This window comes from Grus americana, chromosome Z (genome assembly GCF_028858705.1).
Source record: "Grus americana isolate bGruAme1 chromosome Z, bGruAme1.mat, whole genome shotgun sequence".
NCBI lineage: Eukaryota > Metazoa > Chordata > Aves > Gruiformes > Gruidae > Grus > Grus americana.
The window spans coordinates 49,195,317-49,339,495 of record NC_072891.1 but is presented as its reverse complement, the minus strand read 5'-3'; the positions used below and the strand labels follow the sequence as shown (position 1 = coordinate 49,339,495).

General features: G+C 40.6%; 2 protein-coding genes across 7 annotated transcripts; both read right to left on the bottom strand.

Moving 5' to 3' along the window:
• Nucleotides 1-28,411: 28,411 nt before the first annotated feature.
• Nucleotides 28,412-37,874, bottom strand: NXNL2 (nucleoredoxin like 2). The gene is made up of 2 exons (XM_054809268.1): nt 37,396-37,874; nt 28,412-28,946 (listed from the first exon to the last, which is right to left on the bottom strand). The coding sequence occupies exons 1-2, from the start codon at nt 37,695-37,697 to the stop codon at nt 28,778-28,780; spliced, it is 471 nt and encodes a 156-aa protein (XP_054665243.1). The 5' UTR covers nt 37,698-37,874; the 3' UTR covers nt 28,412-28,777.
• A 13,426-nt stretch (nt 37,875-51,300) lies between these two features.
• Nucleotides 51,301-110,137, bottom strand: SPIN1 (spindlin 1). Of its 6 annotated transcripts, none has more exons than XM_054809267.1 (7): nt 109,534-109,825; nt 93,744-93,801; nt 74,062-74,287; nt 64,728-64,776; nt 59,098-59,351; nt 57,851-58,084; nt 51,301-55,054 (listed from the first exon to the last, which is right to left on the bottom strand). In XM_054809267.1, exons 3-7 carry the CDS (start codon nt 74,111-74,113, stop codon nt 54,855-54,857), a joined length of 789 nt encoding a protein of 262 aa, XP_054665242.1. In that variant the 5' UTR covers nt 74,114-74,287; nt 93,744-93,801; nt 109,534-109,825; the 3' UTR covers nt 51,301-54,854. The 6 variants fall into 6 exon arrangements, with proteins under 6 accessions (XP_054665242.1, XP_054665239.1, XP_054665237.1 ...); XM_054809264.1 differs by lacking the exon at nt 109,534-109,825 and adding an exon at nt 108,387-109,270; XM_054809262.1 differs by lacking the exons at nt 93,744-93,801; nt 109,534-109,825 and adding an exon at nt 110,034-110,137.
• Between the last annotated feature and the right edge of the window lie 34,042 nt (nt 110,138-144,179).

Sequence of the window (144,179 nt, the reverse complement as noted above, 5' to 3'; positions counted from 1 at the left end):
ACTGGCTGTGGAAAACTGGAGTAGAGATAGGAGAAGGGGAGATGATAACCACGGAAAGAAACAGCTGCTCAGACTTCCCAGCAAGGGAAGAGAGCTCTGCACCCTCTGGTCAAGTAGAGAGAGAGAGAAGAAAAAAAACCAAACAAAAAACTACAGACTCTGCACTTGATTTGAGCCACAGATTTCTCTTTTAGACAGTAATTGGTTGTACTCTCTTACCTGTGTTGGGATTCCAAAAACAACCACCCAGTAAAATGGTTTTGAGGAAGAGTCAGGTAAATAGCAGTGACAAGGTTGGTGCTGTAAGCACACAGGGAGTGCTGCTGACCCAGGGATCAGAAACAAGACTCTGGGGTCACGAGCGTGACTGGGCTATCTGTATGATCTTTCATTACCTGAAGAAACCTCTGTTAGTATCCATTTAGTCCTGCAGCGTGAACAGGACTGATTACTTCACACTGTCCTTTTTACATTACCTTAGCAGCCTCTAAAGAGCTGACTGTGGGTTCATGTATTTAACGCCCACTGAAATTGCATGTCGTAGGTCTTCTGGAGAATTTTGGGGTTGGTTTTTTGGTTGGGTTTTTTCCTGGAAAGGCACCGATGCTAGAATTGTTTGTGAAAAAGTTAACTGAATGACCCTGGGCAGCATTGTGGGAGTGGGGAGAGGGGATGGAAAGGGAGTGGGTAGCAGAGGAGGAAAAGAAAAATACCATGTTCAGATTTAGACAAGGCAGGAAATAGAAAGACAATAGGAATATTGAAAGATATAAGAGGCATGAGTTCTCTGTTGTGAAACTGTTCTGTCCTGGCAGGCTTATTTTTATTATGGATTTTACCCTTCTTTGCAGATCATCCATTCCTCTCAAAGGTCACATTAACAGCAACTAGCTACTCACTGTAGCCTGGGAAATGATAAATATATTATTTTAGCAGAGTTGAAAAAAAGATGTTGCACTAACAATCTCACTGGGAAATAACTTCTTTGTTATGCATCTTTTAAATCTAAACGTGTGTTCACGTGTGTGCTGTAATGCACTAGTGCAGATATAAAAAATGCCCAGTGGTATCCTCATTAATTAAAGGAATGCTAAATCCCAGGCCCATCTTCCTCTGAGCAAGGTAGCATTTCCTGTGTAAGACAGGTGGTCCCCCAGCTACCTCTTGTGGGGTTCTTGTGGTTCCTGGGCTCAGCACAGCAGCAGCCACCTACACTAGGTAGGCATCCGGTCTGGTGTGGTTTAACATGCCCTGTCTCCCTGTTGAAAGCACTATGACAGCTGGTTGACTGAGCTTTCCACTCACAGTATAGGTAGTTTAGGTAAGAACAAGGCAACCTTCCTTACAGCTACCCAATGGATACTTCAGCCTTCTTGCAAAGTATGGGGAAGTTCAATTTCCTTACCTTTACTGATCCTGTACACGTAAGATCAGCTGCGGGAGAAGGCCAGATCCCTTGCCACGTCTCTAACCCTAACCCACGTCCTGTTCCTGCTGCAGGCTGGGCTCACTGCTGTGGATGGCAGTCAAGGGGACAGACATCTGCACCTGGCCACCTGCATTAATGGGAGCACGAGGGGAGGAGAAGTGTTAGTGTCGCTCCGGACATAAGCAGCTGCCAGCACCACCTACTCTGCTGCAGTTTGCACCTCCTGCAGAAACCAAGGAGCAAGAGGAGAGCGTAGAGCCATCCCTCTACTTTGCAGCCAGGAAATCCCATTCTACAAGTGTTGAGACCATACGGAGCGGCTATGGCTGACTAGGAAATCCTTTCCTGAGAAAAAAATTTACTGCACGCCCAGGCCCCCGTGAGGGGTGGATAATACGGCCACATGGTAGCTTCTGCTTGCAGGCCAGACAGAGTGCTTCCCCTTGTTATCACACAGGCTGATGCTACAGCCCCTGGCTAACAGACTGGCTGCATGCCTCAGAGCTGGGTTTGGGGTTCAGCTCTGCCCCCCTCCCCTGCCCAGTGCCACTACAATTCTTGCCCACCCGTGGAGCATCATGAGGGTCCCAAAAACCAGAAGAAGAGATCTGCTTTGCCAAAGAGCAGGGTATTATTTAGCCATTATTCAGCTCACAGATACAGATTGGGAATGCTGCAGTAACATTTCCTGGCTCATAAAGCAGCAAAAAGCTGATGCTACCCCTAAAAAGTGTTTGCCTGAGCAACTTGCAGAAAGGATGTGATGGTTACTGTCCAGACTTGTCCTCATTTATTTCTTGTTGGAGAGAAGGCAATGGGATACAAGTATTTTTGCATGCCTTTGGAAAATGGTGACACTGGAGGTTTTTTTAGCTTTCTTGTTTTATTTTAAACTGTGATGCTACACCACTTCTATGCCAGAAGCTTCAAAAATAAGTCTGGGGGAGTGAGAGGAAAAGAAGGGGTCAAAATCTGGGAAACAAAAAGAAGGGAAGTCCTCAGAATTCTATTATAAAGTGTTAGTAATGTTAAACTAAGGGAAAAGTGATGACCTATGTCTACTATACCCTTCCTGGACACAACAGGTCACCTTTGATTTCTAAGATAAATTCCACATTTTTTAGTGTCCTCTGATTTCAAAGCATTTTTTCAAGGTGAAAAAAACATCATCCGCATTTATTTCATGGGAAAGAGCAGCTGGAAGATCTGTTCAAGGTCACCCAGCAAGTGAATTTCAGAAACTGGAAAGAAAATAAACCAGTATGATTTTGAGTATCTTCCCTCGATGGCTGGCTCAGGCAGCTTTCCTCTGGGAGACAGTGACTCTCATTGTTCAGTCATGGGACATGCTCTCCACCTAACGGGAGGTGGAAATGGTCTCCTGTCTGCATCTCACTTCAGCCATAGCTTTTTAAACCTGCACCTATTCTTTCCAAGGAGGCTTCCCTAAGGGTGCCGCACAGTCTGCAGAACATACAATAGGATGAGCTCATTGCTTTCTATAAAAATTCTCTGAGAAAGAAGGACAACACTTTATTGCTATAATAGAGGTCATGACACTGCTTTCTTATATTCACACTATATTTTTAGAAAGCTCACATAGCCCAGATCACAAAAATAACAAATCTCCATGAGAATGTTGAGGCTTCGTCTTGCAGGCAGTTTACATTGTTAAGCTACTCGAAGTCACACTAAGATTTCACAGCCTTAATCAACTGTTGATTTTAACTGTTAAGTGTAACTCATCTGTTGCAAAATCCACAGGCTAGCAATGAAATTAGGTCAGCTTGTTGTATTGCATTAGCCACTACAAGCTCTGAGCAGAGAACAGATCCTTGGCGCACGAAGCACACAACAAAAAAAAAATCGTCCTTTCCCAAACATCGGTATCTCTCAAGAATTGTTCTACACCTTGCAGGAGGGGGGCCTTGATCACACTCTTGCTTGCTAACCCTACTGCGTTGACTTCTTCAATGAAGAACTGATGCTGCTGGGCCTTCTTTTCCCAGGACTCGGTCCCAGGAGGCTGATGCCTGCTATCACCCTTCACTCGTCCAGTCCTGATCTCTCTGTAGGTGAATTGCTCTGCTACACTTCACCAGAGGGAGCTTTCACCAGGTGGAGAGCAGAAGAGGAATAGCCTATGTTCATGATTCAAGCGAGCCTCCAGAAAAAGGGGAAAGTCATAGGGGCCAAACCACCATAAAGAAACATCCGGCAGCAAGTAGCAAAAGAAGGCTATATCTGTGATGACCAAACATCTTCTTGTTACTGTCAATGGAACAAGTCATTGGAAATACTGCTTTTTAATTGCTTTTTTAATGTGTAGGCATTTTCTATTGTGCTCAGCCCACTTTTTTCCAGCATTGTGCTGTGGCTGATCATTTCAAGGACTACAGCTTCCACCTCTTCCACCTCTGACAGCCAGCAGAAAGAGAATATTCTGACTTGTGCAGTCCCAGCTCCCAGCAAAGTAGGAGGACACTATGTCTTCTGCATCACTCCAGAGGTAACCACTTATGAGGTTATCACTGGCAAAGAGCATCATGAATATATCCTGTAGTGCAGCAACGCCCACCTGTAGTAAGGAGAGGAAGTAGGTAGTGGGTAAGAAATATGGGAAGGAACTGTCAATGGTGCTCTAGGAGCTGGTATGATAATCAGGAGACAGGCAGGACTGGGATTTGGCAAGGAACAGACTTGTCTCTCTTACTTGACATGATAGGAAAACAGTGAGTTATGACACTATCACAAGGCTTTATTATGTTGGTTTTGAAGGATGACACTTGGCAGCATTTGTAGGGACCATCGCAACAGGAAAACCAGCAGCTTATCATTGCAGGCTGAATAATCTGTAGTACAGATCTTTTGTCTTTTTACTGCAAATGTGTTAAAGAAACAAAACTTCTATCATGTTCTGTCTTTCTATGCACAGGTTTTCTGTTTCATACTCTCAGACAAATACTGATGTAATTAAAAGAAATAGAAATAAAATCAAAGACTTCAGGAACATGTAACTATAACAATAGTACTACATTTTCAGACCTTTTGGCAAATCCATTTGCCTTTTTGATGGGACATAATTTGTTCTTTTGTTTTTGTTTTTGGTTTGGGGTTTTTTTTGGGGGGGGGGGGGATGGGGTGTTGAGTTTTTTTAGGTTTTTTTAAAATAAACTGTAGCCACATCCAGATGGTGAGGCATGGGACAAAGCCCTATAGGGAAGAGGGGCCCAAGAAAGCTGGTTAGTATTCAAGGGTCACCTCCTCCAAGGTCAGGAGCGATGCATCCCAACAAAGAGGAAGTCAGGCAAAACCACCAAGAGGCCCCTGTGAATGAACAAGGAGCTCCTGGGCAAAGTCAAACAAAAAAAGGAAGCCTACAGAGGGTGGAAGCAAGGGCAGGTAGCCTGAAAGGAATACAGAGAAACTGTCCGAGCAGCCAGGGAGCAGCTTAGGAAAGCCAAAGCCCTGATAGAAACAAATCTGGCCAGGGATGTCAAGGACAACAAGAAAAGCTTCTGTATGTTCCTTTTCCATCACACATCTCCAGGTGTAATTGAACGCTTCAGAGAACATCACCACTCCAGCACATGAATAATCACACCATCCAAGATGGCACTGTATGAACATTATCTAAAATGGCAAGAGGTATCAAGGAATGCAAAAAAGGCATCTGCTGGGAACATTTCAAATGTTGGAAAAGCAAACATCAGTAATTTGAACTTTTCTGATCCCTGAATTACCAAATTCCAAAAATATTTCAGAGAAAAATAAATTATTCCAATTGTAATATTTTCTTTGTTTTGGAGAGCTTTTTTTGGCTATTAAAAAAAAGTGTAACTCAATTAGAATAACTAGAATGCTGTAACTCAAACTGGAATTTTTTTTTCCCCCTTGATGTTAAGGTTTTAAAACTTGCAGCATGCACGTTCTGAATAAAGTATTGTGTGAACTTCACCAGTTACAATTCTGAAGGCTCACCATCTGGATGTGTCTACAGTTTCCTTTCCAAAGAGCTGTGTCACAACAGAGAAGGCCTGGAGCCAGGAAGCCCTGATACCTGGCCCTGGACATGACACAGAGTCACTTGGGTAATTCGTGTAGGCTCAATCCTGAAAGATATTAAGTGCTTCCTGTGAGATGCAGAGACATGGCCCTGGCATGGATTTCTGCTGAGGTGTTTCTTCTGGAATACCATTTATCTTTGCTGCCACTGTGGTGAGGAGAGAATTATGTGGAGGAGTTGGATGTTGCAATATTGTACTCGCACTGCTGACATGCCAGATGGCAAAACAACTGGTAGTGCTGGGATGGATGATACTGCTAGCTTGTCCTCTCTGCATATAAAGGCAAAAAGAACGAGAACCAGCTGTAAAGAATGCATTTTTTAAAGAGGCAGGTACACATCCTGGAGGGTCTAGGCACAACTGACATACCTTGGGCTCAAATAAGCAAACACAATTTGTTACTGTTATGTATGCAGAGCTCTTGTAGCGGAGTAACGAAACCCAAGGTTGGTTTACAGGGCAATTCACATAAGTGTGTACCGACGTGCTGAAGACTTGCTGGGACAATGAACCGTAATTCACATCTTCCTCTCCTCAACCTTTTCCCCCTACAGCTCCCAAGCCAGTAACAAATACACATTGGGCTCACGTTCCTTTCATCTACTTGATAATTGTTTTACCTAAGGACAGCAGCCCAGCACTAACGGCTGAAGCTACTTTCCTCTTATAAACGTATTTGGAAAGTAAATTTCAAGATTTCAGCAGAGCACAGAAGTCTGGGGCTCCGGTAATGACAGAAAACTTTTGGGCTTACCTTACTTTTGGCAGCGAATGGCCTCCCAGTTACTGATGTTTGAGTACCTTTGCCAATAAATGGCGGTCCAGTTATTGATGATTAATAACCAGACGGTTAAATAGATCTATTTATGTAAGAACAACTCAGCAAACGGAGCACGGAGATGTCAGTGGAGGTGGCAACATGCAGGATGTCAAAGGCTCTGGATGTTTTCTGCTACTGAGCGGTTGAACATAGGGATGACATTGCCCTCTCGTGGGTAATTGCTGAAACGGAAAATGGCGAGCTCTAGTCCTGTCGCCGGCCTGGTTTATTAATCCTGCAAGTCTCATTACAGCGGGTGCTTAAACCTCTTGACGTTTTCATTCCATATGCTCAGGTCATTCAGAGTTGAGAACTCATGGCATGCTGCAGTACCGGGACTTAGTCTTGGTTAAAAAACTCAAGTGTTTTGGCTAGAACTACACCTCTGAGGCTGTGACCCAGAAGCATCCCTGTAAATACCAGATATTTGAGCTCAAGATTCTCTTTACTGGAAGAACACAGGGAAAAGCACCGCATTTTAGTGTTTTAGCCTAAGTGCTAAGACAGAGAACTAGGTCCCTGTGAGTCGAATCTGGCTAGGACTGCTTTGCTTTAAAAATGCCTTTTCTTTTCTGTTCATCACCAAGTGTTTAACCTAAGTAGTTCAGATCATGTCTCCTATGAGAGGAGTTCATACAGTACAGGGTGGAGGGATGAAGGAGAGCTGTGATTCATTTCAGAAGACATGTAAACTATTTATGGACTGTACTGAAAATCTGTGGTATAGAGTGGGTGATCCGCCTGCCATGATGGTTGTGGACCTTAAAAATGGGCTGTTCTGGGGGCTACATATTATAAAGAGAGCTAATTTTGACTTTTGCCTAGATCTTTTCAGAGAACCTGGTTGTAGGGGATGAACTATTCAACTGGTAAACTGGAGATGGAGGAGAAGGAGCAAAAGCAAGCAGGAGAGGACAGGTTGAGGACAGGAAGGCTGAGGATAACCTAGTTTGGTTTTGCCTTAAGCAAAGCAGCTTGTTGCCTGTGCCCAGAAATGTTTCTGAAGTCCACATTGCTGCAATGACAAAAATACCATAATCGCTAATCTCAAAATATCTTTATGAAGGAGGTACCTTGTTTATACAGGTAGGTCACTGTCAACGGCATACACGGGATTGTTACAGTAAACATGGCTGCTGGGATGTTACTCATTAATAAACATTCTCTTCTCAACACCAGAAGAATATCCCTAGCTGCTGCCATCCACTGTGAAGAGCAGCTGTTAATAACCACAGCAAATCTACATAAGAATACATTAAACTAGCAATGTTCTGGCTTTAAAATGACTTGTTTATCTCCTGTTCTCCCCCTATATATATATAAAAAATATGTTGGTAGGAACTGCAGCAACAAAGTAAAACCTTAATCTGTCAAAGTCCATGTTCAAACTGTCTCAATTTCAATGTATGTGGGATGGAGAACAAATACTGAGAGAACAAGTAATAACTTGCTCGGAGAACAAACAGTGCTTTGAAGATTCAGCTGACTGCTGGAAAGGTGAGATGAGAGATAAGAGAACTATCTAAGAGACCAATACGCACAAAAAAGAACCACATTCAGATAGCTTGTTTTTCAGGCTAACAGAATAGAGAAGAATGCAAGTACTTTTTAGAAATAGCTACCTTTATTGTGTTGAATATTGCATGTATATACAAGGTGTTTAAAGAGAGAAAAACGACAGCAATAGTGCATCTCTAGATGAAGCCAGTTGTGTTAAAGTTGTGAGCGAAAGCAACTGTTTCAGGTCCACTTTTATACGATTGCCAGAGCTTAGCTAAGGGAATGACGTCACGCTGAGGTAAGCACAGCAGTGCCCGAGTTTGATCTCGTGCTAACTCTGGGACTGAATGACAAGCAGTACAGCACCCATGTCTCCTGCACCTCCTCCGCACTGTCGCAGCACGGCACTGCAGCGCAGAAGAACCGAGCGGTACCCCAGGCGCAAACCCAGCGCTGGCCTGCGAGCCCTCTAGCTGCCCTCAGCGTCTCTTCTGGGCAGCAGCAGTCGCCAGGGTCCCTGCACAGCACCACAGAAAGCCAGGAAAATCCCCTCTGTGAACTCAACGACTGTTGCCTGGCACTGCAATTGCCTCGTGGCTCCTTCCTGCCACGTCTGCTCGTAACAGAACATGTTTCCGGTAACGAAAAAGCAGAGAAGGTAACAGCACCTGGGCTCGTGGGTGTTTCACCAAGTTTTGGGTATCTGCTCTGGTCCACAAACCTGAGAACATCTTGTTGCCTGCGTGGGAGGAGGGTGGAGGTGTCCCAGTGCAACCCCATCCCTCCTGGGCCCTCATGTAACACACAGCCCCTCTTCGGCTCCCGTCCCTGCTTATCCTGACAATGCCAGTGTGTCCCAACTCAGAAGTGTATGGCTGCGAGATGAAAATTCAATTTCTCCTACTCTGGATCATCCCATTCCCTTCAAATTTCTCCCTAAATTCCTCACCCTGAGCTGCTAATCTTCCCTTGTCTTCTCATCCCAGCCTAAGGTCTCTCTCCAGAAGCCAGATGCCTGCTGCTCACCTCCTCCTGCTGTGCTCGCCCATGTACTGCTGCTCCCCCTCCCACACAACAGCTCTGGCTCCTAAAAACCACAGGCACAAGCTGCTTTTACCAAAAATCTGCCTGGGCAAGACTCTGAGAGCAGGAAAGTGTCCTGGAAAAATGGGTGCAACAGCCATAGCACAAGCACATTTAAGTATATCATTAAGACAACCAGCCAGTATTCCTGTCTCTTTAAAATGGGTTTAGAAGGTACCTGCAGTGACTCTGCATCCTTCCCATGTCCTACATCATGTCTGGTGTCATGAGTGTGCTGAAACTTTGTCATTTTTCTTGGAGTAAATAGTCTTTTCATATACTGGAACTATATAATTTTTCTTGGAGTAAATATTCTCTCTCTGTTCTTTTAGGATACACATACATTTGGTGCTGTGGGTGAGTATGTAATTAACATATCTTGCTACCATGGTGTTTTTCATTTGTACATCTCTGAAGAGAAAAACACAGATGCATGAAGGCACAGATGCATTTAGCAATTACAGCTACTGGTCTTTTAGCTTTATTATGTTTCATACTCACAGCAAAATGTGGTGCTTACCAAATATTTCAGCCCAAGAGAGCATAAATTTTCACACTCCCTTACAATCAAATTTTCTGATTGAAAACATTATAAAGGTGGTATGGTTTTGTGAGTCATCTGTAGATTATTTATCATAATTGTGCAGTGACTCCACAGCCATAGTTTGGTAACCACTGGCTTAGGAATCAAATCACACCACAATTTGTGTTCAGGTCCTGGCACTGCCATGAATTTCACAGGCAACCTTTCCACTTTCATTATGTCTTATTTTCCCCATCAGTAAAACAAATACAGATCATATCAGCTGCTTCCCAGGACTGTGGGGATGACTGGTGTTTTGATGATGATAAAATCTGGGTGGATGTGACCAGACAGGCACAAAGTATCATTATTGTGTTTTATCATCAAATAAACCCTTCGTTTTTGAGTTAGACTTCAGCAGACTTTCAGGAAAGCAGATTAGGAAATTAAAAACATAGCCAAGGACTAAACAGCAAAGAATGCACATCATCTTTCCTTAAATTAGGTGTTTGAGAAAAAAATACTTGGTTTAACAGTCACAGAAAAGAGACAGATTCATCTACAAGAGAAGAAAGTCAAAACAAACAAACAGCCATACAGAAGAAAATAATTCTGCCTTTAGCTACTGCCTTGCCTTCCCTGGACCTGAGTAACGGCATAATTTGTCACAATGCTTTAAAAACCAGATTGCTTTAGCCACTAAATAATGTTCATTTTTCTATTGTTTCGGACAACTTTTTAAGTCTTCATTTCCCCGGCTTTGCAGCTTCTAGTATTTGTAAGGAAGGGCTTTTCTACAAAACCAAATTAAAAAAAGCATTGCCACATTGTTTCTCATAACAGATCTTTTTCCTAGTGGACGAATCATATTGTTTAACTGAAGGCTAGGAAATGAACCTTAAAAATCTGCCCTGGAATCTGCTATTTTTATTGTGCGTACTAGTTTCCATTTGTGAATCTATTTGCTAGTTTCATAGTAAGGACAATGCTCTTCCGTTCATTTTTGCAGTTATGAGTCCTAGGAGAAAACCATTCTGGTTTTCGTCATTGCTACTTCCATCAATTGCTTTTTGCTGTTATGATAGTCTAGCAGCCCAGCTGAAGATTCCCACCTTGTGCAAAAAAAATGCAAGAGTACCGCTAGTCCACATTCACAATATTCAATGACCAGAATCGTTATTTCTGAGCATACTGATAAAAAGCTTAGATTTGCACACTGTACATGGAGAATAATACTTACTTTGATATATAATGAGAGCTACTTTACATTGTAATTTCCTCTAAAATTATGGCTGACGTTCATGCAAATTCTGGAGATGTTCTCAGCCGGTAACTGGAGGTAAATAAAAAACATAGTGTCCCTAGAGATGTCATGGTTGTGGTGAGATCAGTACCAGGAGAGAAAGATAAATTTCATTGCTGTGCTGAAAATCGTCCCTGAATTATTTAAATTCCACTTAAGTCCTCTTTTCAGAATTAAATTTAATTTAAATCAGCAATGGACCGTGTTCTAGCAAAGGAGAGAACTTCTCTTGAAGAATCTATATGGTCTCCTATGGACATTTATGCATTCCAGGGATAGTTTATGAATGTGGTTTAGTTTTCCTCTGGAGACTTTCACCTGCCTGAGAGAGAGTGGTGATGGGCTAACTTCCCGAGCCCTGTCGGCAGTTCCAGACATGCCTGTAGCTAATAATGTGTTATCTCATCCTCCGAACTAGAAAGAAAAGAGGGGAGGGAATAAAAAAGATGAAGTGTTAAATTCATTTTAAATAGAAGCACTGTCTTATAGTTGCTTTTGTTTTACACACAGCAACAGATTTCCTGCTATGATAAACTAGAAGGCTGAGAAACAGCTCGAAGTATTTGCACTGGGATAAAACAGTTACCTTGTAGGGCATCAGGTCAGAGAACTTCCTTAATTCTCTTATCATCCAGAGACAGAAGTGAAAGACCGATGAGCAATTTTCTTGCAACAGTTCGGCATCAGATTTAGAAGAATCAAAGAAATTTGGGTCTTCATGCAAACTTTCATGGAATAAGGGAAAATACTTCTTTAAAGAAGTGGTACTTCATCCTGGCCAATCACTCAAGGGATAAAAAGGTCTTCTGTTTCAAGGTTGTTAAAAATCTAGTGTCATAGTTTTCATGCCTTTTTAAAATCATAGAAGGCCATAATAAGTTGCAAGCTTTGCGAGTCCATATTCTCTTTTCATTAAAACAGATTATTAAGTAACAGTTCAATTTTTCAAGATAAGCTAGAAGATAGAGGGATTCTTAGTGTGGTGTGTATCAGGAATAAAACCAGTAAGAGTGGTGCCTTGCTGATAAAACCCAATAAACATGAAGTCATGAATGCACCACTAAATCAGCATGAGTGAGATAATAAATTTTTTAAATTTCTTTTTTGTTAAATTGTATATTTGTTAACTGCTGTTCCATCCTGGGTAACTGAGACAAACTAGAAATGCTTTTCTGTCTTTGCTTTCTTAGAGTCCTTAGTTATCTGTGGTCAATCATCAGTTATTTCATGTTTATTTTCAAGGTCCTATAATGGCATTTTTACTCTTAAAGACATTTTTCTGAAGTATTAAAAAAAATAAAATGAAGCATTATCTTCATGCAGTAATATACTGTTGGATAGCTTATTTTTTGAGTGCTTTAAGATGAGCTGTTTCTGGGGAGATCACCTGATATTGAGTAATATAAATCACAGTCCTGCACATTTAAATCAGACATACATACACAGACCTTAAACTTTAAACTTCATTTTCCTTCTTAACTTCCAGACTGTAACTCACCGGTGTAATTTTATACATTCATTTTTTAAAAAGCATCCATTTTACTTATTACATGCTTTGTAAATTACACCTAATACCAACAAAATAAGTCTGCTAGAAGATTTTCTCCTGTTAACGCATGAAAATTTAGGAGCTAGTGTACTTCAGTACAAATGGAAGAGTGATAAATATGGATGACAAAACCTGGAGAAATACATGGAAAAGTGAAGGTTATATGCTGAAAAACATCAGGTCACTACTACTCCAGAGCTAACCTCTGCATTAACTGATCCTGTGTTTAGTGAAGCGTGAGACCTGGTGAGGTTAAAGCAGCCTATCTCATGGGTCCTCAGGAGCTGTGAATCCCTTCCTTAGATGAAACATTTACGGATCTGGAGAGGAATCTGAACATCTTGAGGAACCTGAACATCTCAAGGCAGCTGAACGGATAGGATTTCTCAACAAGGGTGTAGCGTGGGGCAGGGAGAGGGGGGGTGTAACAAATACAGTTTGCAGTCTTTTTTGTCCTTCGCCTTGCCTAGCAAAGGACCAAGCCTGTCTCTTTGCTACCCACAGACGGGCATTCAGGTTTGGCTTCTGCTGCTAGGTCTCAGCTTTGCTGTTCCATACAGAAAGCAGAGGAAATACAGAGGGGTAGGACTGGGCCCCTGGTCCCTTCTCTCTTTCCCCCCACTCCCTGAGTTTGAGCTCCCTTTGGCCTTGGTCTACAGCAGCAGACACCAGCCTGCAGGCAACTGGCCAGGCTAATAGCAACCCCAGGCCAACACAGTCCCCTCTTTCCCCTCTCCCTCCCAGCCAGGAGCAGCTGCAGCTGGCTGTCTCTCTTGCTAGCTTGCTTTGCTCTCGAACACCCACTCCCTTACTATTTTAAGTAGAAGAGACCCTCCCACGTCCCACTTCAATAATCACCCTGGCTCTATCTGCCGTGATAATTACACCACCCTTCTGAAAGCCACAGGAATGCTTCCGCAAGCCCTGTGCTAATGGATTATCTACACGCTAAGTGCAGTTGGGGTGTAGCAACAAATTATTTGTCAACAAGTACAGTTTGTCAGCAAATGCAATTTGTCAACAAATACAGCTGGCAATTTACTGTGGCATATCCAAACTGCACTTGACAGTCCCATCGAATTCTTTCCTTTAAGCTCTAACAGATCAAATACTTCTAACACAGCTTCAAGTGCCCTCAGATTTTATATTGCATGTTGTGTTTTGGCATCTGACTGTTAGATAACAATGTTCTAGAATGATAAATACCTCAAACTAATACTCTTCCTTCAAAGGACAAGCGCATCAACTCTTTTTAAAACAGATCTGGTAAACAGATTACAAATTGTGGCTTGATTTGTGAGCAAGGAGCATTCTGCCTGGATTCACGGAGTCAAGTTGAGCTGGTCAGAAATTTGCAGGCTTGAAGTACAACAGAACGTAAATTCTAAGAAGCGTTCTCAGCTATTATGCTTTTGTGCATCGCTACACAAAATACCTGTCGTGGTGTAAATGTGCAGTCTTTGCAGATTCAGGAGAGGCAGAAGGTGGTTATTTCTACAGCTATAGGAGAGAAGGCAGAGAGACACAGGTTCAGCCCTCAGTTGATATGAACTCTGACTTAACACAAGAGTACTAGGGTTTATATACATTTACAGCAGATATAAACTGCTCTGTGAAGGGGCTTGATACGGCACAGCAGCATCTGCCTGGAAGGGAACTGTGTTCCAGCAGATGTACGCATTTCTTCCTGATAACTCAGAAACTGCATCCATGCGACCTCCACATACCTCTGCCCAGCTCCTCCACCTCTCGCTCATAATGCTGCTGTGTCCTTGACCCAATTTTAAGCATGGCAAGGCCTGCTTCCACATACCTGCCAGAAAGTCGCTTGGTTTTGGACATTTTCTAAAAGATTCAGTCAAAGGTGGTGCTTACTGCCTTAACCTGAGCAGAAAGCCAAAGGTTTAAAGTTTCTTAATTTACCACCATCTAACTGGAAGGTTTGGGGGTGTTTTTGGCCAATCTTGTTCATTTTCAAAGAAAGTCCCACTGTCTTGCATGTAAGATGACTCAAACAAATGCAGTAGAATTTTATCATCACAGCCCCACATCTATTTCAGCCCAGAGTCCCGACAACTTTCTCTGTAAGCTGCTCTCATGGCAATTACATCTACTCCTGCACCAAGCAGCTCCGTTGTGTCTTTCTTCCTTCCACATGTGGGATACTTCTGTCTTGGTCTCTGCATGTGATCTGTCCTTCTGCACCATATACTCAAGTTCTTATGTGACCTTAAATGTGCAATTTTTTTTATTTCAAAACAGATACCATTTAGAAAGGAACCATCTGTTCTCTTGGAGGAGGGTGACAATTTGTCAACTTCAAATCCAAACTGAGATACTGCTAATGTGACTACTATGCTGGTGATAGGTATTAATTAAGGGTATTAGTAAAAGGAGCACTCTTCATAACCACAGACAAGCTGCAGTGGTGAATATGGAAGCAGGGAACAGAGCATGTGCGTTTTAGTGTTGATAAGCAAGTCAGGACTGAGACACCAGGATACGGTCAAGACCTCAACTCATTCTTGTTGCCTGCCCTTCAGTCTTTGCTCTCTTCACTACATAGGACTACATGTGAAGAGACTTTAGGAAGTTGTAGAAAGAAGCTATCTAGACTTAGATGATGGAATTTTGTTTTGGTGATGCCGACAAGGTACAGCTGCATGCCTCCAATGTATATAGACTGTATTGGGTCACAAAATGTGTTTGCATTGGCATTGTGCCAGCTTACCTGGAGCTCCAGAGCACCCTTCAAACATCTTAATCTTCAGAGATGGCATTCATTGTGTTATTATATGTTGTACGGGGAGAAACCGGGAGGAGAGAGACTGAGTCACTTGCACAATGAAATAGATTGGGTGCCATAAGGTGCCACTTGAGGCTCAAAATATCATTTTTAATCTCAGAGTAATAGGTAAACACAACGAGTAGATGGCTGTATAAATGAAACATGACTGAAAATATCCTTTTCTATGTTTAAGCAGGCAGGCTATCTGTTAAGGAAAGCTTGGGCCTCAGACAGTCCTGCTAGAAACCTGGATGCATTTCAAAACCAAACTGGGACTACTACGAAAGCAGTTGTACTACAGCCTCACTTCGGGACAAAGCTCCACTTACTTCTGTAAAATAATTTCCTTTGAAAACAGTTTTGCTCCAAGCATAGTAATACTGCTAAATTTTGTGTTTGCACAGGAACTGTGCCCTCATGCTATACTCAGAAAAACACTCATCTCTGAAAAACATTTTCTTTAATACACTGTGCATGCACTTAAGGTTATTAGTAAGAGATGGGTTGGGAAGATTTAGTTACTGACTATGCAGAACAGTTGTTTATTTTTCCAAGAATCTATTAATTTATCAACATCTTACAATCCAAGTAGGCACAATTACTGGATCAGCATTGTACAAACATTTCCAGGACAGTACTTGTACCTATTCACAACCTGCCTGCACGGTTTTGTTTATCCATTTGAATCATTAGGCCTCACATCTCAGTTCCTACTCAGGCAGTCTGAAAACATTCCGCTGCTGAATTATTTCAACTTGTATTTGAAATATTTCTTTAGGTCTGGATCGCTGTGCTTAAACTCAGGTTTTTTGACAGAAACAGCGCTTTCCATAGCAACTTCTTCAGTTGACACTGGCAGCATTTCTTAACATCAGATAGTCATGAATTGTATTGAACTTGATCTAGGAAAATTTAAATTAAATTGAAGAGGTAGAAGGCTTAAATCCACCTCTGTTTGGATTTGCTCATCTGTATGTCCATCTTCATAGAAAATGACAGAAAATATATTAGGGTTGCCCATTTATTAATATTGTCTGCACAGAGAACACATAACAGCTAGAGCTCACTCTTATCACTGTCTGGTCTTAACAAATAACTCAGCTTTACAAAAAGCAAAGTCAGGTTGCACACAAGGAGGAAAAGGGATGAAAAGCAAGAAGCTGTCATGTATGTATCAACTGTTACTTGTTTCCTGAAGAACACCTGTTTGCAGTCTACTCTTTCCTTTTACTGCAAAAAGAGCTACTGATATTTTATTTTGTATGTACTCTCGGTGGAGATGAAAAATGAAAGATTACTTTTATATTAAAAGTGCATATTTGAGAAATCATTACAGCATTTGACAAAATTTCCAAGTATGCACTTTAGATCTTTATTCTTCAGCTCAAATCTCAAAATTATACAGTTTACGTGTGACAAAACTTTGTTAATTTCTATTTTTCTATTCCCAGAGAAAATATAGGAATTTTGACAACCATAACTATTTTCTGTGTAGGCATTTATCATGGTCCCATTGGATTCTGGCATAAGACTTGCAGTTTTCTTCTCAGAGCTCCCAAAGGAGTCTTCCAGGTAAACAACAGCTAGAACATGTGAGCCTGAAAACTCCTTACATTGCAAGTCATCAAAAAATTGCAATAATATGAAAAAGTAAACACAGATTTTTAAAAATGACATTTACACACATATATTTTAATATGTTCTTTGGAAAACATCTCTTTAAGGGATGCTATATTAACTGTGTGAGGCAGTCTCATGCAAGCTAGAGGGAAGAGAGAAAACTGTACTTCAGCTTTGGTGCTATTAATGTATTTTGAGTCTTATTGAACTATGCAAAATGTATATGTAACTAAGCTGTTCTGTACCGTTTAATGTGTATTACATAACCATGCTCAGTAATAAGAGCAGCCACAATTTACGTTCTATGCAAGTGACGAACTGGAAATACAACATTGCCTTAAGCACCCAATGTATCTGACTTGACATATGTTAAAGACCTTCACTTCTGATTCCAAAACCTAATTCTAGGGGAATGAGAAGAGGTTCTCAATGAACAGAGGTAAGCAGCATTTCAGAAATCCATTTCAATGTAAAAGTGACCGTCAGACACAGGAATCATAAGAATTCCCTCTATTAGGCAAACACTGGCATGCAGATCACGCAGGTAAAAGTGGCAGCCTGAGGTAAAGCATCATTGCATGGAATGAAACAAACTCAACCCTTTCCTACTTCGTCAAAATATGTGAACCTTGTCTTGGATAAAATCTGAAAGGAAAATGCAACTTCAATGTAAGATAAATGCACCCTTTGTAACGTAATAGTTTCTTTGCCCTTTTTTTTTTTTAAGTGCATTCCAGCTGCTCAAGCTTTTAGTGGGTAGATTCAATGACAGACTATTACTATTGCATTACCAGCTAAATTATATCTGATTTTAGCACCATTGAGAATGGCCTGAAATTCTGTAAATAGACTAATGAGCTGGTTTTTTCTCTCTAATGCACAGGTAAGATGACCTTGGCATTTTCTACTTGGTTCACTATTACTATTTCATCCACAGACTGACAATAAGCTTTAGACCTTAAGTGAACTACAGTTCACTTAAATAAACTTTTATTTGGTGATCATGAGGAAAGGACTGAAATATAATCTTCAGGTATGCACGTGTGATACCAGTTTTAACTCAACATTTATGGTAGACCAACTGAGCAGTTCTGCCTGTTTTGTGCTCTTCCACAAGCCAATTAGCAGCAGTAGTAGCACAACAGAGGTGCTGCCAAACAGCATTCAAGTGACAGTACACAGCCAATGACTTATTTTCTAAAGTTAGTTTTGGTTTAGAGCCCTTTTCTACAAACCACATAAGCACATTCTTAAATTCCAGTGGCCATTGCAGTGAGATGAAGGCAAACTTCAGCTGGCCCCAAATCCCTTTATTTTAACTATTTCATTTTCTGTGTTTTGAGGCTCTCTATAACTGCATAGGCAACTGTCCACAGACAACATAATTTTCTATCTATTTTTTAATAGTGCCAGATGTTGATTTTGATATTTTAACCAATACTATTTACAATAATGACACTGCAAGAGAAAAATGAGACAGAAATATGAATTATTTTGGTACAGCACAGGTGAATTTGCTAATTAGAAGAAACATATACATAAATTATATCTCAGAGAAGGCCAAGAGTTTGGCATCTGCAACAGAAAAATATTCCTGCAGTAAAGATTATTCAGCACAAAGATAGCTTTTGTGATTAAGGCTGAAAGACTTGTGGTGACCCTAACTCAGAAAGAATCAAAACCGCAGAAGAATTAAAAATTAATCCATGTCTATAATGCCAACAGAGAAAAGGTGCTTGAGGGTTTGTATTTTAGAGACCAATACTGAAAATAATTATCCTTGAAATTTTTGCATCTCAGGCATATAGCAATGATCTACCTTTCAAAACACATAGCTCTGCTAAGTAATCTTGCCTTTAAAAATTCTACTAATATAAGTATTTTATTCATTTGACAATATTGGATGGGAATAGAACTATTCAAGATTGACACTAGCAGCTTTCCAGGAGGAAGAAGGAATGCCTAGTGGGTAGCAGTGCTGAATATGATGGAGAATTACAGAAATAAAAGTTAACAAAGAAAAAGGTTTCGCTTGCATTTGCGATGATAATGTTTATTTCTTGTCTGAATCTGCCACCATGCTTTGCCTCTTCCCAAATGATATGCTCAGTGGTCACAAGAGAGCCTGCAGCATTGATCTGTGGCTAGTCATCCTCCTCAAAAGTCACAGTATGGATCAATTGACAAAGTATCAACTTCTAATCATTGCCATTTTTCCTAGCAAAATATTTCTTCGTAAATTCTACAAAAAAAAATCAACACTGTAGGTTCGTAAGCAATCTTAACATACATTGCTTCATAAGTAATTTACTAATTATGGGCAATATCTTGTCTGATGGAATAAGGAAGGATACTCCTCCTCTTAACCTTAATTGGGTTTTAGTTGATTCCTTTATGAGTGTGCAGCATCTATCAATATCACTACGCTACTCTCTACTGTTATACTAAAAAAATTGCATCTTTCCTCCTCATTCAGAAAACATATACTAGTATTCACTAATATTCAAGGTCACTGCGACTAAAGATGGAAGGTAGAAAGTTGCTAGTGAATTGAAGATATTTAAGAAAGTTAAAGGGATAAATCTGTCAATTCAAATACTAGTAAGCTGGTAAGTTTCCTTCCCAATAGGCACACAGTCAAAGCAATAACAAGCCTTATGCTTGTCCCACTGAGATCTGCTCCTCTATTTTCACAAGGTGCTGGCAATAAGCAAATATTTTCCACTACCCTGTACTTCGTCTATGCCAAACATTATTTTAGCACTGACAAGGAAAACAAATTTTCTGAGCTTCCAAACACTGATGTGCAAAGACAACAGCCCTTGATTGAAGTCAAACCAGGTATTTTGGATAGTATATATCTTTCCTTCTTCATTATGAGTTTCCTGGCTGAATTTTAATTTGAATCTGTGTTACTGAATTAATGTGTCAATTAATCAAAGGACCTAACCACCTCGCTCTTAAAATACTGAGTTCTTCCACATACATACATATAGACAAACAATGAACCAAGCTATCTTGGCCTAAGTAATGCCTGATATCTGGTAACAGTGCATGCTTTTGCTATATAATTTATTCCACATTCAGGCAACATTATTTGTAAAAACTTTTGGAAGCACTTTTATTATTCTTTTCTCATCTTATGTTTGAAATACATGTGCCATTAGCTGGGCCCAGAACAGCAGGAAGTGCCTACACATCACTTGCACAGAAAATCCACTAGGGAGCTTAGTATTCATTAGAAAAGAATCTGAGCATTATTTATATGGTTAGATGGTGAAAATTAGAAATTGTCTGCAGTATCCCCAGATGTCATTTTAAGAACAGCTATAAGATGCTCTGACTCGCAGGTCTGCTGAACACTTCTTAGATGTAATATTTTTAATTTTGAATTCAGTTTGTCTGGAGTACTTGCTTTTTGACTTATTGTGGGGAGTACGTGACTTCTTTTATATATATTCTGCTCCAGCCACCCCAAACACACACTCTTCAAAGAAAAATTTTTTTTTCCTCCATTACAAGAAAATGACACAGTTGTGTTTTTGAATGATAAAATTATCTACACACCCTAATTTCAGGCCCTCCTTGCTGAGTTTTCTCATGGTCAGGCAAAGGTTCCTCAACAAACAAGTGAGAAAGTTGTGGATGGGGTCAGCAAGCCAATGGCTTCAGAAGGGACATAGCAATCAACAAAACAAGTCTGAAGTGGAATCCCTTTGAGCACAGGCATGTGAAGAAGTGCCTGCAGCACGGCCACGTTCTGCTCTTCTGGGGAATCATCATGCTCGGGCACCTCGCTGAAATGCCTCTACAGTGATGCACATGGCATCGGGGACAGACAGGGTGAGTCAGAAGTCTGTGTGCAATTACAGGGCTGTGACCTCCTTGGGATCACAAAGATATGGTGGGATCGCTTGCATGACTGGAGAGCCACAATGGATGGATACAAGGTCTTTAGCAAGCACAGGCTGTGATGGCAAAGAGGGGGTGTTGCACTTCACATGAGAGCAGAGCAGCTGGGGAGCATGGAGCTCTGCCTTGGGACTGTTCAGGAGCCAGCCAAAAGCATGTAGGCCATGACTAGCAGGCAGAACAACGCACGTGCTCTTGTAGCACTGCCCTGGTTTCAGCTGACATAGAGTTAGTTTTTCTTTTTGGTAGCAGGTATAGTGCTGTGTTTTGGATTTAGTATGAGAATAATGTTGATAATACACTGATGTTTTAGTTGTTGCTGGGTAGTTGTAGTGTCTACACTAAGTCCAGGACTCTTCAGCTTCTCACGCCCTGCCAGGTGCAGCAGAAGCTGGTAGAGCACAGCCAGGACAGCTGACCCAGGCTGGCCAAAGGGTTGTTCCCTACCATAGAACATCATGCTGCTGATATAACTGGGGAAGCTAGCCAGGAGGTGGGATCGCTGCTCGGAAACAGACTGGGTATTGGGTTGGGGTTTTTTTTGACTTCTGCATGTGGTGAGCAATTGGATTTGTGCATCACTTGTTTTGTTATTGCTGCTGTTGATCTTCTCTTCCTTTGCTTTGCTATCCTATTAAACTATCTTTATCTCAATCCACAAGGATTTTTTCCATTCTCCTCCTTCTTCCCTTGCAGGGGGAAGGGTGAGGGAGCTGTTGCATGGTGCCAGCTGGAGTTAAACCATGACAAGCACGTATTGTAAGATCAACCTTCTGGTATCCATGACCCCTGAGATTAGAGGAAAAGGCTGGTGCAAGGAAGACTTACACTCAGAAGAGGGCCACCAGAGTACAAAGTACTCAAACAGCTTGGACATATGTAAGTCCTTGGGGTGTGATGGGTTGCACCTATGAGTGCTGAGGGAGCTGGCTGTTGTCATTATGTGGTCTTGGCTATTATGAGAGGTTCCTGAAGCTTGAAGAGAGCAAATGCCACTTCCATCTGTCTGAAGAGCCAGGCCCAGAGGGTTGTGATCAGCAGCATACAATCCAGCTGGAGGCAAGTCATCATCTTCAGGAAACCACCATTAACATTAGAACCAAGAGAAAGGGTGAAAATAGCAAGAGAACTGAAAAGTTAACATGTACCAATTTTAACTGCATCTTTATTAGGAACAACTCACAATGATTGAGTAATCTGGACTGGAAGTGTTAGTAACATACATGCTAATAACTTGACTAATAATAATCCTCTTAAAGTCCTTACATTCTAATCAACAGATTCTTGGCTTGCTTAGGAGCCTGTTTCTTTAGTTCATCAATTGCATGGATGTTTGGCCTGGGACCCCAATCATGAAGACTGGCTATCACATCCAAATGCAACAACTGGTGGAGAATACAGACAAACCAGGCTGTACTTTAGCTGTGACATGAGCACTCCTCATAGAAAGCTATCATTTTTTATGTCCTTTGGCAAAAGGAGGAGATGGAAAATGCTTTTTTCTTAGACTTCACCTGATGTTAACTTGAGAGACAACAATTAGCTTACAGTGCTGTACGGTTACGTGCGGAAGAGTGGCGAGGAGATAGGCGATGGAGGTCAGTACAGCTCTTTCCCAGACTCCTTTCAAAAAATCCCTTTATGCTTTGTTAAGGCAGCAGAGATTTCTATTCCCCATTGTAGCACACTGTTACTTATGTTATCCCTGGCTAGAATCCGCTGGCACGCACCTTCTCTGGAGCTGACCGTGCGCTATTTGCGTGTCCGCTTGCAAGGCTTTCCGTTAGCCATCGCATCACATAGATTCATTGCGCACGCGCATTCTCACCTAAAAACCTCATCAACTCAGGCCCATCGTTCCTCGCCGTGGGCCGTCGCTCCGCGGTGCCAGGGATCTCCCCGCTTGCTGCTTACCTTGCGCAGGGAAACTACTGGGGGAGCCCCGCTGGGACCTCGAGGTAATAAAAGCCTTTTGATCATCTGTGCGCGCATTGCGTTTGTGTATCCGACCCTGTTTGGGTCTGGTTCGGTGTCACCACTGGCGGAGGCCAGTCGGGGGCCACCACCTGGATCTGACACTGTCCCGGCTGTGTCCCCTCCCCACTTCTTGCGCACCCCCAGCCTACTGGCTGGCGGGGCGGTGTGAGAAGCAGAAAAGGCCTTGCCTCTGTGTAAGCACTGCTCGGCCATAACAAAGGCATCTCTGTATTATCAACACTGTTTTCAAGAGCAAGGGTTGACCTCCTGGCGAGGGAGGACACTGTTGCTTCATCCTTTACTTCTACAACCCATCCTTCCCTTTCCGTACCAACTCAAGACACGGCGTGAACCGGCAACAAGCCGTCCCTTCGCGGCTTCTCCTGTTTCCTGCCTTTGCTTATGAACAGCTCTTGCAACAGCATTGCTGCCGCACTTCCCTCCAGCTTGTCAATCCCTTTGCCTTGGCTGCAGCTCTGGTGGTTCGAACTGCTGTCCTCAGCACATGCTCTCCATTGGGCTTACCAGCACTGCTGTGACGTTGGGGTTTATTTGCACTAATCCAGGAGACAGGTAGAGATACAGAGATACAGACATGGAGATGGAGATGATTTTTCAAACTCTTCTAGACAACTGAGTCAGAGACTTGTTTTTCCTGAGTGTTTCGGGGAAAACCTGCTCAGTCCACGCGGCCGAAGCCAAATTGGGATCAACGCGCTTTATTGCTCCGTCAACAACCTGAAATTCAGCAGCAATCTGTGAAATGTTGCAAGGAACGGTGAAGGCTGCTGGGCAGAGGGGCGGCGGGCGGGGGCTGCCGGGGGCCCTGTCGCCCCCACGTCACAGTGCCGCCACCCGGCAACGCAGCAGTCACAATGCTCTGGGCAGGATAAAGGGGGCATCCTGCCCTGTCCCGCTGCCAGCCTGCCCGGCTTCACCACTGGGACAGAGCTGGCCTGAAGACATCTGAGAGGACCTCCTTGTGGAGCTGGTGGAATTCCGTGGAGGGGGCTGAGGAAGGAAGACGGGACGCTGGACGAGGCTGCTGGAGGTTCTCGGCTGCAATGCCAGCTCCCGGTGGGGCCACCTTCAAAGCTCATCTGATGGATGGAAATCCTGCTTCAGGCTTTGGGGAACAGAGGCAAGCTTCTCAGGAGATGAGAAGAACCATTCCAGACCTGGAGGTGCCCGCGGCTCTCAGGCTTTTTCAGCTGGACAGCAGTGGCAAGACCAAGGGAATGCCTTCTTGGCACCTGAGGAGCACCGAAGAGCTCGCCGTCCTCATCCCCCGCAGAGCACGGGGCAGCAGCTGTAAGAAACGGGACGCACAGACGTCCCAGCGCCCTCCCGCAGTGCTTTGGACCACCCGCTGGTATCCTGTCAGGCACGGGCAGGATTCTTGCCCCCAAGGTCGATCAGGCCGGGGGCATTTTGCTACTCTCGGAAGCCCCTGAGGTGGCTCCGGGTTGAGGGATGAAAGGGTGTGGGCAGCGCTAGTGTCTCGTGGGAGGCGTGACCAGCCTGTGGGAGGAGGAGGAGGAGGAGGAGGAGGAGGAGGAGGAGGCCGGTCTGGCTCACATGCTCAGGGAATAGCCGATCGCCAGCACCGCTGGGGTCAGGAAGGAATTTTCCCCCGGGGCAGATGGGCACTGGTCCCCGGGGGTTTTTTGCCTTCCTCTGCAGCACTGAGCACGACCACTTGTCAGTCAGGGCTCCTCTGCTCCGTTTCACCTAGGCTACTGCCTGCTGCTCACGCACCACGAAGATGGCCTCTCGTGCCCTGCAGCTGGGGGGAGGAAGGCTTTTTTTCCCCCACAGTGGGGGTTTTTTGCCTTCCTCTGCGGCACTGAGCACGGCCCCTTGCCAGGGCCGCTTTGGGCCGTTTGGGCCAGGTGCCTGCTGCTCCTGCTCCGCCAAGGTGGCCCTGGGGCCCTGCACTCGGGAGGAGGAAGCTTTCCAGGCTCCCAGGGTGGCCCCCGGGGCTTGCTGCTTGTCCTGCGTAGCCCTGAGCACAGCCCCTGCTCAGGGCTCCCCGGGCCCTTGGGGCGAGGGTCTTGCCGCCTGCTCTGGCCCCTCGGAGGCACCACTCGTGCCCTGGGTCTCTCGGGCTCTTGCCCAGCGCAAGTTGGGAGCGGGAGCGAGCTCTGCTCTTCCTGGGCTCCATTTGCCCAGGGCTCCTGGCTTGCTGCACCCTCAGGAGCTGCCACTTGTCAGCTCTCCCTGCAAGCAAGGCAAGCGCAGGGCAGGCACCAGAGCACTTGGCGTGCGCTGCTGGCCGAGAAGCACAGTGGGAGAAGTTTTGGAAGGCAAAAAGTATGATTGCCATCAATAGCTGCTAAAAAACCAAAATACAACAGAACAAAACACAATAAACAAAATAAATTAAAAAATAAACTAAAATTAAAAGATGAAATGAAATGAAATGAAACAAAATGAAATGACGTGACATGTAATGCAATGACATGACGTGACGTGTAATGCAATGACGTGATGTGACATGTAATGAAATGAAATTAAATGAAATAAATGAATTAAAATAAAATACTGTTTCCACTCGTAATCTTTCTAATTTGTGTCCCTGAAAGTGTTTTTGGAGTTGAAGAAACCCTAGCATTTCAGGAAAATAACACTCTTGACATTATTTGACTCAGTGCGAGTGCAGGAAATTAGAACGCAGTAGAGTGGAGCAGAGCAGAGTAGCGTAGACTAGCCTAGCCTAGCCCAGCCCAGCCCAGCCCAGTTATGCTCTGTTATGGCCAGCATTCTCCATGACAAGCGATGCCCTAGGTCTGAGGGCTCCATCCAGAAGAGCAGGTGTCTGCAGGGCAGGTCCCGGACCCATCCAGGAGACAGGCTGAGAGAGGGACACACCTGTGACATGGCTCAGGCAGGGACTGACGGCCCCCGGCTGAGCTGAGACACGTCCGCGGGGCCCTTGGCAGGAGACGGCGTGGGTGGGGGTTCCAGGGGAGGCCGGTCCCAGCCATTGAGGCCTCTGAGCACCCCCAGGACCCTGACAGAAGGAGACCTGCGCTGCTCATGCACTCTCCTTTAGGCGTTTATGGTTGGCCGCTTTGGAGACCTTTTGGAGTGTTGGGCTAGATGGACCTTCAGGCTGAGCGGGTATTGTTGTTCTCAGGCTCTTGTGTTCTGGCACGTTTGCCCAAGGGAAACAGCTCAGGCATTTCTAAGAATGAGTCCACGGACAAAAACGAAAGAAAAAAATCCATGGGGAAACGAACCGGTATTGCTCACACCAGGAAGATTTGCAACCATTGAGTTCAGGAGCACATCCTGCTTCAGACTCAGGGCTTGATCTTTGAGCCTCACTAGTGTCCGAGATGGGGGTTTTGTCACCCTGTGGAAATCCAGCTCAACTGGAGGAACGCAGAGGACTTTCAAAAACCGCACTTCACACCTGCTTTTTACAAAGTTGTTCAGACGGTCAAATTATCTAGAGATAATGAAGTTCAACAAGGCCAAGGGAAGGGTCCTGCACATGGGTCGGGGCAATCCCAAGCACAGCTACAGGCTGGGCGGAGAATGGATTGAGAGCAGCCCTGAGGAGAAGGACTTGGGGCTGTCGGTGGGTGACAAGCCCAACATGAGCCGGCACTGCACGCTTGCAGCCCAGAAAGCCAACTGTATCCCGGGCTGCATCCAAAGCAGCGTGACCAGCAGGTCGAGGGAGGTGAACCTGCCCCTCTACTCCGCTCCTGTGAGACCCCACCTGGAGTACTACGTTGAGCTCTGGGGCCCCCAACATCAGGAGGACGTGGAGCTGTTGGAGCGAGTCCAGAGGAGGCCACGAAGCTGATCAGAGGGCTGGAGCGCCTCTCCTGTGCAGACAGGCTGAGAGAGTTGGGGTTGTTGAGCCTGGAGAAGAGAAGGCTCCGAGCAGACCTTGTAGCAGCCTTCCAGCACCTGAACGGGGCCTACGGAGAGCTGGAGAGGGACTGCTGACAAGGGCCTGTAGTGATAGGACGAGGGGGAATGGCTTGAAACTAACGGAGGGTAGATTTAGAGTAGATAGAAGGACAAAATGAATCCACCACTTCTCTGGGCACCCTGTTCTTCTGCCTCACCTCCCTCACAGTGAAGAATTTCTGCCTAATACCTAATCTAAATCTACTCTCCTTCAGCGTAAAGCCACGAGCCCTTGTCCTGTCACTACGTGCCCTTGTCAACAGTCCCTCTCCAACAGTCCAAACGATTGACCTGCAACCAACAAACTCTGCAGATAAGCATTAAGTCTTACTCTTGCAGAGAAGTGCATGTGGGTGAAATCATAGCGGCCAAAAGGAAGCCTCTTTGCATAACTAAGAAGTAGTACTTTGGTGAAGTCATTTGCTTTGGATTACACCAGCAGAGTTGCAGTCTGGGTTTTCAGTTCATGGCCGTTTCTTTCAGCCACGGTTGTCCCTAGAGAGAAAGGAGAATTTGTGGGCTTCCCTTTGAAATTCTGTTCTTTCTTTTAATTGCCACAGACCCACAGGTGCCACGCCCGTCAGTATTCTGCACGTCCCTGCCTAGAAAATGTATGCTGTCCCCTCAGTTGAGGAAAAAACTAGTGAAACTTCTCTTTTCGGAATCAGTTGTTGACTTAGAGCTGGTGTTACTCCTTCAGGGGTACTTCCAGATAGAGCTGCTCGGTGTCGTGGGTTAAGCCCAGCCAGCAGCTAAGCCCCACGCAGCCGCTCGCTCACTCCCCCTCCCCCGGCGGGACGGGGGAGAGAGTTACAAGAGTGAAAGTGAGACAGCTCGTGGCTTGAGACAGTGTCATAGGTAGAGCAAAAGCCGCGCACGCAAGCAAAGCGAAGCAAAGCGAAGCAAAGCGAAGCAAAACAAACCAAGGAATTCCTTCCCCACTTCCCGCCGGCAGGCGGGTGTTCAGCCATCTCCAGGGAAGCAGGGCTCCATCACGCGTAGCGCTGGCTTGGGAAGGCAAACGCCACCACTCCCAGTGTTCCCCTACCCTCCTTCCTCTTCCCCAGCCCCTTCTGCGCTCGGCATGGCATCATACGGTATGGGATATCCCTTTGGGCAGTTGGGGTCAGCCGTCTGTACGGTTACGTGCAGAAGAGTGGCGAGGAGATAGGCGATGGAGGTCAGTACAGCTCTTTCCCAGACTCCTTTCAAAAAATCCCTTTATGCTTTGTTAAGGCAGCAGAGATTTCTATTCCCCATTGTAGCACACTGTTACTTATGTTATCCCTGGCTAGATTCCGCTGGCACGCACCTTCTCTGGAGCTGACCGTGCGCTATTTGCGTGTCCGCTTGCAAGGCTTTCCGTTAGCCATCGCATCACATAGATTCATTGCGCACGCGCCTTCTCACCTAAAAACCTCATCAACTCAGGCCCATCGTTCCTCGCCGTGGGCCGTCGCTCCGCGGTGCCAGGGATCTCCCCGCTTGCTGCTTACCTTGCATGGGGAAACTACTGGGGAAGCCCCGCTGGGACCTCGAGGTAATAAAAGCCTTTTGATCATCTGTGCGCGCATTGCGTTTGTGTATCCGACCCTGTTTGGGTCTGGTTCGGTGTCACCACTGGCGGAGGCCAGTCGGGGGCCACCACCTGGATCTGACAAGTGCCAAGTTTAAAAATACAGGGATAAGGAAAATTCAGCAGAATGTAAGTAAATCCCACAGAAAGTAAAATAAACCCAAAGTATCTCATCAGTACTGACAAATGCATGTGTCCTATTTAGAAATCATGACATTTTCTCATTAGCTCAGGAAAAGTAAGGAAGACAATTTAGACACATACTTCATAAATAGTTATTTATTAAAGCAAACAATTTATTTTGTTAATAAAATATGTGCTGATCACCAGAAAAAAGCTGTCATCAAGAAAAATAGGTTTGTGCACATGTATAACTTTTACTCTACAGATTTTGCTAAGGAAGCGTTTGCATAGATTTCACAGTGCTTAACTATTACTGTCTAAAATAGCCTATCCTCCTGAAGTTCTTCGGTATTATCAGGAATGCTTTGGCTCGTACTGATTATAGCAGATAGAACAATAGAAATAAAACAATAATTGCATTTTATGACTTATGGAATAGCTAATCTTCAAGCTGAAAACAAAATTTGTTTCCAAACAGATAAATAAGCCTTACCCTTCCTGTTCTGAACAAGGCAACATTCTTTTCAGAGCTCTGCAAAGTTTTCCATGATGCCTTGTCTTGCTTTCATCTGCCAACTTTTTAGCTAGAAAAATTCTGAAAGATATCCGCACTCTCAAGCCAGTTCCGAAAACAGGATAACCCTTTGTCTCTGATCTGTTTTCTTCCCTTGTCAGTAATGACTTCTCCACTTTGTTTCACAATCACCAGTTTAGGAATCGCTGTTATGTTGTATTTTTTCTTCAGATCACTGAGGGGAAAAAAATTGAAGACAGAACACACCATTAGTAAGCATTTTAAGAAAACTCCTAGTCTCATGAAAGGTACTGTGGTCAGGACACATGGGAGAGTAGAAGTGACAAATGCCTGAGCTTCCTCAGAGCTTGAGGCAGGGCACTAGGCAGCACAGAGAGATGAACAAGGTTGCAGCTGGGAGTTTACAAGGTGAAGCTCAGGGAGATGATAGAGTTGCAGCACCCTTCCTGTAACTGCTCTTCACTGCTGCCTGTAGTCTCCACAGGAGGAGATGGACTCTCAGAGACTATAAAGAGGTCCATGGAAGCAAAGTGTGACACACTTCCACCTTGTTTTTACTAGCCAGAAACAGGTGTCTTCTGCTCCCTTTTTAGTGGATAGGAGGAGGATCTCACTTAAATTACCATTAGACATTTATTGCCATACAAAGATGCTCAAGTGCGCCAATCCCATAGAGCTACTTCCTACAATCTTCATTAAAGCGTGATGCATAATCCTTTAGTGTAAACAGAAGGGATTGCAGAAATACCTTAAACTCCCTCAGTGAAACAAGCCTTCTACATACAGAATGTGAGCAATAGAAAGGTTTGGAATAAGGGCCACCCATTTAAGTTGTCCAAGAATAAAATGTCCATCACACAGACAATAACGGCCATTTCTCTGCATCAGGAGATGGAAAAATCCACATAGATTACAAATAACTTGTTCTTAAATAGCCTACTGTTTCACAGCAAAACACAGTTAAAAAAATTAAAGAGCCATACAAACACTGATGTTCCATGAACAAAATCCAGATCTATTCAAACAAATGATTAGTAGGTAACACAGAAGTTAGTAAGACAAAACTTCTGAAATTTAATGGGATTGAACTCAAGATACATGGAAAATTAATAAATGGATTATTAATACTGGAAATAAAAATAAGATCTGGGAGGGAAAAACCTAGAGGACAAAAATATCCTAAGAGAAACAAAAATACTTGCTGACACTGGCACATGATAAATAACAAGGCATGACTACTAATTACACACCACAGAGATGAAAGTGCACAAATAACAGGCTATCAGCCACATGAAGTAGTAAAATAGAATTCACCCTTCATATAGATGATTTGAAAGAGATGAGCAAGATGCAACCAAAAGGAATATGCAAAACCGGCAAAGAGAATCAAGGAATACCACATAGTAAACCACTTCAGTTGAGCATGACACAGGCAACAGAAATGGCAAGATCAAAAACATTTCCAAGGAAAAAAGTTTAACAGCTATGACACACTTTTTTTTGTTAAAGGACAAAATAAAGAGGAGGAAAAGAGCAAGGCACATACATGGGATCTACCTTTATAGAAGGGTAGTATCTTCTGTACAGGAAATTCACCCTACTCGGAAGGGTGATGTTTCAGTGCAAATAAAATATTAAATTCAGGACACAAATAAGTCAGAAAAAAATTTTGAGACTAATACTTAATAACTAGCACTGACAAAGACTTTTTGTCATGAATTTTATTAATTCACAACAGAGGTAATTAAAAGACAGGCAATGAGCTCTGAGCTCATTAAACATCTCAATGGACATCAGATAAAAATCAGAGTTAGTTGTTGAGAGTGCCGCTCAACAGGAGGAGCCTCAAGTGTTTCCAGGAACTCTAGAACCAGTTCACTGCCCCAGCTCCAAATCAGCAAGAAAAGCAGATACATAATGTCTGAAGTTTCTTGCTATGTTTATCAGGACACCGCAAAACCAAATTCTTTCCAAATGCATAGCAATAGCAAAAACACTACTTTCATTAAGTGTCCAAAGGAGAAAGGAAACCATTTGTTGAATACAAATAAGCAGGCAGAGAAATGGGTTTAGACTAATCGATAGTCATAAAGTCAGAACCACACTGGAACGTTTCCCCACCCTCTTCAAACTAATCTAAAAGGTAGGAAAACTATTACCTACCTCCTACCGTGTCACACTATTCATAAGTCATCCTTGGCACATCTATTCATTGTATTAGACATTCACATCGGAGAGCCATGAATGAAATCACATAGATGCTAACGAATTCATAATGTTCATTTTGGAAGGCAGAAGCTGAAGAAAGTATCTTCTAGCGCATCACCCTCACAAGTGATATTCCACAGTTTTAGCAGTAGGAATGCAAGCTATGGTGACAGACATGCTGGTATCTAACAGGAAACGTGAAGAACATAAAATCTACACCTATGATGCAAGTTGTGCAGTCTAAAAAAAAATCCCAATATTGAGGAAGAGGTCACATGTTTCAGAAGGGTTCTAAGAAACAGGCTAAGTGAACTGCAATAGATCAGCTAAAAGTTGACAACCTCTCCAAAGCCATAGCAATCTGTTGTGTGGAAAATTACCTGCCTGCATTGCCTTATTTCAAAGTGAGCACCTTTAGAAGAACCAGAGGATAGAGACAGAACAAGCAATAATGGAATAGCCAACTTCCAAAATATGAATAACATCACTCTCAAAACAAAACTTAAACGCTCAATGGAAATGTAGTGCCTCAGTGCATCACCACAAGCAAGAACGTCTGCTGTGTGAGGTTCAAACGCCAAAGAATTTTTATTAAGTAGAAAAAAGTTGTGGACATTGTTAAAAAATAGAAGACATTAATAGATAGACATTATTTATGATTTCCTGAAAAAGAGGAAGAGTCTTAAAAATACAGAAAATAAGACTGAAGTGAAATAGTGGCCCAGACAAGGTATTCCTGAAAAACATCTTTCCTTCTGCATTTTTTCTTAAGAGAATAAAAATCAACAGGTGAAAGACACTGCTCAGCCATTACATTGGCTGAGCAATAATGCAGGAAATATTACAGAAGCAGCAATAATATGGTCTAGCAATAGGTTTGCTTTCTCACTGAATTCTGAAATAAAAGCAAGCAACCAAGAATCCCAATAGACCTTGCTGAAGTCTGCTAAAATGGGAGAAAAAACACATTCCAAAACAAGTTTATGTAGAAACCACATAAGAGACTATCACCTCACACTACTTGTATGACAAACAAGATGGGTGGAAGTTGCATGCTACTGGTTCAGTGTAAAATAAAATAGCCTGAGATGCCTAAAACAATTGTAGGAATCAGAGACAGAACAGTAGGAAACTGAAGGTAATTTGCTATGGAGACTGAAAACTAACACTTTGCTTTCCTAAGGGAATGCATATATAGCTTATCCACTCCAGCACAGCATCTTGTTTACACAGCTTCTGGGCTGAAGGTTGCTTGCATCAAACCAGAGTGAAGCATGCACAGATTTTGCTTAGATCTGTGTGCAACTTGTAAAGAGGACATACCTGAAGGTGGCTCAGGAACAGTTCTGCAGACAATGTTTCTCAATCACTGTGTACGTGTGTACAGGTGCTTACAAAAATGGCTTTTTAAAAGCTGTTAAGATCATCCTCTCCTACAGGGATCTCAAATCCTGTGACTCAACCGCACACACTACATATGCGCCATGGGACTAACTCCAATGACAATTTATGAAATCGTTAACCATAAATAGAACATTACATGTGCTACAAAGGCAAACTCAATCTCTTACAGCAAAATACAGTGATGTAGCTAATTACATTCTTAAAAATCAGTTGCCTACCTATTCCCAGGTAAGTGTAAAGGTACATACAATGTCTTACTGACTAGAAAAATCTAACACCCAGACAAAGGAGAAGAGGAAGCTATAATAAAAGTCAGCTATGGAAGACTGAATAAGTAACCTTTGTACAGACACAGGCAATCTTTTAGCCAAAACCTTTGAGATACTGGACCTTGGCCATACAGGTTAAAACATGAGAGGGCAACTTTCATTTGCATGTGAAATACCAAAAAGGATGAAATTAAGATTGAGGCACACTGGAAGCCATTGCAATTGTTAGGTCTTTTGATTCTTATGGGAAGGCTGGATGAAAGTTTCTGAGAGCACAGATTTTATATTACTAGGTAATATAGTACTGGCATTGGCTGGGATGGAGTTACTTTTCTTCCTACCAGCTTGCATGATGCTGTGTTTTACATTTGTTACCAAAACAGCGTTGATAACACACCAATGTTTTAGCTATTGCTGAGCAGTACTTACACAGCACCAAGGCCTCGTCTGCTTCTTCTCATGCTGTCCTGTCAATGAGTAGGCTGGGGGTACACAAGAATTTGGGAGGGGACATAGCTGGGGCAGCTGACCCCAACTGACCAAAGGGATATCCCATACCATATGACACTGTGGTCAGCAATAAAAGCTGAGGAAAGGAAGAGGAAGGGACTGACGTTCAGACTTAGGGCATTTGTCTTCCCAAGCAACTGTTACACTTGATGAAGTCCTCATTGCTAAACATCTGCCTGCCAATAGGAAGTTGTGAATGACTTCCTTATATTGCTTTGCTTGTGTGTTCACCTTTCCTTTATCTATTAAATTGTTTTTATCTCTACCCACAAGTTTTCTCACTTTCATCCTTCAGATTCTCTCCCCCATCCCACCAGGGGAGGGAGTGACCCAGCAGCTGGGTGGGGCTCAGCTGTTTACCAGGACTAACTCACAAGATAGGTGAGTATTTTTATGTAAGGGTTTAAGATCTCTATTCAAGAGGGTTTTTGAGATGTAAGCAACACGAGGCAAAGTTAATATTATATTTGGAATATAAATGCTACATTTTATACACTTGTGTAATGTGATGTCTGTCAATATTTGACTTCTAACAGCTTTCACTTGCAAGTGCTTTCACTTGAAAGTGATGGACACCTTGCTAATCTGGTTCTAGCAGTATAGCCTGTAATACACAGCTGTATGTCTATTTTCTTTTAGCTGTGGACTTTCTGCATTGTTAAATGTTAGTCACATAAACAAGCACATCATATGGATTGGATTCAGTTTTAACATGTCTGCTGAGATTTTGGGATAGCAGTCTAAAAATACTAAGGACAGGCAATAGCTCTTAACTGCTCAAATACTGCCACTTCTGCCTCCTTCTTTGCCCACCCCCCAGCCCCCTCCTGCCCACATGCATTCCTGTAGGTGCCAATCCACCCTCATACCTAAAGTTTCCCAATACAAAATGTAAGCATATCCTTTTTATTTTCCCTTTTCAGCAATTCTTCAGGATTCTAATTTTCACTGAGGGGTACAGGACACGGACTCAGTAAATACCTGTCTATCTGGCAGCTCGCAAGAACTACTAGCATGTGCTGGGCACCCACCCAGAGAATTACGCCTTTCACAGCAGGGCTCAGTATAAACACAGCAGTATGTCTTTTTGTATCGTAATTAAAACATCAGTCCCCATTTACTAGCATTTGTTGTTGACATGTTCTGTCCTACTCCTGCTCTTCCTCTCTACTATTCCCTTTCTCCTTCTAGTGCTCACATCCTACTAGATTGTCTTCAATCCTGCAAGGATCAAAAGCCCATGCCTCAGGCAGCAAAAATCAACGTTAAAGCTGCAAAGTGTCAGGGAATCAGGAGCAGTATTTCCTGTTAGTCATGTCACAGACTACATGACTACATGAGGTGGGTGCAGTCCCACCTCAGGGAAATAGTCAGGACTGACAGCATGGAAGAGTCTTGAGATCCTGCTCCCGATTCAGTATTTTGCATCTCTGCAGGTACGTATAAGGTGTTACACTTCATATGCTGCAAGTATGAATGCAGGTTATTTCTGAACAAGACAAAATTCATCCCAAGAAACTCCATGCTTCCGTTTGTGAAACGTGTTTTAGATGGCAAACTTAAAATTGTGCCAAGAAGAGACTTCAGTCTATGCTGCAATTATGTATCTTAAACACCGAAGTCACCAGCTAGAATATTTTAATTTCACTGGAGATGTTGAACTCCAGTTGCCTCCAGGAAGGGGCCAGACTCTTCTCAGTGGTGCCCAGTAACAGGACAAGGGGCAATGGGCACAAACTGGGACACAGGAAGTTCCATCTGAACATGAGAAAAAACTTCTTTGCTGTGAGGGTGACCGAGCACTGGAACAGGCTGCCCAGAGAGGTGGTGGAGTCTCCTTCTCTGGAGATATTCAAAACTCACCTGGATGCATTCCTGTGCAACCTGCTCTGGGTGATCCTGCTTTAGCAGGGGGGTTGGACTAGATGATCTCTAGAGGTCCCTTCCAACCCCTACTGTTCTGTGAATCTGTGAACTGCCTTCTCTACATAGTCCAAAAAAGAGCAACCAATTTGAATTATTTACAATGGAACTTTAAAGTTTTAATGAAAATGTTAATATGTGAAGATTAATATTTATTAACAAAATTATTAATTGATGTTAGTCAATTTTAAAAATTATATTCTTAGAACTAGTATCTAGTCAGAACTATAGTTTGGTTTAGTGAACACACATCCATCTGCTCTAAGTCTACAATGACTCACCAGTATCCCTGAAGCCATACTACCAGTTAATTCAACCTAAGCACCTTGAACATCTCCACACAGCCCTTTATTGTTATATGCAAGAAACACAACTTCAGAAACATTGCCTTTTCATATCCCTCTGCACTTTGTTCTTCAGTAAGCCACTTCAAATGCTATGATCTTGCAGCCTTCCCTGACATGAGAAGCTGTGTTTCTCTACAGGATTCTGAAGGGTGCTACGGACTGCCACAGAAAAGCCAATTATACTGTCTCTGTACCTCCATCCCACATGACTTGGGCAAGAGCAGAGTCAGAAATAGACCACTAATCCACAGAGGCTGAAGCTGTAAGTGCATTCCCATGGTCTACGCCGAACAGCTTGCTGGATGCAGTAACTTCCGATGCTACATTTCAATCAGGAAATTTGCCTGAATTCTATTAGGATTAGTAGTTACCAAATACAATTACTGCCTGGGGAGCCTTTGGAGAACTATGGAAAACAGCATTGCTATTTCAATCTATTTTTAAGTCCATGGAAACTGTCATTAAAAGTGTCTAACATTAACTGGCTGCTGACATCCAGGAATGAGCCAAGGAAGGATGAAAAAGCTCCTGGCTTCAGGTTGTATGCTCTTGAGGTTGTCAAAGTGCACTGACAAAACAAGATTAGTGAACCTGCTCCATGTGGAGTGAATAGCTAGGGTGTTACACAGCTTTATCCTGGGTAGCACACAGGGATGGATCTACAGTTAAATGAATGCTAGAAGTTACTAGAAGCACTGGAGTTGTTAGAACAACAAATCTTGTTATGAGCTTAATTACCCGGTCTGCATTTAAAAGTCACACTATCTCCTTGACTTTGATGACATCTGTAACAATATTTTCTACAATCTACTTACATATTATTTAAAGGGGGGAAAAAAATACATGTAAATACTAGCAAAAGGATTTAAGTCTCCAGTTCTAGACAGTTCGGTGGCCCTAAACATCTTACCTGTGCCCCTGTAATCAAAATCTATACTTCTTGATATGAGCTAAATCACATTTCTGACAGTCATCCAAACGAATCTGCACCCTTGATTCGGATGATCAAAACAGTTCTTGGTATTATCCTTCACTGTTACTTACACATGGTTGTGTCCTTTCCTTTTGTTGTATTGCTGAGCAAGCTGCCTACAGGAATGCACGTTTAAACCCCTATCAGCACAAGAATTTTACATCCCAGTTACCATGTGCATTTGCCACAGCTTAACTCCAGCTGTTACCACATTTCTTCTTCACCTAGCCTACCTTTATCTGTCTGATATTCCTCACAGTTTGCTCTCCTCTAAGTTGTTCAGCTATGAGTTTTACTGCTTCTTCATTTGCCTATTTCCAGAGCGTTAATAAGCTAGACAACCCAGGACAACCTTAATAACAGCTACTGCCGTGCTGAAAACAAAAAAATCACTTGATCCTCATGTGCCGTTAGTTTGGTTTTGACTCACTATTCATGTCATCTTGTTAGTACCTGGGGGGGGGGTCTTTATTAACCCTTTTCAAAGATCTTTTAAATCCTAAATTAAGTACAGAAAACTAGTTTTCCTTCATCACGTTCTTTACAGATGTAATAAGCTAAAGCCAAGTTACTTCTCTGAAGAAAGTAAGCTGTTAGTTTAACGCTAGCCTGTGGTACACCTCCACGGGAGCGCAGGCAGAGCCAGCAAGCAGCAGCCGCTGCTCAGAGGACAGGAGGAAGGCAGGACTAGACTGACAAGGTGCTGGACTGTGCGCTTCACCTAACGGAAGACGCCGCAACCTGGATTTCATAGCGTTCAACGAGAAGGGAAGGAGTGGGTTAGAAGGGCAGGTGGAGGTCCCGGGGAGCTTTTGTATCAGAGGCTTTGTCGTTACTTTATCCCGCTGTTAAAGCATCCACACCTCCTGCCCCCTCCCGTATTTGGCCGGGGGATGCCAGCAGAGGGGCTGACAGCGGGCGGCAGACCACCCCGCCTGTCGCGGCTGGCCAGGCGGGCGCAGCCCCCGGCCCGGGCGCCCCACGCGGGAAGCCCCGGGCGGGGTCGGGGTGGTCGCCACCGGTACTCACTGCTTGTAGGGGTCGTGGAAGGGCAGGGCCAGCCAGTCCCCGTGCATGGCGTGCATGTAGCCCACCATGTCCTCGGCGCTGTGGTCGGAGGAGATGAAGACGACCTCGAAGGGGGCAGGGGGGTGGGTCTCCTCCAGCAGCTCCGTGTAGAAGTCGCAGAGGATCGGGGTGAAGTCGCGGCACGGCGAGCACCAGCCAGCGGAGAAGTACAAGCCCACAACCTTGTTCTGCAGGGCCTCCTCGGCGTCCACGCTGCGGCCGTCCTTGCTGACCAGGAGCCGCCCGCTGAACACATCCACCATGCTGCCACGGGCCAGCCCCACGGGACAGAGCAGAGCGACGGGCGGCACAGGGGGCTGCGAGCCCAGGCGTCCCCCAGCACGGCCCCGCGGCACCTCCACGCTGGGACCTTCCTCCAGCCCCGGCCGCGCCGCTCAGCCCACCCAGAACACCGGCCCGACACCCGGCCACCCCCCGCAGCCAGCCGGCACACCCACCCCTTCAGCCCGCGGCCGCCGCCAGCTTTATAGCCGCCCGCCACGGCCTGGGTCCGCCCACCGCTGACTGACGGCGACGCCCGCCAATGGTCGTGCCGGGAGGGCGTAGCGTGGCCGTCGGTGGCGGGGGTGGGTAACGGACCCAACGGCCGGCGGCAGCTGTGGGGGGGGTACCCCCGCGGCCGAGCTCCCCGCCGCAGCCAGGCCGCTACCCCGCGGCTACCGGCGGCTCGGGGACGCGCCGGGGACTGCAGGGGGCGTTGGTGGTTTGGGCTTTTTTTTTAAAGAGTTTCTGGAGGTGCCGGTTGTGCCTGGAGGTCTTACCGTGCTCAGCCTTGTCAGAGGGCTCCGCTGGGCGCCCCGGCAGGCAGCACGGCGGTGCCCGCGGAGGGCGCAGGCCCAGGGGCCGCCTGGCCGCAGAGGGGTGCGGGCAGGGCCCGCGGTCTGGGGAGCCGGCTGTAGGCGGCACACGGGATTTCTCACGGTGGGGGGGAGGCCCGCTCTTGGCTTCTCACCCTTACTGCCTTACTAGGCTATTGCACAAAACAAGAGGTTTGAGCTAGAGATGTTTTTTGTCCTGTTCCTCTAAGGTTCAAATCACCTTTTTGCGTAGGCAGGTACATCTCAGGACTTACTAATCTTACTGAAGCTACTGAACTTTTAATAAGTTTGAGCAGTAATCACCTTCGTGCCACAGTCAGACCTCTTCAGCTTGTCGTGGATTTCACCTTCTCTCCCCTGAAGATCTCATCACAAGGCTTGGTCAGCTTTGGCACTGAACTGGTTTTTTGTTGGACTGAGGGTGCTGAGTTCTTCTCTAGTGTAGAAAATCAGCTGAATTCTGGTGATAAAAGGGGCTGTCTATTCTTTACCTCAGCAGAGGAGGAATTCTCATTTTATTCCAGTTCATTTATCCTGTGTTTGGGTTGAATAATGCTTTTTTTCTCCAGCTGCTACTGAGTTAGAAATTAATTAAAATAGCTTTATATTACAAATACGCAATCTCTTTTCTGCCTAAAGCAACCTGCAAAAAGGAAATGAAAGATGGTTTGGCTGTAGGAGACTTAAATTAGAGTTTAATGGGTCATTATAGGAAGATAACCACACCTGGTACATCATCTCATTTTCATTAATTGCACAATACCCAAATAAAAGACAATTTATCTCAAACAAAAAATTATTAATATCCCCAAAACAAATTATAGTATTTATACTGGATTCTTCAAGTGTCTCATAGAGCCACCATAGGAAATATTTCACATTAAAACTGTGTATCCAAGTGCATTCTTGGCTTTTACTATTTTGTTGGTCCTCTTTTTTTTTTTTCAAGCTGCAGCCCCTCAAAAATACATCTATTCTATTTTCAGAAAAGACACAGTTGTGGCAAGTATGATTCAAATACTGAACACTAGAATGGAACTAATATTAATCACGATGAGTGCTTGGTTAGGTAAATTGCAACTAGGTTCGTAGTGAAATGAGGTCCAGTTTCTACATCTGACCATCCACTGACCATATAGCACGCACTGTAAGAACTGCAATACTTGAACTCAAAAATTCAAATTTAATTTTGTATAGGAATAAACTGAGCACAGGTCTTCTGCCACGCACATACTTTTCCTTTTGAGATCTTTTTAAAATGTTTTATTCTTCCCTTGACTTGACCCACTGCCACTTACTGTACTGAGTGAAAGAAACAAAGTATCATTTTAAAAATTGACCATGTCAGAGAAATCCTGAAGAAGCACCACAAAAGTAACACAGCAATGTTGTTGTTTTTTCGGTAGGCTTCATCAAAAGTAACTGCCTAGGTGTAGGATCAGTTTGATATGGGAGATTGCATTCACCTGCCTTTTCTCTTACCCCTTTTTCCTTTTATTATGCAGATATACTGCTAATTAAAATACTGCTTGCTTCTTGTGCAAAAGCTCACACATTTTTAAAAAAGCGTAAGAATTCAGCCATTATTATTTTCTAAGCTATTTATGTATATGCAAATTAATCTTTACAAATCAGGCCTTTTTTTTTAAGTCCTAGTATATCTGACATTTTCAGTTGCTATTCTGGTATTTTACTGGGAAAAAAAGAGAATTGCTTAGGTGTTTGGTAAGTGTTTTTTCTTCAAATGCAGTATTTCTCCATTTTCACGGGCTGTTGAGCTATGTCATTTTCAAATCCAACTATCTGTTTCCAACACAAAGTGACATTTAAAACAATGTAATCCTCCCATCTCTCACGTCTCCCATCAGTCCTTTCTCCAAGTTTTGAACTCTGTTTTGTGCTGTTCCCCTCTTCAGACTTCCACCTGATGTCAGAAGTAGAAGACACAAGGAGCTGTGAAAGGCTGCCTGTTCTTAAAATAGAGCAGAAGGGAAGCTCAGCTCACCTGCGCCTTCGATCTGCCATGCTGTCTTGCCTTTGTGTGCCCGCTTGTGAAACAGGGCTGGAGTCAGAGCCTTTGGGCCTGTGGAGTCACAGGAAAAGGGAAAAAAGTTTCCATATAAGTTGAGGCTACCATAATTTCATTATTGATATTCCTACCAACTTCTCCTTCAGCTAGCAAAAGCATATTTTCTCAGATATTATGAAATGAAGCAATGACCCAAGGAACTTGCCACCATCCCACCTCTACAGGTTAGAAAGCTGTTTAGCCAGATATGGTACTACATGAGAAAAGGACACAGCAAGGTTGTCTTCGAGGCCCCTGGGCACGCAGGGAGAAGTTCCCAGCTACCTATAACTCCATGAGGAGAAACAGCTGGATGCACCAGGTGCACAAGGTTTGAGCTTACAGTTGTCTGTTCTAAGCTTGTTGAGAAATGAAGTCCAAGCTGACGGGGAGTATAGCTGTAACTAGTACACTGCTTTGCTGCTTCCTGTGTGTAACTTGCTGAAAGTCTCTCTGCATGCAAAGCAACTGCCATTTTTTACCCCTGGTAATTCTTGTCGCTGCTAAAAAGAATGATCTTGTACGTGAGACGATAACTGCACTACCTTCTGTAAATTGTTTAAGTTTGGGTATGCTTCCCCCTTCACTAAGCATACAAACAACAGAAGAGAGGGCAGCAGTTTGAAATGTGCAGAAGACTGTACAGCTTGAGCAACACCCTGACTATATAGAGGGCAGGCACATGCACACATACTAGCTTGTAAAGAAAATTGTAGTTTATTGGCTGGCGTGCTCCAGATCATAAGTCTCAATGACAGTGATTCTAAAGTTCTTGAAATTATTTAAGGAATAGCTACTAAGCATGAAAAACTAGATACTCTCCTTAGGAAACTTATGGTGATTAACTCTGTCAGGATATCACAGAAAGTCTTATCTTGCACCTGCCTTTGATTTGTCTACGAAGACAGTTCTCTGTGACACTAACATGCACCAATACAAAAAGTTTTATTTTATGATTTATACCAAGGAGGCTAGAGCCTGTTTCGGCTACAAATGTTTTCTAGGACTATTCTCATTAGAGGTGTTAACAGTATCATGATTTATTCCATTCCCTATTCTCCACTTGGACTGATAATAAAGAAGCTTTTTATACAGAACCCGTGATCCCTTCTCAAGGAAGTATATTAGCTCTGAGATGACACTACCAGAAAGCTTGTAAGCAGTACTCATCCAGTGGAAGCCTTTGGGAATTCCAGGGTAAAATAATTGAGATAAAAACTTCCCACCATAAAATACTGCATTTCTGATTTTGCTAGAAAACAAGCTTTTTATTATGGAATATACTATCTTATTTTAATGTGCCAGGGTTTAATTCTATCTTTTAATCTAAAACCAAGACTTTCAGTTTATTTGTACTCACATTGCAATGATGATCCTACTTCCCCTGTGTGTTTTGCTTCAATTAACATTGAAGTTAATTACATATCCAGGTTTTGACAACCAAATGAAAATTTAAAAAAAAATATATTAAGCTTGTGTCAATAAAGTCACGTTTTCAATGATATAGGACAACATGCTGCAAAAGAGACAGAGAAGAAATGAAGTGGAAGTAAAAATGTTCAGACTTGCTAACTCATATACAGTACAGTATATGCTCAAGGCGATGTAATTCCGTACATCTCTGGTAGCAGAGCTAAAGTCTCTATAGGTTATATACAAGTTAAAATAGGAGAAGGTTCTGAACGCCTGTCCAGCTCTTTAATGAACATATCCTTCACTCTCTCCTTCGTGCACCTTTTCCATAGCTGGTGCTGTTCTGAATAGTAAAGGATTTGATCCAATAAGAATTTGCAATAAGCAGTCTCTTATAAGTACAATTTTAACTTGCGGTATATGCATGATGCTGGATTTTCAAGTGAAAAGGTATTCAATGCAAGGTTTCAATCTGCTCATAATTCTTAAGCGATCTGTAGGAAATGCATACCTGTATAATATAACACACATATATATATATACAGTGAAGCTGTAAGGCAAAAGCTGACTAAATTTACTCAAAGAAGAGTGTTACCTGGGTGAGGGGTTGTTGGACTTGTGTTCAATTTAATGATTAGTAGACTGTGTACTTAATTATACTGTAATTAAAAAATAGACGTGACAAACCTAATCAAGATAATCTTTGTTTGGGTGACACTATATGGAGTGCAATCAATGAAGAAGTCAGATCAGAAACTGACCTTGAACAATCCCATTGTGTGTGAATACCGGCCACTCAGAAAAGCAGACCCAAAAGTAGAGATCAAGTGAGGGAACACACAGAATAAAGGAAACATACCAGTGGATTAAAGAGTTAACTATACAGCAATCATTGATACAACTTGATGAAATAGTTGTTTTTTTACTTTCACAGTACATATCAATATGCTTTACAGGAGATAGTTATTATAATCTGAGTTATTGATGAGAAAATAGGTAAAATCAGTTTCTACAATGTACACAGTGACTTAAAAAAGGGAAGGAAAGAAACCTGCTCAGTCTCAACCCAATACATTAACCAATGAGCTGCTAAAAGAGACCAGTGCACAAATAATTACTATGCCGAAAAAAATCAATTTTAGCATACACAATCTGCCAACTGAATGAGTTTTTCATAGCATTTGTTAGAGCTGCCATGTTTGGTACACTGTTTCCTCAGCTGAGATTGGGAGACCCAAACACATGGGTCATTATTACATAGTCAGCAGTAATACAAATACTTTGTGAACGTTCCTTCACAACTGTTCTCGCATCCACTTTCTCTATGTAACCTCTAAACACAAAAGACATAATACATTTTTTTCAAGTAGGAAAATTAACCAAGTAATGCACAGGTTATTTAAATTGCAATTTTATTACTGTTATTCAAACTGGCTAGTGCCTAATGACATACTGCAGGCATCAAAGACTAGCTGTAAGGGAGTCTTGCTTTCCCTGGGCAAGAGAGATACCGGAATGTGGCTTATCATTCATACCACAAAGAGATCCAAGTCAGGACTCAATATTGAGCTGTAACAGGTACCAATTAACCAAAACATTTTAGTATAGAAGATGCTGTTTAGGTAAGGAACATCCCCTTTTTTTTTTAAGCAACAGATTGTTACAAATAACAGGTAATAATTATTATAGATAGCAATTGTTATACTAACATTTGGAACATACCACTGGGTTCCAGCTTAATATACATTCTTGGCATAAATAAACAACAGCACATAAAGCAAGAGGAAAGAATGTCATTACAAAAACTTGTAAATTAGCAGAATTTGTGAGATCGCAAGGAATTTTCTTTTAATCAGGAAATACTCAAACCTATTAATAGATTCTAACTAAGCAAGAAATCTATTATAAGTGCATCAGCTAGGGCTACAATCTTTGCACTTTTCTTTGGGTTTGAAATTGTAGCAGTGCTGAACATTGGGAAAATAGCAAAGGTATACAAATTTCTCCTTGCGGTATGAAAAGCCTGATTCAACCATCCTTTGCCTCTAACTTTATCCTGGCTAGTGTGTATCGCATTGCCAAACAGTGTTAGTTGCTGTAGCATACAGAAGTGCTGTAGCATTTCTGACCCAAACAGGTATAACAAGGAAGCAATTCAGAGTCATCTAATAGTGCAGCAGCAGCAGCATGGCAACAAGGAACAACATTTGTGCCTCCAGCAGTGGAAAAATACTGAAATAAAGTTCTGCTCAAGTTCATCTGAGTTCAGACTCTCTTTTCTCTTCACTCTTTAGCTTTTTGGCAGTGAAGTCTAATTAAGTAGACATTTTTTTGTGATGAGACCTCTGACTAGGTGCATACCTTTCAGGGTCAGAATCATCCAGCATTAGATCTTGCGTTTCTGTGCCTCATGAGAAGTGTAAGGCTGTGTGAGGCTTCCTGCAGAATCCAGCGTAGTCCTCCACAGTCACTAGCAACCACCATCCAATCCTATTAGTTCCCAGAGCTCTTGATAGGAGAAGGAGGCCTGATTGTCACAAGGAGGGACTCCAGAGTTTTAGTGGTAGTTTTGATATCTTGCATCGAATTTTAAAGTTAATCATGACTCTGTAGTTAAGAATGTTACAGATAGTTTTCCATAGTTAAGGATGTTACAGACAGTTTTGCAGGTAGCTGCTGGTACTGCTAAGGATGACCATTGTGTGGTTCTGCCCCTGTGTCAAGTGATGTTTATACAAACAATGGATCAATTAAGAAGTGATTGTCCAGAGGTGGAAGCGTGATTGTTACTTTGATCAACAGACCCTGAAGAACCATTTGGAATTACCAAAAGTATTGGGAAACTAGGGGAAAGGTAATTCTGGCAGGAGGATCTGTGACCACCGGCCCATGAGCCCCCTACCCCAATTACACCACCTACCCAAAAGATAAAGGTGGAGACAAGAACTGAGCTTTGCATACTAGGTGAAGAAACCTGAACCAATCGCTGTAACTGGGAGCGTACTAATTTGTAACCTTTGTCTATAAATATGACAAGAGAACCGGCGATAGGTGTGCTTCATTTGTGGAAATCCACCGAGCACCCAGGCCTGTATAAAAGCAATATCTCTGCTGTCTGTGTGAGAGTTGGCTTATTGCACACCGGGCAACGAATCCGCTTTTTGGACTACAGTTTAGTTTGCTTTGGTTTAACTAATTTGATAGGCACACAGAGAAGTAAATGGCCTCTGCTATATAAATACATCCCCTTCTGGCAAAACTCAGACAACAGGCTCCAGCTGTGGAAAGGACAGCCTGCATCTACTCCTGCAATTCTTCTTAGCAGCCTCTATTCTAGCTAGATTGACTTTGAATGATTTCATTAATCCAAGGATTTCAGGTGATCATTCACAGTATTAGTTCTGATGAGTTGAAATACATTGTAAAGAATAAAAGGATTATGTTCTAATTTATAGAGGGGAAATGGCACTACTAAAAAGATTGCCATATATAATGGCACCATTTTAGCCAAGTAACATTTTTTCCAGCTTCATCTTTAAAAGAGACACTTGAAATCACCTATTGTTTTGTTAGATTATTATGATGATTACAAATTCATAATGTGCAAGACCAACACAGAGCATGCTTTGAGTACTCATCCTTGTTTTGTGTTGCCCCCGTTCCAGTTTCCCACTGTACACCTTTCTTCATTAGCAAATAAAGGAACATGTCCTGGGTTAAAAAAAAAAAAGTCAAGCCGACGTTAAGTGTTTGAGGGCTACAAGCTAGAATACTTTCCTGCAATTAAGTGAGCTGCCAATGCAGCTATCTCGCAGCTGCTAGTAGGAGGTCCTAACAGGAGTTTTGGCAGAGCACATTGACCTCACTGCAGTTACTTGTTTCAGGGGTTTGCAGATAGTCTCCAGGGACTCATTTTCATAAATCTCTGGTTTTGCTGTTTGCATAAAGGGAATGTTATTTTAAGGGTGAGGTTCACTGGCATTTATATTATACATGCTTTATCTAGCCAGTATAAAATCCCAAAGACCTTCCCCTGGCACAGACATACCCAGAATACATAACATCCCATAGCCTTTCGTCTTACGATCTCAAATTTCAAAACCGTTAGAAACAGAGAAATAATTAGGAGCTAAGACAGTTAAAACATGGTGTGGTCTTTTTACACTGAGAAAGAAATATCACTAGAAAATTAGTATAGGTTGAAAGCTCTGCTACAAAAAGAAAAAAGGCCAGGAAAAGAAGACCTGTTCCTTTGGTTGAACGTGGGTTGAAAAAAACAGTGACTGTATTGTAGAGCTCTAAAAAGAAATTTAATTTGGGAGAATGAAAGATGTCAAAGACTCAGGTGTCATCTGCTAGTCTCTCTGCCTCATGAACTTTGATTTTTGTATAACTGCATCATTTTCAATTACATACAAAATTATCTTAGCCAGTGTGAAAAAAGTCATCACAAGGTTGGTGAGTAGAATAAATCCTTATGGTACTGTGGTAGGTTAACATTGTCTGGCTGCCAGATGCCACCCAGCTGCTCTCTAAATCCCATTCCTCAATAGAACAGGAGGAGAAAATATGATGAGAAAGTTCGTTAGTCGAGATAAAGTCAAGGAGGCTGCTTACCAGTTACTGTCATGGGCAAGACAGACTTGACCTGGGGAAAACTAATCTATTGCTCTTTCTCAGAAGCCACCCCTACAGCCTCCCTGCTGCCAGCGCCTTGCCATGTACACCCAATACAGCTATTTTAAATTACTGCATGTCAAGAATAACTTCATTCCAAAACTTGTTCTATGGCTGAAACAATTCAGAGGAGGAATTATTTGAACTTAATCGTCTTCTTCACATTCAAGAAATTGGAAGGCTGTTAATTCAGTTAACCAGCTGCTCCAGGGACAGTTCTGGGGCTAAGCCACAGGAGCAGATCACTGCAAAAGGGACACTGTGAAGAGGCAGAAAGTCAGACCCAAGATGCAAGGATCAGGAAGCTGTAGAGGTTATTTGCTGCTAGAAAGGCAGATCTGTTGTCTGCATACACAGGGAGTTAAGTTTTAAAGAAGCCTCAAAACGTAAGTCTTCAATGTTCACAGCGAAACCACATCACATTCTGCATCTTTGGCTGTGGCACAAATTTTTCCTGTGCGATGGACGTGGACCTTGAAAGCAAGTACTCCCCCAGTACCAGAGCATCAAGCCAGAGCCTATCTTACTGTTGTTAATCACCTTGCAAAGAGCACGCTGCAGCGTGGGACAGGACCAACCTTAATCTGACCTAGTGATGAAAGGATTTTTGCTTCAGAACTAAGTATTTATGTTCTTATAGCTATGGTAGAGAGCCTAGTAAAAAGTGGGTTTGGTTGCTGCTGTACCTTGCTGGAGCCTGCTGTCTCACTGCCATGCCAAAGGGCAGTTTGGGATTTCAGTCGGTTGGCAAGGTGATCTCCTCTTCACTCTGCTGCACCATTTTCTCTGGTGGTTTTTCTGCGCCTTTGCTCTGTCAAGTAGCCATTCCAGATTAATGACTAATCCTAATAAGAAAACAAAAACAAAACAACACGAACCAAAACAAACTTTGAAATTGCATTAGTTATTTCTAAGATGTTTGCCAGTGATATAATCAGATAGTTTACGGAAAAACAGAGATATCTGCAGAACTCAAATTTGTCTTCAGCAGCACAGCGCATACTTTCCTTTGTTCTTTATTCACTCAAGTGGACAGTTAACAGCATCACTTATCTTTGCAATTTAGAAACTATGCTGAGTGCAAAAAAGGTTTTTACTCCTCAGAGAACCATATCAACACAAAGCATGAAGTAAAAAATGGTGTTCAGGGATACGACTGCATGCATCACAGGTTTTCCACAGTGAGATTTTTAGCACTCTTGAAGTATTTTCCTTCCTTCCACACACAGCTGTAGAATTCCATAGAAGTCTCAGGCAATTCAGATCTCTCTTTTCACGCTTTCAGGTTATCTGTAAGAGTGTGATGGGTTAGTAATTTTGTAATCTCCAAGAGTGTTACTCAGAATACGGAGCACATACTATGTTAATTTGGGCTATTTGCTTGCATAATTTGATTATATTTTAAATATGAGGATTTCCATGTGTTAACCTAATTCTGTGGAAGCCAAAATGCTATGAATCTTCTCCCATGTACACCACTAGCCTTGTAATATGAAGCTGAAGACCAGGATAACGATGTTTGGATTTACACCATTAGAAAGTATTGCTCATCCTAGGCAATAATTAATTTTCTCCACAGTAAACCCCAATCGATTGTGTTTATTATGTATTATGAGCATCCTCTTGGTTAGACTTAACTTCCATTCTTTCGGAATGAACTCTTATTCTCAGTTCATGATCAGTAGATACTGTGTCCATTTTGTTTTTTTTTTTCCTACCATCAGAAATCCTGAATCAAATTAGTTAGCTTTTCCACCTCACTTTTTCAGAAAACTGCACTGTAACTCCACTTTTTATTCTATCTGCCAGCTTCTGAGTAGACAATACACTGAGCTTCATGGGGAGTAGAAGAGAGTTTTCTGTCAGGCAGAGTGAATATCCTTTTAAGGCAGAAAACTGAGAATGAGTGAACAAAGCCCAAGATTAATGAGGATTCCTGGCAAAACAGTTTCAACCTTCCATAATGAAATGCATAGTAATGCAGCAAAAAGTTACTTGTACAACTTGCTGTTGCTATCCTTTTTACAGTTTTTGAGCACAACCGTTGAATCGTTATAGGTTTCTTCTCTAGTGCTTCTGCTATTAACGTTGATTTATTTTGTTCTTACAGCTTAAAAGGTTACTTTGGGTTTTATTTATTATTCACGAGAGTTTAAGACAGACATCTGCTTCTGTAAGTTAAAAATGGCTAGGATTTAGCAAACAGTGTTGTAAAATCAAATTAATTAGAACTTTTATGGAAAACATAACCACCAGTGTTCCCAGTGCATGACTCCAATGGTAAAAGTCTTTGCGAAGATCATTTAAGAAGTCATCCCACAGTCCCGTTCAAAGGCAAGTATATACCATGTGTAGCTACTTAGTGCACCAGGACTAAAAATCATCAGGCCGAAACCTGGTTGAGTGAAACGTGAAGGATCTTGCCTTTCCTTTCTCATATATAAAAGACTAGCTGCCCTGTTACTGAGCAATCTTCCATACAAATAAGAAAAAAACCAAAACAAAACCAGTCCTCTCCCCTCCCAAAATAGTAGCTGTTTACCTGAAATCACTTTAACTTGAACATGCATTTAAAGTAAAGTTGTGTTATTAACAAAAATACGCCTCTCAACTGTCATCTCTCAGTGCAACATTCTTAGAAAGTAAGAAAAGAAGTTTGCGCAAATCAAAGTAAGTGTGCAGCTGTCCACGTTCATTACCAGTTACCTTTGACCAGGTCAGACTTTAAGTGCAGAGACCTGAGGAACAATGTGGCACCAGAATGCGTCAAAATATTCAAAAAGGACTTGTAAAAGTCAGACTCCATTGAATAAAAGTGAATTTAAGGATTAATTGCACAGGGGTGGGGTGGGTGAAACCACCTCCAAACCATATAGGGTTTTTTAACTGTCAGGCTACAAAACCATTTACAGAAATTGCATACAAGTGAAGTTACGCAAGTCATGACCGATTTCAGACAAATAATGTGCAGAAATCTGTAATTAACATCTAAGTAGAATAGGGAAGTATTAAGCAGACACCACCTTATTTACACTGGTGAGATCCCAGCTGCTTTCTGTTGTGCATACACGGCTGTATATTGTGCATAGGCAGCACTGCACTCTGAATTTAGAAGAGGAATCAAGGAATTCACAGGGCAGTAAACTATTAAAATGGGAAGAGCAGAGCCTGAAAAAAATGCTTAGCAGCCTGGTAAGTTTCCCAGGCTGCCAATCATGAAATGAATTAAAAAGGTAAGGTATTGATATTGGCAGAGAAAAGAGTTAAGTGATGCAACACACCAAGGCAGGACCTTACTCACTGAAAAAGAGACTAGAGCAAGATTGAAAAAATGCTTGTAAGTGGGCAAAAAAAGTGAAAATCTTCTATTATCCAGTGCTTGAGGGTGAAAGTGCATACCTTTCATTTCCTTGACCTATTTTTTACTTCTCCTTTTAGACCTTAATGATCTTAAATTGCAGCAGCCCAACCTCCTCCAAAATATCCTTACTATAGCTTATCCTCTCCAAAAAACAATGGAGTTCACTGAAGTCGTCAGCAGCTCAACTGTTCACAGCATTAATATTTAAAAAAATACTGTATTTCAAAATAAATAACAGAAAAACAGAAGCTTTTTTTCTGAAAATACAACCTGTTCGTGTGCACAAGGAAGAACCTGACGGATGTGAAGAGTACTAAAGCTGTAGGTCCTGGTAGGACTCCTACCCTTACCCTCCTAAACCTGTGGGACATCACTGTCTTCAAAGCATCTACATTTGAGCTGCTTGTAACGGAGCTCCTAAGCAACCAGCTTTCAGAGGTACTTTCATTACTGCAGTAACAGAGGTAAAAAAATACCTTTGTTTTTATAAGGCTCCTTCCTCTATGAAGGGAAAAGAGATGCTACAAACCTGAGGCTGGTTTATCAGCTCTAATACTGAACAGGTACTGAACGTTAGTCACAAAACATTAGTGTATCTATTTTCATCTACAATTTAATGCAGCCAGCTCACACAGACTGACACCCATTTTTTAGATGTAATGCTCTTGCTAAAGCCAAGTCTTAGGCTCTCCCTCACTGGCAGCTGTATGCAATGTAAATCTGCGCTGGGACCAGTTCTCTCGGGCAGCAGGATACAATAAAGAGGACACTGAACTAAGAGGCTTGGGCATTCACCCACACTGCATGCTGGCACGATCCAAGATCTTCAGTGTGCATCTAACAAGCTTGGTGCCAAAAAATGTATTTTAGAGTGCCCATAGAACACTTTCCCCACTATCAGAAAAGAGGTAAGAATAAAGAAAATCCGTTCAATATTGAAAGTCTGCTGTAGTTATTTAACAACATAAAAAATTAAGTCTTCATGCATTCATCAGAACAGCTTACATGACTTAAAAAAAATCTGCAGCATGGTGATGTTATCTTCTCTGCTCATCACCTCTAACTTGGATCAATTTTGCGTTTTTATCATCAGTAAAATGTGCTTAATTGAAATTTGAATTTTATTAATTCAGAGCAGATAAATGTATTGCTTCAACACTGCCAAATGCTTCTGCTGTTCCCCACTGAAATATTTTGTGTGCTCTGGAAATACAGACATGCATAATCCCCTGCAGGGGAGTTTTTCTGTCTTCGGTAAAATACAATTTGAGCCGCATGTTTTACCTTAGCCAAGGTTCCATCTTATGAGCATTTATACTTACTTGGAAAAAAGAATGAAGATTTGGCTTTGCAAGCAAACTTATTTCATAGGGCAAGTAGTATACCAGCATATATGGCTCAGCATTCAAATAATAAATCATTTTTAATTACAAAACTGAAGAAACTGCTTCTTCACAATCTGAAATCACATCACTACATTTTGCTCATGAGAACAAAGTTTACAGTCATAAGTTGCACATAAAGGGTTTATTTTAAATGTTTTAAGGATAGAGTTACATCATAATTATAAAAATTACTTACAGAATTAAGTAACAGATTTAAAGTGTTTATACTTCTAAATGCAGAGAACAGGGAACTGTCTACATTGTTCAAAATAAAATAAAAATAATGAAACCAAGCTCTAAAGATGAAGTCATTACCTAATTTTAAAATGTGAACACGAAGACCTTTGAACTATACACATACCAAGAACCATCCAAATTGCACTAATGATGTAAAATACAAAAAGCACAGCATTTTCAAGGAACCAGAAACTGTTTTTAGCATAATTCTTTTCCCTGAAGCAACTAGTCAATTCTATCTGAAGCGAAAGCCTCCCTTTTTAAATAATTCACTTAAAGAAGGCTTCTACTCATTGCAATAAAAAAGGGTTTTCCCCATAGTCTGCTCCAACATAGATTAGGGTTTGGCACTCAAAAAGAAAGAAGAAAAATGTAGTGTTTTGTTAATCAACTGTGATTTTTGAAATTTTTTTCTTTAACAGAATACGTGGTCCCTTCAAATGCTGTATGACACATACAACTGGAAAATTACCTTCCGTTGGCACTATGCTCGTCTCACCGGTGCATTTAATCCTACTAACAACCATTAAAACAGCACAATAAGCAAATTCACAAAAAACTGAACACAAAATAAAAACAGAACAAAACAAAAACCTAAACATTTTAACATGCAACTTTAGTTTGTTACATTGAACGTTCTAACCCTCTAAGCATGCAAAAAAGGATGGTCTGCATTTAAGTTTTTTTTTTTCTTTTAAAAAGTTTTACATGGCAGCCTGACGTCACACACACGCACACACACAATATACAACAATACTACAGCAGGTAAATGTGAAAGGCGAATAACTTTTATACAAAGATCCATGGCTTGTGCCATCACAAGCCCTATGTGATTTTGGAAGTAATGTTGAACCCCTATAACAAGGAACCAACATTTAGTTACCAGGGTAACGCAAGCACTGCATGCAGATCTGAAACATGAGCCTAAAACAAAGCCCAAAGCAGATGGGCAGGGAGTGGAATTAGTCTCAAGCCTCAAAAAGGTGGTTTAAGCTATCAAAAAAAAAAAAAAAAAAAGAAGAGGAAGAAGATGAAAAGAAATATCCACGCAACAGAGACAACGGGGACATCTAAAAACAACCGTAAAATTTACAGTTTATAGATTATACTCTAATTGGCAGAATACGTGGTGTATTCAAGAGGCTTGCAGAAAACCCACAAATGCAAGCCTAATGCTAAAAATGTTCCAGCAGACCTAAACCTCAGATATTTCAAAACAAACCTCGTATTCCTCAGATATATAGCCCAAAGTTCAGTGTACTATGTTATCCATGTATCTTGTGTATAATCAATACACTCACTCATTCTTGTGCCACAAATATCAACTTGGGCTCATGGAGCCAGGCTCAGCTTTGAGATTTACATGCAGGACTCTTAAGAGTCAATAGAAAACACTTTAACAGATCTGCAGGATGAAAACACTGTGTTGCAAATCTGCTCACTTTGTTCAAAACACAAGGAACATTTAGGACTCAGGTACTTAGTGCTTAAGGACTGCATTGAGAAGCTATTCACTGAAAGACAATAGCCTGCCTTTGGTTGCCCATGATGAAATACTGGACATAATGCAATAGAGTAGCAATGGACAAAGAATTAAGGTATCATATTTATATGGAGAGTATTTATTACCATTCAACAGCATAATGAGGCACAAGCCTTAAGGCTAAAATATGAAATCAGGCAAAAAAATGGACATAAAGGGGCTTAAACCACTGAGTCTTCAATATCAAGAATACCCACAACTGAGGTCATCCGGACCTCTGATCTCTGATTAACAGCACCTCTCCTGCATCCTTCCACTAATGGCATACGGTTGGATATTAGAGTATTTGTTCCTTCCATCAACAGTGTTGACGGTCTTCACATACTGTACTTCTGTGAAGCAGTTCTCTGAAACTTGCAGAGCTCTGCCTTAATGTAACATGACAAATTTGTTGCTGTGCTGATCGTTGGTTGCAATTCTGAAACTTTTTAAAAGCTGCCACACTTAAAAAAAATCCTAATCTTCATTTACAAATATCTTGCAAGATTAAAACTGTGAAAGGATTTTGCTGTTGTGGGCTGCTATTTACATCCACAATCTAATGCAGATGGCTGAACCACTGAGACTGCCTATAGCTTCCATTAGATAGTACACCACTGGCATGCAGAACTCTAGTGTTCATAGAATGAAATTCACGTTAACAGCATACCTCAAAGCAAGTACAATGTACATCACAAAAGGCAACAACAGGTTTAAGCTGTAGATTTGTCCGGACACTCCTTATGTGGAAAAGCCAGAAAAAGAGTAAGTGGGGAGGATGCCTTCTTGAACCAAAATGGTTAAAAACAAAAAAACCCATACAAACGAAGAAATGCAACAGACTGAGCAGAAGGCAACAAATGCTTCTCCTTCTCTAAAGTAAGTCTTCCATGTAAAAGGACCCCCACCCTCCAACCCCTGGCATGAGACTTTATTTACCATGTAAAATATTAACTACTGTTAGGCTTCTAAGTCCACACACAAACATTCAGGTTGCTAGGTTCTGATATTAAATGAGAGACTACTGATTGCCAATGCGTAGTCTAAAGTCTTCCAAAGTAGCATATATACTGTTAAAGTTGTGGCACCAAGCACTTGGGTTTTGCTAAGAAGTGTGAATAACAAACAAAGAAAGAAGTACATTTAGGATTGAAGGCAGCCTTGTTGCATGAATTTTACTGGTTCCTACAACTTGTAAATATATGGGCCATTACCCTGCATTTTCTAATTAACTGGTTATACAGACTAAATATCTCTTTATAGTTTAAAGCCTTTTCACTGAAAGGTGCATAAGTCAAACACTTGATTTCCTACTGCCCTGTGACTACTAAAAATGCACAAGTATTTCCATGTACAGCAAGTTCTTAAGCTAAATTTGAAATAAAGTGTAGAAACACAGCAGATTGATGTTACTTGGGTTAGGCACTCCTCAATGCTGCACAAACTGTTTAAACCTTTCAAAAAATTCACTTCTGTCCCAACCCTGAAAACAAGGACTGCCAGTAGCCAAGAAATTAGATTTAATGTTACAAAAGAAGGCATATCAAAATATCAAACTACACTTGCATGTGGCAGTTGAACAGGTGAGTGCAAGGTTGAAGAAAAAGTTAAAATCTATGAAAAAATTTAGATTAATGATTACAATACTAGATCAACTTTACACAGCTTGAATTTGCAGCTGTTCTTTGCTTTTAACTCCCTCCTGCCCGAATATATTGACTTCCTTCATGAAAAGGAGTTCTCTTACACAAAATGTGTCATGTTTGTTTATATTCAGAACAAAACAGTTTTGCTGGCAGAGATTGTGGGTTCGCAGGGACATTTAAGCTTTCATTAAACTGGAAAGCAGTCAAGTCTTTGTGTCTACAAATTTTACATTTAATAGTTCCACAAATTTGGCAAAAGTTCACGATGATGTCTAGGATGTCTTCACCAAATCGTAGACATAAATATGGAAATCATCATCAAACTTGATGAAATACACAGATGGTTTGGCTTCAACTTGATGAATGACCATGCCAGTCCTTTTTGAGCCATCTTCTTTGGCATATTCCACTTGTTTGCCTACCAGGCTGTCCACAACTTCACCTGGTTCCCGTTCTGCAGGAGGTGAATCATCTGTAACACAAAAAGCAGTGTACTTGGGTAGACATGATTGGAATTCATCAATATGGAAGACAACTGCAGAGTCGTCTTTAAAACTCATACAAAACAATCAGAAGTTTTAAAGACAGACTATGTAGAAAATTAGTTTTGTTCAGACAAGCATCTAACAATTGCCATGCTTCCAGAAAGTACAGTTGCAGAAAAATTTTCAAGTAATGCTGTCTTCAGTTTTATTAAGACAAAAATTTGATTGGTAAGAGAAGTAAATCTTGTGATGTGAAGGTTTACACACAAGTTACAGAAAATGTCTGTGAATAATTTAATTTAAACCACCAGCAGAAAAAAGCACTGGGTATCCTTAGCAGAAACACAGCCAAATTAAACCTCCCTCTTACCACACACATTATTCAGTGCATGCATGCCACTGCAACAAAAACGTCTCTTCTAAGATGACAGGAAGTGTAAACTCCCTATTAAAAAGGGCTTTTGACACCACATTGGAAAAATGCTGTTGGTAAAGTCTAACCATATTATTTGCTTATGTACCAAAACCTAGCCAGAGATAGTCTTGTATTTTACATGATGCCTATGCTAAATTTGGTTACAAAAACGTGTGATTTCTAACATGCCAGTTGCCAAGGGGTTGGTTACAAGCCAATCACAGAACAAATGTGACAAAAGGTAAAAGCACCGTACTGGAGAACTGGAAGCTAACCACACCTTCTTTCTCAGCTCGTCTTCTTTTTGACTAGTGTAGATAACCTTGTGTTTTGTATTCCATTGAGGAATTTTCTTAGCAATGGTCACACCTGATGTGACTTTTATTCTGGAAATCCTAAGCCTTTAAATTAATGTCTTTGAACAAAGTTTGCATTAAGAATCCCTTACAGATTTCACCGATTTTCTTTTCAGTTCTGTGAGTTGTGAAAGAACTCCCAACAGAAGAAACAAACAAAAAACCCAACCCCAAACCGCAAAAAAACCCCAGGAAATTAATAGATTGGCTTGTACTTACACTTAAGATTCTTCCACAAACTTAAGAAGTTTCTCTTTCAATTTTTGTTTCAGTTCCTCTATAAATGCACTGTCATACATAGTTATTATCCTCTTAATAGCACTTTTATGTAAAGAGTCTTCCTTGGCAAAGATGCAAGTTAAACTCTTACATTTTCATTTAGAATGAATGATGAAGCGTTGACAAAGTTTTAGTATCAGATCCAGCAATACATTTTCCCCTCACCAAAAAAAAGCGTAAAAGAAATTATCTAAATTTGGTCTTCTCACATATGCAAAGCCTGTCTTTAAGAAGAAAGAGTTCCCTAGAAATTTTAGTTATAATTCTATGGCAAGTTCCACCAAATTTACAGACATACTTTCAGGTATTCTAAGATCTGATTTGAAAAATACTACTCTTAACATCTAATCCTTGACTTAAGGACACAATTCAAAAGATCTGGAAAGCATTCAAATTCAGGGAAGGTAGCAAATACTTAGAAGTATTTTGGAAACAGGTAAGTAGTAGATAGTCTGCTGGTGAGCATGGACGAAAAATTGCATTAAACCCAATTAATTCTTAAACGGAAAGCATATCAGCTATTTCCCTACTGCTACTTCAAAGGTGGAAGAAAGCAAAGCAGACTTAAAATACATTCCAAGTCCCTTTTAATAGTTAAGACAAAGAACAAATTATTTGAAGGTTCAAATCTGAAAGACCTTGCTTTATTTCTTTAGGAAGAGGACGGTCTCTTTTTGCCATTAACATTCGTGGCATACTCTTTACAAGCAGCAGATACATTGCTTTTTGTTAAGAGTGGGGAAAAAATATCTAAACACAGATGACCACTACAGACATTATGCAAATAAATGCCACTTGTTTATTTAGCCAGCAGACTGTTATCAGTGCTAGATCTGAAGGAAGACAGTCTCAAACTCAGCAAATTAATTATAACTAATACTAATACTTAGGTAAAGCACCATGTAGCTAACCACTACAGTTATGTGATTATTAATTTTCTTTAAATCCCTCTGATAGATTGCTGCTGTCAGAGGAGTGTGTTTTAGGTACGTGGGAGAAATAAAAACAAAGTATTCTTTACAAGCCTTTTTCCTCTTTTCTGTACCGGCTGTCCAAATGTCTTGAACAATATTGATTATGTGAAAATCCTTCTACATTAATAGGAAAAGCCCCAATGACTTTCACTTCAAGAAGGGAGGGAAAAATTATCCCTTCTAATCTACTTAAATATTTTTCTTGATAGTGTGTTGCAACATGTGAGAGAAAATAAATTTTCAAAAGATTAGTATCTCTTTCCCCAAGAAGCTACTCAACTTTTTCACAGTGAAGACAGCTACCCCAACAAAAGTAATCTGAGTATATTAGTAGGCCCCAAAGTATTATTCCCACAAGAACTACTTCAGAAACACAAATCAAGAGCCATCTCAACGAGTTGTGACACTTCTATAAGGAAATAATAGTGGAAAAGTTCTGGTTTGTCAGTTTCCATTTAAAAAAATCCAAACATAAACTCTTCCACAGCAGCATGTACATATTTTCAGCACAATTAGGAATTATGGAATAAACTTTTCCTGCATATGTCACTGCTGATAAAAGTAGAATATCTCAGCACTTAACACAAATATTCTTTGTTGTGCTATGATCTTTGTTAGTTGCGAAACTTAAAAAAAATCAAAGGGAGTAACAAACAAGATCTTTGTTTGTCAACTCTCCTGTCCATAAATAAACCACAGCCAAATGTTAATATAAAAAACTGCCACTTTCCAGAAGAAAACAGTAACTGGCCTACTTACTTGAATCAGGCATAATGCGAAGGTCACCTTCTTTATAATCATCTAAGAGTTGGTACATGTACAAGACAGGATCCTTCTCATAGGTAATATAAAACCACGTGTTCATAATAGGAGCTCGAGCCAAAACCATCCCCCTCCATTCATCTTTTGAGCCATCTTCTGTCTCAAACATGTGTTCCACAGCTTTACCAATCATTGTGTCTGCCAGGTGGGCATCACTAATTCGAGATGAAGCTGAAATGACAGCATTCCATAAGTTCATTCAAAAGCACAGATATATGTCTTTGTGAAAAAAAATCTTTACCCTGATTCATAAACAAATTTGATTGGAAGTTCGTAAATTCATATACAAAACAAACACTGTCCATTCCAGAGATTTTTACGACTGAAGAACTTTAGAAATGTTGTTAAAACAACAATGTATCATTGTACTCCCTATGATTAAACTATCATAATGCAAGGTAAAGGGAGATCAATCAAGGGCACAGGAGTGAAGACTCTTTGTATATTACCTAGACACTGGAGGGCGTGAGGCAGGCTGGGGAGAAGAGGAAGAGAGGCCAATCACAGAACAGTTCGATTAAGTTAATTTTGAAACTCTGGGGTTTGGTGCCCCCTAACACCATTCTAGAGACTGCCACCAATTGCTTTGCAGTCAGAAGGAGCACCAGCTTATTCTGTTTATAAACTAGTAACTACCTGGGTAATTATTGAACTTTGCAGTTCGAAAGACCTGCATTTTAACCATCTAGGGCTAATTCTGAAAATCAAAAAGCCTTGTTACTAACCAAGTTATATCACTTGGAAAATGCCTTTTCCCCCATTACTAAAAGTACTTAGGTAAAGTACATGAGGAAAAAATGTGACATTATTACAGTCAGACACACACAACAGATAAAATTTAAACTCTAAGCCATCCTGGCTGTGTTAACATAAATATCAGTGTTAACTTTACATATGGTTCATAAGGGTAAGACTCCAAATGAAAACTACAGAATGTACTGCATACTACTTAAAGACAGAAGGCAGCACTGCACTTGCTGGTATCATCAAACCTTTGTGGAATCAAAAAAATTTAAATAGAGCACTTAAATGTTATTAGTCAAATTCATTTTTGTCACATGGCAGGTAATCTAAGTGGTCACTTGTTATCTTGGAGGGAGTCTGGACAGATTAGTGGATAACATTTAATAGTATATGTCAGCTTATATGTATGTGAATTTAGGAGAAAAACTCAGAACACTTACCAACTCTGTCTGGAAGAACTTCAAGTGCTGAAACTCTTTCATCTTTGTGCAGTTCTAGTCCATACACACAATCAAATCCATCATACTTTATAAGATAGAGAGAGGGATTTACAGGAACTTGATCAAGAACTGTGCCCTTCCATTGTGTTACAGGTCCACTCCCTTCTTTCCATCCATGCTGTATTCTGCAGCCTACAATATTTCTTCGTGGCTGAGAAATAGGTTTGCTTGGTCCCACATTGTTTCTATGCTTTCTGTACAGATACAAACATAATATTAACCAAGTACATACATATTCAAAATTCTACTCCAGACAAGAGCTGTATGCTTTAATATAGCAATATATTTTATAGCTTAGCATACCTTATTCAAATTAGGGTATAAAGCACATTACACTATATTGGAAAAGAGAAAAATGCACTGAAAAGTAGTGAAACATTTTTGGTGTGCTTTATAAGGTCAGTTTCCTAATAGTGGTTTCTAAAATTAGTTTGCTTAAGCCAAAAGAACTATTTTAGCCCTTACTACACTGTCAAAAGTAAAACTCACCTGATGAGGTCTCAAAGCACAAGGTTACCTGGCAGTATTATAACTTTACTACCTTGTTGCTCTCTGCAGAATGGTAAACACAACAACTGCCCCAGGAGGAAGAAGTCAGTGGAAACATTACCTGTGTCTGACTAAAACTCTTCCAAGGCATTTATTTTCCCTAACCTGTGCTTTCATCTGAAGGAAATTTAGCTTCCTTCTGCATTTACAAGTAGTTTTGACTCCCCATATTTTTAAAAGACATATGGTAGCAACAACACTTCTCTAACACTCCTTTTTAGTACAGCAAAATAAAAATGATATGTAATGGTAATGGCAGTAGAAGGGATACTCCTTAATGTGGAAAATAGATCACATATACTTTTTTGTCCTTCCTCTATTTTCATGGAAGTTGCATGGAAATGCCCTCTGGTGAATAACAGTTGTTCTGATCAACAGTCATGTAAGCTATTTGACAGTTTCAAATCATTGAATGAAAGTGTTATACAATTTTTGTTCTACCCAGTTATTAAAAACACTAATTGACAATTTTGACTACAAATGGAAGAAACTAAGGAACATTATGACAGTATATTGGTGATAAGGAATGATTATTATATCTATTTTAGCATGTTATAATGCACTTATTCATTCCTAAAAAGATTATTTAGAGGGTTGCTTGATCAAAATTCTTATGAATGTCAACTAGTTGTAAAATAAATTTTTGGGTTACTAGTTACACTTAGTTTAAATGGCAATAAAATATGCACACCACTAGCATGCTTAAGAGCAACATCTAAAAGAAAGTCAGTTGCAGAAAACAATATTCTTCTTTAGATTAGAGATAGTGACCGAAGAGAAACATCTTCAAGGACAATGAATGCTCTCAGAAAAGTTCCTATATGATCCAAAAAGGACAAATAACAATCATACCACTGAAATCCTGGAAGCAGTCTTGCAGAACAATGCACTCACTAAATGACACTGGAATGCATAATGCTGAAGCTGTAATCATTAAGTATTAAAAACAAGATGTATGATTCCTTCAGCAGCTTGTCCCACCTCTAGACTTTCATTCACCATGAAGATCTTAGACGGTGGTTTTGTCAAATTTCACTTTTGTTATCATTTGACCTTTTCTGCAAGACCAATCTGCAGTTTTTGTACTCCTAACTTTGCTAGCACAGATTATTATAGGAACTCCAACCTCTTCCTGTTAAGTGGCACTCTCCCACAAAGTTGATTCTAATTTTATACAGGAACTTGAACGTACTTTCAAATTTCAGATCTTGCTCAACTATATATGTATTTTTAAAAATTGTAATAGTCTCATTAATAATTTACTATTACAAAATGAGATGAGATCTGGTTCTCAGCACAATAAAAATGAGTTTGCTTTGCATGCAATTAATTTATTTAGTTCTAATGAATCACAGTTCCATTCTAATACAGAATAAAGCTAACTGAAGATTAAAAAAAAATGGTAAAAGAGATAAAACAATGTCAGTTTTAAACAGTTTGTCTATCTGCTAATCATCTCGTTGTCGAAAAAGTAAAAATAACACTGTTCATGTTCAACCTTACAGTCAGTTTTACTTTCTGCCTGTAAAGCATAATCCACTTAATGTTTAAATTGGAGCAATTAAGCAAAAAGCTTCACACTAATTTAAAAAAATATGATGGAAAAAGACTACATAACTGAGTTCAAACTTGTAACTACCTTTAAAATGCCTTTGAGAGCAAAGTGCATTACAAATTTAATTAAAAGTCAAGTACCCGCCAGGTGTACTTGCAGTTGAAATTTTTGTTTGAAGGTTGTATTACTGTACAACCATTCACTCTCATTTGCAGTGGTTCATACTGTAAGAAATGAGATTTTCAAACTGGTAAATTACCAAGGAAAACCTATTTGTTCTTGCATCTGAACATGTGGTAAGAAAGCAAGCATAGGTTTCTAACTATCAACAAATAATAGCTATGCATATACTCCCATGAAAGACAGTTAAGTAACCAACTCAAACCTCTAACCTCCTCAACAGTGTATTATTTCTGTGATACACCAAGTAATACAAATGTACATAAGCTTCTATGATGCAGAAGAGCTAACACATTTTTTCCTTCTGTTTCATTACAATTATATTTAAAATTCCACAAAGACTGGCTCTTGAAGATTGAATAACAATTTTCCTAGACATGTAAAACGTGGAGTCAGGAAAACCAGAAAATAGCAAGTCCTGGAAATAGCTCTTGACACATCAGACACATCCTCACTGTAAATGGCCCTTCAATTGCAAAAGTTTCAGATCCTCTCTCACATCTTGAAGGCAGAAGCTGGTAAGTAAAATCTAGTTATGTGAAAAGGTTTCATTATCAGAATCAGATACTTTAGAAACTTTCTAGAGACTACACAGGCAGAAAGAAATCTTCCCAGTTTTTGAAGCTGTATTTATATGGTTCTCACACAAACTTTTGTTTGGCAGCTGCTACCAGGGAAACCAATGTCGTGCAGAACTGCACGGGACTGGTAGCAGAAAAATCAACCCTTACTTCAGGGTTGTGCTTAAAAGACAACCTAGCATTTATGAAAAGGAAAATGGCATTTCCCAATAACCTATGAAGTTATCCATTTAGGTTTGGTTGTTTAGTTTTGTTGTTTGTTTTTGTTTTTTTTTTTCTTTCCCCCTAATCATCTCATCTCAGAAAAACACCACAGGGTAGAACTAAGAAAAAAAAAAAAAACAACCAGAAGGCTGAAAGAAAACTATACCCCTCACAACTGTGAAAAACAGGAAGGAAAACTATAAAACAGTATAAATGCAGTACAGCAGTGATGGTCAGTACAATTTGAAGTCTTTCATGGTGCCAAGCAGAAGTTATTAAAAATAGGACACAAAACTTATTATAGTTGTGATTTGTATTAAAGACTATCATTAACAGCAGAATGGTGATGAGAAAACTGTTATTAACTACTTTTGACAATATTCAGACTATGAGGCACATTAGTTGAGGCAAAAGTTTTAAAGTATTTTCTGCCCTCCCTCAGAACGCATCATACAGTTGTGAATTTACCTTCAGAAGCTGCAGGAACCAAGATTACAAGTTAGCTTAAAGTGGGATCAGAAATTCAAGATGGTTAAGTTCACTTGTAGTTAAACTACCGGTGTAACCTGCACCTTGAAGTCCTTGAATTGCCAACTACAAGAAATCTGGATAGCCTATGAAGAAAGGATTGTTTTATACTTACAGTATTTCTTGTACTCTTTCCTTATGCACCAAGGGTTGAAAGAATGAGATCTGGGAGGTTACTGACTGATCTGATGCCAGTGAGGTCAGCTTCATATTGATCGAGATCACCACTACCCAGTGACAGAGCACTTGGAAGAACTGCCCTATAACCATAGGAACCCTTTCCTAAATGCTCAACAGTTAACTACCATTTAGTAAAGAAGAGTTCAGAAGACTCATCCACACTGCTCACTGTATCACATTCTCAATTACTGAGTTATGTCCTGTTGCATTGTCTTGGCTCCTTCCTCTGCCACACACCTTCTGAAGCTGGTTTATAAACTCCTCGATGGCCTTCGAGTGCCAGTAGGCTTGTTCCTCTTTTTCTTTAAATGAGGAGTAACTAAATAAACAACTAAATCAGTGACAAAGTATGCATTACTAACTTATAGTCTACCATAAGAGCTCAGAGTAGTATCAGCGTATCATTACATGGTTATTCATATCCTACTTTTTTATGGTAAACTACTATGGTCTACTACTCTGCCTCACTCTCAGACAAGTCAGTGAGCAGCACACAAGAAATCAGTTTTGTTTGGTGCAAAAAACCTTCACTAAATAATTAATAAACAATTGAACTAAGCTAAATTAACATAAAACTAGGCTGGATGCTTAAGTTAAATGCCTCAAAATCACGTCACTTAGGATCAAAACTTCTTATGCCCCATAAAAGCCTTTATGCTAACAAATTTACAGCCTTTTTAGATATTTAAATAAGTGTATTTCACCACAACAATAAAGACAAATCTAGCCACCCTCAAGTACAAAAGGCAACCCACCTCTGATAGTCTTCCCATCATACACTCCTTTCTCTGAGCGGTTGAAAGAGAACAAGAGAAATTAAGTTTTAACCAACTCTACCTGCCCCTAGACAAATAAATGTTTCTCTTTGCCTTCTATGAAGATAGACAAGAATGGATAATGATGAGCTTGTGGAATGGATTAGAGTAGTTTTACATCAGGTGTTCTCTCTGGGAAACAGTTAACACTGTTAGCAGTGATTAACTACGTTAATTGTCGAAAATACACCTGCCAAACAAATTGCTTTCGACTGATGCACAACTGTATGACTTTACACTTAAAATACAAATAGTAACATTTTAGTAAGTTTCACACTTACTCAGCTTAGATTTCTCCCACCAGATATGGTATCTTGCTGTTTGACAGTAAGACCAATTATGCCCAGAACATTACCTCTGTTTTCAAACAACTACTCACCAGTGGTCAGCTGCTACTATTTAAAAACGTTGTAGAAGGGAAAAGCACATGCCATGAATGTGTAGGATAAGCAGGCATCCTTCACACACGAATAGCAGCCTCCTTACAGAAGTATTTCAGTATATTCTTTATTTTAGAAAGGTGAAAAATCCTTTTCAAAACTACCATTGTAGTGAATATAAGATTAGGTATTTCTAAGATTATTTCAAGACTGAGTCATCAGTAAGCATGCTTTGCAGTTTTTATTGGCCTTTTGACAATGCATGAACTCTGTGCCAGGGAACAGAGATCCTACAGTAGACGTGGCTAATTTCTTGCTCGCAGCTCCTTCTCTCTGAATTCCAGAAAGAATTGCAAAACTGTATTCAAGGATAATTTCATATTAACAGTCAAAATGATATTTAAAACTCTATTTGTGGGGCATTCTTTCCTATCACCCTCCTGAAAGAATTAGAAGTCTGTCTCTACACACATATACAGACCGAGTATTATTCCACATGATTTTCAAGAACAAAGTGAGAGGAACAATACAGATATATTTCTAGAACAGTACTTCCAGTTACGGAGAGCTGTACTTTGTAAAAATATTAACAACTTACTTGTGGGAAGTTCTTTTCTTCATCATGCTGGCAGACACTCCTGCATGACCTACAATATAAAGGATGACGGAATTAGTGAAAAATAAAATGTGTATGTAATACCAAAAAAGCCATCTTGTATAAAAGTTTTCCTTTCGAATGTTAAAATGTAAAGAACCCAAACATTTCATGTTATGACTGATCAATGAACTGCTACAACGGGAGAAGGGTCTGCAGAGACAGACACAGGCTACGTGCTCTTGAAGCTCAGGGATGAACAGAAGGAGTGACTGACCACAACTATTGAAAAGAAAGCTGAACTTAACACAACAGGGACCCGTGTGGTCTTTGTTCTAGGAAAATGGCTGTAACAGTTGAGATGATCAATCATCTACAACAGTTAAGTTAATCAATTGGCTGTGTAACTTTTCATCCCTGAATGTTGTTGCTGTGCTAAATCTGAATGCTGTGTAATGCTGAATATCTTCAGTAGGTGCTAAAACGTTAAACCCTCCTTGTCTGCAATATCCCAAAGAACTGGTCGAAGTACTGGACTGACACACGTGTAACAATGTCTCACGTGTATGTAGAAACATGCCCCTAATTTCAACTATGGATGCTTAAATTAACACCTACAGACAAATATTGGAGTTTCTCTATAGGTCTAAACAAACCAATTCTTTTAAATTTAACACCATGTGCATGTTCCAAGCATAGCTTTGGAATGTATATGTTGAAAACTTTCATTATAGTAGTAGCGTCACATGAGAGAGTCAAGCACTAAAAGTACAATTAACCTTCAAAGTCTTCATAAATATCTTAATATTTGCATTTTCATGTGCAAAACTAAAGAGGACATATAAATAGTTACAGAAATGGCATAATTAAAATAATACTACATCTTCTGATTACAACAGTCAAGCTTGTATCAAATCCTCAAGAATCTGCATTTCCTTCTGTAATGACATCTGAAATGTTTGTGTTTCAAAAATTAAGCCTTACATGCCAATTACTACAGTAAACGATCTATTTGCAATTTTTGACTGTTATAAGACCAAGTAATTAAACTGCAAGTTTATAAGAACTATTAGATGGAAGTTAAAAAAAATCCACCCAATATCACGAAAAGCTTGATTACAAACCCAAAAGACTTTGGGACTTGACTACAACTACAAGCTTTCTGATCATATTGTCAGTTACCTCTTCTGCATTTGAGGTGGCTGTGTTCTATTAATACAAAAAATAATAAAACATGTTTTATTAAAAATATGGTAGTTATTAAAAACAAAATACTTAGAAAAATAAACCTGTTCTTATAAAGCAGAGGAACTGCATCATCAGAACATGACCACACACATTTTATGTTTTACATTACTGTAGGCTGATGAGACGAAGCTTATCAGCTCAAATAGTTAAAAACACTACAGAAATAACACCCACATATTCTGCAGAATGGTTCAACACAAAACTTGCTTTCTATCCTCCGCTCAAGGACTCTGAACCTGTGTATGAGAAGGGAAGTCCAAAGCATTTAGTCTTCCAAAGCCTTCGGAAGTGAAGAATAGGAACTCTAGACATACACACAAAGAAGATTTACTACAGAAGCGGCAATAAACAGAAAGGAGAAGCTATGCAGACCTCTAGAAATAGACGTCTGTTTGCCCTGTTCACTAACTTCTCACCTTGGGAACCTTGTATTTTTCATAGGATTCAACTTGTTTGTTTCTGTAGTGAGCTCTAAATCAGAGACAACTAAGCACTGCTCAGCTTTTTACGTGAGTCAGTACCCTAAGAAAGCTCCCAGTAAAGTTATGGCATTTGGATGTTTAATACAAATGTAACAAGATTTCAAGAAGGTACAATATCAAGTATTTGAAGATCCTAGGACAAACCCACTCTTGTAATGACTGCAAGCCTATTTGCCAGAATTCACCTTTGTATTTGGCATTGAGTTCCATAATGCCTCAAGGAGATGCAAACTCCTTCTAAAGACATCTCAGGTTATACTATTGAGTTGTGTAACACTTCGTTTGGCTAGACAGTTGCATAAATTATAGCAAGATTTCACTGAATCATGAACATTTCTGTCCCCTACAGCAGCTCTAAAAATGGGGATGAAACAGCACAGAATCCTTACATTTAGCATATTCTAGTAACAAGGTCAAAATCAGAATTATCTGATAAACCTGCCTGAATCTTTCTTTGTCTGGGATAATTCCTTCAGCAATAGTTTTTTCCACTGCTACTTGAAAGCTGCAAGAACTCTCTGAGCTACTCATAGGGTTAAAGTTCAGAGTTTGGAACGGTATCTAAACTTCAGTGGTACGGGGGGAGGAGGAGCAGGATGACACAGAGAGATGGAAGCATTCAAGATTTCAACAGTACCCCTTTACTATTTATCACTTGGGACAGCATCTTCCTTACTGCTAACGCTATATACTCAAAGAGTACACCCATAATCCTTGCAATCTTCAGTGACCATTTTGAAATCAAGACAATTAAAGAAGCCAACTTAAGCAGTTTATGCACATGTAACAGTAAGACAGCCTGATGTAGCAGTTGGATTGTTAAACACACACACACACATGTGCATCCTCCCCCACCACACCCCCAAATTTCACTGCCTGATCCCCTTTCAGTCACCGAAAAACAAGGATGATGTCCAGGTTAAATGGTAGTAGCACACCAGAACCTTTTCAAACTGCTTTTTCTCCCATTTATTATCAAAACTGCTAAAACAATTACAGATACTGATTTATAAAAAAAATAATAAAAACACCAAGCAAATGCAGTTTTTATACCTTAGGAAACTAGTTCCACACTTGAAGACCATATATTACATAATGCTGTAACCCTCAAAATTGCATCAGTAAGATGTATGTACACACTTCTATCTGTTCAACAGCAGCGAATGCAAGACCATTTCCCTAACAGGAGCCTACAATGAAGTCCAGTGATGGCACAAAAAGACAGTATGTTCCAACAGACACAAGCACCAGTAGTAAAAATATAAGAAGTATGCTGAACAGTCTCTGTCACACAGAGGAATATCTATGGACCAACAAGCACCTCTAACTATTATCTCTTCCTTGCAAAATATCATCTGACCCATGCCAAGATAAAACATTTGTTTCAAGCAGCTAATGCAAAGTAGTCTTTGAATGGCTGCAAAAACTATTATTTTGAACTGGTAAAGTCCATTATAACCAATTTACAAGAAAAATATTTATAAAAGTTGTTCATTTTTTCTTTTCCCTACAGGAATTACAAAATTAATTGGAAATACTAAAATTCCTCTGATGTGTGAAGATATCTTAAGTCCTGTGTATTTTGCTTTCTTGCAAGATTAGAGCAAGTGAAGCTACCAGAAAATAAAAGACATAAAACTTTCTTTATATGGCAAGAAATCAGCTTTGCAGAAGACTCTTCTTTCCCAGTTTAGAATTGCCAAGAGCTTGTAGAGTTTCTTTACAGAGATATTTATTTGTAAGTGCATGACACTTTAATGAGTGATACCTATGGTGTCGTATTGCTATGTGTTAATGACTTAAAACATTCTTTGAGAGAAAGTAAATTTTTTTAAACTACCTTTTAACATACACATGTATTGCTGATCTTCGCCTTCACCTAGTGGTTGTGTAACATAACAAAGCAGTAACCTGGCTTATACAAATTCTCCTGACACCTCCAGTACTATCTAAACAGCTTGGGATAGAAACCTAACTAGCATTAGTCACTTTCTGTCAAGTGCCCAGTTCAAAGCAGAAAGGCACTTAAAAAATCCCAAGCATTTTGAGGGCAGTATCTTCACACAAATCTTTCAAAAGAAAGAAACCCAAACATCTGCATTCAAGTGTCCAGGGGTTAAGAACAGTTTGGTCACAAGCACAATGTGACTTCAAAGATGTTAATACTAATTAAAGAACAATAAAGGAGAGTTATTACATTCTATACAACATGAATGGCTTTAAATTCACATTCTTTACCTCCTTTTATCTATGGAAAGACAAGTTCTAACTAGAACACTCCATAGAATTCCATATTTTAGATAACACTCAAAATACTGTGTACAACTAAATTGCCCTGAACATACAAATAGAAAAAAAATAACACTGAACAAAAATCAAAGTAAATGCATTAGTTTTAGTCGTCTTTGTAACAAGGAGCGAAGACTCAAACTATGATGGATCTGAGGAAGGAGAAAATATTTTTACCTCAATCAGTTATATATGAGTACAGAAATACTTTTTTTTGTAATAGAAAGTGAACACTAACTTCCAATTAGTGGAAGCAACAGAATTAAGCATTTAATTGTCACATGGTCTGTGTGTTTTTTGAGGCTTGGTTAATTTTGCTTAAAACAGATCCTTAAAATTCAACAGCAAAACTAGAAACCATGTTTCTGAATACTTCTACTTCAGTCAAAGACAGGCAAAAAGGATAAGACAAGACACACTAAAACAAATGTTCTTTCAGGATGTTGACTCCAAGTGAAGTACACATGTCACTTCAACCGAGAGGTACAGGAGGAGAGAATAGGGAGGAGGATGGGAGAAAGCTTCTGGCAATGTTTTTATTATTGTCACATCAGATAGCACCCTCCATTCAATCCATGAAAATCAGACTCTTCAAAAGACACCACAATATCTTATTTCTCTGAATATCCTGTGTTTACATCAAGCAGCAAAAGCTGGATGTTTCTAAGTTATACTTCAGAATCTTTACAGCAGTAATCCCACAGGAATTGTTCTGTATCTGGAGGCTATTTCAGAACTACTTTCAGGGACCCTTCAAAGTGCTTATTCACACCTAGTATTGCCCAACCTCAACTTAAAAGAGTTTGGGGAAGGAAGAGAGTTCTTCTAACCAAAGTAGACATGAAATACAGAGATAAAATGAATTCTGACTCTGCCAGAAGATTTCACTGCAATCCTAAGCAAATCACATCCAGGAGTGGGTTCTCTTTTCTTAGTTCACAGAGACAGTACTGAAACAACTTACACTTGCTTTTAAATGGGAAAAAACTACAAAAGCTTGTATATGACTTACTGTTTCCTAGTTCTTCACTAAGAAATTACTTTGTTTTCAAACCATCCAGTAAAGGCATTCAATTGTTCCTGACCATCAGGCAGTTTGGTGGGATCCTGTACCTCTGAGAGACAACTGCTAGGAAGGACTCTAGAAGACCATGCCTTTCACTTATATGTCATTAAACAGGTGACCCCCAGACTAAAAAAGGACAAATGTAAGTGTAAATACAAGGGCAATCACAACTTATTTTACAATCAATTATCCTATATAATGTTAATGAAGGAAAAAATGATCTGTATTCTCCTATCTTGGAGACAGTCATACACTAATTAGAGAGACAGGCACACTGCCATACACAGGAGCAGCTGGCTGATCTACTGAAACTATATCCTGGAAAGCAACTCTATACTTTGACAAACTCATAGACGTTGTAGCTATGTACTCTACTGTTGCGAAAAAAGAAAAAGTCTAGCTTTCCTTCTTTTCTCCATCTTCAATTCTACCCTTTATTTCTCAAGATGGAATTATGAGTATGTTTTCCAGTAGAGACAGATTTTAAAAACCTAGATATTTTAACCAAATGTACGTCTTCCTTTACACCTACTCTACAGCAAATAAAAGCATTTCCTCTGTAAGCAGACAGACAGTACAGATGAAAATTAGCCTTTTTAAAGAAGCCATGACACCTGTAATGTCACTGATCGATAAGTCTCTACAATTGGATGAAATCAAAGTCAATTGCAAAAAGCTTCGGTATTGCATTAATTTTTGTAACAATAATCATATTGGCCTATGTGAATACCTGACACAACCACTAGTTTATCTATACTGCCAGATAGGTTTTTGTAGTCTGTACATGATCCAAAAATCTCCTGGAATTCCATGATTATATGATTTTACATGATTAAGAGATCAATCATAGACTTTGTAAGCTATTTTCATACTTTCACCCTATTTTTTAATCAGAAGGAAAAATGAAAACTAGGTTGCTCAGAGAGGTTGTGGAGTCTCCTTCTCTGGAGATATTCAAAATCCCCCTGGACGCGATCCTGTGCAACCTGCTCTAGGTGATCCTGCTTTAGCAGGGGAACTAGACTAGGTGATCTCCAGAGGTCCCTTCCAACTCCTACTGTTCTGTGATTCTGTAAATAATATATAAGAAAGAATATACTAATGCTGTATTATCTGTTCCCAGATGACAGCACTCAATCCCGCTGTTTATGTCATTACTAAATAGTACTGGTCCCAGTACAGACCCTTTAGGGACACCACTCATTACTGGTTTTCAGTTGGAGATTGAGCTGTTGACTGTAACTCTTTAGATGCAGCCAATCAGTCAATCCTTACCCATATAACAGTCCATCCATCAATCCTGTATCTCTCCAATTATGTAGGAAACAAATACCATACTCACCCCCCACTGTTACTGTCATTAGAAATTATTACAAATACAGTAATTGTCAAGTTCAGTAGTCACTTAGCTAAGGTAAATCCTTAACACTCCCAATGAAGGAAAAAAAAACACCCAACCCAAAACATCACCATGACCACTTTTAAAAGTCTATAAAGGGTCACAAGATCACTGACACGTAGTTAATCTGAACACATAGAACGCTGCCACAGCTGCAGGATTAAAAGTCATTCTTCCCTAGCAAATAAATTTTTAACATAAAACTAAAGATGAGTATCTTTTCACCTGTTAATAATCAAATTCTCCTTCTGAAAATAAGAGGTAGAGTTGCCACCTAAACCATTCTGTCACTACCTGGTTGCACTTTTGATGGCTTTCTCTCCCAGAGACACTTTTCCAAAATAAAAAACTCCAAACGACTAACTTGCTATAACCTTAATTTATATCACATTACAAGGCCTCTCTTCCAGCCATCAAAATAATCATTTTATAAACTCTCATGAATTCAAGTACTGCATTTGCTGTTCTTTTCAAAGGAAGAATTTGACTGCTAGCAGTGGAACTACTGCTGTGATAAACAAAAGTTCTGTCTCTCTTGCTCAGCAATAACAGCTGCCTGCTGCACTCTTTCCTAATGCATATCCATAATCAAGAAATAAACGTCAGATAATTCCAAGCCTTCCCTCCCCCCACCACACCCCTCAAAAAAAAAAAAGAGCATAAAAGCTCTGTAGCCTCAGACCACCAAATACGATCAGGAGGAGCAACAACAGCAAGGAGATCAGCAGCTGTCTTGTAATAGCTGGAGGCTGAAAGCTGGTAACACCCAAGTCTATGCTATAACTATGCCAGCAGTTGAGGCAGACCAAATGTGTATGATTTATGGCTAGTATTTAAATGACAGTGATGGCACATTAATCAAATAAACAGAAGTTAAGGAAGGACTTCTGAGTTAAGATTAAAAAACTTCACAGAGAAAGAGATAAAGACAAATTGTAACTGTTGTATAGGCATATTAAAAAGCAAAAGTGTGTCAATTTTAATGACAATTTGGCATGGTGCAAGTTATAGGGCAACCTATAATGAACAAATAATGGGAAATGTGACTCTTCAACATAAGTCTATGGATTCTGTCTTTTTTTTTTTTAAGTCAAAAGAACAAATAGGAAGCAAAATTTTCTTCTCAACTTATTTAAATAAAATGTCCTAGCTTAACTTTTTTGGTTTTCAGAAAGAAAACCCAGCCTCACAATCAACCTCTATATAAGTTTCATGTTATGACACTTCAAATCTGTGCTGTAGTTTTGTTGTTCATCGCATGTCACATTGAAGTCATTAGAAAAAATTCTTCAAACAGTTGCCTTAAAAATCTAGTGTCCAAATTCACTGAACTTGGGCTCGGTGCCCAGCTAATGCTTAGAAGTAAACAAGACTGAAATTAAGTACCAGGTCAAAGCCTGCTCTCCTTTCTTTTCTCTTCCAAACACAATTCTACTCCCACAGGGATTCTGCTAGTGTCAAGAGGAAGGATGACTCATAAGTTGATGGAATGAAAACTCACTGAACCAAGTGTTTAAGACTTTGTACTGTGTTTCTCCTTTGAAACCATCTATTAAAAATGTGCTGAAGTTACCTTTGAAATCAGTAGATGTTTCAAATGAGTGACAGCAAATTAACATTAATGTAAGCTAATCACAGGTAAGCACAGTTTGGAAAGCTTCCAAACTATTTCAGAGAAATTTTCCACTATCAGTTGCTTCAGTTCTCAATGAACTGGATGAGTATTTGAAAGCACCAGAATGGACTATTACTTGGGTATTTTAAAAGTTATCTGAGCTTTCCCAATTACACATGACAGTTTCTTCAGATTTTTAGAAAAGCACCAATTCATAATGGCTGGTGATGCAAAATAGGAAGGGTGCTCCCCTTCCCCTCTAAATAACCCACAAAGTAATTTCATAACAGAAATGACTGAATATACAAAACAATTTACATTACTTAAATAATTTAAACTAAAAAGTAACTAATTGAACAGAAGAATGAACAACATTCATCTGTAACCTATTCATCCTCAAAACGCTACTCTGTAGAATTCCTAAACTGCAAATAACAACTTCCAGTCCCTGTCCTACACTAGTCCAGACAGAATACGCAACTGAACCAAAATCTAGCTTAATTTATACAGAACCAAGTATCAACCTACAAAACAATTCTTTGTTAGTCACTTGATGGTTTTTTGCATCATTGCTAATAATTCTTACTACAGAGCACACAAGACTGAGATTCACTAGTCTTTCAAGCTGCAAAACTTTGAATAAGCCTAACTAGTCATAAAAGGATCAACGCTTACTCACATTTTGCATTTCTCTGAATAAAAAATTGCTTTAAAATACATTGACTAACCTATTTCAGTTTAGAGAGCACACACATTAGAACATTATTTGCATTTTTGTAGTGTTTTCAAGATATTCTCTTTTACAATTACTAGCTGATCAGCTTCTTTAAAACCATGAAGTTTTACTCTAAGTTATAAATATATGGTGAATAAATTTGTTTCAGGACTTGAGATAAACAAGAGAAATTCTCCCCTTAATATGTCAATACAATCCTACAACAAAATTGATTTGGTTCCTTTACAGAATTGTATGTAACTTACAGTTCTAATAAAACTTTGATATTATAGTCTATATTAAACACTTTCTATATGTATATCTGTACTGCTAAATTAAATTTACATATTCCTTTTCAATTCATCAGCTTCTGTAACAATAATAAACGTTCTTTTAAGACAGGAAGGATAACACCTTCACAAAACCTTCAACGTAACATTAAAAAAAAAAAAATCCTATTATAAAAGTAAGAACACCTTTTACCCACTAAAACCAAACAAAACCATCCAGAAAAACACCTCACCTGCATCAGCTCTGGACCGCTGACCTGGTGATTTTCCAAATGGGGTCTTCATTCATCTGTGTTTAAGTGAGCAGCAAAGCTGCTGGACTAGGGTGAAAATCCAGTTCTTCTCAACTCCCAGGATATCTTCTTATTCTTGGAATAAGACAACTACTTATTAATCCACTCTTCAATCATGAATTTGTCCTTCCTCAAATGTAGAAGATGCACTTTCAATTACAGTACTCTGAAAAACAAAACAGGTAAAATATAAATGGTTTGATTCGAGACTTGGTTAAGATAAGCATTAATTGACTTGGTTAGGATAAAAATATTTTGTTTCACTTTAATGCTTGTTTTCATACTCAACAGAAGTTCCTTCATATTCTGTTACTCTGAGAACATTCAGCAAACAGAGAGCATATAGGCAAGACAGCAAAACAAATACTAGGGCTGCTACTTTTCCCTAATAGTCATAGGCAAGTTCCGTGTCACATCAAAGTCAACTACATACAGAAAGGAAAGATTCTTAAAAAATACTGAGCTTAGTACTGGGAAGAATGACTACCAGCTTCAAAGAAACTGTACTACCTTCACCGAAGTAAAGCCCAAATCAACTATTTACATGTATTATAAACAAAACATGGTCACACCCACATAGCAGAACAAATTTGCTTCACAGAAGTTATAAAAAATTATGCTGAAAAAATCCAACACGTAAAAGGTACCAAAACACTGATTCCACTGCAATGACTACTCAAGCCACCAATTTGTTGAGTAAGTAATCAGTTCATAGAAGATCTGCAGAAGTTTTTGGTGACTCTCTACACCAAAACTCATCAGATTCCTAAAACATTTACTCATCATGTTCCTCTAGATGAGGGAGATAAGTGAGACAACTTTAAGTCCTTTTCAGGATTTAACTACAGAAACTTGTGATCATGTGAAAATTTGAAGAATTACAGGTTAATTTATTTCAGATTAACATTTTTGGACAGGAAACGTTTATCCAGATTAATCCATTACTTCAGTGCTGCACATGGCTAAGACCATGAGGTCAGATCATCCGTTTAGCCTCATGTCCGTGAGAAATGTCACTTCTGTAATGTGTTAATCAGTTCTGGTCTTCCTTCTTTTCCTTCAGTTTTGGAACCTGCTGTCTGTTGTCATACAGGGGTTAAAAACGGGAATGCTCCTAACTAGCGATCCAGCCCAGGGAAAAAGCATACCTTACGCTGAGTCTTACAGAATAAAGGAACATACAAGGACATGCCTTGAGGTGTGGTAAAACTGTTACGCAGAAAAATGCATTTACATCTAACAACACTTGCCAATTCTTCCATGAATCGTACCCATTAACTTCTAGGAACACCAGAGCAACACAGAGGAATACTCTTAGGAAAAAACAGCTATAGAAAGACAAACATTCAGGAATTGCAGTTTTTAGAAAGATCTGTACTATGTTTGGAAGGGCTAACTTAGACATCCACAGCCAGGAATTCAGAAGAATTTGTAAAATTAAAGTTAAAAATCCATTTACAGGACCTTAGTAGTTTTTCCACATTTCATCTCTTCCCGAAATCTACCAGCGTATACACAACAATGCTGAATGATACTAGGGCAACAACTTTTAAAAAGCATCTGAAGACTCACCAAGAAGCAATTAGCTGCTTAACTACTCTGCTACAACACAGCTTAAGAAATTTTTCTACTATACTAAAAAATATTTTACTATGAATTAAAATACGTTAGCACAGATGCATTACTGATTATGCAAACAAACTCTGAATTCAGAGCACTGCGGTGATATACCACCACATTCAGTCTCACAGGCACTGCATTAAGTATACAAGAGAGATCCAATTTTTTTTCCCCAGGAGAGCTATTAGTTGAGAATCAACTGTAATCTAGTATTATATTTTTCTACTTTAAAAAAAAAATAAACAAAAAACCCCACCAAAAAATCCCTCAAAAAACCCCAGAAACCAAACACCCCCCCCAAAACCACAAACTGAAAATCCTTCAGATTTCGAAACTAACATACTCTTTTGCAGTAAGCCGTTGACCTGTTATTCAAGAAGCTGTAAGTATTTCATAACACCTGTATGTATTATATACCCCCCCCAAGATTTTCAACTCACATAAAAAATATAAAGTACTATGTAGGTATTTTAGTTTCACTGGTTGTTAAGTAGCTATGTTTATAAAGATAACTAAAAAACGCACACAAATTGTGGTTTTCAACCAGTTAACTTTTTTCTTTAAGCTATGTCCCCAGTCATTACTACACCACAAATCTGAAGTCATACTTTTAAACAGGAAAATTATTTCCTAATCCTTTTAAAGTCACAATTCATTTCCTAGTACTTAATGAAGTGTTTCACCGTACCCTCTGAACGTAAGGACACAAGGCTACTGAACTCAAAATCTGATTCAGTAGTTCAAACTGATTTTCTAGAAACTAAGCCAGTAACTGTCACTAATTCAAAAATTTTCACTGAAAGCAAATGAAACTTCCTAAAACTAGCATTCTGAATTCAATTTACATTTCAGTTTCACACTGACAGTTCTGAAGATATTAATAAGGAAGGATAAAACCTGATTTTCTGAAAATAAACTGATGTACTTTGAGAACATCTTGACTTTTAAAGCATACGTAACTGTCTCACTTATTTGATTAAAAATAACCCCAAATCCATAAAATTTAGGATTCTTAAATATGATGAATGACAAAACAACACATTTAATGCCATTGTGCAAATATCTTAAACTCTTAATATGGAAAATGATCAGGAAAAAAATTAAGCCACAAAATGCAAACCCTTTTATTACAAAGCTTTATTACAAGTCTCGAAGAATGGTATGCTCCACATAAATGCAGAATAGAAGTTTTTAACATGCTTCTGACATACTCAGTAGCAATAAGCTATACTGTTAAGGAGGAGTAGAACCTCCTTGTTTGGATGCATATAAAATGACTTATGAAACAACCGATTTTTCAGGGCAATTCTGTTGATAGCAGCAGATATAGCAAAACCAACACAAATAGCTTTTTTGGATCCAAACTGATACGTCCAAAACAAGTTACACTAATCTTTACAGACTACCAGTAACTTTCAGAAGAGTAGCCTCACTGCCTACCCGTCAGGCACCAATTTCCCCAACATCTGACAGCACAGCTGCAGGTTTCACTTAAAGACAGGCATTCTTTTCACTTATCAGCTGCAACAATTCACCAGCCCAGATGTTTTGCTTGTTTGTTTTCACAAACCTTGCTAGATCACAGCACACTCATAAAAAAAACCAATGTGGAAATTAGATGTTGTCCAACAGTATTCTAATTATTGTGGAGTGTTTCACAGAAGATTGGTTAAGTGTTAGAAGAAAAAAATGTTAAGACTAAAAACATAAGCACTGCAAATTATCAATCATACCAGTTTTAATAATGTCACGGTTTAACCCGGCAGGCAGCTAAAACAGTCACACAGCCATTCACTCACAAACACAACCCCTCCTTGCCCCCCCCCCCCCCCCCCGCAGTGGGATGGGGGAAAGAATTGAAAAGAAAAAATGTAAAATTCATGGGTTGAGATAAAGACAGTTTAATAGGACAGAAAAGGAAGAGAATAATAACAATTAAAAAAGAATATACAAAACAAGTGATGCGCAGCACAATTTCTCACCACCAGGAGCTGATGTTCAGCTAATTCCTGAGCTGTGCTGCCTCCCAGCCCACTTCCCCAGTTTTATAAGGAGCATGACGCCATATAGTATGGAATATCCCTTTGGCCAGTTTGTGTCAGCTGCCCTGGCTGTGTCCCCTCCCAGCTTCTTGTGCACCCCCCGCCTTCTCGTTGGCAGGGCAGTGTGAGAAGCTGAAACGTCCGTCCTTGCCTGCTTGGCAACAACTAAAAACATCAGTGTGTTATCAACATTGTTCTCATCCTAAATCCAAACCACAGCACCATACCAGCTGCTAGGAAGAAAATTAACTCTATCCCAGCCAAAACCAGGACATATAAGAACAGTACAATCACACTATCAGAGTAGGGAGGAAGATACAATATTAAGACAGAAGAAAATAAAGCTGTGTTAAAAAATTATTTTTGCAGTATAAAGGCAAAAGGAAGAAAAATCAGCATGCACACAGACTGCAGCAGCTTTCACTGTGAACGAGCTCAACCCCCTCCATAAATTTAGTTATTCAGAAACAATAAAATGTTTTTGTGAGCTTTTAACTCAACGAAAATAAGTGTAACCACCTAAAATAATTTTCTAGCTTAACTCTCAGTTAACTTTCATGCTTATTTTTCCACTAAATTACATGCATTTCACTGCAACACACAGCACAATGTTGTTTACTGCATTCTAGTGAAAGCTTCATGACCATACTATCCATGTCAGTGGCACAAGATGATAGTTGTGATCATTAATGCTAATGGCCCAAACTCACAAAGGCAAGTGCTTCACTCCTAAGCAATGCCTCTAAATTTTACCATCATGAACAGAGAAGGAAACTATCAGAACACCTGCTGAGGCACTGCTTTTAGGGCAAAAGTCTGGAAGGAGAAGGAAGGTAGTAGCATGTGTTGCTTGGACCTCTTAGATAGATACAGAGCTGCAAATTGGCATTTCACAGCCTCTGCCGCGAGCAGCAGGCTGAGGGTGAGAGGCGGCCGCAAGGAGGCCTGCTGGCACCTCCCTCGCAAAAACGCCTCTCCCGCGTGCAACCCCCCTGCTGTGAGTCTGCACCCGTAGCTGTTCAGATGGGGACTAGCGCGTCACGACACTGCCACAGGACTGTTCTGGGGAAAAAGTTATTCTGAAAGGAAATGCATCACCTGAAGAGATTCCTTCGTAAGTGATGTTTTGATTTCCATAACTCAGCTCAGAACTGCTGGTACATGTTTCAGCTGTACCGTGGTTTCAGCACTAACAAGTGGGATGAAGCACGTGTGTTATTTAGGCTCCCTAATTCTTACCATACGAACAGAAAGGATCATACTATGCAAGTCTTATGCGCCCCCCTCCCCAAAGTCAACATTAATGTTAAAATTTTACGTCCTAAATGACAGGGAGAATAAAAATATATGCTCGTTTTTGTGTTGCTTTTTTTTTCTTCTTCCCTAATAAAAGCCCCCAAACACTTTCCTGTGGTATAAGAATTGTAAGCCATTCAAATTCCAAATTTGTTTTGAAGTATCCTAAAGGCTCATCTAGTATATTTGTTATTAAGAACTTTTTTTTTATCCTATCACTAGGATTTTGCATGGATAGTTACATCTGGTGTCTGAGAAGAAAGATTACAGTATGCGAACTCTGGACATAAGAGTGATTTACAGCCAACAACCATGAAGAGCAATACATTTCAACTATGGATTTGTGAGCGGAAAGACCCCAAATCAAGTACTACTATCACTCCCCTAAAAAGCCTCTGCAGTATTCCCCCGACCCATAGATGTGTTATTTGTCCACAACTGTACAGAAACAAGCAGCACTGCCATGAAACTCTGTGTGCATACATACAAACACACACAAATGCACATATATTTGGTTGGACGGCGCTTTGGGCAACCTGATCTAGTGAAAGATGTCCCTGCTCATGGCAAGGGGGTTGGACTAGATAGACTTTAACGGTCTCTTCCAACACAAACCATTCTATGATAGATATAAAAACATAAATATAATTTTAAGTTACTTTCATGCTACAATGCTATAGTGATGCAACCGCAGATTATTCAGCAGAAGATTGAAAGAATCTGAAATTCATGCAAATTATTTCCTGTTAAAAGGGTGTCTATTCAAGTTGAGAATAGGACTGCAAATAGTGTACAGTTTCTGCTAAAGAAGCAGCAGCACATGCGTACACTCAATGAAGTCTTGGGATCAGACTATGATACTTTATGATGATCCTGGAATTGAATAAAAATGTTTTTAACCTTTCAGCAAAATCCTGTATTTTAACTTTGTGTTGATAATATAGAATGCAAGAGACAGTGCATTGCAGTTTCTATTTATAAATAATGATTTGTTAAAACATTTTAGCATAAATAAATGGACAGACCATTTACCCTAATATAGAGCAAAAAAGGGTTTGCTGATAAGTTCTGAAGACAAGAACTTCATATTATAGCATAAAACCAGGGAAGCTGATGTAATTTAGGAATCCTAAACCACCTGAAACTTCTGTAGTAGAACAACTATCAAGAGCATTATTATTTTAAAGAATTATCGCAATAGTTCAGAATTACAGGAGTAGCTTTACAAAGGATACTACTACTTTTTCAGAAGTCTTCTATCTCAGGCAACAGTTTGAACAAGTTTTGTCTACACCATCTTTCAGCAGGTAGTTCTACTAGAGGTAGAAACAGTGTTTCAGGTGAAATGGGGATTTATTTTTTTTCTAAATAATCTTCATTAACTTGAAGCATTAACACAGTTTCGCAAGAATACATACAAATTGTAACTCTCAAAGACAGCACTCAAAATTCTTACACACAAAAAGAAAAAAATACAAGAACAGCCAGAAAGAAATCTTGAAAGTATAATTCTCAATGTTTCCTAACCATGCTTTTTTTCCTATTGAATTAGCAAAACATAGCTGTTACTGAGACAACAGTATAGTTTATTTTTTATTTCCACCGTATTTTCCTCATAACTTACATCATTAAAGCAGTCTACCACACTTAATTCAATTTAGCATTTAAGACCTCTTATTTTTGCAACAGATGTAATTTGAAATAAATTCTGACAGTGAATAATTCAGCCACTTTGTAAAGGCAGCAGTAAGAACTTCATTAGAGCCAGTATTATAAAACGGTATTTTAAACAAACTTTCTTTTTTAATTTCAGGGACTTCACCCTCCAAGCATCAGAGTATAATCTTGCAAGATTAATTTTCAGAACTCCCACACTACAGTTCTAAGTTGTAATAAAAGCACCATTAAAGGCAGTAGGAGAACACAGGATTCTCAGCACCCATGTCAGAATGCACCTATTTCTGATTTAAAAGACTGTTACAGGTTAAATGCTAAAAAGATATTATTTCCTCAAAAAGCTTATAAAACATTTTTTAGCCTTGTCTGCACTACCCTTATGATAACATAAGTGGTTACTGTGGGAGATGCAAGGTACAGAAGTTAAGTGTGTTCTAGTGTGCATCAGAGCACACATGCTTCAATAACCTGGGACTCAAAAAACCCAATCAAGTCGGATTTTTCACTTTCTATGGAAGAACACAAAACAAACCCCCCAAAATCTAGAGGAATCACATTTGACACTACCATCCTGGACAACTGCTCTTAATTACAGGGAGAACACACTATATCCCATTTGGACATATTTTGCTGGCATCTGTTCTTTGACAAGCCCTGGATTACTGGAGAGAGATCAATTTCAGAAACTTAATTCTAAGCACCAAAAAAAGAAGGGTAGGATGTTTGTCTTAAACATTCACAGAAGTATGCATTGAATTCTTAAAATAAATAAAATCCAGAGGTGAAAAACAACTGTAAAATGTGAGATTTCCCAAATGTTTTCCAGCCCAAGAAAACAGTTGCTGGATCTGACTAGTACCACTTCAGTGAAATTGATTATTAAATTTAGCTGTCTAGGAATGAAGCTCTGAAGGAGGCAAAGCCTCTGCAGATAGTAAGAACTACTTTTTTGAAAGTTTAGATATCTAGAATTGAACTTGTACTTTTTAGAAATACACCAAGGTGGCACCTTCTAAAGTGTGTCTAAATCCTACTGCAATCAAAAGATTATTTCAGACTTTCTGGTCAACTACAAATTACAGTGATGTCATCTCCTTCTCATCTGGCTGGCTTGACATTTTATTCTTGTCCTCAGTATAAACTCCATAAGCAACATGAATGTGGGAATCTGGCCTTGAAAAGCAGCAGTCTCCACAAGCGGCATACCTTAAACACAGTTGCAAGGGATTCCCCGTGAAATGCATTGCATTTACAAATGTGAAAGATTTTACTCAGTGGGCCACAAGTGGAAGCAGAGAGTAAACAGTAAATTATCCAAGATAAGCTGCCTGGAGATGACTAAACTAGCAGGTCAGCTGTTAGCCTCGCAGAGCCTAATAGCCATCTGACAAATAGCTATCTGAACATCTGTACAGTGAAAGCACAGAAGTACCTCAGATATATTTCAATTTACCTTTTTTTTTCCCCAATCTAGATTAAAGCTATTACAGGTTGTTAGCATAACTTTTGATCATAACAGCAGCCAAAAATTAGGCACAGATACTGTAGTGCAGCCTGTATGCCCTTCATATTATTTTTTTTCCCCTCTTACTCTCTCAGTTCCATCCCACCAATCTCCATACGATCTCTTTCTGTTTGCACAATACCATTGTTTTCATCTGCCATTCGGGTACCCCTCAGAGACAATATCTGGCTTTCTTCCTTTGCAGAACCTTTCATGTGGATGATAGCACTTTCAGCATATTTGAACACATGACTTAAGATTTTAAATATGTACGAACACATCATAAGAGAACTGGTATTTACCTTCAGGGTTACGAAGCCCCAGGTTGTACCAGTCTAGTTTTTCTGTTTATTCTTCAGTGGGGCATGAAAAAAGCCCTCAGAACAAATTGTCCAAAGATTCTTAGCAAGCAAAAACACAAGTTGAAGCCTGATCCATCAGAGACCTGGAAGGATCTTTTACAGTTTCCTGGAAGTTAGGTAGGATACAACCTGTAAGAAATTCCACTAACTCTCCAATATCTGCCCAAGTAGTTCAAGAAATCACTGTGTGGGAAGCTTTAAGGTGTGGTTATGATAATGAAACCCTAGTCTGGAAGTCTAGAGAGCTATGAGATCAATGAATAAAAGGCTTCCCATAAAGAGATTTCTTTTCTAGCATGAAATTAAGATCATAGGATAAAGGGTAGAATTGATCAGAAGTTTAGAAGTGCTTTAACTGTGAACAAGTTAAGTGAGCCACATCTATATTCTTGCTGACTTCACAAATGGTCAGAGGACTACTTTTAGAGAGCACCATAACTAGACAATAAGAAGAATGTTAAATGCTGCACAGAATTAGGAGTTACTCTGCACAGACTGCCACCCAGAAGTTATGAAATGGAACTGGATGTCTCTGCCACTTAACATAGAAGGATCTGTAAATGTTCTCAGAGAGTGACATGCCCCAGGGTCATCAACACTTCATGCAGCAGCAAAACGTAAGTGCCAAATAATAGAGAGTGACAATTTTGACACAGATATTAAGTAAAAGTTTTGTAACTAAACTTCATCACTTGGGTTATATCAGAATCACTTTATACATTCAAAATTGCCTAAAACTATGACTTCACATTCTTTTAAGAGAGTAAGAACTGTAAAATGAAAGTGGGAACAAGAACCCCAGTACATATGTTTTTGATCAATGAAATCTGATAGATAAGCTTGCTTCACAACATGGGTTAAAACTATGACAGTTTTCCCTTGATCTTGTTTCAGCAAATCCTGTGCTTCTAAGAATGCTGTAAAACACAGAACATAATCAAATTACGGAACTGCAATATGAACTGTTGTAGCCCAAGCTGTTGAAACTCCAAGATAACAATGTAACTCATGTTTAGATTTAACTTAGATTTCTTATTTCAGAGCAATAAATCTGCCCAAGAACATGCAAACTAAACACAGAGCAAAGAAGCAGTGTACAATCTAAACTATTTGAACCTTATCTAAATGTTAGATTCAAGAAAAGTACAATTCAGAAATCAAAACCTGGAAACATCAAAGTTAAATTCAACTTTTTTGCATACAGACACTGTTTGATAAGTTAAAAAAAGCTTCTAAATTATTTTTAATTTTTTGAAGCTTTTTATTTTACAGAACTCTGGGAAATTTTTCTCCTGTTCTAAAGCATGTAAGCAATTACTAGCTTTTTTCCTAGTAGGATCCGTAGAACTTGCCACAGTTCATTGCTATGGATTAAGAGTTAAATGTTAAAGGCAAAGTCATACACCCATTACATTTGCTTCACTCAAATCACATATGACTTTCTTTACAAAAACACAATTAATTCTTTCCATGTTCTCTAGAGCTCTGCTCATCTTGCATTTCACAACATTTTAAGTACACGGATAATACTGTTCTAGAAGGGACATAAGCCTTAACAAGTGCACAACGGAAGTGACTATAAATACTGCATGTGTACATTCAAGCGCTTCTATTGAGGGTATTAGGTGAAGAAGTCTGTGTCACTGCCAGCATCTAGCTTGCCTGGCTCTGCCCACATTTATTACATGCCAGTTACCCTTCCAGATTGGCTAGGTCTCTTCACCTGTGAAAAACACCTGTCACTCTACCATGGCTCCTAAAGCTATTTGCCACTCCAGAATACTGAATTTAAGCAAACAAAGAAGTCTTTCACTTTTTCCTAAACTTCCCAAGCACTGCCTTACACTCTTTCTGCATTATCCTTCTCCCTGACTTCACTCTCCAGTCTTCCTTGCATTTACGTAAGTCATTCTACCATTACTTTATAGAATTCCTCCAGTCATTTGACAATGACCAGTTCAATCAGCTGCCTGACTTTTTTTTTTTTTTACATAGTTCCTCATACCACTACTCTCTTGGGATCACTGCAGCACTTTCTTCTGTCCTAGCCTGTTTGCAAAACTATCTGCAGTACATGCCTCTTTGTGGTTTCTGGTTTCTCACTGAGGGCTACTTGTCACAAATAACTTTTAGCCATCATCTCTGAAAAACTCTGCATTTCCATCAATAAAAAAACCATTTAAAAAGAAAACATAAAGCAGAACAGAGAATACAAACAGAAAAAGTCTCACTGGTCATCTTCAGCAGCACAACAAATGACACACTCCGAATTATGGCTGCAATCCTATCCAGCCCACACAACACTGGATTGAGAGAAAACATACACAGGAACTTAAGCAGCTCTGCTGTAAAACCCCAGTGGGTGTCTCCTAAGTATGCACGACAAGGAATTGCTCAGTGCTGCTTTGTTCACAGTTGAAGTTCTTCATTAGAAGGTAACTATTTTTTTTTAGTAAAAACACACTATGTCCTTATCAAAGATATATAGACTCTCTATACTCTTCACTTTCACCTCTCTGATCTGAAGGTTAAAATAGTGGATCAAGAAGGCTACAATTTCTTTCTGCAGAAAACAACCCCTATTTCTCCTAGTTATATCATCATGAAGACAATTAAGCAATTTTGATTGAAGTTTTAATTAGAAGTTCACTCCAAAGAGCTTAAAGCATACATCCAGAATAAGAAATGCAAGTTTTAATGGCCGATCTCAGGCAGTCAAAAACAATCACAAAAAAGCCCTATCAAATTCTAACATGAACTAGCTTCCAGCATAAACCAAACCATGGGAAGACTCAGAGCACCAGTCCCCCCCTACGACAAAATTCTTATATGCCTTGTTTAGAAGCATTTCCCGACCACACTCCTTTGGGTTTGTGTGGCAAGGTTTTCGTAGTGAGCGGGGTACAGGGGTGGCTTCTGTGAGAAGCTGTTAGAAGTTTGCCTTATGTCCAAAAGAGCCAATGCCAGATGGACCTGCCACTGGCCAAGGCTGAGCCCGTCAGCAACAGTGGTAGCGCCTCTGAGATAAGGGAGTTAAGGTGGGGGGGGTGAAGGAGCAGTAGTTTTTGCAGCCAGAGAGAGGAGTGAGAAGATTTGAGAAACAACTCTGCAGACACCAAGGTCAGTGCAGAAGGAGGGGCAGGAGGTGCTCCAGGCGCCGGAGCAGAGATCCCCCTGCAGCCCCTGGAGAAGACCATGGTGAGGCAGGCTGTCCCCCTGCAGCCCATGGAGGAAGGATGAGGGGGTGTAGAGATTCCACCTGCAGCCCGTGGAGGATAGTGGTTTAGCAGAGATTCCACGCCAGAGCAGGTTTGCTGGCAGGACTTGTGACCCCGTGGGGGACCCATGCTGGAGCAGTTTGCTCCTGAAGGTCTGCACCCCGTGGGAGAGACCCACATTGGAGCAGTTTGTGAAGAACTGCAGCCTGTGGGAAGGACTCATGTTGGAGAAGTTGGTGAAGGACTGTGTCCTGTGAGAGGGACCCCAGGCTGGAGCAGGGGCAGAGTGTGAGGAGTCCTCCCCCTGAGGAGGAAGGAGCGGCAGAGACAACGTGTGATGAACTGACCACAGACCCCATTCCCCGTCCCCCTGTGCTGCTGGGGGGAGGAGGGAGAGAAATCAGGAGTGAAGTTGAGCCCAGGAAGAAGGGAGGGGTGGGGGGAGGTGTTTTAAGATTTGGTTTTATTTCTCATCACTCTACTCTGGTTTGCTTGGTAATAAATTAAATTAATTTCCCCAGTCAAGTCTGTTCTGCCCATGACAGTAACTGGTGAGTGATCTCTCCCTGCCCTTATCTCTCCACCCACGAGCCTTTCGTTTTATTTTCTCTCCCCTGTGCAGCTGAGGAGGGCAGTGATAGAGCGGCTTTGGTGGGCACCTGGCCTCCAGCCAGGGTCAACCCACCAGACCTACGATCTCTCTGTCAGTCAAAAATGCAATAGAAGGAAGCCATTTTTAATCTCTAATCCTACACTACTGTATTTTGACCAGCTCCTACACACTGCTCTTTCCAACATTTTGTTAGTAGATGGCTGTTTCTCCTCAAAATCTGAGAACCAGTGGTCCCTTTCCACCTCCCACCCATTAATCTCTCATTTACAATTAAATTCATTAGGCCATCCAAATTAATAAAAGCCCTACAGCAGAAATTCAGTTCATCAGCTACTACCTTAATAAAAATGTAAAGGTGAATATGCTTTCTAACGTATCAGCACCTCTTAGTTCACAAACACTCACTGGGGTGAACTACTGAATTTTCATTAATTGAACCACATTTGTTAGAAAACTTTAACTGATACTTGACAAGTTAAGTCATAAATCATTTTCAGTTAAGTATTCAACAGTTTTATCCAGCCAGCAGCAAAACGCAGGGCACACATAAGTAAACTCCAATTTCTTATTTTTTAGGTTTAAAAAAATGTTTTAAAATATTAGTTAAGCTATCCAAACTATTGCCTTCGTACTTTAAACGAGAGCACTATTTTCCATTACAATACATAAAACTCAACAGCCCATACAGTTGATCTTACGTTACTAGGCAAAACTTAAGAACAAAAGAGGTGGCACAGGATTTGGAAGCATTTTTAAAATTTCCTTCTGTTTAAAATAAGTAATTTTAACAAATTCTGCAAATTGACCAAAATTAGTTAATAATGCTAAGGAGCAAAGCCTGGCCAAACACTTTACTAGCCATAACTTCACCAGCCTTTCTCCCTTCATGAGTGAATATGCAACTGAAAAGAGTTGATTTTCCTCTCCATTCAGCAGCAAACACTTAGAAAGACAGCTAATGATAACAAGCACTAGCCAGAATAAATTTCAAGTATGTGTATCCATGCATACACAACTGTGTACAGCAAAAGAACTATACTGGTTAATTCAACTGACCTCTTCATCTTATGGGTTTAAAAGGCAGAAGAGCTCTTAACCCAGGAAGAACTTCACCTACTACAGCTGAGCACAAAATACAATTATCACATATGACAGATAAGCACCTTGCATACATTAAGTAAGCAACAGTCTTGAAGTATACAGAATAAGACAACCAACATTTCTAGAGAAAGCACAAAAAGTTTTCCTATTTTATTGTTAAAGTCAACAAAATAAGTAAGGCTATCAGTTGTAGATCTACAGGAAATCCATTCCTGTTCCATGTATGCAGGGGGGACAGTTTCCCTCTTACAGAAGGTAATCGCGTAACACCATTCTTTCTGACCTGCTTACTATTCATTGCTTTGTTGAAACAGTATAGATATGTAAGTATATGACTACTAACTACGCAGGAGTTTCTTCCCTGTTTTCTGCAGCTAAAGAAGTTTTTGGAGCAGAAACAGTTCTTGTTTGCAGTTTTATTTCCAATAGTATCTTTTATCACAATTAAAACACGATGTCTTCTACTTTACATTGTGTGCAACCTGTAACAACAAAAACTACTGGTATTAGAAATGCTTCAGGCATTGCCAATATCCTTTTACAGGCCAAATACTCCAGCTGTGGACAACGCACTGAACACTTGGCCCAATTTTTCAGCAACTCAGCATCTCCCTCTTGTGCTGTTTTTAACAGGATCTAAGTATTGCGAAATCCATCTTGAGCTTCTCTACAAATACAGCTGTTTCTAGAAGGCCGTCAGAAGTACAAGTATTTCTCATGGCAGCTAGTTCCACTAGAAACGCAATGTAGATTTTTTTTTTTTTTAATGAAAAAATTATTGTAATTCAGCCTTAGGCATGTGAGTTGCACCTCCTTACAAAATAGTCATACCTAAGGCTGGGTCTTGCTAGTCCTCTAAAGCAAAAGCTAACTTTTCTAAGTTTAAACGTCAATGCTAAAAAGTTCTCCAGATCACCTGCTTTAACACTCAGCTTATGCAATCATGTACTTTAAAACTCTCCATTTACATTATATTTAACATCTGTCCACCTGTAAATCTGGCTGGAATCAAGTTCCTGTGCTGAGGTCTCCTACTAATCCAGTATAACACAAAAATCGGAAAAGGTAAGAGTGTGATTTAATGTGATCTTGCTTCTGTGAAAAGTATTACAAAGGGATGCTTTTCTGTATTCGTAGTGTTGGGGATTGAGCTGATGTCTCTGCTGTAAGAGTAAGATTTGGTTGAAAAGAAACCTTTCTGCTTTCTCTTTCGTTAATTCCCCAGGACACTGGCAATTAAATTACAACTTCACTGACAAGTTGGAAGATTTTATTTCTTCTATTGCAAGACTTAACACTTAATTCTACTAATATGTAGGTAGTCTGGTCACCTAATATAGTATGATAAATAATCCTGGCCCTCAAAACAAGATGAACTTATCACACCATACAATTCTCTTCATACGGCTTAAGAAAACATTATTCTAGCTTTTTGGGGAACACTGAAACAACAACATTTTTTGCCTCAACAGTAGACAACATGATCCATACAGGCCCACACTCTTAAAAAAAATTGTTATGCCAAATAAACCCATACCACACAAACCCCCCCCAACTAACTAAACTGAACTCTTAAGTTGTATTTGACTTTTATCATCATTTTCTTTTACTAGCTTTTAAAAAAAAATTGTTACCAACTCATACAAAACAAGTTTTCTTAAAAATATCTACATTATTCATCTATAGATTTTCCAAATACTGCTGAATTACTCTGTATGCTGAAGGCTTCAAAGACAGATAATAAATGTTTTCCCCCTCCCTGTAACATGTATAATAAAATAGCATCTTAGAGAAGTAGGACTTAAAAAAGTCCTCAAAATGATCATCTATTTTAAGCTGTTTCCTTGATGGTAGGCTAAATTGGTTATAGCTAAAGCATATTTTCCAAGTCTTGTGTTTTCTTTTTACTATTCCTCTATACTTTCTATTTTTATTTTTAAAGTATGCTGCCTAAAATTCTTCTTTCAGATTTTGTAAGCATCCTTCCATTTTATCTTTCAAATCACTAATGGAACTTGAATGAAAACTAATCCAAGGACATGGTTTATCAGAACTCCCCAGGAGATCATGTAACAAGTTATACCCATAAGAATCTTACACAGCTGAAGAAACTAACCTTCCGAATAAAAACTACCTCTCACTGCACACCTACAATTTATTTCTTATACTTACAGCTTCCATAAGTAGGTTAAATTAAGCAATGTTTTCATCTGAAGAAGGCTAGATGATTGATGAAATCAATGTCTGTTCTAATACAATTACCTCACAATACTTCACCGTATTTAAGAAAGCCACTTCTGTTCTAAGAGATTACACATTTTCTTTCTAAAAATTCACAAAAGCTCTTGTAATCATTGTTACAGATCCTTATGGAGCTAAAATACAGTAATTTTTTAAAAAACATAACAAGTAAATAATGATGAGGTAATAACAAATTTCCAGAAAGGCAATCTGGTATACACAAACACCTGAAAACTCACCACATATTACAAGTATCCATAAGTACACTTCAATACCTGCATCATGATTAACCCAATGAACTTCAACAGCAACAACTCCTCTATTTTGCCCTTACAAATTTTCAATAGCAGTGAGACTGACTGGACATTTCTCAACCCTCAGAGATGCAGAAATGAAATGTGGCTTATTAGCTCTAACGACCAAAACAATCCAAGATGTAGGGCAATTCTCTATCATTTTTCAAAATCTGTTTCCTAAAGGGTAGTAAAAGATTGGCAAACAGTTACTTGAAGAAAATATAAACTCAGCAGAAAGTAAGATATCCCTAAAAATGGTTGTAGACAAATTTGCATCATTCCAGCCCATTCGTAACTGATATTGCTATTAAAACTGTTCAGAGAAGAACTCTGAACTAACAGGAGAAAGAATCATCCTTCAGCATGGCAGAAAATTGTGAAAATAATCAGAAATACTATGCTTCTGTAAAACCTGTGAAAATATAATTGTCCATAAAATACGCTAGCACAGCTCCACAACTTTTAAATTTGCAGCATTATTTATGTATCAGGTACGGAAGTCACTAAAGTTAAAGCTGATGACGGACTGTTTACAAGGGCATGCAGTGATGGGACAAGGGCTAACGGCCTTAAGCTGAAGGAGAGTACATTTAGATTAGATATTAGGAAAAAATTCTTCACTATGAGGGTGGTGAGGCACTGGAACAGGTTGCCCAGAGAGGTTATGGATGCCCCCTCCCATTCAAGGCCAGGTTGGATGGGGCTTTGGGCATCCTGGTCTAGTGGAGGGTGTCCCTGCCCATGGCAGGGGCGTAAGACGTAGATGATCTTTAAGGTCCCTTCCAACCCAAACCACTCTGTAATTCTATGAATAAAAAAAACATTCCAGTAAATTAATACAGTTCTCTGAACTTTAGGAACTTGCATCGCATGCAGCCTCTGTCATACCTGCATGAACACGATAAACAGTGTGATCTCTGAAATTGTTTCAGGTTTGCGTGCCAAGTTCTGGTAGCAGGGAAGCTACAGGGCTGGCTTCTGCAAGAAGCTGCTAGAAGCCTCCCTCATGTCCTGCAGAGCCAATGCCAGCCGGCTCCAAGACAGAACTGCTGCCGGCCAAGGCCATCAGCGATGGTGGTAGCACCTTTAGAATAACATAGTGCAGAAGGAAGAAAAAAAAAGGAGCAATAGTTTTTGCAGCCAGAGAGAGGAGTGAGAAAATGTGAGAGGAACAACTCTGCAGACACCAAGGTCAGTGCAGAAGGAGGGGCAGGAGGTGCTCCAGGTGCCAGAGCAGAGATCCCCCTGCAGCCCCTGGAGAAGACCATGGTGAAGCAGGCTGTCCCCCTGCAGCCCATGGAGGATGATGGGGGAGCAGAGATTCCCCTGCAGTCTGTGGAGGACCCCACGCTGGAGCAGGTGGAGGCACCGGAAGAAGGCTGTAATCCTGCAGGATTTGCTGGAGCAAATTTGTGAAGAACTGCAGCCTGTGGGAAAGACTCATGTTGGAGAAGTTGGTGGAGGACTGTGTCCTGTGGGAAGGAGGGGCAGGGGCAGAGTGTGAGGAGTCCTCCCCCTGAGGAGGAAGGAGCAGCAGAGACAACGTGTGATGAACTGACCACAACTCCCATTCCCCGTCCCCCTGTGCTGCTGGGGGGAGGAGGGAGAGAAATCGGGAGTGAAGTTGAGCCCAGGAAGATGGGAGGGGTGGGGGGAGGTGTTGGAAGACTTGGGTTTATTTCTCATTCCTCTACTCTGGTTTGCTTGGTAATAAATTAGACAAATTTTTTCTAAGTTGAGTCTGTTCTGCCCATGACAGTAACTGGTGAGTGATCTCTCCCTGTCCTTATCTCCACCCACGAGCCTTTCATTGTATTTCCTCTCCCCTGTGCAGCTGAGGAGGGCAGCAATAGAGCAGCTTTGGGGGGCACCTGGCCTCCAGCCACGGTCAACCCACCACAGTCCTTTTTGGTGCCCAACATGGGGCACAAGGAATTTGAGATAAGGAGAGTAATTGGAAGAGGCAAGAAGAGGCAAAACATGAACTGAACATAGCTAGAGAATGTAATCCTGATTGAGAATTGCTGTTATTCTAATTATGAAGGGACGAAGGGTGGATTGTCTGTGTAAACTGTCCACTTTTGTTCAGTGTTGTGATGATGTTCTGATTTTGGTGTTGGGAATTCTTTTTTGCTGATGTGATTGAAGTTTGTGAAGATTTGGTAATGAATATGGATTTTAATGATAATTGTTAAATATGAGATTCACAGAGGTGAGGAGTGGAATGTTTTGGGTTTGCATGGCAAGGTTTTGGGAGCAGTGGAGCTACTAGGGTGGCTTCTGTGAGAAGCTGCCAGAAGCTTTCCCTGTGTCTGACAGAGCCGATGCCAGCCGGCTCCAAGACAGACCCACCGCTGGCCAAGGCCGAGCCCATCAGCAACAGTGGTAGCGCCTCTGAGATAAGGGAGTTAAGGTGGGGGGGGCGGGAAGGAGCAGTAGTTTTTGCAGCCAGAGAGAAGATTGAGAAGATTTGAGAAACAACTCTGCAGACACCAAGGTCAGTGCAGAAGGAGGGGCAGGAGGTGCTCCAGGCGCCGGAGCAGAGATCCCCCTGCAGCCCCTGGTGAAGACCATGGTGAGAGAGGCTGTCCCCCTGCAGCCCATGGAGGACAGTGGTGGAGCAGAGATTCCACCTGCAGCCCGTGGAGGACCCCACGCCAGAGCAGGTGGAGACACCTGAAGGAGGCTCTGACCCCATGGGAAGCCCACGCTGGAGCAGGCTCCTGGCAGGACCTGTGGCCCCGTGGAGAGAGGGGCACAGGCTGGAGCAGGTTTGCTGGCAGGACTTGTGACCCCGTGGGGGACCCACACTGGAGCAGTCTGCTCCTGAAGGTCTGCACCCCGTGGGAGAGACCCACATTGGAGCAGTTCATGAAGAACTGCAGCCCGTGGGAGGGACTCACGTTGGAGAAGTTGGTGAAGGACTGTGTCCTGTGAGAGGGACCCCAGGCTGGAGCAGGGGCAGAGTGTGAGGAGTCCTCCCCCTGAGGAGGAAGGAGCGGCAGAGACAATGTGTGATGAACTGACCACAACCCCCATTCCCCGTCCCCCTGTGCTGCTGGGGGGAGGAGGGAGAGAAATGGGGAGTGAAGTTGGGCCCAGGGTGAAGGGAGGGGTGGGGGGAAGGTGTTTTAAGATTTGGTTTTATTTCTCATCACTCTACTCTGGTTTGCTTGGTAATAAATTAAATTAATTTCCCCAGTCGAGTCTGTTCTGCCCATGACAGTAACTGGTGAGTGATCTCTCCCTGCCCTTATCTCTCCACCCACGAGCCTTTCGTTGTATTTCCTCTCCCCTGTGCAGCTGAGGAGGGCAGTGATAGAGCAGCTTTGGGGGGCACCTGGCCTGCAGCCACGGTCAATTCACTGCAGCAATACCACTGGGATTGCAGATATATAAACCGAACTCATCTTCCCCCTCTGCTACCAAACAAGCTATCCAGAGGCCAGATAAATTTTCCATTTGTGGAATTAAAATAGACGGAAAAAGAAGGTCAAAGGGGATGAGTAACTTCACTTGCATCAGAAGAAAGGTGTATTTTTATCATGCTTTATCTATTGTTCATCTTTTGCTTTTCATATAAAAGACAGCAAGAAGATCCATTAGCGGATACATCATTCAGACCAGTACAGTTGTGTAGGAATTGGCTCACCTCTGTCCAGAGGTTTCTGAAGTTCTTGATCTTCCCTTTGATGAACAGACAGGTGCACCTGCAAGAGATTATCATCTTGGCTGGTCCAGCTCACAGATCAAGGCTTCTCCCATTGTTTGGGTCTTTGAATCAACTGGAACCAGTTTGGGAACCTCTGATCAAAGCCTTCCTCATTATGCTTAATTATGTGCTGCTCTATATGTTCCTGGAGCAGTTTTGAGACAGAAAAAAGGCCAGGAGAGGCCTATAACCCACCACTAAAATAACTGTGCATCAGCGGTTATGGAATTTATATCCAAGAGCACTAACCTTTAAATGCTAAACCTCAAGTCATATGGGCTGATTAGAAGTAAGTGACAGCAACCATACCACATGTTCACTAAGCCAGATAAGCTATCAATACATCAGCTGATGGTTACGATTAACTATAGACACAGGATTTTGCCTGAAAGGGAAAAGAACTAGTCATTAACACGCACAATGAAAAAAGCACACTGACAAAACCAAAGTGACAAAATAATTAAAGAAAAACAAGATTCCTCAAGTAAAAGGAGTTGGGAGTGGAAAATGACATACACATGCCATATCCAGAATGCAGTAAGAAAAAAAAAAAAAAAAGAACAAACCAAACCTCTTTTCAACTAAAGCTTTGAAGTTCAGTCTCACACTAAATACAAGTAGCTTTCTGAAACTCCTTCCACGTTCTGGGGGAAGGGACAACTATATGCCTGCCACTTTAAGAACACATAAATGAATAACCCAGAAAACAAAAGAAAGTTTAAGTTCTCCAAATATGTATTCCATAAAGCCTTGCAGGTTTAGTCTGTTATTTAGGGCTTATCAATAGCAAAGCTAGGTATTAAGCATTTGCCTGAACTTAAACCGATTTAAATGTAATACTTTCTTATTTTCATCTGCCTCCCACCCTAGCAGTGTCACAACCAGATTCAATAATAGTTGGCTAAGGGATTGTCGTGGTTTAACCCCAGCTGGCAGCTAAGCCGGACACAGCCACTTGGATCACTGGTGGGATGGGGGAGATAATTAGAAGAGTGAAAGTGAGAAAACTTGTGGGTTGAGATAAAAACAGTTTCACAGGCACAGCAAAAGCCGCACGTGCAAGCAAAGCAAGAGAAGGAATTCATTCACCACTACCCACTGGCAGGCAGGTGTTCAGCCATCTCCAGGAAAGCAGGGCTCCGTGACACATAGCAGTGACTTGGGAAGACAAATGCCATCACTCCAAATGCTGCCGCCCATCTCCTTCCTTCCTCTTCCCCAAGCCCCTTATATGCTGAGCATGACGTTGTATGGTATGGAATATCCCTTTGGTCAGTTGTGGTCAGCTGTCCTGGCTGTGTCCCCTCCCAATTTCTTGTGCACCCACAGCCTACTTGCTGGTGGGGTGGTGTGAAAAGCAGAGGCCTTGACTCTGTGCAGGCTCTGCTCAATGATCACAAAAGCATCTTTATATAAAATGAAAACATCTCTATATTATCAATATTGTTTCAGCACAAATCGAAACCATGGCCTTGTACTCAATGTACTGTGAAGATTATCTTAGCTGAAACCGGGACAGGGACTCAATGACATTTTGCCATGTGCTTGCCCTTTGAGGAAGTCCTTGTTTCCCATATTAGTCCAAACAATACATACCAAAAATTGAACATAAGAATCCAAAAAATTGGATCTGAAATTTGGTATTAAAAACACACGCATTGGCTGTTCTACTGAATAGGAATCAAGCTAAAGAAGGAATAAGAGAACTGACTAGTGGCAAATGAGCTTGCAACAGCTTCATTAAAAAACAGAATGTGCTTGTCAACATAAAATTTTAACTTCTACATTAATTCATGTACAGGTTTTTAAATAAAAAGCAGTTTCTAGCTTATTTGCTTTCTAACAGCTGTGAAGTGAAACATTTATCTATACACAAACCTTTCAGTCATTCTTTGGCACAGCAAAACTAATTTTGAAAAAAATTTGCCTATTACTGCAAAATTATGCACACCTTTAGTACTAGAACAATAAAGACACATGCATAGAACATTTTTAAGGGGTTGTTTTAGAGCTCTAGCCTACTCTTCCCTCAAGCAGCATGGATAAGCACAACCTCTTTTGCTTATTATGGATTCACCTATGCCAACCGAAGGCATAGTTCAATTTCAGTATTTTTCAGTCCTTCTGCTCTGGAACCATCATGAATAGGTATGACGGTTTAGCCAAACAGCTTTAAAAACAGTGGTAAAGTTTATCACTTAGTAATGTTAATATTGATTTCATTTCTTTTCACCACATTATTACAATTTTTCCTGTGACTTTACACAATATACCAGCACTCTGAAGCACAAGTTTTTAAAGCATCCACTTAATTCCTTACAGACAATGCAAAACTACTCCTGACTAAGCCTTGTGTATGTTCCAACTTACTGACTGATCATTCAATAAATGCACAGCCCTCCGTGCTTAAAGATATCTTACAAGATAATGCTTTTATAAAAAAATGTGTAGAAGAGACCTAGTATTTATTCAAAGCCAGAAGAACCTTCCCTGCATGCCTTTATCCAAAGGTAAATTTTAACTCACTTCTAATTGTTCAGTCTACTGCAAATTACCTTGCATTTAACCACAGGGCAAGAACGTGCAGAGACACCAGGGTAACAAGTTGTCACAGGTCAGTGTAATTGCCTTAAGTTGCACACTTTTGCATCATGGCAAATATGAAGCAGCTTAGCTTCTCCTTATTGATAGGTAGCTATCCTCCTCTTCACCTGAATGCAAAAAACATATGCACAAAAATAACCACTGCCCAGGATTTGGCAGCCACACCTTATTACTGTACAGGTCATACACTTGCTACAATTCTATGGTAAATGCAAGTGAACTTTAAGTTTTATAATGCAAGTATTTTGATCTTACTCCTGCTCTTGCAAGACGGAGTTGACCCAAATAATTTATTACAATCGTAAGCAAGTTTACTTGGTTTGGTAACAGTTACAGAGACAGGCCTCTGAAAACCAGACAGGGAAATGTCTATCTGAAAAAGTAAGACATGTATCTGTTCTCTGCTTAAATGTTTCCTCACAGGGGATACTTAGGTCATCAGCCTTTGTTTGAAGATTAGGTTTAATTACTATTATGTTAGTCTGAGAAACATTGTTCCAAAGTCAAAAGGATCACTCAAACATTCTGGAAGAGCAAGCTCAGAGCAAACATACCTAACCCTAGTGTTAGAAGGTAATGGAGTGGTAAGTTACTGCACTTAGCTAAGTCAGTTAGGTTAATTAATCACAGCAAATCAAACTCTTGGGTTCACATCTCTTTAGGAGGCTGGCTAATCCTTCTAAGTGACATTTTAAGTGTAAAACAGCCAGTTCTCAACAATCCAGGCTAGCAATGCTGCTGCTACACACACCTTCCAATATTGAGGGAATACAAGTTTCATATTCTGTTTTGAAAGGGGAAAAAAAAATCTGCCATTTAACAAACCACTTTCAAGCTTTTTAGCTCACCAGTAGTCTGTGGTTCATAAGTAACAAATTATTCTCAGACCTGTGTGTGGTGACCAACAACCCGCCCCCCCCCTTTTTCTTACAAGAGCTCCTGGATGATGTGCACTGACCGGATGCATATTGGTATGTGAAACCACAAGAAGTGTTCACAGTGAAAAAGCAGAAAAGCTCCTTACCTGTGGCTTGTGACTTGATCTTGGAGCACAGGCTGCAAGTCTGAACTTGTAGTCTGATTTTGGATCATAAGTCACAAGTAACCGCGCAGAGGTAAAGCAACTCTATAAAAGCTGACCTTAGAGCAGAGACATCCTCCTGGCCAGGGATGCCTGACCGTATGGCACTGCCAGTTGCCTTAACTGCAATCGTGAGTGTTATTTGTGTTATTGGTCTTATTACTATTAAGTTTTTACAAACCTTTTTCTGCAAGTATCTGTATAAGGTTAGATCTAACACAGCAACTATTAGTGAATATTTAGATGCTTAATAAACATATGTTTATTTGCAATCCTGATGTTTGATTAGTTTAATTCTTTACCCACTGGAACCCAGTGGGTACTATTTCTTTACTTCCTATATTCAAACATTATTGTGTGGACATTAGTTTGGTATTGTACGTATACCTACTTTGCACAGTTGGGTGGAAGTAGGACTGTCAAGGAGGGAGCTACACTAAGCCTATAATCACCTCACTAGAAGGCAACCTGGATTTGTCTCCTCAGCAGTCTGAACCTTTACCGACATGTAACCCCTCAGAGCAGTAAGGTTATGACACTGTTCTGAGCCCTTAGAGCCTAGTACACTGAGATGACACCACTGCAACACTAAATTGAAAAGAAGCATAATTAAAACATTTTCCTAAGCCAAGCTTAAGAATTTGTGACATCAGTTAAGTTTTGCACGAACAAGTATTTTGCTGACATACTTGAAACATTTTTTCTCTCTAATGCAGCAGGCTTCTACAACTTTATTCATGAAAGCTCACAGTAAAGAACATACTTTGCTTCCTGCATTCAGACATGACAGTTTATGCTTTAACATTCATTAATTCTTATTGTTTACATCCAATTTCTACAGCTGTTTTATAACTTGCTCGTGACACAATCACTATTTGTCTTCAAGATGAGCAGTGGCAGGCCACCAGTTTGGGGGAGAGGGTCAGAAGACACCAAAAACAGCATGTGGGGGGAAGTAAGCCAAGTAATTATACATCAATACTTAAGATTTGTGCTACAGCAACTACCTATCAGTTTTTAAAGCAGACAAAACACATGAGCATTGAAAATGCTTATCAGGACAAACTATTATTCACAACATTGATTAGAAAGTCAAAATTAAATTAGTATGAACCTGAACCTAAGTAACCAATAAGGATATTGACAAATAAGTAGTAAGTCAGCACTTAAAAAAAGAAAAAGCAGGGCCACAGAATACTTAAAAGTGACCAGGTTAGAAAAGAATTACCCACATTAGCTCTGTACGCAACCAAAACTATGACAAGCTGTACTATAAGCCCATTTATTTGCGGATTTGAGACACACATGCCTAAACTTTTACTATAATCAACACCACAGTAACTATAATCATAACACTGTTTAATGAATCACAGGTCTTAACTTGGGTCTCCGTTGGACACAAATACTGACTTGCCACCACTATGGTAAAAATAATGTTATCTTTCTTAAATTAGCTGGGAGTAAGGGGAGGAATTAGAGTGAAGTTATTGGGGAAACTAAGACCTCATCTAGTCACAAGAAAATGAACAAATTGTTAGGAATTTCTGCAATGAAACATTTTGTAAACTGAACCATGATCACAGTGATAGAGACCCTACGCCCATACTCGAAGCACAGAAAAATTTCTCCTTACAGACCTGATTTTAAGAAAAGCTTAGACATGATTAGACAATGTAAATCAATAGTAATTTTCATCCTATCCTTGCAGTGATCAGGCAAAAAACCCCACAACCCACCTGAAAAGAGGACTCAGGGAAAATGATGTCTTGCCTTTCATCTGCATCTCAAAAAAGCTGAGCAACCAGTCATGAACTGAAATTGTCTTACCTATTTTCTTCCCTTTCAGCCTTTTTATCTTAAAGCAGTTCTCATACAAACACATTCAAGTAACTGTTTACACTGGAAACATAAATCACTTAAGTGAAAGCATATGCTGTTAAGAATGGCAAGTCTTGCCACGGCTACTAACCAATAATGTGATCTTCAGTTTTCCAGACCAACTGCAGAATATTCATTCACTCTCTACAATATTAATATGAATCTCAACCTAAACAGAGTATCAGCTTTAGATAGTGAATAGCTGCAATAGATGCTGAAGTTATAACATGCAGTAACAGCAAGGCACTGAAAACAAAATTCAGCATTGTATTACAAATCTTAGAATGGTTTGGGTTGGAAAGGACCTCAAAGATCACCTAGTTCCAACCCCCCTGCCATGGGCAGAGACACCCTCCACTAGAGCACGTTGCCCAAAGCCCCATCCAACCTGGCCTTGAACACTTCCAGGGAGGGGACATCCACAACCTCTCTGGGAAACCTGTTCCAGTGCCTCACCACCCTCACAGTAAAGAATTTCTTTCTAACATCTAATCTAAATCGACCCTCCTTCAGCTTAAACCCATTACCCCTTGTCCTGTCACTACACTCCCTCATGAACAGTCCCTCACCGTCTTTCCTGTAGGCCCCTTCAGGTACTGGTAAGCTGCAATTAGGTCTCCCTGGAGCCTTCTCTTCTCCAGGCTGAACAATCCTAATTCTCTCAGCCTGTCCTAAAGTACTGGTCTTTCACTGACCCTCCAAATGTAAACCAAAAATTGTTACTTATAAAAGAGTATAGCTATAGACAAAAGATAAAGATTTTTATTATTAATAATTTAAGTACTGCAGTCAACATTGGATTCATCAGCAAGGACAATGATAACTTATTTAACTGCTATTCATAGTTTTTTCTATAAGAGATGAGAACCATCAGCATTGTGACATTACATGGTATTTTCTTTGCTCATATACAGGTCTTTCAGATTTTTTTGGTGGAAAACAAAACACATCCTGCATAAGTCGGGGTGGGGGGCAGGACAACAGGGAGAGAAAAATCAAGCTGTGAAACCAGTGAATCTCCCTAAAAGTAGCGGACATCAGAACAGACCAATCCTCATACTGCTGGTGCTTTTTAAAACATGAAAGAAAAAAATGCACAAAGTACTAGTTCTGAAATCAGTATGGTATCTACATAGTCATGAAACTAATTGGATCTTGAAGTAGTGAAGAGGGCAAAGAACTGTTTGAAGTTACTCTGAAAAGTTATTTACTGGATTGTGAAAAAAAATGTACTTTAAGAGAACACCTGCATGATTTTGAGTATATGACAATTTTTCCTTAGAAACAGCTTCCTTAAAACACTTAATTCCTCTTGTTCTGTAGTAGCAGACAGGTGACAAAACGATGGCAAAAAGGAAGACTTCAATAAGGACCACCTTGTAATCACTTGTGTCCCTACCACGCCTTGCTTGTCCCGCAACCATACTTTCCTTTCTGAGACTTTGATGATAAGCTGTGATCAAAACCCCTGAAGTTACTTCACTGTGCATGCAGCACAAATAGAAGTGAAATGATAAAGTAAATTCATCTGGATAGGACTTCAGAGTGAGAACTTGCAGCAGCAGCAACAGTCAGACTTTTCTCTTTTTAGCTTTGTAACCTAATTTTCTCTCCAGAAAGCATTGTATCTGACTTGAACTAGATTTGCTAACATAAACATTTAACTGTATTTCCTGAGATTCTGCATCAATCTAGGTATTGATAATAACACCCCCCAAAAAACCCCACATCCCTTTTCCTTTTGGAAATGCACAGACTTATTTGCAGAGAGGATTAAGTTGTCCTGTGGTACCTGAAACAAGGATGAGTCCACTTAACTGAGGAGCAGAGAAGGGGAGAAATAAAATTTCAAAAAGGAAAAAAGTGAGATATCTTCCAATGAAAACAGGATCTCAGAAGGCAGGATATCCTTCCCCATAAAAGCAGGTGAGGCTTTCTAGAAGTCTGTCCTACAGATAAACAGAGCACACGCAAGAACAGACAACCACACCTCTGCCTTTTATGCTGATCCCTGCTTCATAATCAACCTTGCAACACCCCCACCCAAACATAAAGTCTAGAAATGTGGTTAGAGGCCTAGGTATGACTGAAAACTAGGATGTTTATTCACAGCAAACTCTCATCCCCCCCACTTTTCTTCCTTCAATTAATTTTATACACATGGGAAAAAACCAAAACAAACCCCCCACTTTAAATGAATCCACATAAATTCTGTTCTTCAGTCATTCAGCCTAAAACTACCTGTAATGTAATGCTTCCTTCACCCCTGGTTCCCCACCATGGTCACAGCAAGATATTACCATGTACAAATGTACTTTTCATCCATTAATACAGCTACATGTCCCTAGTGATATGTAATAACAAATTTTTCTCATCTCTCTCCATTCAAGCCACAGGTATACAGACAGGTGTAACTGAGGGTAGGAGCGAATCTCCCCCCCAACTTGAACTGTTAAGAGAGGACATGAACCAGAAGACAGTCTGTGTGCCCTCTGTCTTATGGCTAGCATCTAACAATAAAGTGCTTTTATTGACAAAATGGAGGTGCAGAAGACAGAAGCATGCAATTCACCTGAGGTGTACTCCTGCAGTCTAGGGACTAAAAGCAATTTCTATCCTTACCCACTCTGAGAGAAGTCTTTTCCTCCCTTCAGCAGTAGAGGGATGACCCTGAGGACAGCCACTGTGAATGTTCCCTCCCCCTACCAACTTGTTGTCAGCCATATGACTATTCAACCATCTGTGGCTTCCAGATATATCACACACCTGCATATTCCTTAACCCTTAAGTGTTAACGCTCTGACACTTTGATCATTACGACAAAGAACTTCTGAAGGGGATTAATGAAGAAAAAAGTCATTATGTCCATTTAATAAAGTTCTCTGCAACTGGAAAGTTTTCAGAAGGAAGTAGTAAATCTATCTCTTAACATGTTTGCTCCCATTCTGATTTTACTTTGGTGTTCTGATCATTACCTAAACCACATGTGGTTATGAAACAGGCATAGAATCATACAGACACAGCCAACTGTCTTCCAAGTATAATTATATGAGTTACACGACCTACACCCTCCAAGTGATACTTTTATTTATCACTCCTGGTAGACTGAACAAAGACAGTCTAATCTGCAAGTTTCACTTATCTCTGGCCTTCAACTTGAACTGTAAAGACATGTGGAAGAACAGACACAACACTTGCCAGTATCTGATAGGTCCTTTGTGCACTAGAAGACTAAGCACTGTACTGAATTTTAGCACACATTATGTTTGTCAAGGCATTTTGAAAAGGTTACCAAGATAACTTAACAGAAATGTTGCCAGGGAACTATTCTAGAAGATGCCTTCTCCTAAGCTACTCAGTTCACAACACTTACATTAAATCTAGAAAGCTGGAAATTTCTGTATTTCAAAATCTCAACAGCAAGCACAAGATTATACACTGGACTTAAGCTACCTTTGTTCTGCATACTAGGGAAGAATAATTCTGGGTGAGTCCAGAGAAGGCCACAAAGACAATGAGAGGCCTGTAGCACCTCTCCTGTAAAGACAGGCTGAGAGAGCTGGGGTTGTTCAGCCTGGAGAAGTCAGCTCTAGGGAGACCTTACAGCAGGCTACAAGAAAGCTGAGAAAGGGACTGTTGATAAGGGCATGTAGTGACAGGACAAGGGGTAATGGCCTTAAGCTGAAAGAGGGTAGATTTAGATTAGATATAGGGAAAAAATTCTTCACTGTGAGGGTGGTGAGGCACTGGAACAGGTTGCCCAGAGAAGTAGTGGTGGATGCCCCCTCCCTGGAAGTGTTCAAGGCGAGGTTGGATGGGGCTTTGGGCAACCTGGTCTAGTGGAGGGGTTGGAACTAGATGATCTTTAAGGCACCTTCCAAACCAAACCATTCTGCGATAAATGCTAAATTAGAAAAATTAGTTTTGCAACAGAAATTATTTTATTTTAGTAAATACCAGACCAGAAGTCTGACATGTAATAAAGCTTTCAGTTCTCACCCACTTAGGGTAAGAGATTACGATCTAGCAAAGTTCATTTTTACATTTAAATTGGAGTAATACAAGTTCACAGGAAAAAAAGAAGGGGGGAGTTTTTTGAAAGATGGTCAAATTAAAGTCTATATAGGTGAAATTTTACAGACCTCAGCATGATGGCATATATCAGCTAGAACAGCTTACTATGCTTTAGAACAAGTTAAAGAACATTACTGGAAAAAAGTCAAGGTTATTACTTTTTCATTTTATATATTACTGGCCACATCTGGGTAGAGTAGTATCACTTTAAGGAGCAGCACCAGTGGCGGACATGAAATTGCCAGGTAATGTTACTCTTTATAATCTAGTTAGCATAGTAATCTTAAACCAGATTAAATTTACAAACATTCCCTTTATTCATTAATTGTTCTGCTCAAACAGGAATCTACGAGATAAAACAAAGCAACACAATGAATATGGAGAAAAAAAAAAGCCTCTGAGGTACACATTCAGAGGTAACTGTCATCTTAATAGGCTACTCCCAAAATGACATAGTTACTTTGCCAAATTGGTACCTCAGGATTGAGGACTACCTCTGAACCATTAGGAAGACCCTCTAAAAACAAAAGGATGGAAGATCCATCACTGACCTTAAAGAAAGGAACACATTTTATTGGAGTACTTTAACTCTAAAGCACTTCCAAACTTGCAGATAAAGCCAGTCTTAAGACTCTACCAGACAGGCTTCCCTGACACTCTGACACTAAAACAAACAACCCTGGAAATCAGCATTAAGAATAGTTAGGTTACCACACACCACCAATCACTCAAGAAAGGCAGCTGTAGTGATTGAACCCAGGGCCCTTCAGCTGAGGTAGCTGGCACTGTTAGAAGGGGACTACCAGCTACAACGCAGTCAGAGAACAGGACCTGCGTACAGCTAGGTCATAAGTGGTGAAGTGAAAGTGAAGAGGTGACTTCAAAGATGGCCAGTGGACTCGACAGTTGGTCACCACGACAAGTATTTTCTCACTATGCAGGGCCACTATAAGTCAGCAATGTGGGAACAACTGGAAAACAAATGGGAAACACAACAAAGGAGTAACTAAAATGATACTATTTCATTTTGTTCAAACTACCACATGGAACCAGAGGTCTAAAGTATCTACTCTCACCAGTACTTGTAGGTGCAGACCTCAAGTACCATACTGGAACATTCAACAGTAATATTTAAAAAACAAAGCAAACCAATCAAGGAAAAAACAAAATAAACAAAAAACTCACAAGAAACCAAGAGCTTACCAGGTCTTAGGGGTTTATAAGCTTTATAGTCTCATGAAAGAGACTATAAAAGCCTATTTGTAAGTGCTTACAGTTTACTGACAGTAACTTATTCTGCAAGCAGATCTCAAAAAAAAAAATCAATCATTGGAGATACTTCAAACATCATCTCAACCACCTTGCAATGACTGCAAAGATTAGAATACGCTTAGGTAATAGTTAAGGCTAGATGTCACCACAACTAATGACAACAATTTCTATATATTCCAGCATTTTGCGGAACCATTTCAATAAAACTTGCAAGTAAGCATGTCAAACAAGACCTCATATAGCACAGATTTACAGCAGTTTCACAACAGACATTACAGGAAAGAAACGTAAAAAGCTAACCTGGATTTGCAGAACCTTTCTCCACAACCCACTAGCCAAATCAATTTACCTCCTGAATTCTGCACACCATCAGCAAATTCACATTTTACACTACAACAGAAAGTTAACTGCAACCACCACATGGTGAAAACACTAAGTTTGAATTAAATTATTTCACCATTGTTTGAAATGGATCAGTGATGAGGCCTCTGTCACCAGAATCATCTGTTCATAGATAAACATAAATCAATTAACTACATTGTTTCCAGGAACTCAACACTTATCCATGTCACAGAGATGTGGGTGGAAGCAGTCTGCACATTTATAAAAGGAAGGTCACATTCCCCATTCTATTGACGTGGTATGCTGACATCTAGGTAGTATCTGGATAGCAAGTGGGACACATCTTGACATAGAGAAAGTACCCATTAGGAAAAACAGTGTCACGAAAGACCAGCATTCGCTTTCCCATCATAAAACCTCTGAACTGAAGTGAGAGAAGGAAAATGAGAACAACAACAAAGCAAAAAATTCTCTTATATCTGGTACGAGAAACAAGCTATCTAACTATACAACAGGAAATAACTTTCCATAACAGTGATTCTCTCTCTTGGTTCAGCTTCAGTGAACAGCTTTTGAAAGATGTTTTTTAAATCATTTTGCTGAATCAGTTTTAGACATCTACAAAAACATATTCTTATGCCATAACATTAAGTTTGATCTTTCTAATACCTGGGGAAAGAAAGGAGGCAAGGAAAACCAAAACGAAAGCATGTAAAGTTTACAGCAACAGGTTTCATTCTTTAAAAAAAACCCAACCAAACCCAAAATCAAAAACCCGTTTCATTTCTTCAGAAAGCAGAATCTTACTGAAAAACTTTAATTTGTCAAACATTAAGCAAATTATGCATTACATTAAAAAACACTTTAAACCAGCTATTGCATCAGCTAGATGTTTACAGATCTGAACATGTCAGAGAGTACAGCTTGGCACCAGATAGCAAGGAAAGATACAGGGTAAGAAGTTGACGGAAGAATACTACTCAGATCGAGAAAATATACAGAAAGTAATACAGTATAAGATCAACTGAAAATGTTTATTACCTTTAGGACTTTATATTTTAATTGGTAATTTCATAAATATTTAGAACTACACTGATTCTTTTGATTGAAGATTGATTGAAAAATATTTGTTGTTAAAAGGAATTAGTTAGTTTCTAACATCTTCCCGCAAGCTGATCACTGAGACTGCATTTCTTGCAGTTCTCTTTTTCCATTGTCCTCATTTCCCAATATGAAGTAGTAAATAGTTTTGGAAAAGAAGACTTTACTAGTACCTGATTTTTAAATTTGGTTAAACACAGCCTAGCATTACCCACAATGACAAAAATCCTGAAGTGTTTTTACTTAGTAGTAGTGAAGACACAATGATTTGGCAAGTTCTTCAACTAGATCAGCCCTTTGTGGGATTACCAAGACCCACAATACTGATTTTTGACCAAGTCATCAACACAACCAAGACAGAAAGGAAAATCTTCTAGGTGTCATAGAAAAGAGCACAATTGCAAGCTATAGCAAAGATGCTATAAACGACAAACTTCACAAAGCAAATGAAGCAGAAATGAATTTTACAGAGTAAAAATTCAGTTCTAGCAACAAAACACCAACATACCAGAGTTAAGAAACATGACTATTTTTTACGTGATCCATTATTTAAACAGATATGTTGTGGATGGCCTATTTTTATTTTGTTTATTTTGCTCTTCAGCCTAAGAATCAGCTTAAGTATCCAAAGGCCTACACTGAGGGAGGAGCTGCATACTTCAGTACATTTCACACTTACAGCAGGACAGCAGTAATTTCAAAAGTTGGTGGCTATCATAAACGAATGACTGATTAACTACAACTGGTAAACTATTCTAGTGGCTTTACCAATATTGCCTTCAGGTTGTTAAACGTAAAAAAACCTGACCGACTGCAGCAGGAATTTACTGATATATCAAGTTACAGACTTTTGCTCGGACTTTTCCATCTAGAAGTAGTACAGTTGGCTCAGGAGCCATGACGTAGATACACATTCCAAAATGATCTTGTAACTTGGATGACTCCACTCAAGTTTTACGTTGTTGTAAACTCATTATTATAAATCATTTTCTCCTCACCTCCAGTTAATCAACCGTTATTGGGGATGGAAAAAGTAGCAGGAAAAAAAAAGTATTAATATATGATACTTAATTCTAGTATTGAAGTGTAGTATTTATTTCCATCTCAGTAAAAGCTGTATGATTATGCCATACCAGTGATTCTCCACTAGAAGCTTCCAAAGCAAAGCAGACAAATACAACAGAGCTAGGACGTTTGTTACTTTAGGGCAGTGCTCAGCCATGGCTATCCATGTGTATATAATTGAATAAAGATTGTTACTTTAAATATAATCTTTGAAAAATGAAACATTTGCTATGAATTACAGCCCCATCTCTAGAAAGCAGTACAAAGCATCACATCTTTGCACCTTTAGCATTCACTCTTAAGTTACAACCTACATACAAATCTGTTCCAGGGCAGATTGCTTTAGATATGCCCAAACTACCTTCAACTGTTATTTTGGTTTTACGTCATAAGCAAGCAAGCAAAAAAAAAAAAATACAACCGTATTTATCGAAGCCAGAAGGGGGTGCTCTGAATAACTGAGGTGGGGGGTATTGAACTGAGTATTTGCCTTGTGTTAGGAGAGGTCAGAAGCATGCTGTCTTGTTTCAGTTTGGGAGCTCACTTAAGTTCACGATGCCATGTCTTTTTTTTTACAAAAAGGGAGTCTGAAAAGCAGGAGCACTCCTTTTAGCAAAAAGGAATTGCTTCAGTTTTTGCTATTGTCATCACAAGGGCAAATTAATCTGTGACAGAAAACTAGCAACACAAAGACCTGACAACTGCTAATTCCAGTTTTGCATCCCATGATTTCCAGTTTAAGATACTGACAAGGAGATACAGGGAATGCAAAGAAATCCAAAAAGCCTATGCTACGGTTTTTACCAACACAATGCCTATTCTGACATAACTAGTTCAGGTCTTTTTAATGTGACTGTGCTGAGTTGATACCCTATACCAAACTACATCCTGAAATGAAAGAAACGGCCCTAGATCATTCTGCAAGTGTAATACAGTATTTCATCTGTGCTAGCACTTTGGTGCATCAGCCTCCCCCCACCCAGAAAAAGATACGCACATTCCAATAAAGCCTCTCTCAGCGGGGCTCACCCAGTTCCCCCCTCGTTCCCTCCCTGCCTCCCTCGCCCCAGGCCTTGCCAGGTTCCCAAATCCCATTTGATTTTAGGCTTCATTTTGTTGTAAACAGCAAAACGAAAGGAGAAAGCTTCCAAAGCGAGGATCCTTACCCTTGAAATCCCGCCATGCGCGCAATAAGGAGGGTGAATTGTTTTTCCTCTTTTTTTTGGATGGGAGATGAGGGGGGAGGGGGAAGAAACAAAAGCCTAAACGGAGGAGAGGCTAAGCGGCGGAGACAGAGGGAGAAGGCGGAGACCCTGGTGGAGGAGCAGGGCGAGCGTCAGCCATGTTGTGTGTGTTGGTCCAGTATTTACAAACCTGCAGCTGCAGCAGCGCTTGGAGTCTGGGAGAGAGGGGAACGAAGGGAGGGAGAAAGAAAGGCGAGGAGGGAGGAGAGGCAGGCACAGAGAGAGGGAAGGGAGGGAGGGAGGAGGGGAAAGCGGCAGCAGCAGCAGACAAAGGATCCCAGCGCAGCCCGAGCGGAGCGCGCACACACTCACACACGGGGTGCCTCAGACCGGCAGCGCTGACCGCAGCCCCGCCGCTGCCAGCCCGGGGTGGCAGCGCAGCGGCTCCCCCTCCGGCTGCCGCGGCGCGGCCCGGCCGCTACCGCACTCACGCCCCCTTCGCCCCGCTTTCCCGCGGACACGACACCGGGGCACGCTTCCCTCCGCCTCCCCTGGCGTGCGCTATCGAGGGGGAGGCTTATCTACCGGCAGCCCCTCGGCGGGCCCCAGGCCACATACAATAGCTCCGCAGAGGGGAAGGGGGGGGGGGGAGCCGGCACCGACCCCTCCCCTCCGGCAGGGGACGAAGGGTGGATACCGAGCGGGGCCCGTGCCAAGGGAAGGCGGCAGACCCCCAAAGCCCGAAAGGGTGGGGGTTGCCAGGCAGCCGGGGCGCTGCGGGGGAAGGGAGGGCCGAGACAGCAACTTGAGGCCGGGGCCCCCGCGGCCCCGCAGCCGCCCGCCTCTCGGAGCTTCCGGGCGGTCCGCTGAGGCGGGCGGCGGGGGCGGGACGGGAGCCGAACCACGGCGGAGGAGGGGGCGCGGGGCCGGGATACCGCGGGTGGATACATAAATGTCAGCCCCGGGGGAGGGGAGGCGAGGCCGGGCTGGGAGCGGCGGCTCCGGCTCCCCCCACAGCGACTCCCTCCGGCTCTGCCCGGTACTGGGCCGGGCCAGGCCAAGGGCGGCGCGACGGGCTGCGCTCCCCTCCCCCCCCGCTTCCCCTCCCCCGCCTTCCCCGCTCGCTCACCTGCCGGCGGGACGGGCGCCCGGGGGTGCCAGGCGGGCGGCCCGGGGGTGCCAGCGCTGCAGCCGCTGCCGCAGCCCCCTGGCTTGCCAGGCCGCTCAGCTCCTCCGCGGCGGCAGCGGGGACGGCCGCTCCCCTTGTCTCGTTTGCCCCCCTCCGCCGCCGCCGCCGCTGCCTCCTGCTCGCCTCTGCCACATTTGGATCCCCCTCTGCCTACACGAGCACTGCCGCCAGGATAGAGGCCTCCTCACCTTCCTGCCAAATAGTGAGCCACCCGCATCGAGCCGTTCAAAACACAGGGCCGGGCCCCGCCCTCCTCCCCCACCCTGCTCCCCCCCCCTACGCCGACACGCAGGCGCACTGCGGCTTCCAAACTGCGACAGGAGCGGAGGACGCGCTCCCCCGCCCCGCCCAGCCAGCCGTCGTTGATCACAACGCGCCTGCGCGGCCGCAGCCGCCGTCCGCAGCTCGGCGGCCGCTGTTTCGCTTTGCCCGCTACCCACCGTCATGGCGGTGCCGCGGGCCGTTCCCGGAGCCTTTCGGCAGGCGGCCGACTGCCGGGCCGCCTTAAAACACGGCCTACCCGGCCCCGGGGCGGTGGCGGCCCTCGCCCCGCCCGCTCTCCGCAGCGCGCCCAGCACCGCCTCACGGGCGGGCCGCCGCGGTCCGTCGCGGCGGTGCCGCTCACCAGCAGCGGCTCCTCCCCAGGCAGGCCTTGGGAATGGGGCCTCCTCCCTGGAGCCCAGGGCCGTGGCTGGCAGCCTCACGGGTTTCAGGGTGCCCGGCATTTTCCAGCGGGTTTCCGTGGTGTCCCTGGTCATCTTCCTCAAACAACGTTCAGGTGATGTGGGGAAGTGGTGGTGGTCGTGTCCGTACAGAGAAGCCCGAGAGTGTGCAGGTACCTGAAGGCTGACTACCATTTCATGTGACTAGGCAAAGTTTGTAAGCAATAGAGGCCCTTTGGTGTGCCGAGTATAGCACGATTGTGAAAGAAAAGCAAAAGACTACATTTTGCACTAAATTGTCTTCTGGTCACAATAGATGCGACTTTATTAGGATGGAGAAGGAGTAGTTCGTCCAAAACTTAAAGGATTCCTTTAAAAACATGTCCTTCTTGTCATCTGTGGAATGGAGAAACAAGAAGATGAGGAACTCTCAAAAATCCCAGCTGAACAAAAGCACTGGTTTCAGGTTCTTCACATGGTGTTGATGGACTGTTCTCAGTGCTCCCAGGTTTTGGCTTCCAGTAGGCTGACAGACAATACCTGAGAGGGCAGTTGATGAAAAACCTACAAGTAGTCAAGACTGTTTTTCACCAATTGCCAGACCACAAATTAGTGTCATCTACTGAACCATTAGTTGTAAATCCCAGGATGTCTAGAAAAGAAGCAGCAGGCTTCTTAACTGTCATGGAGAACATTTTCCAATTAGTGAAATGTGCACGATTTAGATGGAGTTCAACACAAGGAGGAAATGGAATAAGCCATACCAGATATTTTCAGATGAAACTGTGTAATCCCATAATCATATGAAAGAATGAACTAAAATCATCTGTAGGCGTTTTGATGAAAATACGATAGTGTCATGAAATCCTAGTCCATCAATTTGGTGCATCATTCAAACATAGATTTCCAAGAACCATTCATAGCTTCAGACTGAAAACAAAATGGGAAACATGAGTAAGTGAGATTATGTTTTTCTCTGACAATTAAGTAATTTGTTTAATGCTGAAAACAGGTGAACAGCTGGGGCCCAGTCTGCCTTAACAAATGAAATGTGTACTTGTTTCAAAGTAGATCTTGGCAAGTGTGTCATGACATCGTACTACTTTTTTTGTTACAACATCATAAGACAAACTATCATTCATTAAGGGAGCGCTTTTGCATGTGGCTAAGAACCACATGTACACTCAGAGTTGAAGAAATGAAATTGATCTGGGGAAAGGATGATTTGGTTCAAACAGTAGGACATAGACAGGGTAAGATCCAAATTCCCAATTCATGCTCATAGATCACGTCATTCATAAATTCAGAGTCTTTGACAGAAAATAAAGTACAGGAACATGAAGGTACAGGCATAGATATTTTGCTTAAAATTGTTGCCGGCAAAACAGGAGAACAAAGAATCATATCTTTAGTCAGCCCTTTGTTAATTTCACAACTCTTAATTTCATCAAAGAGGGACCATATCCCTGGTAATTCCTCTGACAAAGGGGTCCCCCAGAATCTGTGACATTATCCATTCACAATTTAAAGAAACTTACAATGAGGGTGACTAAAGAGAGAAGCTTCTGACAGCATTAGGGAAAGAGAGGGAAAGAGAGTGAGAAAGCTTTTTAAAGCTTTGCTTTCTCATAGGAATAAAGTGAGAATTGTACCTGTCTAAATTTTTTAGTGAGTGGGGTCAAAAGCCCTGCTGTCTGCTTTGGACCTTCTCACTTCCCTTCCTTCTACACTCTCACTGTCTCTCTCTCTGTGGGTAGTGGGAATTGTCCGCAGAAGGAGTACATTTTTATTCCTGGAAGGAGAAATAATGATCATGCATGCCCGTCCCGTGCCCATCCCAGGTGTGATGATCCCTGAGCTGGCTGGGAGAGTGTTCACTTGATTGAGAAGCATTTGGGATTGACTGCCCATCAAGGCTATTTGTTCGTTCTTCTGAATTGTTAACAGTTCCTGCCAGATTCACCTTTAAACATGGCAGACCAAACCTAACTGTTTAACTCTTGCAGCTTTGGATATCATCTTCTGCTTCAGCCAGATGCTGTGAGTCAGTAGATTGCCTGAGCATAAGCGTGGAGCTCTGCATTACACTATCCCCAAATGATATTTATTCAAGTTATCTGAGGAAGTGTAGGTGATCATGTTTGTGCAGAGAAGCCTCAGAGTGTGCAGCTAGCTGACAGCTAACTAGCATTTCACGTTTGTAAGTAATAGAGGCCCTCAGATGTTGACAAAAGCAAACCCAAAGACTGCATTTTGCACTAAGTTGTCGTCTTTATGGAAGACAGCCAGCATTATTTCTTGGGATGGAGGAGGAGTAATTCTTCAAAAGGATTCCTTTAAAATTGTGTCCTTCTTGTCATTTATGGAACAGGGAAACAAGAAAGAGGGTGGAGGAGCACTTCAAAGATCCCTGCTGAAAAAAAGCACTGGGTACAAGTTCTTCACACAGTCTTCATCGACTTGGTGGACTGTCCTCTGTGCTCCTAGTTTTTAGCTTCCACTAGGCTGGCAAACCTTCCGTTAGAGCTTAGCAACTATAGCGTGACATGATAGGACTTTTTGTGTTACAACACTGTAAGACAAACTTTAATGTATGAAGACAGTCATAAAACACTCTTCATTTGGCTTCTTGTATCTTAAGATTCAAGAAAAGTTTGATTGGACGCCATCATATTCTGAAATCAAAATGAATTTAACCTAATTAATAATATCCTGCAAACTGTCTTTTAACTTACCAGTGTTTAGAAAAAAAAGTGCCATATATAAACTTCCTATAATTTTGGAATGCTTTAAGTGCTACCTAGTTTTTCAGGGAACAGAATGGCTGAACTCTTCCACAAGCTTTGAAGGCTGTTGGGATGCTTTGAGTGGGAACCCGGTTCCAAAAAAATTTTCTTTTCCAACATCCTCCCAGCCTAAGAAGAATCAGCCTTAACTACCAAAGAATCAGAGCCCTCTCGACTTGATGGTAGAATCAAGAATCCTCAGAATCCAAGTGGGAAGATCTTTGCTTCATCTGAATTTGAAGGAGGAATGACATCTTGCCTCAGCCTGATTGTCAACCATCTCTAAATGTTGGGATCGATCAGCCAGTTCTGCTTTAACTTCACTTTAAGGGAATAATTAAGGGGACTTTATTACTTTATTAAAGGGCAACTTTAATTGGCTGCCTGGCCAATTTGTCTTTTCCAAGCAAGTTATTGTAAAGCTGATAGAGAAATTATTTAAAATTAAGAGAAACAGAGGCCTCCTTCCACTGTGTTTGGTGAATGACATGGTTGCAACATTTATGAAATGTCATACCTACAGGAACCAAACATCTGTCTTTTAACAATTTCAGTAAAACAGCAATAAGCTTCAAATTTAGGTGATCTACATTAAAATTTGCCCCCCCCCCTTTTTTTTTTAAGTGAGTCCTTGCATACATCAGGAAGTGGTGAATAAAACTCAGCTTTTAAGGGAAATGCTGCAACTACTACTGAACTAAAACTCAAGATCTATCAGATATTTCTACCTTCTCACAGAGACAGTGACTTCTGATCAATGTATTTAACTTCTTGGAGCAGGCTTACAGTGAATCTGCTTAGAATTGATTGGGTCGATTTAGATTAGATGTTAGAAAGAAATTCTTTACTGTTAGAGTGGTGAGGCACTGGAACAGGTTGCCCAGAGAGGCTGTGGATGCCCCATCCCTGGAAGTGTTCAAGGCCAGGTTGGATGAGGCTTTGGGCAACGTGGTCTAGTGGAGGGTGTCCCTGCCCATGGCAGGGGGCTTGGAACTAGATGATCTTTGAGGTCCCTTCCAACCCAAACCGTTCTATGATTCTATGATACATAAAATGTAAATGAAAAAAAAAAAAACCTAAAATAAATCAGTACTTCAGTTTGAGCAAAATCCAAAAACTAACTGAGGTTAAGAGGTTCGATGGGGAAGTTTTTGTGGCAATTTTTTTTTTTTTTCATAGCTCAGTCTCAATTTATGATTAGATTTTTCTTCCTATCAACAAAAGTCTTCATTTTTACCAGTGTAGTTACATCCCCTTTGTAAGTGACTGATCTATTGCTATGTGTCAAGGAATGATAAACTACTGAAGGGGAAAAAGAGTCTAATAAATTTGCTTGGAGAGAAGAGTCACAGATACTAACCCAACATTCCTTTAAAACAGATATGACTTTCTGTCATGTAAGATGAGACCCTTCTTCACAGACTTGCTTTGGTCACAGCAAGAGAGAATACCAAATGAATCATACTACTATTGCAGAAATTTAAACCCCTCTCTTCCCACTCTTTTTTCTTCCCTTCCCTTCCCTTCCCTTCCCTTCCCTTCCCTTCCCTTCCCTTCCCTTCCCTTCCCTTCCCTTCCCTTCCCTTCCCTTCCCTTCCCTTCCCTTCCCTTCCCTTCCCTTCCCTTCCCTTCCCTTCCCTTCCCTTCCCTTCCCTTCCCTTCCCTTCCCTTCCCTTCCCTTCCCTTCCCTTCCCTTCCCTTCCCTTCCCTTCCCTTCCCTTCCCTTCCCTTCCCTTCCCTTCCCTTCCCTTCCTTCCCTTCCCTTCCCTTCCCTTCCCTTCCCTTCCCTTCCCTTCCCTTCCCTTCCCTTCCCTTCCCTTCCCTTCCCTTCCCTTCCCTTCCCCCTCCTCTCTCTCTCTCTCTCTCTCTCTCTCTCTCTCTCTCTCTCTCTCTCTCTCTCGCACACCCCCCCCCACCCCCACAGCCCCCCCCCCAAAGCAGTAGTCCTCAGCCTTTTGGTAGGCAAAGTATAGCATTTTTTTCCCCTTGATAATTTCCATGTAGGTAGAGGAAATCTCAGTGATAGGTAAGGAAGATATGTACTCCAAAATATACATTTTCTTCATTATTTCCTTTATATAGACTTTGAAACATGAGAAGCTTGATGAGCAGCTTACGTTGCAAATACATGACATTAATTTCCATTATGAGAATTTTTGCTTTAAAGGAGGTACAGAAGCACTTGAGACGCAAATGCTATCTGTGTAATGTAGTTTAAAGCTTTCCAGGGGAACCAAAGAAGAATATAAAAAAGTACACAGCAGGAAAAAAACCCACTGTGAGAAAACTTGGCGAAAAAAGACATGACATCCCAACTTATTAATAGCTTTTGAAGAAGATAGGAAAGCTCTGTTCTTTCAAAGATTTAGTAGTAAAAGGAAAGAAAAAAATTATGAAATACAGATCAATTTTTTGAGGAAGCCACGTTTATTTCCATACAAGGTGGAAATTACAACATAGATAATCTCGTGTGATTTGCTTCCAGTAAAGTTGGATTAGTTAGCAAATATTACAGACTATTTTAAAGTTACATAGTGAGCATAATGCCTAATTCTGTTCTGATTTTCCATAGTATTTACATAACTTTTTATTTATTATTTTTATTTGTTACTTATTCACTCTTCATGTATAATATCTTCATTACTTTTTTTGCTTTAATTACGTCATGTCACTTCCAGTTTAGATGCATTTGCTATGTCTTATGCGTGGGTTGTGTAAAAAGAAACTTAATCTTTAGTCTGTTCTGTGTCGATACTGAAGATGGGGTATGTACATAACTTGGTAGAATGATTTACTGTGTTTTAGTGTTCTCAGCTGTGATGGTCTAAGGATACAAATTAGGCTGCTTTGATAGTAATATTTATCCAGTAAGCTTCTAGCAGGATTATGAACATAAAAAGAAATCGCAACATGTAGACTACTAGGTGCACTTAAACTCACACATTAACACATCCACCTTCATAAAACCAGCAACCATCTAAAACATATGCTTGCATAAAAGCCTCAATTACTTAATACACAGCCGTACTTGGAACACAAGCTTAAAAAGAATTCACAAAATAAGGGCAACAAAAGGAAAATATTGTTTCAGAGGCTTGACACTGCAAGAAAAAAACCCAAAAAACCTACATAGAAATAATACAATATGAAGTGATAACTCATACAGTTATTTTATACCACTCTGTTTTGAAAATTTTATGAGAATTCATTAAATGTAATTAAAGAAGGTTTGGATGTCACATAAACCCCATCTCCCCAGAGACCAGTGAAAGACATCAGGGTGACCATACAACAGATGGAACCAGGTTGTACCAGAGCAATGGATAAAAGACTTGCCAGCGGATCTTCACAACCATTTCAATAGGTGCCTTCCACAGCCGAATCATAAAAGTATAGGAATTATATATATGCACTTAGCAGAATGGGATATACTCCATTTCATCCATCATATGTCTTCGTGGAAACAGCGTGGGTTAAATTGGAGAAACCTTGCTCATTTACATTAAACCAGTCAATGAAGGATGGAGACACCTATTTAATAGTAGTGTATTTTTCACAAAATCACTGTCCTTTGTGCCTTAGTCTTTTTATTCTGGGGTGATTAAAAAAACCCCAAAACTTCAAAACAAACTTGGGAGCAAACAGTCACACAAGGCAACTAAAAATCCCTAACTAAATTTAATAAAAATACTGGATTTTGACATGTTGCTGTATCTATACATGTTCTAAAATTTCATTGCACTACTAGCACTGACTTTTACTCTACCCCTTGCCAATGTTTGCCGCACCCTTGGTGCAGAGTATTGTTTTTTCTCTAGGTTTTTTTATGTTGATTAGTACAATTCAGTTAAATTTAGAGTAAATGTTGTTAGTGTGATGTGTGCTATTTCTGTTTGATTTCTCAAAAGAACTTAAAGTTCATCTGGTTTGGTTTCTCCTCCAACTCCCTGTTTTGTTGGTTGATGCAATAACAGAAATTACATTGTGTGTAAATACCTGCTGGTGTTACTGTGACTGAACATTCTTGTGGGCCTAAGTGCCTAGACGAAGACTGTTATGGCTTTCCCGTGCTTCTTATGTCAGACTTAACTAGACTACCACACATAGTGACTATCCATGTAATGAAATTCTGTAATCTACAGCCTAAAAATAAGTCCTTTCAGTCTGTTTATATTTAGTAACAGTATTGGCGGAGTCAGCTTGAGCACTCTTCCATAGTCTGGAGTCAACACATAGCAGCCAGACAACATGTATTTCTAATATACAGTTAATATGCACTATAAAGGTCACATTGTAAATCTTGATAGGAATTAAGAGAGCTCATTAACTCACAGAGATTATCAGCACCTGTCTGTTAAATCTTTTCCTTCTTTCTTAACTTGAAGGAGAAACATATCTAGCATTTAGGTTTCAATTCAAGAAAGCAAATTGTTAATGTTCACCCCAATCTCCAAGTGATAGTATTTAATGGTCATTCTCATTGCAGATCAACAGTTTCTTTCATTCTTGTGGGTTACCTTTGTGTTTTAAACATCTTGAATGTTTCCATGTACTGTATATTTTTAAAATAAAAATTCACATGAACATCTCACATATAAGAGTATGGCTCTAAAATGTATTTTCTCAGTCTTCCATGAGCATATATTTTTGGCCTGTGCTGAGCAATGGTTGACAAGACTTCAGTGTGTTGTTTCAGATCTACATATGAATTTGTAATGTGGGCATACATCTCATGACACAGAGTTGATTGGTTTACTCTTTTATACTATTTTCTACACTCTGCAGACCCTGTAATACAGATGGTTACAAAACAATCTATTGTGTTTTAAACAAACCCAAAGCATTTTTGTTCATTTCATTGAGGAAAACGTATTCCTGCCTAAGCAGCACTAGAATTTCACTTTAATTGTTTGTGAAAGTTTTATTTTAACTTTCCTCTACAGTAATTAAAAAAATATAATCTGAAATCAGGTATAATTGGGAGGAATAAACAATATCCCATGTAAATGAAATCAATATTGAAAAATACAGGAAAGTTGCCTCAAACAATTCTGGCTTAACTTTTCAATGAATTAAATTAATCTGAAGTAAGCTAACCAGCCTCCCAGCAAAGATACTGCAGAAAGAAAATTGTTTGAAAAATACTGAGGCAAATTGTTTCTATTAATTTTTGATCCAGAGTGGATTTGTTTTCATTAGGAAAGCAAAATAAATTAGCAGTTCCTGCTGTTAGGAGATGTTTAGAATTAACCCGCAAAAAAGCTTACCATGCAATGAAGTTTTAACTGCTTGCAGAAATCATCAGTCTTTGCAACAGGATAGTATCTGAATATCTTAGGTTTTAAGACATAGTTGTTGTGTACTGTAGCAAGAGGAAGGTGATCCTTGAAGTATTCTGCCTGTGGTTCCAGAGAATCCAAAGGTATCTTTTCCATCAGGTAGGTAGAAAATAAATCTTTCTTGTATAGAAAGCAGAGAAGACAGGTAACATGGACTGGCCCCATAGCAACATCCACATGCACCTTGAGTGGGAGAAGGGAATGCCAAATGGGGATTTAGGTTGCAGCTGTGTGTTGGTCAGTCGAGGAGCTTAAGCGGTTGCTACCTCCCTCTTTGCAGGTTCTTTTTACACTCTCACCACCTCATACACAGTATTTGGCCAGCGGTTTGTGAATAGCATCAGGACTGCTGCAGGTTACACACAGATGTGCACGCGTATGTACATACTGGAGAAATTTGGGGCCAGCAACTGAGTGAGCTAGCACCACTACCGAAAAGCCTTGACAAATGACTCTTTGTTTAGCTAGTTACAGAGAAATGTAGTAGGAGGGTTTAGGTTGGTATTAATGGGAATGTCTGGGTATGGAAGTACCAGGGCAACAAACAGCAGCAGAGGAGATGCAGGCGTGGAGTGTGTTGATGGCATTTAGATTAGGAGATCATCAAGACATCATGAAGTCTATGCACATCTTCACAGGGCAGACAGATTGGGATTGAAAGGACAATCGGTTAATCCCAGTGATTCCGAGAGGTGGGACAGGGTGAAAGGACCTATCATCTCCTAAGAGGAAAAAAAAAGTATGTCCAAAATCAGCATTTCACCAGTAACTAAGAAGGGACCTAGAAGCGTTGAGGATCAATAGTCTCTGTACCTTGTCCTCTACATCACTGAGGAAGTCTGAATGCTGGAAGGACACCTGGCTTCACACTTAGTGGCACTTGACAGACCTCTTGGACACACACTTCTTAGTGCCTGTGAGTATTGGGATATGACAGTGTAGGTGAAACCAGCTGTATTGCAAAATAAAACCGCCTTTCCTTCCTATAAGGTCTCATTTTGAGCTTTGCTGCCAGTGTTGCCATATTCTCTCCTATATAGAGATCTATGTAGCAAAAGGAATGTTGAAAACTGAAAGAACATAAGAGAAAATGAGGTTGTAAGTAAAGAAATTGGGGGCCTCATAAAAGCGGATGTCTCTTGCTTTGCTTGACTGGAACACAGCTCTCTTAAGGCTCCTCCATTAAGTCTGAATTGCCGCGCAAGTGCTGTTAAAACACAAACGCGTGTTCTAGCATGATAATTAGTAAAATTTGTCTAACCAACAACAGTGTTATAAAGGGGGTGCTGACTGAGGACAAAAGGGATGTTGTTAAAGCCTCATATTTCACCAGGGACAGATCACCACAAGATTTCTTTGTACTTTAGGTAACGCCTGTGATGAGTTGTCAAATTCTTTATACCAATGTCCCAATGCAGTGTAACCAGCTTCTTGAGAATTTGCTTTAGCTGATCATAATGGCAATGCAAAATATGTGAGAACAACTATATTATGAAGAGTCACTTTTGGCAGGTGAGGTAAATTCAACATGATTTACAGGGCACCTGTTCTTTTCCTTTACAAGTGTGGTATTTTTTGCCATCCATATATACATTGTTTTAATTACATGATATCTAAACTTGTGCTTTACACCCCAGAAAGCAGTTTTCTTCAAGGTGGATGGGCATGGTGTAGTTTTAACCAGCCAAGGTGCACGGTAAATGGACAAGAGGCAGCAGTCATAAATTACAGCAATGAGTATTCTGGCTGGATATAAAGAACAATTCGCTCCTTGTGCAGAGGGTCAGGCCCTGGAATGAGCTGCCCAGAGACAGTGTAGAATTTCCATCTTCAGAGATTTTCAAAATTCAGCTGGACAAGTCCCTGAGCAACCCCATCTAACTCTGAAGTTAGATCTTGTTCGAGCAGGTAATTGGTCTGTGTGTCCTTCAGAGGTCCCTTCCAACCTAATTTTTTTAATGATCCTGTTAAGAAAAGCCTAGTTCTTTGTCTTCATCCTGCTTCAGGGCTGAGCATCCTTCTCTGTGGAGGCAATTCTGAGCTTTCCTAAAAACCTTCTGAAAACTGTTCATATAAACATATGAGACAGAAACACTATTTCCCTATAAATCAAGAAATAGGGAAATGTCACCCTATAGTTTTCTAGTTAAGTCAAAACCAATGCTATGCTAACATTAAAAAAAAAAAAGAGTAAAAAGACAGGAAAGCTGTTAGCTACACTATAATTAGCTCATCTGTACCGAATATCTTGTGCAGAAATATTTTAGAGGATTAAACTGGACTCTCCCATGAATACAATCAGGATGTATTTCTTCACCAAAAGTGTCGTCAAGCATTGGAACAGGCTGCCCAGGGAAGTGGTTGAGTCGCCACCCCTGGAGGTATTTAAAAGACCCATAGATGTGGTGCTTAGAGACATGGTGTAGTGGTTGGACTTGGCAGTGCTAGGTTAACGGTTGGGCTTGATAATTTTAGGTCTTTTCCAACCTAAACGATTCTATAATTCTATTCAATGTAACGTGCTTTTGTTTCTGTAGACAGCTGTTCCTCTGCGTCTTTCTAGGATCTTTATGCAGGATTCACTGCAGCAGGCTCTAGGAACGAGTGGAAGTAAGCATCCCACTGTAGGCACCTGTGTTAGTTGATGAGAAAAGAGAAGTCTTCCCTTATGTACCACCTCTTTTCAACATGAGTGTGGGGACCAGTTACATTCTTCTGCTCTAAGGTGCGTGAAACTAAGGGCTTGGGTTCACCTCAACTGGTAATGTAGCATTAGATACAGAGGAAAACAAGAACCAATGCAATTGTTATACAGGCATTTTTAAAGATACAGTGCTAATGCAGTTAATCTGCATATGTTAAAGTAACTGTAATTATTTTGTTACTGGTAGCATATAATTTCAAAGTCCACAGCACAAGCTTGTTGAAGACACAATGTCTAAGCTAGTAAGAGTTTGCAATTATTTGTGAATTTTATCCAGAACCTGTTATTAACACTTACATATAAGGAGTTATACTCTCCAAAAGTCCTTGACTCAAAATCATCATAATCCTATGATAAACAGGGTTTAGTAAATACACCAAGTCATAGAATTCTCACACAGGCCTGAATCATTTCAGATTTTCATTATGTATATCCCAGCAGTGCAGCAAAGTTTACATTTTTATGGTGCTACTACATTGCTGAAGATAAAGTGAAAGAAATGTGAATTGGCCACACATCTGTAAAGCGGAAGGAGCAGAAAACAACTGATTAATTGACACTTAGTTCTGTATTTGTATTCTTTTTAATTGTTTGATTAATGAGACTCAGTAGCAAACATGGGATGGAAGAAAGAGACAAACATTATTTAAAGGATGGAATGGAGACCACTTACCTGATTTAAAAACTTATTCGTTATGCTCAGTATAACATGATATACCTATTATCTTACAGAAAGAAGGCCATATGCTGGTAGTAAAACTGGATTGTAATGTCTCTTGAATATCAACCTGAAAATAAATGCCTTTTACATACACATACACACACGCGCACAGGGTTAATGGTAAAAAAAACTTTCAGGCATCAGATAAGCAGGTGTGCCTGATGCTGGAGAAGGATACCACTGAAATTACTTGAGTGAATAGATTTGAAGGGCACTGAGTACATCCAGATGGGGAAACCTTAAAAGCTGGGTCCAGACTATGTCCCAAGTGAATGAAACCTGAGGGGATCCTTCTGCGTACCCTGGATTCTTTTGCAGTGCAACATCTGTGTAGTCGTGCAGGAGGAAGCCAGCTATTTTTTTATATCTCCTGCTGTCTGGATGACTAGTGAACCAGAACTGCAGAATGGCAAACAAAGTTCATGTGCTGTGTGTTTAAACACTGGAGACAGATTTATGATGGCCATGCACAACGCCCTTCCAGTCTTCTCAAGTGGCTTGCCTAGGAAGTACCCCTGCTCTTCCGAATCTGGGGGTGGATAGAGTTTAAGCTCAAGAGATCTTTAATGAAAAAATTGTGGTTGTCACTACATTCTTCCATATCTTGACAATATCAGAATTACTGACCTTGTCTGTGAAATGCCTGGCAGCCTGAAGGCAGGGCCAGAAAAGCCTACAGCCACCACTTGTTTGCCTTCTCATGTTCCATGTACAGGGAACGAATTTTGTGAGTCTGTATTAGTTACTAGGAGTGATAACTTACTGTGTCCTGAATGGTTGTAGATGGAGAGTGGTGTGTGTCTCTGTTTTCCTCTCATCAACAACAAAACCAGCAAAGGACATAAGCTTTACAATTAGGTATTATTGGATGTTTAAGAGTGTGGTTTTCAGATGACCAAACTGACAGTATTAGTTTGGATACAGTACAGTTTAGAGGTTTTTAGTATAGGGCAAACCAGAGAAAACTGCTTTGTTTTTCTTTTTAGAGTCTTTCCTGACTAAATTCTGCACCTACATTGCCTTGACTTTGATATTTACTGTGTAAGACGTGCCCTTCTTTTACATGGTGCTGTGACTTTTTTAGAGCTTACTATCAACAATAATCAAGCACCTGATTGAATCTATAATTGTTTGTATTGCTGATTAAATGGGATGATTAAAAAAAAAAAAGGGTGGTGGAACAATGCAGCCAGTGACCTGTATGCCTACGCAAAATGTTGTTGATAGATACAAAATTACTATAGCTCTACTGTTTTATTTTACACCCACTCCACCCCTGTTTGCTGTTTCTTATAACTTGGATAGCGTTATGAGAAAATTAGGTCAGGTGGTAATAAACAGAAGCTATTTATATTTATGTCTACCTCGAAAAATCATATACTTTTCTGTATAAAAAAGGTGAGTTGAAGAGCACAATCAAAGAAGCACCTCTGGGAGCATAGTAATTAGCAGATCCATTTCCATGAATAAATGGGTATTCACATGAATTTGCTATCTTGATAATCAGGACTGCTACTTAAAGTGATTCAGAAGGTGAAGTAAAATAAGAGCTATTCTGTGTGCAGTATAATTACAATAAAAAGATTAATATAAAACCAAGAACCATCCAATGTAAAGTGTGTTAGGAGGTACATGACAAGTTTAGACAGGGAATTTACTGGTCAGGAGCAAAAAGTGGGTGCTACAGTCTTCCAGTGTACCCATCACCAAATGGGAAAACTCTTGTAAAGCAAAGAACCTGAAAGTTAGCACCCTTCACCTTTTTACTTATACAACCGGAGTATGCAGGAATTACAATATGTAATACAGTTAACATTGTTAAACTAAGATCACACTATTAAATAGTTATGTGTTGCAGAAAGCAGGTTTCTGACACTGCAAGAAAAATAGTTTGGAATCAGTATTACAAAATAGACATGATGGTGTTAGCAGAAGAGAAAACTGATGGTAGGGGCTTGGGACAAACAGTATGAATATACTGTAGTATAGTATATATACATAATATATGTGTGTGGTGGGTTGACCCTGGCTGCAGGCCAGGCACCCACCAAAGCAGCTCTATCACTCCCCCATCCTCAGCTGGACAGGGGAGAGAAAAATGAAAGGCTCCTGGGTGGAGATAAGGGCAGGGAGAGATCACTCACCAGTTACTGTCACGGGCAGAACAGACTCGACTTGGGGAAATTAATTTATTACCAAACAAAACAGAGTAGGATAATGAGAAATAAACCCAAATCTTCCAACACCTCCTCTCACCCCTCCCTTCTTCCTGGGCTCAACTTCACTCCTGATTTCTCTCCCTCCTCCCCCCAGCAGCACAGGGGGACAGGGAATGGGGTCTGTGGTCAGTTCATCACACGTTGTCTCTGCCGCTCCTTCCTCCTCAGGGGGAGGACTCCTCACACTCTGCCCCTGCTCCAGCCTGGGGTCCCTCTCACAGGACACAGTCCTTCACCAACTTCTCCAACGTGAGTCCCTCCCACGGGCTGCAGTTCTTCATGAACTGCTCCAATGTGGGTCTCTCCCATGGGGTGCAGACCTTCAGGAGCAAACTGCTCCAGCGTGGGTACCCCATGGGGTCACAAGTCCTGCCAGCAAACCTGCTCCAGCCTGGGCTCCTCTCTCCACAGGGCCACAGGTCCTGCCAGGAGCCTGCTCCAGCGTGGGCTTCCCATGGGGTCACAGCCTCCTTCAGGTGTCTCCACCTGCTCTGGCGTGGGGTCCTCCATGGGCTGCAGGTGAAATCTCTGCTCCTCCACTGTCCTCCATGGGCTGCAGGGGGACAGCCTGCCTCACCATGGTCTTCTCCAGGGGGTGCAGGGGGATCTCTGCTCCGGCGCCTGGAGCTCCTCCTCCCCCTCCTTCTGCACTGACCTTGGTGTCTGCAGAGTTGTTCCTCTCGCCTCTTCTCACTCCTCTGTCTGGCTGCAAATTCTGCTTCTAAGGGGTTTTGGGGTTTGGTTTTGTGTTGGTTTGTTTTGTTTTGTTTTGGTTGGTTTTTTTGTTTGTTTTGTTTTGTTTTTTCTTCTTCACTCTGTTATCCCAGAGTTGCTACCGCTGTTGCTGATGGGCTCGGCCTTGGAGCCGGCTGGCATTGGCTCTGTCACACGTGAGGGAAGCTTCCAGCAGCTTCTCACAGCAGCCAGCCCTTCCCCCCCTCCCCCCAAAACCTCTCCATGCAACCCCAATACAATATACTATGTTTCTTTTGAAATACATAGTAGCTTATATTCTTAGTGCCACTTTTAACTGTATGAACATATAAGCTACTATGTACTTCAAAAGAAGATACTTATTATATGGTTTACACATGGCTATTAATACAGAATCTAGAAATGCCAAAGGTAAGAGAGAGCCATAGGAAGATTAAGAACTGCCTAGCGTGTCAGGATTATATAGTATGATTTTTCTAATTTGCCAGTTAGCTAATATTTTACCAGAGATATTCTTTTACTTCAGTTTAATCTCACTAGTTGAATATTTACATTTCTTCAGACAGCATGGCTTGTACAGCGTGCTTCACGAATAACAGTGGAGGGATGTATTCCTGCCTTGCAAACCTATTGTTGTCTGAGAAATGGAGAACTTGCCTCAGCATGGTATGTATGAGTTGTGAAGCACAAAGATACATCTTTCTGTTGCACTTCTACTCTGCCAGCCATTTCAATTCAGCTGGCCAAAATAGCTCAGTTCTGAAAACACACTTTTGAGTCATTTTGTGTGCATGTTCTGATATCAACAGGACTATTCCTGGTATAGTATTTGCAGGATCAGGGGCTGTAATTTTATGTTAACCAATACTATATGCTTGCTCCATGAAACTCTCGTTGACTTCAAATGTTTTTCCTAAAAGGAAGGTCAGGTGCTGATTCCCCCCACCCACATTAACCAGTGCCTCTTTCTGCTTTTCTCTGATGTTAGTTAGGTCTCCAATAGGAAGTTAAAGCAATCATTCTGTAAGGGGTAAATCTTGTCTTCAATGGAAAGGTGGGGTTTTTTTGTTCGCAGTGAGATATTCTTCCATGACTTATGATGCAGCCATTATTTTTTTTTAAGGATTTGAAATTAACACCTGTGCTGGTTTTGGCTGGGATAGAGTTAATTTTCTTCATAGTAACTAGTATGAGGCTACGTTTTGGATTTGTGCTGAAAACAGCGCCAATAATACAGAGATGTTTTCACTATTGCCGAGCAGTGCTTACACAGAGCCAAGGCCTTTTCTGCTTCTCACACCGCCCCACCAGCGAGTGGGCTGGGGGTGCACAAGGAGTTGGGAGGGGACACAGGCAGGACAGCTGACCCCAACTGACCAAAGGGATATCCCATACCATATCATGTCATGCTCAGTATATAAAGCTGGGGAAGAAGGAGGAAGCGGGGGAATGTTTGAAGTGATGGCGTTTGTCTGCCCAAGTCACCGTTACATTACTACCGTGATGGAGCCCTGCTTTCCTGGAGATGGCTGAATACCTGCCTGCCCATGGGAAGTGGGGAATGAATTCCTTGTCTTGCTTTGCTTGTGTGCGCGGCTTTTGCTTTCCCTATGAAACTGTCTTTATCTCAACCCACGAGTTTTCTCACTTCTGCTCTTCCAATTCTCTCCCTCCATCCCACTGGTGGGCTAGTGAGCAAGTGGCTGCGTGGGGCTTCGCTGCTGTCTGGAGCAAAACTACAATAACACCTCAAATGTTTGTTTCTTGCAACAATGGTAGTTTTGTGGGTCTGGGAAATTTGGGTCAAGAATGAAGGAAGTCCTGTCTGATTAGGAACAACTGAAATTTTATTGCCGTTTCACATAGACATTTGTTACAAAAAACCCCTGAGAGAATCATATTCCCCTTGTGTGAAACAAAATAGTACTAAGTTGTCACAGCTGTAATACTGAAAACCACAGTGCTTTTTGTTCACCTCTCACAACTGTAACACTATGGAAATCAACAATCTAATGGATGTATTTGGGTGATTTCCAAGAAATGGCAGAACACAAAATATCCCTGATAACTACTGTCTTAAAAAGATTGTGTGGATAGAAGTCCACCCCCAGCAGAGAGCATGCAGAGGATCTTCACAGCCCCTAACCAGCCCAAGGAATAAACAGAAAAAAATTGAAAACAACAACTAAAATAAGCAATGGATTTCTCAAAATTTAATCTACTACAAAGACTATGACAAAAGCACTGTCATACAAGAAAGTTTTTGTTAGTTCCCTTTGGTTTTATATTCTTTTACAGTGCTGTTTTACAGCAATGAGATATTACTAGAGCCTGAGGAAGCAAAGCAGGCAAGTCTGATTTCAGTTTTCCAAGATGCATGAAGCAGCATGTATTAATAAAACCACCACCACCAAAAGACTTGGATTTCTTAATGAACTACTGTAATTGCCTCTTAGAAGGGCAGCATTTAAAGGGAGTTAAGTATGACTACAAAAGCAAGTTGCTTTTATAGTGACTGCAGGTCTTTACAATATTGAGGACTCATGTTCTCAGGATATATGGCGATGGCAAAGAAATACGAAAATGCCCTGTGCGCTCGTCTTTTGGCGTACAGATGAGAGCAACCAAAAGCTCTTTATCTTGCCTCTAAGCTCTACTCCACCTGTAATCCAGATGATAAGACTTCAAAATGTGGAGAAGGTTGTCAAGTTATGGGAGTCACGATTAAAAACCATCTGTAAGAGACCACTTTTGCTGTACATGTAGCTTTTTATTCTTATGTCTGAATCCTAAAGCTAGTGAGGATATGGTTTGCTCCGCATGAAATTTTTTGAACAAGACTGAGGGTCTCCTCTGATGCCATCCCTCAGAACTCAGAGGAAATATATGAATGGACCAGTGTGGTTGTTCACTGTGTTTCAGTTAAGGAAATTCTACTGTATCAATCTAATTTGCATCTGTAGTGAATAAGCTCCACAAATATCTGAATGAATCACCCAATTACATTCATATGTTGCCATTTAAAACCAGCAGTCCATTTTGAAAATAGGAGGCAAATATAATTTTCCTTTGAATCTTCTGCACCCAAGTGTGTCAGGTGATTTGTGGTGACAGATTGCATGCTATGGACATAATTATTTGTGCTCTTTTAACACCTGAGGTATACAGCACAGTGTCTCACTCCTGAGTTAAGCTTTGGGGAAAACATCAGTAAAGGTTCATTTCGACTAGCAATGAACTATGATTCTACTGGTGAGATAAATATAGGGCAGTTATCACGTTTTTACTGTCTTTACCACAAAAACAAAAGGAAGATTTACCATAAATGCTTGTTTCTGATTTATTCTTTGCTGAATTAATTGGATCTAGAAATTAAACACTCACTGATGGATGATGTAAGGGACAATTTATTAATGATTGTTTGAAAAGGTGGTTCCATTAATGAAAATAATAGCAAATTTTGTCTGCTGTTTTACAGTAATCTGGCTCATGAGTGAAAATACTTAAGATAATTTTTATGAGTCCCTATGAACTATGGGATGGAAGAAGAAGAAAAACAGATGTCCTGAGAACAGAGACTAGTAATCTAGACTCCCACAATCTGAATTGCTGCTAAATTAGCTATTAGACAGCTTATAGATGGTTCTAGTTGCTTTAAAGATATAGTCCAAAATATTTGGGATGAAGTTTCAGATGGAATTCAGCCTCAGCTCTAATGTTCTACTAGACTACTTCTACCAGTAATTCTTCAGACTGCCAAAACCAGCTTCTATCCACTAAAGTAACCCAGACCTTATGCAATGTACCTTTGTCAGAACTATGAAAATAACCCATAACTGGTCTTACTTTAAGCTCTACAAAACTAGGAATCAGGGACAACGGTATGAATATGTATATAAAATATAACCCAGACTAAGAAAATATTTTCTGTGGACATTAATCTTCCTGCTTCAAGAGTAATTGACTAGAGTGCTTCCTTAGATATGAAGAGTCCATATTCTGCAGGAGAAGGAGTCCCTTATGCCTAAAAAGTGGGATTTGGACTATCCTCTAGAGGTTATTGAGAGGATAGGAATTTGCATTAGGAATATTAACATTTGTATGAATGAAATATGAACCTAATTTTGTGAAAGCAGAAGAAGAAATGGCAGAAGAAAGGTTAGAAAAATAGTATGTATGAATGGCACCTAGAGAAGCAGGTCGTCAAGATCAAAGCACATGGTAGAAGCATTTCTCAAGATCAGGAAAACAAAGACAGACTGAAGCCACTGAGAAAAGATGGAAGGAAAATGAAAAGTACAGCTGGAGTGTTAAGACTCCCAGACAAAAGAGACAAAAAATAGGTACATTGGCAAGGTTGCCCACTGACTCAAGACAGATGAGATAGGGTGAAGAGGCAAAAATATCTAATTATTTCATATCCTAGTGGGTAGGTACCAAAGACATGTCTGAAACCCACTTACTTATTATCAGTCATGGTAAGCCAGGATACTTGAGAGCAACCACCCTGTTTCTTCTAGATTACACACAAGAAACTCTGGCTAGACTAACTGGATATACAGATCCTGTGGCTTATGAGTATGAAAGGATGAAAATAGCTGAGTGAAATCAGTTTTGTTTAAAATAAAAACCACCTTCTCTGCTGTCTCACATTCAATTTGTTACATTAGTTGCTACAGAAAAAAAAATAAGGCATAGTTAAGCTGGTTGGCTAGTCTGTTGGTATCCCGAATAGACATGTGATTGTCATACAGGCACGACAATATCATGAGGATATGGTCTTAGAAGGACTGATCTTCATCCTGCTGTTATACCGTACGTTGCTACAGAGCTAACATTTGAATTGCAGCCCTGATCAGAAATTGATTCATAGACTCGTATGCTATATGTGTTGTCATCATCTTCAAGGATATCCTTGCATTCTTGACTGTGAAAGTGTTACAAGAGATCATAGACCTGCAATGCTACAGGCTTGGGGAAGAGTGGCTGGAAAGCTGCCTGGCGGAAAAGGACCTGGGGGTGTTGGTCGACAGTTGGCTGAACATGAGCCAGCAGTGTGCCCAGGTGGTCCAGAAGGCCAACAGCATCCTGGCGTGTATCAGAAACAGGGTGGCCAGCAAGACTAGGAAAGTGATCATCCCCCTGTACTTGGCACTGGTGAGGCTGCGCCTCGAGTCCTGTGTTCAGTTTTGGGCCCCTCACTACAAGAAAGACATTGAGGTGCTGGAGTGTGTCCAGAGAAGGGCAACGAAGCTGGTGAAGGGTCTAGAGCATGAGTCTTATGAGGAGCAGCTGAGGGAACTGGGGTTGTTTAGCCTGGAGAAGAGGAGGCTGAGGGGAGACCTTATCGCTCTCTACAACTACCTGAAAGGAGGTTGTAGCCAGGTGGGGGTCGGTCTCTTCTCCCAAGTAACAAGTGATAGGACAAGAGGAAATGGCCTCAAGTTGTGCCAGGGGAGGTTTAGATTGGATATTAGGAAAAAATTCTTCACCAAAAGGGTTGTCAAGCATTGGAACAGGCTGCCCAGGGAAGTGGTTGAGTCACCACCCCTGGAGGTATTTAAAACATGTGTAGATGTGATGCTTAGGGACATGGTTTAGCGGTGGACTTGGCAGTGTTATGTTTGTGGTTGAACTCAATGATCTTAGGGGTCTTTTCCAACCTAAATGATTCTATGATTCTAAATTATAGATGAGAGATCATATCATTAGAGAGAGCTTTAAAAAGAAAATCCTCAAACATGCTTCTATCTCCTAAACTTACCTTAATTTATATATCATTTATAATGTAATCATGTGGTTAATAGGGTACTTTATGAACTAGCAGTAGTATCTGATCCCTTCACATCAATAGCAGATCCATGCTTCATATTGCAAATATTTCCTAAAAACTAGGTGTTGGCACAAGACAGCATCATTAGTTATGTTGTAAGAGCACTCACTGCAAAAACATCCTCATCACCTCATTGTTGCACACCTCAAACTGACACATGAATGTCTGGCAAGGTTTAGTGCATTTTCACCACAATAGCAAGAAGATATGCTGTTCCTGTGACTGGCATCCTGTACCTCTACCTCATTCTCAAACTAATGCAACTTTTATATCAACATGTCTTTGAGGAATCTAATAACTTTCAATTTGAAAAACTGAAAGTTTTAATGTAGTAAAAAAATTTGTATGTTGCAGCAAAGTAATCTTCACAACTCTGGAACAGAGAACTAGTCTTATAAATGGGTTAATAAGAAATAATTGGGTCAGTTCAGAGTTACTTTTTGTGCCTCTTTTTCAAAGTAAAATAATTGTAAAGTCTTGTACTGCTATTGAATCTTGGAGACTTAATTTTGTGACTCAACCATCAAGATGGGAGTAATTCTAAGGAACAATCTATAATATGGGCAGGTGTGACAAGTTGCGTTTATGTGGAAGAAACAAGGTCTCATTATTGCTATTTTAATTACTTTTTTGGATAAAGCAGTTGCCTAATGATAATGTGATGAAGAAACCTATAAAGAAAAGTAATAATTTCAGTAACTTACTCTGTAAAAATGCAGTGAGGAGGACTGGAGAGGTGTTTGGATCCAGTCCATACTGCATTTCCTCAGGATGAGCACGAAGGCCCGGAACGTGCTTGCACAACAGTCAGAGTTCATGGTTAGTGAAGTCACAGCAACTCCTACACTCAGGATGTCCAGGCACTATCTGTAAGCTTGATAGAGATGGCAAGTCTTCAGGCTACCCCTTTGGTAGGCAGTCAAAAATTAACCTGAGCTTGAAGGGAAGTAAAAAAAGAGTGGGAAGTACCCTATTCACATCTTTCATTCTCTGGGGACGTGCCATGGCTGGTTCACATTAAGCTGTGATGTTGCCAACTGTTCCTGCCTTCTTCTGCCCTTTAGGTATGCACTCCTACTGATGACCCCGTGACGGCTCTAGTGACAATGCAGTTGTGCGGTGAGTTGGAGCTGCCTTTCCATTGAAAGCATATCGGTAGAAAATACAAAATGGGATTTTTTTATTTGGATCAGCATACTGGGAAGTGTGGGGGGTTATGCGAAGAAAAATAAATGGTTGGACCGCTCCTTTTGACATCAACTCTGCATCTGGTTCATTTAACTCCAAAACTGCATGAAGTGAAGAACAACAACAACAACAACAACAACAACAAATCTTTTTGGTCAATATTTTGGGTAAATATTCATTCACCGTTCTTTTATTACACTGTGCTGAATTAAAAGGGAAGAACAAGTACCTGCATTCCAGAGCAAATATTTGTAAGAGCATGTTGCACTGCAAAAACCCATTAAATATCTTTACCTAACTGTGATTGCTTCACTCTAGGAAGAATGCCTAAGAGAGGAATTCAGGATGGTCAAAAAACTAGACATACCTTTTTCTTGTGCTGGATTAGTCTTCTTTATCTGTAATGAATAAACTGTCCATTAGCTTTTTGACATTTAACATAATTGTGAAGGTTGATGTGCACAATTTGCAAATATTTGCTCCAACATATAGTCATCTCTACTTAGGTGCAATTATATCTATTTTGGAAATAATGGCCAACTTCATTATGGAGGTCATCATCACTTCTCTTTTTAATGTCATAAATAATGTCAAAAATTATATCTAAAATACAGCTGCTTTGGCTAGATTCTAGGAAATTATGTATTTCTGAATATAAAAATACCCAATTTCGATGCTTTCTACTGCTGCAGTAGAAAAAACATAATGTAAAGGAAAAGTACACAATGTTTAAATATTGATTTACGTGCATATTTAACTTACCAAACACATCAATACTGCATGGTCTAATCTAATCTAAATAATATTACTGTTGTGTGATTATATTTAAGTTGACATTTCAACAACAGTAAATTAAGAACCTACACACATAATTACCTGGGAACAGATTTTATAATCATACCAGAAATCCATCAAGATGGTAGGATTTGCATTTACTGCAGAACTCATGTTTATATTTTGTCTGTTTAAATAAATTCAGTGTTCAAAGTGAAAGACTCAGAAGCTTTCAAATAAATTCTGTTTTATTGAATCGCCATCCTCCTACCTAGAAAGCTGTCAAGGACTGCTACTAATGTATAACTACTTTAGTGACCCAGAAAACAAATAGCAGTTCAGGTGATGTGATAATTTATGTATCAAATCTCTTTCACCTTTATCCTAAGTTTGTTCTTCCAATGATATTGTGTTGTGTTCAGCATGGTACCTTACTTTTTAATACAACATTAGCGTTAAGAGTTACAAATACAATCTCTCTTCCAAGGAGTGCAGAAAAGGCGATAAATGGGATTGAATGGTAATAACATTGTGGTGGGTTGACCTCGGCTGGCTGTCAGGTGCCCAACCAGCTGCTCTCTCACTCCCCCTCCTCAACAGGACAGCAGCAGAAAATAGGATGGAAAACCTTGTGGGCTGAGATAAAGGCAGTTTAACTAGAAAAGCAAAAGCTGCATATGAAAACAAACCAAAAAAGGGAATTTATTCACTGCTTCCCATTGGCAGGTGGATGTCCATCCACTCCCTGGGAAGCGGGGCCTCAGCACACGTAGCAGTTGCTTCAGAAGACCAGGACCATAATTGCAAGTGTCACCCCCTCCTCCTCCTTTTCCCCAGCTTTTATTGCTGAACACAACACCATATGGTATGGAATATCCCTTTGGTCACTTTGGTCAGCTGTCCTGACTCTGTCCCCTCCCAAATTCTTGCCTACCCTCAGCCTTTGGCCTTTGGTGGTAGTGGGGGCTGTTGGTGAGAAGTCTGGATGCTGTGCAAGCACTGTGCAGTAACAGCCAAAACACTGGTGTGTTGTCAGTGCTGTTCCAGCCACAAATGCAGAGCACAGCACTGTACAGGCTGCTATGAGGAAAGTTAACTCCATCCCAGCCAGGCCTAGTACATATGTACTCTTCCTTTTTCTTTTGTCCCATATTTTGACTATCTACTTAGGCTAGGTTTGATTTGGAGTGTATTATTGCTATTCAGTATATATAATTTTATCTTGTATAATTGAGAAATTATGTGTTTTGAAATAGTCCATAAATACAGGTCTATCACATATGTGCAAGTTAGTAAGCCTTTTGGTTTTACAGATAGATGCATGACATCAAAGGCAGGATGAACAGCCCACCTTTATGAAATAAGATTCATTCAGAAGTATACACAACCAAGAAGTCTCAACTTCCCAGTCCCTTTTCCAGCTGAAGGACCAACTTTTCTCTAAAAATAGACTATTTACCGTGTGACTTTTCTTTATTCTGCATAGGATATGTTTATGTGAGCAGGATGCTTATATAATGTGTATCTGGTATTGAGAAATTAACTTTGCAATGTATTTAACATAATTGAACATATTTAAAGGACTGACAGACAAAAATGATAAAAGAATGGTATGCTTTGTAGTTTCAGACAATAAGATGTCCATGAAATCCTAACCTATTCTGTGAATATAATATTCTGTTATTCAGGGCTAAAATTTGTCTTTTCTCCATTGCCATGGCAGCTTTCCTTTCCTGCAGTATTACTAATACATTCACAAAGAATCATAGAATCATAGAATCATAGGATGGTTTGGGTTGGAAGGCACCTCAAAGATCACCTAGTTCCAACCCCGCTGCTGCGGGCAGGGACACCCTCCACTAGAGCAGGTTGCCCAAAGCCTCATCCAGCCTGGCCTTGAACACTTCCAGGGATGGGGCATCCACAGCTTCTCTGGCGACCTGTTCCAGTGCCTCACCACCTTCACGGTAAAGAATGTCTTCCTAACATCTAATCTAAATCTACCCTCTTTTAGTTTAAACCCATTACTCCTTGTCCTATCACTACATGCCATTGTAAACAGTCCTTCTCCATCTTTCCTGTAGGCTCCTTTTAGGCACTGGAAGGCCACAATAAGGTCTTCCTGGAGCTGTCTCTTCTCCAGGCTGAACAACCCCAACTGTCTCAGCCTGTCCTCATAGGAGAGGTGCTCCAGCCCTCTGATCAACTTTGTGATCCTCCTCTGCACTCGGTCCAAGGTCCATGTCCTTGGTGTACTGGGGACCCCAGAGCTGGACGCAGTACTCCAGGTGAGGTCTCTACAAGAGCAGAGGGGCAGAATCACCTTCCTCGACCTGCTGGTCATGCTGGTTTTGATGCTGTTTTTCACCTTTCCATGAAAATGAAAACCACATTTGAAGATTAATTTTCAAAAGTCAGTTATTCATTTTGCACAGTCTTTGTACCACTTACTGCTTTTCCTGCCACAGTCAAGCATGTCAGAAACAAAATTCTGTTTCATTTAATTTCTACCACTGGAGAAACAAGATACAAAATTCAACAGAAATAATGAACTTAGCTATGTGCATCTTAGGGCGGCGGACAGGTTGGTTGTGTCTTAATGCTTAAGTTGATATATGAATATAAATTCCACCTTGAACGGGGCCAGAAGGCCACAGGGCCAGAAAGGCAAAGTGGACTTTCTTAGCTTCCTAGGGTATGAGAAGAGTGAGGCAGGAGGCTCTGCCTCTGGTTGGAGGTAACATGGCTGCAGAGTAAAGCACCACCTTTTTTCATTTGACACTGCTGAAGTAGAGGAGAGTCCTTCCCTTGACTCCTGCAGTATCAGGATTGAATCTCTGTGATATAAGCATGAAGGTCAGGGGCTCAAGGGGCTTCTTATCATATCTGCAGAAGGTGAGAACTTATATAATTTTGGAGGGAGAGTCATAAGGAACAAAATGGAGATTTTTTTGTCTATAAAGACCAAAGACTCGAGCACATTGAGCCCAATGTGCTGGTGGTAAAAGAAAGATACAGGTTTATGCAGGTGAAATGTATTCTGGCTCTCAATACTGACCACAGATGTCCTTGTTTAATTTGAGCTGTATTTATGAGTGTAAATCTAGATCGAGTAAACAAGGTTGCATCAGGCTGGTGGTCAGTCATCAGTGGGGCTCCCCAGGGCTCAATTTTCAGGTCAGTGCTCTTTAATGTTTGTATAAATTTTATGAATGCAGAATTGAAATGTATATTAAGTAAGTTTGCCAATGATACTAAATCAGGAGGAGCTGTGGACTCCCTCCAGGGTCGAGAGGCCTTACAGGGAGATCTGGTAGACTAGAGAGCTGGGCGATCACCAGGAGTATGGAATGTAACAAGAGCAAGTGCCGGATTCTCCACCTGGAACAGGGTAATCCTGATTATGATGATTAACTGCTTAGCTGCTTAAGGACATAACTAACATAACTAATGCACCACATAATTTATTTTAGAACGAAGAATACTTAGATAAGATGTAGCAAAGAAACCTAGAACAGAGGAACAGTTTATCAAACCAGGGAGATGTACAACCTTGGGAGTCAAAAGACAGCAAAATTCCTCTAGCTGGTGCCCTTAGAGTGAACTGTCTCATCATAAGATGCAAACCACACCTCCAGTGCTGAAAACACCCCCTCCCCAGATAAAGAAAGACCCCTACTCACCAGACATGCCCCGTAAATTTAAGAGGTATGGTACCTTTAAATCGAGGCGAGGAAAGAGCTAACCAATTGTAGTGGAGAAGGTGTGACTAATAGGTGGAACTGACGTCCTGACCCGTCTAAATGTACAAAGTAACTGTAACCGGTGTGCTGGCTTTGTGGAATCACCACCTAGCACCCATCTCTGCGCAGATGGGTATTAAACCAAGCATCGCGACTCTGTGTGTGACATCATTGGTTATTGCACACCAGGTAAATGAGCCCCGCTTTGGGACAACAGTGATACATATAAATTGGGGGACAAGAGGCTGGAGAGCAGCACAGCGGAAAGAGATCTGGGGGCTGATGGCAAGCTGAATATGAGTCAACAGTGTGCCCTGGCAGCCAAAAGGGCCGGCTGTGTCCCGGGGCGCATCAAGCACAACATGGATAGCTGGTTGAGGGAGGTGATTGTCCCAGTTGACACTGAACTGATGCGGCCCCACCTTGAGTACTGTGTGCGCCTTGATCTAAGAAGAACATCAAACTGTTAGATTGTGTCCAGAGTAGGGTAACCAAGAAAGGTCTCGAGGGCAAGACTTATGAGGAGTGGCTGAGGTCACTTGGTTTGTTCAGCTTGGAGAAGAGAAGGCTGCGGGGTGACCTCATTGCATGCCCCCCATCAAGGGGGACAGCAGAGGGGGAGGTGCTGATCTCCTCTCTCTGGTGACCGGTGATAGGACATGAGGAAATGAAATGAAGCTGCATTAGGGGAAGTTCAGATTGGACATTAGGAAAAGGTTGTTCATGGATGTGGTGGTGCAGTCAGGTGTCCCGTTCCCAGGGCACACTCTGAGATGTCAGGATAAACTCCATTGTGCTGTTATCTTGATGGCAAGTGCAGTAGCCTGGAGCTGGTGTGGCCAAGCACCCCTGGCCACTCCTGGGCCGCCTGCTGCCTGAACTGTCCACCAGAATGACTCAGCACGAACTGTGGACAGAATGGAGAATATTGACCAAAGCCAATCATCTCAAGTTCCTACAAAGAGCAATCCAAAAGTGGGACCCTTTAAGCTTTCCAGGACCGGTCTGTGTGACCCAGGATCTCCCCTGAGCTGGGATGCCTCTTGGTAGATTTCCCGAGGACTGAAAGCTCATCTGTTGATGATTTCATGAAGACTCAAAGGCCTGATTTCGTGAGGTTCACTGACTGTCTGTTGATGAATGATGTCAAAAGTGAGTAATTTATGAAACTCACGACAAGGGAAATTTTAACCAAAGGTTAACGTCTGCATGTGTGTATGCAATTGGTTCAGAACGAGTGCCTGTCTGTCTGCCTTTCTGCGTGTGTAATTTGATCCAGGATTGCTTGTCTGTCTGCTTGTACGTGTGATATGATTTAACCCCCATCTGTGTGTGCAACCTTGCTCTAAGTTTCAGGTGACCCTTGCCGTTTTTGAATCTTTAACTAAGTCACTATTTTGATTGTAACAAATTCCATTGAATCATTCTGTTAAATTGGCTGATGATTAAGTGCTGTTAATAATTATACAACCTACTCTTGTGATCTATCTCAAAACTATTAATAAATCCTATATTGCATCTAAACCAGAGCCCTGTAACAAAGTCTTATTTCATGACAATGGAGAGGGTGGTTGGTCACTGGAACAGATTCCCCAAGGAAGTGGTCACAGCAGCAAGTCTGTCAGAGTTCAAGGAGCATCTGGATGATGCTCTCAGTCATATGGTTTAATTTTAGATAGTCTTGTGAGGAGCATGAAGTTTCTTATGGGTCCCTTCCAACGTGATTCTATGATTCTGTGATCTCATGGCTGTCAGACTGAGATACAGGTCTGTAGACTTTGGGTAACTTTTTTTTGTTGTTTGTATGCACAATCCTTTGAACACATGTGAGGTTGAAGAAATTAAAACCCAAACCACTTCATCACTCTCTTAAAACCCAACAAAACCTAGTGAAAAGGGAAGGTGTTTATGTAGCACTGACTTCAGATTTGATTGCTCGAATCTCATCTTACATCTGAGGAGGACTTGTTACAGTCCAGAAAACAGCATTGGTAGAGGTTATATGATCATACCATCCTGGTTTTTCCCTCCTTTTATGATCCTGGGGTCCATTATACTGGTGTTCAGCATTCTCTCATCATAAGCAAGCCTTAGCAGGTTGAAGGCTACTCCCTTGTGCTGATTCTTAGTAACCAAGAACCTTTTATAAAAGTTGAGATGATCTTGTCAAGATGCCAATGTTCTTGTCAAGATGACAGGACCTCTAAATGCTACAGGGTTGTTGATTTTCCTGTATACTAGCATGTCTGTCCCATGGCTAAGCTAGTTGTGGTGTGTTTTTTTTATTTTGGAAAAAGTTCATCTGATCTAAGACAGGAATAGTTTTTGGTGTTCTCTCTTCAGGTTCATGTAAGCTGTAATATGATTTGGTAAGTCCTCTTTGAAGGGAGGAGAAGGGTAGACAGGACATCTCTCTCTGTAGCTAGCTGAGAAGTAACAAAAGTTTTGCCCTATTATGACACTAGAAGCCTCTCCAAACTGACAAAAAATCTATGTGATAAGGGGAAATTTGAAAAAAACCCAAACCAACCGACCAAACCAAAACCCAAAAAACCCCATAAATGATAATTTTAAATTTTAATAATCTTTGTCAGTGACATCAATGGGGAGCTAAAGCTAGTTAAAGATCTACCTATGAAATGAAATTTATGTTTAACAAACACTTCTAAAGATGAATGTGTTACAGACTATTGAAAAAGTCTTAACAGTAGTTGTCCCATCCCACTCAGGGGGTTAGGGTGAGGTTAACTTTTTAATTCTCTGCACGGTAATCAGGAGTAACGACAATGACTTTAGAGGTTCAAACCAATCATAAATTTACTTAAAACTCAGTGGAACTACAAAAGATAGAGGCTTGGCAAAAGTCACAACAATGCTCAAAACTTAGCAGAACTATGAAAGGTAAGGGTCTAGCAAAACATGTGACGATATTACCCTAATGTGCCGAAAATTAAGTCAGAGACAAAGAGAGTGATAGAGAGGAAAAGAAAGAGAGAAAGAAAAGAGCGAGCGAGAGAGAAAAGATATCACCACCCTTGGATCCAGCCATGTTCTCTGCTCATAGTTGTAGTCTTCAGGGGGTGGGCGCGTGCCGAAAACTTATGTTTCCCCTTTTTATAACCCGATGTGCCCGCCCCATAGGCAGGGGTCTGTCATCACTGAGCAGGCGCAGTATGTGCTCAGGAATGTTCAGGAATGTTCTAGAAATGAGTTGGTGGGTTGTGGGGTCCTGGGGGGTCTGACTGTCCCCCCCCCTGCTTCGGGGCTGACCAAGTGAGTGGTGATCTGTCACAGGCACATGGCGCGCAGGGCACAGATGGTCTTTGTTTACGCGTTTCAGGAATAGAGGAGTGGTCTCACAAGATGTCATCCTGCCTCCGCAGGCTCCGTTCTTGGTCAACACTCCCTGGTCATCATCAGCCCATCCCTGCCCATGTCAAGACAGGTGTTTGCTACATTCACTAACAAACTTCTTCCTACCAGTTATATCATATATATTCATATTTCAAATGTATTAAAAATTATGGATTATAGTGTCAACCTCATATGTTCCATGTTATATTCCCCCCCAGTACCCTTGCTTAATCAATTAACTAAAAAAGTATCCTCTTTTAGCAGTATGTTTTTTTTTTTTTTTTTTTTCCGAAGACATCCTACCAGTACTATAAATCAGGGGAATTGACCAGCTGGGAGAAAATTCATCGATATTAAAGGATGTAAGGTCCAGAAAACAGGATATTTAGGGAGCTTGGTTTATTTAGTTTAAAGGTGTGAAGATGGGAAGGGAAACTTAACAATCTTCTGATATGCAGAAGGCTGCTGCAGTGAGGAGTAGAATAATCTAATCTATATGACCACTGTGGAAAAAACAAGACGCAATTAACTTATATTGCAGCAGATGAGGTATCATTTGGGGATTAGCAAAAACTTAAATGTAGGTAAGCACAGGAATAAATTGATTAAGAAGGTGATAGAATCACATAAACACTGAAGAAGTTTACAAAAGAAAAATGCGTCTGCCAAGAACAAGCTAGGTACAGTGCCAAGGTTTCTCCCAACCAAATTTTCTACAGTTCAATGAAAAGTGCTTGGAAAAATCGGGTAAAGCTTCACTGTTGTAACACTAAAGAAAAGTGATGCAAGTGATTTAAACTATCTGACAAAGCGTTACTGCAGAGTATTTTAGACCATTTTGAAGTGGCATGAAGGAAGTGGTAAAGGGAAGCATGAGTGAGATCAGGCTGGTTTCCACTCTAGGCGATTGTCAGGCAGATTTCCACCATCAGGCTTGGCACTGGAGAGAACTTTTGTGAGCCTCCCCTGCCCCTATTCCTTGTAATTTTCAAAGGGGGTTTTGTTTGTCTAAATATTTGACAGCCTTCACCATGATTCACTCAGGAATATCTACAGGTATCATGGCTTGACAGCAAAAGCATTGATTATTGTGAAGTTTTTCCAGGAAGTTCTATTTGACATACTTGAAATAATTTCCATCTTGAACAAATTGTTCAAAACAGACAGCAAAATTGAACCCAAAAAATTACCTTGTCTCACTGTGCCTTGTGGCACAACCATTGACTTAATTGGGAATGGATACATCACAGGCCCTGAATGCCAGAAAAAATAGGTTTTATTCTCGTCTTTTATATGTCTTCTAAATGGTAGTTCAATTAACATGCTGGAAAGACAGACAGCTGTTTAAAAAAAGGGAGGGTCTAGTATAAAAATTAAAATGCTCTATTTTTTTTGCACAAACATTAGTTTGGAAGGGAAAGGAACAGAAGAAAAGAACCTGAATAGATTCCTTCTTCTTAGAACATTAGCTGGCAGCTGGTGGAAGATAGTATCGTCCTAAGTTGGAAGAGAAGCATCTTGAAGCCACTTGAAGCCAGATTTGTTCTGCAAAAAACATGCAGCATAAAAACCAAACTATCAATCCTCCATTCAAATGTTATTCTAGTCTTAATATACAATCATTAAAGATGGAAATCCATCAGAGACACAAGGAGATGCACATACATGTGTTCATATATATATACACTTAAAATCAAATTACTTAGAAAAAGAATGTATGTTAAATGGAATGAATTTATAACAAATATTAAAGTTTAGCAGAAGTTAAACATCTTTTTCTCTAAAGTTATTAATAAAAGAAAATAAAAATTCAGTCCTCTTATGAATGAAATCAGATCATCTTATGTGGAAGACATGCCACGGAGCAGCTAGAGGAGCACACTAAATGGGATAGGGTAAAAAATTCCTGCATCAAATACTACTTGGATTTTTTTTTTCCCCCTCTAAGTACAGAATAAGGAAGAAAGCAGTTCAGATAGTCAGGAATGGCTGTTTTGTTCATATGTTAAACAGTGCCTGGCAGCATGAAAAAGAATCAGATTCCTCCACTAAATTCAGTGTCAAGGTATTATGGTTGGTTCTGACTATAAACCGTTTCCTCAGCATTTTAGAGTGGGATCAAATGACCAGCCACAGTTGTACCAATAATTATTTTTCTAGAGTATATCCACAGCAGATAGATTTCACAACAAGCAGTTCTTCCAGCTATTCACTTTCTTAGAAACCTACAGAATAAAACATATGACTGTTGGGAAGGAAAGTTCGAGCTCATTAGAGCAATGAGTCAAGCAGCACTTTGTTCTAGTGAAAGTGGATCTCAAATGCGAGGTACAAGAAAACTAAAGCACAAAACTCTGTAGCTTTAAGTAGATGGCAGGGTCCATCACAGTTTACTAAAATAGTTCAGGTCCTTCCTGGAAGGTAGAACCCATTGAGTAAGGATGGGAAACTCCACCTCCTATCCTCCATCCCCCTTCTATTAACTGGTTAGTTGGGCAGCTCTCTTCTTGGTAGATGATGGCACAGTCTCATCATATTGTAAACCTCACTATCTTTCAGCTGAACCACAGCATGTCAGTATACCTAGCCACGATTAATGATTTGGAAACTCCAGCTGGAGAACAGCATGCAATATTTCCTCAGCAACAGAGTATCAGGAGCAATTGTTTAATGTCTGCACAGTTTTCCTGCGCGCACGTGTGTGTGTGTGTGTAAGAGTCATTGAACAATTTGACAAAATATAAGCTCTCTTCTGCTTTCCTCACCTCTCAAATACAAATAAAAGCCATGAATTGACTATGTCTCTCTCCTCAGGAGGATGGTGGCAATTAGTCACATAGCTCTAACCGAAGATGCTTTGAGTGCTCAGCTTCACACAGAACCCTGCATCGAACTTAACTAGTTCTGAGAGTCTGTTTGTAGGTGGACTAAAATGGTGAAAATGTTTGTTTCTCCATGTTCTTCTAGTGAGAAGGATGGAAAAATTGGGCTAGAAGGAGGCCCGTCTCTAAGTTTATTAAGTAAGAGACAGGCTAATCTGAATTACCTGCTCTCTGATCCAATGACATCTTTCTCTTTCAAAACTTGTTCAGAATTTTAAATTGTTCCTATTTGTTTCACTGATCCTACTGCTGCTCTGCCTTTCATGTGGTGTATACATGCTCTTGAACAGAACAACTCTACCAACGCTTTTGTGCTGACTTTTCTTGAGCTTTGGTTACTGCCATGCCTGTTCTTTTACATGAGAAGAGTTTGAGTGTAACCTGTCACTAACTCCAAAGTGATCAAAGCACGTCTTGGGATTGTGGAGAAATCGAAAAGACCTAACAAAAGAGTCATCCTCATAAATGAAAGTAAGGCATAGAATTTAGTTGGAAAATGCTGAGGACATTTTGTATGAAATATGCTGAAAGTAATAGACATTTCAAATTGTTGTGAGAAATCAAAAGAGGTTTCAGATGCTTTTGAATACCCATCAAAGGAGCACAAAGGACTGCAGCTCACATGTACTCTATTTTAAACCTGGCAAAATAATATTCAGATTTTTTTTCTGTAATACATGTACTCACAGTTGCATGCTAGCTAATTCAAATACAAGCTTCTATAGAGGTATACAGCATGAAAACAACACAGAAAAAAAAAAGATTATATGATATAATACTATTAAAATGCAGAAAGCAGTCAACCAGATTTACTGAGTGAAATCCTGGCTCCATTTCAGACTTGGGAGTTTTGCCAAAAATTTTAATAGGGCCAGGATTTCACTATTTGCATTCTATGATAGAAAAAAAAAAAAAAGGGAAAGAAGATTAAATGTAAAGAAAGAAGAGAAAGAAAATTCATACTCATATTCAGCATACATCAAAATTCACATAGCTATGGATTTCATGCATAATGACAACTACTAGTTTGTCAACATGATTTCATATTTTTAATAAAGCTTTAAATTCATGCCTATTGTGTAGGTGGGAAAATCTAGGTACACTGAGATTGTTGACTTACTATGGCAGCATTTTGTTTCAAGTATGGTGTGAGAGTCTGGAGATTGAAGAAAGATTAATATTGAAAGGAAATGGAGCAGAAATTGTGATAACCACCCTTTTTGTTCAAGAATATCATTGCTAAGGAATGCCTGTGCATACATGAATAGAAGTATCCTACTCAGTAGTTTTTGTCTTCATGGATAGATATTTGTGCTTGAGGACAGTGCTATCAAGCCCTGGAAAGTTATTTAAATAACAAGCCCATTATAAGACTGTTCTTTTCAACGTGAGTAAATTGCCTTTGTCCCTCTACATGTCTTACAAGGTGGCTGCTAGCTGCAGGATGATGAAAGCATGAGCAGAACACACAAATTTTCTTCCTTGATACACTGTTCCTTCAGATGCTTATATCTCCAAGAGTTTATTTTTTTAATCTGCTATTGTTTTGACAGTGTGCCATTATCCTTCAACATAAGTACTTCAGAGAAAGACTGATTTATTTGTATTCACAATGATTCAGTAATCCTTAAAAAAAGTTGTTTAGTCTTTGGCAAAGAAGAGAATTT

Excerpts from the sequence above, each read along its gene's own strand:
- NXNL2 (XM_054809268.1), bottom strand. The coding sequence starts at position 37,697 with ATGGTGGATGTGTTCAGCGGGCGGCTCCTGGTCAGCAAGGACGGCCGC. Across the intron at positions 28,947-37,395 it reads TTCCACGACCCCTACAAGCA|TGATCTGAAGAAAAAATACA; the intron begins GTGAGTACCGGT and ends TTTTCCCCTCAG.
- SPIN1 (XM_054809262.1), bottom strand. The coding sequence starts at position 74,113 with ATGAAGACCCCATTTGGAAAATCACCAGGTCAGCGGTCCAGAGCTGAT. Across the intron at positions 64,777-74,061 it reads GCGGTCCAGAGCTGATGCAG|GTCATGCAGGAGTGTCTGCC; the intron begins GTGAGGTGTTTT and ends TTTATATTGTAG. Across the intron at positions 58,085-59,097 it reads AGTTCTTCCAGACAGAGTTG|CTTCATCTCGAATTAGTGAT; the intron begins GTAAGTGTTCTG and ends CTGTCATTTCAG.